At 42.4% G+C, this 121,896-nt stretch overlaps 1 protein-coding gene across 4 annotated transcripts; it reads right to left on the bottom strand.

Moving 5' to 3' along the window:
* Positions 1-5,151: 5,151 nt before the first annotated feature.
* Positions 5,152-119,832, bottom strand: LOC132382568 (EGF-like repeat and discoidin I-like domain-containing protein 3). Of its 4 annotated transcripts, none has more exons than XM_059952901.1 (11): positions 119,643-119,832; positions 72,527-72,652; positions 69,004-69,084; positions 65,814-65,939; positions 37,853-37,966; positions 31,267-31,448; positions 25,551-25,706; positions 22,340-22,484; positions 18,507-18,691; positions 15,529-15,684; positions 5,152-12,678 (listed from the first exon to the last, which is right to left on the bottom strand). In XM_059952901.1, the coding sequence occupies exons 1-11, from the start codon at positions 119,698-119,700 to the stop codon at positions 12,535-12,537; spliced, it is 1,473 nt and encodes a 490-aa protein (XP_059808884.1). In that variant the 5' UTR covers positions 119,701-119,832; the 3' UTR covers positions 5,152-12,534. The 4 variants fall into 4 exon arrangements, with proteins under 4 accessions (XP_059808884.1, XP_059808882.1, XP_059808886.1 ...); XM_059952899.1 differs by having other exon boundaries at positions 18,507-18,709; positions 119,643-119,830; XM_059952903.1 differs by lacking the exon at positions 69,004-69,084 and having other exon boundaries at positions 119,643-119,827.
* Positions 119,833-121,896: the final 2,064 nt, after the last annotated feature.

The raw sequence follows: 121,896 nt of genomic DNA, 5'->3' as shown, positions 1-121,896 counted from the left end.
GTCCATAGGGTGATTCAAAGTCAGAGGCAGAAATTAATTTAACTCTGGATTACTTAACCTATCCCGGAGCAGGAGAATTGTTTTGAAATATATTTCCCTTCAGTCTAAAGAAACCTGTCCTGTACCTGTTACACATTACATACAGGTAAATCAGCTTATGAATATTTGTGACCGGTAGTCAGGAGAACAACCAGCCCTCAATAGCTCAGTTTTCACACAGACTGCTTGTAAAAACAAACATGATTTTCCTGAGCAACACACACAAAATGCTGGAGGAATTTAGCAGAACAGGGCAGCATCCATATAGGGGAAAAAAGAGCCGATGTTTCAGAGCAACACCCTTCATCAAGAAGATAGTTTGCCCTGAGATCCCTCTATTTTAGATCAGATGTACTTGCAGATAAACAACCTCTCTGTATAGAGTATAATTGTATGCGTCTGTTTATATTGTGCACTGTGTACCGTGTTTTTGTGCGTGAATGTTCGTGAGTACATGCATATTTCTGGGGGGGGGGGTTGTGCGCGCGCGCACATGTTCCATCTTGCTTCACAACCTTTACAAAAGACATTCCACATCCACAGAATTAAACTTTGCAGATTCCAAATGTCTCAGTAAAAGATTCAAAGAACCATATTGAATTTCTATACATTGTCCCATAGGACAAATAGGAATGCTTTATCACCAGTTAAGACCTTTAGAAGTGTGGTTACCATGGCAATGGAGAAAAATCAGCAACCAATTTCCACGTAGCAAACTCCCTCAAGCAGTATTATGATAACGAATTGATAATCTGTTTTAAATCTTGTCGACGGAGACATAATATTGAGTTTGGCCCCAATGCAGCTGTGTTGTATAGTTTCAAAATAGTTATAGTTTCATTGAACACAGAAGGAGGTCCTTTGTCCTAATAATGGCAAGCTTCCATTTACACGAATCGCATTTTATTCTCCCAGTAATTCTTCCCAGATTTGTCCACTCAGAGGTAATCAGATTTGGAAACAGGTTTATTATCACTGACATTATGTCATGAAATTTGTTGTTTTGCCGCAGCAGTACATTGCAATACATAAAAAAATCTATAAGTTATATCATTGAATCAATAAACTAGATCAAAATGTGAGGAAGTGTTCATGGATTCATTGTCCGTTCGGAAATCTGATGGCAGAGGGGAAGAAGCTGTTCATAAAACATAGAGTGTTCATCTTCAGGCTCCTGTACCTTCCCCCTGGTGGTAGCAATGAGAAGAAGGCATGTCCTTGATGGTGAGGGTCCTTAAAGATGGATGCCACCTTCTTAAGACGTCACCTACTGACAATGGTGGGAGTCTGGTGCCCTTGGTGGAACTGGCTGAGTTTGCAGCCCTCTGCAGCCTTTTCTGGTCCTGTGCACTGGAGCCTCTACACTATGCGGTGATTTATGGTTAATTTACACAGGCCAATTAACCTACCAACCTGCAGGAAACTAGACCACACAGGCTGAAGCCCACGTGGTCAGCGGGAGAATGTGCAAACTCCGCAAGGCAGTGCTGGAGGTGGGGATTGAACCGGGGTCACCGGAGAGGTGATGCAGCAGCTTTCCCAGCAGCATTGCTTGCTACCCCCCCCCCCCAATTATCCCCAAGCGAGTCAGCCTTCAATTCAAGTTTAATTGTCAGTCAACCATGCACGAATGCTCATGAATACAGCCAAATGGGATGGTGTTACTCCAGGGTCAAGATGCAAAACACAGTATCAACAGTCACACACAGCACAAAGCACACGTAGCACGTCGGAGATAGAAAAGTACAGCCACTTAATAAAAGAGGCCAGCACCGCCGAAGTTTGCAGACGACCACAACAGAGCTTGTCTTCTGCCGAATGAACACTGGGGTGGGGCAGCAGCCTGGACACTGCGCCACAGCGCCCCCCTCCCCCACCATGGCACCATACCCGGCGCTTCTCCCTGTTCACTCGTGGCTGTGCCCTGACTGAAAGGTCTGCCTATATTTCTGTGCTTCATTCCCATTCAGCTTTGCTCTGCGCTGAACAGGAGTGAACCAGTCACGGGATGATGGAATGCTTTATGAGGCATTTATGAGGTCAGACCTCACTTGGAGTATTACAAGGAGTTTTGGGCCCCTTATCTAAGAAAGGAAACACTGGCAGTGGAGAGGGTTTGTGAGAATGATTCCAGGATCAAAAGGGTTAATGTATGAGGAGTTTTTGATGGCTCTGGGCCTGTACTTGCTGGATTTCAGAAGAACAAGGGGGTTCTCACGGAAACTTATTGAATACTGAAAGGCCTAGCTAGAGTGGACATGGTGTGGAGGGAGTTTACAGCCTCAGAGTACAAGGATGTCCCTTAAGAACAGAGATGAGGAGGAATTTCTTCAACTAGAGTATCTGTGTACTTCATTGCCATGGATGGCTATGGAGGCCCCGTCACTGGGTATATTTGAGGAGGAGGTTGACAAGTACTTAGTAAGAGCATCAAAGGTTACGGGGAGAAAGCAGGAGAATGAAGTTGAGAGGGACAACAAATCAGCCATGATAGAATGCCAGAGCAAGTCTGATGGGCTGAATGGCCCAATTCTGCTCCTCTGTATTACAGTCTAATCTAACACACAGAGCACCAGGATTTTGCTTTAGGGTATCAAGCTTATCTTTCCAGTGCAAAACATGAATTCTCAAGCCATGTGTGTAATTGACTTTTCTGTCATTTGAAGTAAACTCTGATTTGAGCAGAATTTGGAGTGAATCCAGCAGGCAAAATGATTCAACACTCAGACCCATATCTTAATGTGCTATGCAAAGGATTGCTTATAGTCTTGGACAAGATGAAACTCATTTATTTAACGATATATTTAAAGGCTCTGCTTTTTGTAAGAAACTGTTTTATGTCTTTTCCATGTCGGATTATGGGTCTGAGTTTAAACGTGTTTGATGTTTCTCGAGCACATTTCAAACATCCCTTGCACTGTGGGACATTTGAGCCTGTTCTCTCCAGTTTAGAGCTCTTAGATCTATTTGTTAATGAGGAGAAGGTGGGTCCCTTTATGTGAGGTCTTGTCCCAGCCTCTAATGAACCCACACAACCACAGATTTATTTTGCCCCAAGCCAGTATTACAATGAAAGTTGCTTGAAATACGGGGACTGTGTGAATGAATTAGTCCTTAGCGGCCAGCCAGGATTTATATGTGGGCACACAGATCAGAAATGGAAGAACTCCGTGTCTCCCATAGATGATTTACTGTAAGTTGGTGGTAGGAGGTCTTCACTACTACACAAAAACGCAGCACCATACGTTTTGATGTCACTGAACCAAATCACACAAATGGCCGTGAGCCTTCGAGATGAATAATGTCTGGCTACCCACTTTTACAGGATTCAAGCATCGCTGACAAGATCATCCCTCACTGCTCTTGAACACAGAGCACAGAACACCACAGCATGGTACAGGCCTCCAGCCCAGCACGTTGTGTAAACTTTTACCCGACACTAAAATCAATCTCAAACACACAAAAAAAAATCTGCGGGTGCTGGAAATCCAAAGCAACGGGCAGAAGATGCTGGAGGAACTCAGCAGGCCGGGCAGCATCTGCGGAAAAGAGTAAACAGTCGGTTTTGGGCCAGGATGCTTCTTCAGGACTAGAAAGGCAGGGAGGAATTTAGAGTAAGAAGGTGGTGGAGAGGAGGAAGAAGTGCAAGGTGGTAGGGGATAGGTGAAACTTGGAAAGGGGGAAGAGGTGAAGTAAAGGGCCGGGAAGTTGATTGGTGAAAGAAATAAAGGGCTGACGGAGAGGGAATCTGACCGGAGAGGACAGAAGGCCATGGAAGAAAGGGAGGGGAAAGGAACACCAGTGGGAGGTGATGGGCAGGTAAGGAGATAAGTGGAGAGAGGAAATTGGGAATGGGGGAGGGTGAGGAGAGGAGGGAGGCAAATCAACGTTCATGCTATCAGGTTGGAGGCTGCCTAGATGGAATATTAGATGTTGCTCCTCCAACCTGAGTGTGGCCTCATCACAGCAGTAGAGGCGGCCATGGACTGACATGTCAGAATGAGAATGGGAAGTAGCATTGAAATGGCTGGGTCCCACCTGTGGTAGGATGGAGCAGAAGTGCTTGATGAAGCGGTCCCCAAACTTATAACTGGTTTCAACAATGTGAAGGAGACTGCATCAGGAGCACCAGACACAATAGACAACCCCAGCAGATTCACAGATGAGGCCCTCAGTGGAGGTGTACAATCATGACTCTCAAATTATGGCACTTACTTCCAAACGCTTCCACCCTCATTTCTGCTGAAACATTAAACCACAGCCTTGACCTACCCATGACCTTTGGCTGCTTTCCCATTGTCTCTATGTGCCCTCCTTGAGCTACGTCTTGCTCTTCCATGACCTCTGCCTGCTCTCCCAGCGATGGACAAAGAGATCTCAACTCACTATCCAAAAAGCAGCAGGAGTTCCTCCTGGTGATCAGACAAATATTTATCTCACAACTGCATTATTAAGATAAACTGGTCACTGTCACTTCTGTAGTTGTGGGATCTTCCTGTGTGAAATCTGATTGCTCCATTTTCTACTTTTCAATAGCATCTACATTTCAAGGAATAACTTCATTGCCAGCAAGCAGCTTCAGGACATCATGAAAGATGCTGGTACTGTCATTCCTTCTTTTGTTAAACCCTCATATTCTTCATGTTTCTAGTGAATTGGTGTGAAAGATAAATCTGTGATTCAGATGCTTAGATCCCAGTTCAAGAGTGTGATTACAAAACATGAAACATTACGACACAATACAGGCTCTTCAGTTCACAGTGTTGTACCAAACTTTTAATCTACTCTAAAATCAATCTAACCCTCCCCTCCTACATAGTCCTCCATTTTTCTACCAATCATGTGCCTAAGAGTTTCCTAAATGACTCTAATCTGCCTCTATCCACACTCTAGCAGGGAATCCCACACATTCACCACTCTCTGTGAAAAAACTTTCCTTCAATCACTTTAATATTATGTCCCCTGATGTTAGCCAATTTTGCCCAGGGAAAAAGTCCATTCAATCTACGCTTCAACATTAAAAGAAAGCTTTAAACTGTCAGCTTAATAAATAACTCAGCATATTTACTGTGATATAAATGATATGAAGATACAAAATCCTCCAAAGACATGTTTGGTTTAATCCCCTTTAATGCTTGCACCAATGATAAAGAGAAATCAGTGGAGTTAGTTCTTACATAAATCAGTTTACAGAGAGTGGAGGAGTGTACATTGTGTTTTACACCCTACCATACAAACGGAGTCATTTCTTGTAATAAATTTAGAGCAGGCAAGATGTTTAAGAAAATTCAGCATGAGTACAGTTCATTCAATTCCTCTCGTCTTCATTGAAACCGTTTGATGCTTTTCAAGATGATGACCTTGTGATATATTTGTAGGACATCAGTCAGCCAATTCTATCGACCAATAAAATGTTGTTCGCTTTTCATTTGGCAGTGAAAGGGGTTACTTAAAATATATCTTGCCTTCTTTTCAAAATATGAACAGAAAAGCCAAAGTATATCGGTAATTGCCATCCTCATCCATCCAAGCCATGACCTTCTCCCATTACCCCCATCAGGGAGGAGGTAGGGAGCTCAACATTTTAGGATTCACTTCTTTCCCTCTGCCATCAGATTTCTGAATGATTCATGAACCCACAAACACTACCGCACTATTTTTCTCTCATTTTGGACTACTTTTTAATGTGTTTCTTATTGTAACAGAGGAGTTTTTTTTTGTGCATTGTACTGTAATGCTGTCACAAAACAATGAATCTCATTACAAATGTCTGTCCTGGTCCCAACTAAATAGCAGCAGGCATTCAGGTTTTGCCACTCCAATTCCCCAGAGAATGGTTAGCTGCCGCTGTCCCTTTAAGACTCAGACGGCCAATTATTGACTGCCACATTCCTTCGTGGAAAATCTGTCCTTTGAGGGCTCATGCTGAGCACTCACTGCTCAATCATGAGTTCGATTTCTAGTTCTACTGTTTGTGATTTTGCCTTTGGATTTCACTTGTGTAGTCTTGTTCATTTCAAGTCTAATCGGAGTTAATTCTAGACCTTACTCTGCACTTGGGTTTATCACCATCGACAGCTCTCTCGTTACAATGTCAGTGATAATACACCTGATTCTGATTCATGAAGAGAATGTTGTAGCATAATTTGTGAGGCATTTATCTTCAAAAGGTTACCTTGTCAGTCACAGAAAGAATTTGGTATGCATTTAGTACAAAAGGCATTCTAGACCTCACCGGCACACACAGACACGTTCCTGTTAAGCTTGAGTATGCACAGGGAAAGAACAAAGTACTTTGGAGCAATGGGACAGTTCCTTCAAAGAACCATCAGCGACTGATGGAATAAATTGCTTTCTTCTGCATTGTATGATTCCAAGTTTCAATTCAGTGATGCATATTGTTCCCCAGTCCAAATGCCAGAGAGTGGTGAATCTGTGGAATTTGTTGCACAAGAGGCTATGAAGGCCAAGTCATTGGGTATACTTAAGGCAGAGGTTGACAACTTCTTGATTGGTCAGGGCATGAAGGGATATGGGGAGAAGGCAGGAGATTGGGGCTGAGAGGGAAATGGATCAGCCATGATGAAATGGTGGAGCAGACTCGATGGGTCAAATGGGCTAATTCTGCTCCTATATGTTATGGTCTTAGTATTAACATAGGACTTGAAAGAGAGGCACCAATAAAATTGAAGTCAAGTTGTTGGGCAGGATGGAGCGCAGCATTTAGCACAATTGCTTTGCAGTGCCAGTGATCATCACATTGCTGTCTGTAAGAAATCTTATCGTGGACCCTAATCCCTCCATGTCACCAATTCAGACAAACAATCCCCATTATCATGGACTTCATTTCATTAAGTTAATCCTCTCCACAGCCTTTGCTCAACGTTTTTCATTCTACCCATTCAAATTTCCAAAGCAAAATTATCCCCAATGTCTTTGGACCTCTATCTAAAAAAAAGATTTGCTGGCTTAGGCAGAGAGGGTCCAGAGAAGGTTCACAAAGGTTCCCACAGCTGCCTGTAAGGAGTTTCTACGTTCTCCGTGAGACCGCATGGTTTCCTGTGGGTGCTCCGGTTTCCGTCCAGACCACAGACATACCGGTTGGTAGGTCAATTGGGCATTCTAAAATGTCCCATGATTTGGCTAGGATTAAACTGGGAAGTTGCTAGGTGACTTGGGTTGAAGGATGGGAAGTGTCTATTCCATGCTGCGTCTCAATTAATAATGAACCCAGGAATGAAAAGGTTAATGTGGACACATGATGGCTCTAGACCTGTACTCACCGGAGTCCAGAAGAACTAGGGTGGATCTCATTGAAACCTACCAAATACTAAAAGAGGACACCTAATAATGGAAGAGCCTAGACCAAAGGCACAACCTCAGAACAGAAGCATGTCCCTTTATAGAGAAATGAGGAAGAATTTCCTTAGCCAGAGGGTGGTGAATCTGTGGAATTCATTGCCACATAGAGCTATGGAGACCAAGTCATTGGGTATATTTAAAGATGTTGATAGGTTCTTGATTAGTAAGGGTGTCAAGGATAACGGAGAAAGGCAGGAGAATGTGGTTGCGAGGGAAAATAAAACAGCCATGACCAAATGATGTAGTAGGCTTGATGGGCTGAATGGTCTAATTCTGCTCCGCTGTCTTTGGCCTTTCCAGTTTTCTGTCTGTGACTAGCTTCTCAGTGAGTTTGTTGGCATTGTACTGACTGCCTGCCAGCGATTCCATTGAATTAACAGCTGACACTAGAATTGAGAGAGAAACAGGGCCAAGGGTCTGAGAGCTGGTATGTGTTTTCTCATTGATCATAAATTCTAGACAGTTCAGCTCTCTCCCCACAGATATCCTGACCTTTGGAGCACTTACAACTTTTTCAGTCTTCATTACAGATATGCAGCATTTTCATGAAGTATTTTGTTCAGTATTAGTGATCTGTGAATCTACAAAGGTAGTCCAAAGAGCCTCGAGAATTCAGCCATTTTTATATCTGTTCAGCCTTGTTCTGCTGCACATCACTGAAAACAGTCTCTGGGAGTCCATCATACCAATTTGTGTTGACAGCACAAATATTCCACAGTGCAGACTCTGAAACTAAACTATCTGGAATCTTAAATTTCCCGATCAATTAATTATATTTCAATACCTATTCCATTGATTCAGTCACTCTACACATTGCTGCAAACTTTCACAGGGACTTTATACCAATCTTTAGTTCAGGAGTAGAGGGACAAAAGACGTGGCTAATCCCCATAGAGATCGGCTGTAGAGAGTTCCTGGGAGGGTCAGCATGGAGGTTGCTGTGTCTGTGCTGGGCCTTTTTGAAAAGAGTAAGAACCAAACCGCTCGCAGGATGGGTAGGAAGCTGAAAGAGCCTCTTGCTGGATATGGAGCAGACAAGAGTTGTTGAGCTGGAAATCAGGAGCAGATGGGGCAGTGACTTTGCCACCACTGCTGACTTGCCAACTGGAGAGTGTAGTGGTTAGGGGTCGAAACACTCTGTGAAGGTTGGGCACCACCTGACATCATCTGCCCCTGGCGAAAAGCTATGGTTACCTCATCAGCTAACTGAAGAGAGCAACCTGGTCTATGATGCAAGCAAAAATATCATAATTGCTTTAAAGTAAAATAAAGATGTAAATTATAATTACATCAGCAAATTAATTAATAGTTGAAATTTCCCATTCGCAGACTAAGTTATCCACAACCAACATTTGATCTGAAGAAAAGTTAAAGTGCAATAACTTGTGACCTGATTTAATAAGCAAGTCAATAAATACCAGGGAAGCCCACATTGTTTTATAAGGGGTTACTTATAGGAAAAGCATAACTCTATATGTTAAAGTCTGGTAAATTATTTTGGGGAGAATTTTTGCATGGACATTTTGTGAATGTGTAGTGGTTCATGGTAAGGTGCTAGTGCCCTCAAACCCACCAGTCTCCCATCAACCATTCACCCACCCCATCCTCTAATTTCTTTGGGTTGAAAAACACAGCTACAAAAAAAAAGTGCACATGACTGTTAAGTAAATTGGCCTGGGAGTTGATGGTTTACAAATACAACACAGGAAGTCACCCTCAATTCTAACTTGAGTGGAATGTCCAATGGTGTCTTTCTAAGTTGTGACATACAGTGTAGACAAGTGCTACAGTGTATCATCACTCCAATATCTTTTCACCATAATGTTGTGGTAATCTTTCAAGTTTCTCGTAGGAATGGAGCTATTCCATAAAATGATTGTGAACTGTTCATCCTACAGCATATCCGGATCAAAATTCACCCAACCTCATTCAGAGCAGTAGTAGAGAGAAATACTTTCACATGTAAACACTCGGACTTGAGGATCCAAGTTGTCATGGTGTGAAGTATGTGGGAGGATGGATCTTGCTCTGAACTTGCAGGAAAAGGGTCCTTTACCAACTTGCCTTTATCACACAACACCGTCCCCTGACAATGGAGGTCCATGATGATACTTGTAAAGCTGGCTCACGCTCCACAGCCTAGCAGCCACCTGTCAGCAGATGCCGACGTTGACATCATCTGCGGAGCGCTAACACGGCTTTCAGACATCCAAAGACCAGAGCGCCTGAGGAGCAAGATGTCAGATCTAACACAAAGCAGCAGTGACTTCTCACCTTTGGTTCCTATAGCAGATGCCCCAGAGAACTGGAAATTACCAACAATGATCTCTCCACAGGAAACTCCAAATCCATTGGCACTGTAGATGAACCATTATCAGCGTCCTCTCCCAGGCTGACTAACCCCAGCACTGAGGCTCTAATTACACACAACTGAATCCACGAGAGGGCCCACCAGTAGTCATAGCCACACATTACTGGGAGGACAAGAAGTGCTTTAGGAATGAGCTCAAAGCATCCTTGGAAAAAAATTAACATGATCACGGACCAAGAATCCCTAATTTCAAAACGATTAATATGGAGGGGCAGCATCCAAGAAGGTATTGAGAGTCTTCAGTCTTTTTGGAGTGAATACAGAAAAGCCCAGTGAAAATAGCTGGAGCCCACCAGTGCATAAACCACCCACTTATCCATCCACAACCAAAAGAAAATCTGCAGACGTTGGAAGTCCAACCAACACTCACAAAATGCAGGATGATCTCAGCAAGCAACTTCTATGGAAAAGAGCATAGTCAATGTTTCGGGCTGACATCCTTCATCAGGCCTGGAAAAAGAGATGAGTCGTCAAGTATGAAGGTGGGAGGAGGGAAGGAAGAAACATGAAGTGATAGGTGGATCTGGGAGGAGGGAGGGATGATGTAAAGAGCTGAAAACTTGATTGGTGAAAGAGGAATATAGCTGGAGATTGGGGAATCTGATGAGAGGACTGAAGTCCATGGAAGAAAGAAAAGGGGGGAGGAGCACCAGAGTGAGGTGATGGGCAGGCAAGGAGATAAGGTGAGAGAGGAAGAATGGAAATGGGGAATGGTAAAGGAGATAGCTGGAGCATTATTGGAAGTTCGAGAAATCGATGTTCATGCCATCAGGTTGGAAGCGACGCAGACAGAATATGAGGTGTTGCTCCTCCAACCTGAGTGAGGCTTCATCATGACAGTAGAGGAGGCCATGGACTGACATGTTGGAATGGGAATGGGAAGTGGAATTAAAATGGGTGGCCACTGGGAGATCCTGCGTTCTCTGGCAAACGAAGCATAGGTGCTTGTCGAAGTGCTCTCCCAATCTATGTCGGGTTTCACCAATATACAGGAGGCTGATACCCACTGATAATACCATCCATCCAGTCAAGCATACCCTGCCTTCCCCGTGGTCGAGTCTGCGGATTCTAAATTGGCCTAACTTTGCTTCATCCTTAACCACAAGCACCTGTCTGAGAGGTTTGTTGACAATTTCCTTCTCTCTTTCTCTTGTAGTGAATGAGGTAACAGCGGTAAATTGGGACACTGTACCTGTCCAACGATTAAAGCTCTCCATATAGGAACACGGGCAGGGGATGAGACCATTCACTCTCAAGACATGTTCCACCATCCAATTAGATGATAAATGCTGTATCCTAGACAATTTATACTTTATTCTGTACCATTTAATAACGTTTCCATCAAAAATCTACCAACTTCCATTCTGAGCTTTTCGACAGATCATGTCAGACTCCTTCCATGCCTGAAAAATATCTGTTGTCATTAGTGCAGGATATTTGTTCTTTTACCTCAAGATGTCAATACCGACTGATGCTATCAAACTGCCATGATAACCTTCCATCGACCATGCCTGGCTCAAAGTTGGATCTAGCTGTTGTGTACAGATATATGTTCTTGATCTCCCACCTTTTGTACCAATGCACCGATCACAATCTCTCTTAAACTCTTCGTACTGCAAAGGGGACCCATTTACTTTGGCCCAGTGTTTTGCACATAAGAATAAGCTCCAAAGCAAAGTGGCTACTAAAACTTTCATAATATGGTTAAGGAGATAATGGAGGTCAGTTTCACTTTGAGTGATTTGGGAAATGAACAATTTTGACCTGGAAGATTGAAATTTTTTCCTCAGATTCCACAGAAATCAGCATGTGTGGTGATCAATAAAGCTGGACAATTCTCATTTGATCTGAAATTACCGATTTCATATTACTGCAGGAAGCTAAAATATTCCCACCTCTATAAGGTTAAATCTTTATGAGGGAATATATTCCATAATCAAGATTAATGAAGATCATGCAGCTTAATATTTTCTTGCCAATATGATATTGTGAAATATCCTTCCTGCTTTCTCACATTGAAGAGGCAGCAGAAGTTAATTCAATGGCAGATCTTTTAAGGATATTCTAGGGAATCTTGGCCAATCATTTAAGGATATTCTCAGGGAATCTTGGCCAATCAGTTAAGGATATTCTCGGGGAAGCTTGGCCAATCACTTACAGATATTCTGGAGGAAACGTGGCCAATCATTTAAGAATCTTCTACAGGAAGCCATGAGGCACTGGTGTCTACTTGAGCTTCCCCCGGCAAGAATAAGCTCCCGATTTTAGCCTCAATGCTCCACAGAATTCTCAAGTGGAAAGTCAGGCACTTCTCCACAGGACGATGATCAGAGGACCCAACCATCTCATTCTGAAAGATCTCTTTCACTCAGGGGTCCCTGACCTTATGGACCCCTACCATTAACCAAGGGGCCTATGGACCCCAGGTTCGGGAACCATTCTCTGCAGATAATCAGGTAACCTGACCTCTCTATCACTCCCCTGCTTTGGTTTGCCAACAGGGATTCTCATTAGTGACCCTTGACAATCGTTGGATTCTGAGGTCAAAGGGAAGTGGGGACTAAATGTCAAAAGGTCACTAATGAAGGGGAAGAACACTACAAACAGGTTTTCTTGCTTTCTAATAGTCATTGGTCTGTGGTAATGAAGAGATTATCATAGAATGAAGCTGGCATTCCAGTGTGTATAAGAGGTACAATACAGTGATGCCGATCAGCAGAATACATATCAAATAACCCTCTATCGCAAGCAGGAAGCAAGGTCTATTCGTGACATCCCAGCAGCTCCATGCGGAGAGTGATGCGCTCATGCCAGGTCTGAGGCAAGATCCGGACAAACTGTGCATAGAACGGTGGATCAAAAATGTTGCGCTTGTGGTTGTAGTTGTCGTGGTTGCCCTGGAACACCTACGGGGAAGCGTGTCAATAAAGAAAGGAAATGTCAATATTGAATCCAGTCACAAGCTTTTCTTACACCATTCTGCTGATCTGCACCCGTCATTACATTCATTATTACAAGTACATAGCTAACTCAGTTAGCTCCTGCAAACAAGCAATTTCAACGCTCCCTGCAGTATATTGAAGGTTCAAGAATGATTAATGTCAATTGCAATACACAAGTGTAAAGTAAAAGCAAAATAAATGTTACTCCAGATCTGATGCAGCATAAAAAAATGCAGTAACACAAAGAACACAAAAAATATAAATACATAAGATAGCTTATTATATATAGGTTGATTGTATATCCATTAATTGATGCTAGGCACAGGTGTGTCTGTATATAAGGTGACTCTGAGAAGAAATGATAAAGTAGTGGTGGTGGGGTGGAGATGTTGATCAGCCTTGCTGCTTGGGGAAAGTAATTGTTTTTTTAGTCTGGGGGTCCCAGCATGGATGCTACATGGCCTCCTCCCTGATGGAGTGAACCAACCAGACTATGAACAGGGTGGGTGCTATCGTTGATGATGTTGCTCACCATTTTCCAGCACCTATATATAGCAATAAATTAACCTAATCTACTTGCCATCTGATGCAGTCTTCACAAACAATTGACCAACCATCCTACAGACTTCAGTACCCCAACAAGCTGACCTAAGACCCTAGTTAGTTTTGACAAGGGGTTTTCTACCTGAAATGTTAATTCTATTTCTCCATGTTGCCTGACCTGCCAACTGCAGGTTTATGTTATCTGAATATCAACCGCTGGCAAAACAGAATTTGCTCTAATCCAGTCTGCATGTCTGCATGAACTCTATCCGACTGGTGGAGGGTGGGTCACTGGTTTGTTTGCTGAAATACGAAATCTCAACTTATCCTCACTGGAGGCAAATTATTATAGGCCTCTGACTGAGAGAAGCCAACTCAACATAAGGTACTGTTACAAAAGACTGGTGAGAGATCTTAATGAGTTAAGATTTCACTGCAGGTCAGGCAGCATCTGTAGAACTAGAAATGGTTTCCAGGACCCAAAATGTAACATTAACTGTGCTTACAACCTTTTCCATTTTTGTTTCAGATTTCCAGATTCTTCTATTTTCTTTCGCAAGTAAATGTTGAGGCCACTTTAACGGGATTAGGAAGGCATACCTCACTCTACTGGGAGAACTCAAAGCACTATCAGGTCATTCCTAACACCTATTGCCAACTTTTAAAAGGGATTTTGGGATAGTGGTGGATCAGCCACTTCAGGGAGTTCCACCTTGAGCAAGACACAGAGAGGTTGAAGGCCAAGTTTATTGTCATATCAAAGTTCAAAGTAAACTTATTATCAGAGCACATATATGTCACCATATACAACCCTGAAATTTATTTTCTTGTAGGCATACTATATAATAACCATAACAAAATCAATGAAAGGCCGTGCAACATTCAACCAGTGCCAAAGACAACCGTGCAAATACAAAAAGAAAGAAAAATAATAATAATAATAATAAATAAGCAATAAACATTGAGAACGTGAGATGAAGAGTCTTTAGAAGTCAGCCCATTGGCTGTGGGAACCTGTCAATGATGGGGCAAGTGAAGTTGATGAAGTTATCCCCTTTGGTTGAAGAGCCTGATGGTTGAGGGGTAGTAACTGTTCCCGAACCTGGTGGCGTGAGTTCTGAGGCCATTGGACCTTCTTCCTGATGGCAGCAGCAAAAGGGGGCACATCCTGGGTGGTGGGGGTCCCTGACGCTGGACGCTGCTTTCCTGTGACAGCGTTTCAAGTCGATGTGCTTAATGGTGGGGAGGGCTTTACACATGATGCACGAGTATATGACTGAACACGTGCCAGAAAAGAAAACTTGCTGCAGCATCACAGGAAGATAGTTTCAGCTGGATAACTGCCAATAAAAGAGCATCACTGTCCACTCTGATCAGTGAACCTTTCTCAGGCGCTCAGAACAAGGTCAATTAAAACTAAGCAAGAACAGATCAGTAATTTATATCAAGCTGGTCTCTCAGTAACGTCTATGTGTTCCAACAAGGCAGCTGAGGAAGTTGGTTTATTAGGTAAATCTGGAATAATAAATTATAATCAGAAATAGCCTTCATAAATAATAAGATTGACATCTGTTTCATTAAAGTCCTTTAAGGAAGGAAATTAGCCTTCAGCTTGGTGTCTGTGTGATTCCAGACTCAGTGATGACTTCTATAAAGGATAAGTAAGCTGCTCAGACCAAAGGAAGTTCAAGATTAAAATTAATCACGACACACTGCTAGAGTCATCAACATCCCCATGCTTTAACAGAATACTAAATTACTTTCAACAGACTGTGACGTTGGCTTAGGAATTGGGATAGCTACTCTGCACAAAACAAGATCCCATCCACTGTTTCAGCCAGTAATGGCTGACGTAGGAGAATGGGCAAGGCTCGAAGCAATCTCCATGCCAGAGTGCAACCAGGGACCATTGTAATCTCCACCTGAAGCACTGGGAGCTCAGCCTGGGTTTCGGAGGACCATCTTTCTGATGGTTTGGTAGTCCCTTGTATGGCAATGAGCTTTAGAAAAGTGCATGGTTAAGGGTTCAGATTACAACCTGCTCACTCAGGGATGCAAGTAAATGGACCAAGCTTATACACTGGAGCTGGAAAACAAATGTTCCCCAACAAACTTTTCTTGAGGTTCTTTTTTAAAATGTACTACTTATACATATGGTATTACCTTCATAGTACGTCAAATTAGAGTCATAAAGAAGTACAGCACAGGATCAGGCTCTTTGGCCCACCTAGTCCATGCTGAACCATTTAAACCACCTAGTAAATTGTTTACCTTATCTCTTCTTGTAATGCTATCCTTGTAAATAGTCCAAGACTTTCCGTCATTGCTGTGGGCAATTTTAAAGGATTTCACATACTGATGCACTCCAAAGTCCTTTGCTCCTTGAGTAATGATGCCAGTGATTTTTTTAGGAACAAGGAGATCAATCTATAAGGAGATGACAACAGACAGATAAAATGAAAGGTAAGCCATAAGCTAATAGCTAGACGAAGCTAAGCTCCTAAGCCAATTGGACATACACCCTTGTACATGCTTTCACTCTGCCCCTTAAATGTTGTCCCATGATGTAATTGACCATAGCAACCCCTGAGTGCTCTGAGATATTAGACTTAAGAGATGAAATGCTTCTGGTCTCCAGCTGAAGGTATGAGTTCAAATTCCACTTATGACATACATCATTGGTAGTATAGTGGTAACTACACCCAACTTTCAGTTGGGAAACCTGGGTACGATTTCCCCACCAAAGTGAATTTTGCCTGGGTAACCACGGAGAAAGAACATGCAGCCAGCTTCCACGGGTACCATGGAGACGTTCTGGGATCACTGGGCACCACAGATAATAAAGGTCACCTTGGAGAAGAATGGGCACATTTTAATCTATTTTATGTTTGTTATTGTTATTGTCTCTGTGCTTTGTTGCAGTGCCGTAGAATTGCACATTGCAATAAGTTTACTTTTGTAATGAAGAAAAAAACAGTATGGTGATTGGTGGAAACTGCAATCAAGTTTCAATTTTCCTGACAAATAGAGTCATTACAGCACTACAGCACAGAAACAGACCCTTCAGCCCATTGAGTCCATGCTGAAATATTATTCTGCCTTGTTCCATCAATACACACCTGGGCCATAGCCCATTATACCACTGATGTCCATGTACTGTACTTATCCAAGCTTCTTGTAAATGTTGAAACCAAACCCACATCCATCACTTCCGCTGGCAGCTCCTTCCACACTCACTGCCCTCTGAGTGAAGAAGTTCCGCCTCAGGTTCTCCTTAAACATTTCACCCTTCACCCTTAACCCATGACCTCACGTTCTAGTCTCACCCAACCTCAGCAGGAAAAGGCTTTTTCCCATTGAAGTTGTGTGTGTCTAGAATTAGAGGTCATAGGTTAATGGTGAAAGGTGACATGTTTAAGGGGAACATGGGGGGGGCTTTCTTACTCAGGGAATGGTGTCAATGTGGAATGAGCTATGGAAGAGGTGGATCTGGGTACAATTGCTTTTACGAGAAGTTTGGATGAGTACAGAGACATCAGGGGTATGAAGGACTAAGGCCCAGGTGCAGGTCGATGGAACAAGGCAAAATAATAGTTCAGCATGGACTAGATGGACAGTGATGCTATATAAACACATGTTCCTGAGAGGACCTGGAATGTGAATATTTATAATTTATCTTATTCTAATACCACAGTCATATTTAAACACTATGGTTTCCATAGTAATGATAGTTTAAAACTTAAACCCATTCTTCCCCCCCGCTTCCTTATTTCCTATCGACCTGAAGCCAGATTGTAGGAGATGGGGAAAAAAAGACCCTTACAATTGAACTGTTTACCCCTTGAAGCTGATGAGCTGCTGTATCTGAGTGGAGGAGTATCACCCCATGTTTGAGTGCTCAGTGTTTGACGAGCCTTACTATGGTCTACACAGGATATGAAAGGCCGAGATGGTGTGGATGTGCAGAAGATGTTTCCAATTCTTGGCAAGTCCAGGGCCAGGGGGCACAGACTCAAAATAGACAGACGTCCCTTTAGAACAGAGATGAGGAGGAATTTCTTTAGCCAGAGGGCGTCGAGTCTGTGAATTCATTGCCACAGGCAGCTGTGGAGGGCAAGTCATTTAAAGTGGAGGTTGATGGATTCTTGATTTCTAAGGGCATCAAAGGTTACCGTGAGAAGTCAAATTAATGGAGTTGAGAGGGATAATAATCCGCCATGATGAAATTGTGGAACTGACTTAATGGGCTAAATAGCCTAATTCTGCTCCTATGACTTATGGTCTTATGGTCTGAATCTATCCCATCATTCCAACAGCCTTGCAGATCCATCTTTTCAAGCCCATTTGCCATCATCTCTCCATGTTCCTCTATGGTATGTTACAAGGGGTGATTGAGCAGTTCATGGCCTAAGGTAGAAGGAGGCAATTTTAGAAAACCTAGCACATTTATTTTTTACCATAGTCCCCTCCTACATTTACACACTTAGTCCAGTGGTCATGGAGCATACGGATCTTGGACCTCCAGAAAGTGTCCACAGATGGGTGATTGATAAGTTTGTGGCCTAAGGTAGAAGGAGATGATTTATACAGCTCTCGTTGCATGCACATGCATTTCAACTCTTTATGCAGAAAGTTTGAAGTTAATAATTCATCTCCTTCTACCTTAGGCCACAAAATTATCAATCACCCCGATGAGTTATTAACTTCAAACTTTCTGCATAAAGAGTTGAAATGCATGTGCATGTAACGAGGGCTGTATAAATCATCTCCTTCTACCTTAGGCCACAAACTTGTCAATCACCCCTGCTGTGGACACTTACTGGAGGTCCAATATCCGAAAGCTGCACGACTGCTGGACTAAGTGTGTAAATGTAGGAGGAGACTATGTTGAAAATTAAATGTGCTAGGTTTTCTAAAATTGACTCCTTCTACCTTGGGCCATGAACTTATCAATCACCCCTCATACCAATGTTTTCCTTGCTCTACAAAGGCTGCCAGAACTATCTGTACATGACACCCTTCCTTGCCAAAAAAGCATCTGCTTCCCCTTATACAAACCATTTTTCGTCTCTGGCCTGCACAGGCAGTGAGTTTCACATTTATTTTGTTTGATAAGACATTTCCTGCATCCACAATGAACAAACTTCCTTAAATCTATTTTGCAGTTCGGCTGGAGGCACACCAGATGTGGAAATGCAAAACGCCTGGCCTGAGTTGTGTTCGCTTGAGCAAGGCGTTGGGTCTGATACCTGAAGCCACTGTGATCGGTCGTTGAACTCAGCCGTCCAGGCATTGGTTTTTCCGTGTTTGTCCAGCCGCGCTAAGCACGGTGCCCAGGTGAAAGCGTCGATCCCCCACATTTTGTATGTACTTGAAGCAGTAATCTGCCTGTCCCTGATGAGCCTTGATTTCATCCCGAGTGGTTCCGAGCAACCTGTTGTGTTTAAGTAAACTGTAAACACAAATTTTATGACAGAGTGGGTAGTGTTTAAAAGTCAGTATATATAACACACAATATACAATCTCCAACACTTGAATGAGAACCAAACCATCTCTGTTACCTTGTCCCACTAAAATTGGGTGCAACTAAAACTACAGGTTAAGGGTGCAAGAAGAAATATTTACGGTGAACTTCTTTACTCAGAGAGTGATGTGAGTGTGCATGCAGATTCAGTTGCAACAATTAAATGAAGTTTGTCTAAGTGCATGGTTGTGAGGCTTATGGAAGACTATGGCCCAGGTGCAGGTCAACAAACATAGGCAGATTAACAGTTCAGTATGGACTAAATAGGCCAAAAAAACCTGTTTCTATGCTCTATGACTATAAGCCAAGATGAAGGCACTTTTTTTGTAGAGTATTTGAATTGTAACTAATTAAATACTAATTTATAAATTCTAATTTCTCTCCCCCTGAAGTCCACAATCAGTTCCTTGGTCTTACTGGCATTAAGAGACAGGTTGTAGCTCTTACAGCGTCAGCTAATTTCTACAGTTAGGAAATGTATTTGAAGAGGCAATAAGCTATAGATGCTGGAACCTGGAGCAAAATTCAACTGCTGGAAGACCTCAGTTGGTGGTGAAGATCTAGAGGTTATACAGTACACATTTCAGATCTAGGTCTTCCATCAGAATTAAGAAAATATACTTTCTGGTGCAAAAAAAAAATTTGGCACCAAGGTGCCAGAGTCGGAAATTTAAGCCTAACCTTTTGGATGAAGTTAAGAAACATTTCTGCGCTGAGGGTGGTAGAAATATGGAATTCCCTTCTTCAACTGGCTCAGATGTTGATTTTAAATCTTAGGTTATACGATTCTTTTTGCCTGAAGGCAGGGGTTCCCAAGCTGGAATCCACAGAACCCATGTTTAATGGTATTGGTCCATGACATAAAAAAGGTTGGAAACCCCTGCCCTAACGTGCACATTGAACCATCAGAAAGGTACACTAACATTACCTCAGCCGCCCAGGTGAACAGTCAATGGCTGTTTGACATTGCTATCATTCCCAAATCTGAATGTATGTGCTACCAATAAGTCTTCCACATGTTCAGCACACATCTGTACTGATGCAGATGTTCAGTGTGTTAGATTTCCATCAGCGAATGTCTTGGTAAACTCATCACTGAATTTCACTGCTGCTGCATGCTTCATCACCAAATTTTTTTAAAAAATTGGTACCATGCCTTTTCTAACATTTCTGTAACCACCCTGCTAAATATACACAATTACCTTCAATTTTCAGTTCATTGTGATACATTTTCCACTAGCTTTCCATTAAGTGACATATGTTCACTCCAAAGCTGACGAATCAACTACTTCAACACACTTTTACGATCTTCATTTTTTGCTTTATGCAGTGCTTTTTTTAAAGTTTTCATTAGCTTTTGTTCATCACATACAGTGAGCGAGGTCACTTCTCAGAACTGCCTACGGAGCACAGAGATCCGGGCGTCACCAAGGAACCTTCCTAGCACCTTGTGGAATTTCCAATTTGTGATGTCATGCGATTGATCAAAAAAATAGATTTTGGAGGTATTCAGATTTTGGAATTTATATATATATTTCTTAGTAATTCATAGTTTTTGTTGTATTGCAATCTACTGCTGCCACAAAACAACAAATTGCATGACACATGCTAGTGATATTAAACCTGATTCTGATTCTACACCTGCTCTTTAATTCAAATCATGTGACAGCAACTCAATGCATAAAAGCATGCAGACATGGTCAAGAGGTTCAATTGTTGTTCAGACTAAAGATAAGAATGGGGTAGAAATATGATCTAAATTATTTTGATGGTTGATGCCAAGAGTGGGGGGGGGTGAAATTTGAGTTTCTCAGAAACTGCTCATCTTCTGGGATTTTCATGCACAACAACCTCTAGGTTTTTCAGAAAATGGTGCATAAAACAAAAAACATCTAGTGAGTGGCAGTTCTGAGGGTGAAAATTCCTCGTTACTGAGAGATGCCAGAGGAGAATGGCCAGACTAGTTCAAGCTGACAGGAAGGTGACAGTAAACCGCCATTCCTTACAACAGTGGCGTGCAGAAGAGCATCTCTGAATACACAACATGTTGAAACTTGAAATGGGTGAACTACAGCAGAAGATCATGCACATACACTCAGTGGACAAGGAGTGAAGAATGTTCTCATCTATACCACGTTCTCATTTTACCAACAGTTTCTCCTCCTCTCTGTTGAGCTGGTTCCGGTTAGTAACCTGATATTTTGTCAATAAGAATATCAAGTGTTAATGCAGAAGAACACTAATGGTGTTCCTCTACTCTTTCCTTTGCCTAAAGTGATATTCCACCCTGAACAGCATTGGCAGGTTCTGATCAACTGTGAATAAACAAATTAATATTAATTCATGGAGTGCGTTACCTCTTTGTGGATAATGCAAAACACCTCAGGGGTACAGGTGTACCTAATAAAGTGACCATTGAATGTATATTGAGAAAACAGAAGGTAGTCACAGTCAGATTAATGCAATTTTGTTCTTATTGGAAGGATCACATCACCAACGGTGTGACATAGTTTGGCTTAAGCAGTTGTCTAACACTGGAGGTAATGCACCCAACAGCTAACCAGCTCTTCTAGCTTTCTGATACCTGATCAATCCAAATCATCTGCTCCTTGATGGTGGAGGGGTAGATGTATAAATGAAATGGAGCTGGAGGCTAAAAAGAAAATAACCGACTTATACCCAACTGCTTCACCATTGATTATAGGACGATGGTGAATGTGGTTCTGTTGTTCAAACAAGGGAGTGGGGATAATCCTGGGAATTACAGAGCAGTGAGTCTTCCGTCAATGGTGGGCAAACTAGGAACGTTTTAGGGAACACTTTGGGAAATTATGAGCATTTGGAGAAACATAGTCCTACTCAGGATAGTCAGCCTGACTTTGTGAGGGACAGATAATGCCTCATGAAGCTGATTCATATTTTTCAGATGATGAAACAATTTGATGAAGGTAGACTAGTTTATTTTAGTAATGCGTTTGACAAAGTTCCCCATGGTAGGTTCATCCAGAAAGTCAGGAAGCATTAGACCCATGGAAACTTGGCTACATGGATTGGGAATTGGCTTGCCCACAGAAGAGAGGGAGTGGTAGTAGATACGTAGTCTCTCAGAAAGGCACATGGATGTGCTGAAGGAGAGATATGGCTGTGGAGGAGGGAACGGATTGATTGATCATGAAGTAGATTTATATAGGTCAACTAAATTGTATAGGGCAGCTATGGTAGGTTATATAGGCTGAAGGGTCCATACTGTGCTGTACTGTTCGATGTTCTGTGAAATACTGTTTTTTGTTATAAAACCCTCATTAATATTATTCCTTGGACGGTGTTAATATGGATGGGTGTCTACCAAATGGTGTGGACAAAGTTGCTGAAAGTCTCCTTCCAAATTGTATGGCTCTATGGTAGGTGGACTAAGATGATGTGTTTCCCATAACACAACTCCTCCCAGGGTTTTTGACATAGAATTAATCTGCTCTTCCATTCTTTACCACCTCTGGTCCAATCATCCAAAACTGGCCATTTTCATTTCACCCCAACTATTCCAGACCAAAGATTTACCGTTCAGTTCACAGCCAATTAGCTCCATGCGCAGAGTACAGGCTCTCTGACACACCACTGGAAGGAGGCGAATGTACCGAGCCATGATGGGGGGGTTGATTAGATTGCTCTTCAGGTCATTGTTGTTGTGATTTCCAGTAAATATCTGTAGAAGTAAGGTGAAAACTTGGTCAGTGAAAATGGCCTAGTCACAGAAAATAGTAGTGAAAAGCATTCACTACTGATTCCATCACCACCTGGTGTGCAATGGCCACCGCACAGGATCGGAAAGAGACGCAGAGGGTTGTAAACTCAATCAGCTACATCATGGGCACTAGCCTCTCCACCCAACGAAGACAATTTCAAGAGATGATGCCTCAACAAGGCAGCATGCATTAGTAAGGACTCCCATCACACACGACATGCCCAACTTCTCATTATTACCATCAGAGAGAAGGTACAGGACCCTGAAGACACACACGCAAAGTTTTAGGAACAGCTTCTTTCCCTCCACAATCAGATTTCTGAACTGTCCTTAAACCCATGGACACTACCTCACTATTTTTGCTTTCCAGAGAAAGGCTTCTCTAATTCGGTGTCTGTTCCACAAGGATCAGTGTTGGACTTCTATTGTTGGTAAGGTGGCAACCCAGTATTAGAAAAGGATTGCATTCTGAGAAAACGATCCCTATCATGATTTTCCTTTTACCATTGAATCCAATGTTATAAGTGATAATGCAATCTTCTGCAATGTTTCTCTGTCATATTAAGGTGTTTTATCATTAATGACAAAGTTATCCACAAAGTTACTTAATCGCTGAGATCAAAAATAGACTCAAGGATGGATGAGGAAAGGGTTTAGTTACTGGGGAGATAAGGGAAAGGGGATGGGATTCAAGGATTGAGAATCACAGTACAAGGAAGGTGTAAAAGGTTTTTAGGGGACAAGTAGGTGAAAGTGGAGTAAAGGCCAAGAGTGTGTGTAAGAGTGGCCATGGCTACTGAGGACTCCTCACAAAGTTCAGAGTCCAAAAGAAATTTACCATCAAAGTACATTTATCACAATATACTACCTTGAGATTTATTTTCTTGCAGGCACTTAAAGGAAAATAAAGAAATACAATAAAACTTTTTGAAAAAATCTGCATAACAAAGACACAATGCTGCGTGCCAGAGGAAATCAGTCTATGGTGGATTTCAGAAACTGCCTGAGAATGGTGATTTAATCTGTTTCAGAGAAGTTGGCCAGGACACCACAAAGAATACCCCTGTTGGACCTTTTGCAAGGGAATAATTATTTTATTTGGATCCTTTACTCTCAACAAATGTCCCATGTGCATCGACCTGTGAAATGCATCATTGGGCATCAATGACCAGCACAGACCAAGGATGCGCTGGGGGCAGCCTGCAAGTGTTACCATGCTTCCAGCACCTACTTAACACATCCACAGCTTACTAACCCTAACCTGTATATCACTGAAACGTGGGAGGAACGAACAGAAATGGCAATACATTCAGAATTATTATCAAAATGGGTCATCACATAGTCAAATAACATCCTATATTTAATCAGTTATGGGGAGTGTGTATGAATCTGTTCACTGATTTTCATCTGAACTAATTTGAAATGTTGCGACATACTAAAAACAGATTATAATGACAATCTTACAGCGCAGATCTCACATCTTGTCCATGCTGACCGTGAAGCTTGTCTACATCAGCTCTGCCTGCCTGAATCCTTTCACCCCTATTCTCTTTATGCCCATTCAAACACCTTTTAAACATTGTAATTGTATCTGCTTACACATCTCCTCCGTCATCTGGGATTTGCCCTCTTCTCATTATTATCACCAGCAAGGAGGTACAGGAGCCTAAAGACACACAGTGTTTTAGATAAAACATATTCACCCGTACCATCAGAGACCTGAACTGTGCCTGAACCCACGAATACTGCCTCAGTATTCTTCTTTTGCACAATCAATCTAGCTAGCTACCTTATAAATTAATGGCAATTTTTTATGTCTTGCACCATACTGCTGCCACAAAAGAACAAATGTCATGGTGTAAGTCGGGGGCAAGGTTGGATCGCTTGAAGCACAGAGCCGATTTAGAGAGGTCGAAAACAACTTTGGGCTGGTTAACAAAGTCCAGGCCCTGAGCGAATTACTGACGGGCGTGAACTAGGCCCGAGGCATTTTGCTGCAGCAGGGCTCAGATCCGAATGCGAGGCACGATCTGCTGCTTGGACAATTTAAACACCAGCCCAGACAGCCTGGGAAGGCAGTATGTCAGGTCAGGCCGATATCACTCACTCTCCCACGACGTTCGTCGCAGTGCGAAGACTCTGAGACTGCCCTCGCTGCCACACTTCATGTCTGCTAGCTTCACAGCAATTTGCCCCGCTAACATGAGGAACAATGACAGAGGCTTTGGGCCTAATCCAGGATACTCCGTGGATTCAATTCTATGGATTTAATTTGGTTCGGAATGCTACTGCTCGCTTCTATTGTTAGCATGGTTTTAGGTTTTCTCTTTCTCTGCGCATTGGGTGTTGGTCTTTATTTTTTTTATTGGGTTCTTTCAGGTTTCTTGCTTTGTGGCTGCCTGTAAGCAGTCTAATCTCAAGGTTGTATAATTTATACATACTTTGATAATAAATGTACAAAAGTTTTAGACACACACACACCTTATATATAGATTGATATCTGCACTCATGCCACCTCCCCGGCACTCCTTTTCTACCAACCCCTCCCGCGGTTTTCCACCCTCCCCATTCCCAACACCCTTTGCTCCTGCAAGATTAACAATCTCACGCCATGTTGACAATACGGTCGTGTGCCAAAGCCTTAGGCACTCCAGCTACCGTACACATATGTGCCTAAAACGTTTGCACAGTACTGTATGCCAATGATAATAAACCTGATTCTGACTCTGATTCTGATTATGCCCCTGATAATTTTATAAAACTTGTTTAGGTTACCCTGACATTTCCTGTATTCCAGTAGCAATAAATCCTGCCTCTCCAATCACTCCTTATAACCATAGCCCTCGAATCCAGGCAGTATCCAAGTGGATCTCTTTTGGATTCTCTCTATTGCTGCCACATTCTTCAGGTGACATGGTGACCAGATCTCTGTGCAATAAATTGCAAAAGTGCGGTCTAACCAATAAAGAAATGCTCTGCCCAGTAAGAAAACTTGTATTAAAGGCTGTTGCTGGAATTTAATTTTACCTTATCTGTGTTTCCGTCACTGTCTTTGAAAGTGTTGAAGCTTATGCCATTAAAACTATAAGCAATTTTGAAGGCTTTAATGTATTCTGGTACGCCTACAGCCAAGGCACCCTGGGTAACAACCCCGGTGATTCGCATCTTTCTCAGCAAATCGACCTGAAAGCAAAACAGAACATCTCGTGAGAACGAGGAAACAGCTTCCTCCAAAACATACAAATAAATTGCAAAAGCAATATAATTCACAGTGATCTCTTAAATTATAATTTCCACCTATTCCAGCTGTATGAGGTACACAAGTGGGAGATTAGTCCACCCACTGGCTGTGGAAAAATGGAAACTTCTGTTACACTTCAGAGTGGCTAAGCAGAACAAAGGAGATGTGTACAGAATTGGTGAGACTTCAGTGGTCACTTTGCACATCAATAGACACTCAACAGAAATTTGGATGTGTCCAAAAGCACATCTCCCCTCTCTACTGTGACTACCAGACTGAAAGAAAAGCCTCTGATTGCTTGATGCACTGGACATCCACAGGCCGGAAAGATCTCATATTCAAATCCAACGAAGCTGAAGTACTGCAGGGCAGTGTACTGGAACACCGTTCACGAACATATTACACCTGATCACCAGAGCAGGTTAGAACCTGTGTGATTTTGCTCCAGCAACTTGCGCTGGGTTAAATTTTTCAAATTTGTTAACTACAATTTGCCCAAGTGACTTATCTCGATTTTTAAATAAAAGTTAGCAGACTGAATGGTCATCTCTGCTCACTTCTCTGCAACAGCCCAGATTCCACCACCACTGCACCCCCCACACTAGTCCTGCCTGCCTGTGTTTGACCCAGCTCCCTCTCTTCTCAAGACTACCATTGGTAGGAGGTGCAGCAGCATTAAGTCCCACAGCACCAGGTTCAGGAATTGTCGTTGTCCTACAACAACCAGGTTCCGAGAGCAGCTTCACCCGTCTCAGTGCTGGACCTGCTCTGTGACTGTAAACTCACTTTCAGGGGCTCTGTGGTTAAAGTTCTGTGTGTTACTTGTTAACTTTTTTTTAATTGTTTGCATGATTTGTTCTTTTTTTTTTGCACATTCAAGACTTGTCAGTCTTTTTTTTGTGTGGGATTTCTCCCGGGCTCTAGTGGTTTCCTTGTTTTGTGGTTGTGCCTTGCGTCTGTTGGTACTGTTTTTTGCACCTTGGCCCCGGACTACGGCTGTTTCGTTTGGCTATGTTCATCAGTATCCGTTATAGTTGAATGGCAATTAAACTTGAACTTGCCTGCAGGAAGATGAATCTCAAGAGTTGTATGTTCTGTACATACTTTACTGATAAATTTACTTTGAACTTTAAAGTGTGTCAGTATTAAGTCCACAACTGCCCATGCAGCCAATGAGTATGAGACGGAGATGTGGGCACACAAAGTTTATGTGTTTTTGATCCTGTCAAAAATCTAGTGGGTAGGAAAATTGGAACAGCATTTATAAATGTCTAATCTTCACAGGCTGGAGAACTGCAATGTCAGATTTTAGTTAATGCTGTGCAACTTAAGCATAACTTTAACTGGTTGACTTCAAGGTGGATCAAAGTTCAAAGTAAATGAAAATATCAAAGCATCCATAACATACAGTCAAAAAGCTGGAGGAACTCAGCAGGTCAAACAGCATCTATGGAAATGAATAACCGCTCGATGTTAAGGGCCACAACCCTTCTTCAGGAGTGGAAAGGAAGGAGAAAGATACCAGAATAAAAAAGTGGGGAGAAGGGAAGGATGTAGCTAGAAGGTGATAGGTGAAGCTAAGAAGGTGGGAAAGGTCAAAGGCTGAAGAAGAATCAATCTAGTAGCAGAGGACAGTGGACAATAGGAGAAATGCAGAGACCCAGTGAGAAGTAATAGGCAGGTGAGAAGAAGTAAAAGGTCAGAGTGAAGAAGAGAGAAAGGGAGAATGGGAGGAATTTGTTTACCAGAAGGAAAAATCAATACTCATGGCATCAGATTGGAGGGTAGGAGGGTATTTATTTCCATAGATGCAGCCTGTCCTGCTGAGTTCCTGCAGCGTTCTGGGTAAGTTGGTTTGGATTTCCAGCATTTCCAGCATCGTAGATGTTCTCATGTTTGTTATAGCATTATCAACCTTGAGGAAAATAAAGAAAAGCAATAAAATCGATGAAAATCCACACCTAACAAAGGCAGAGTCCCTGAACAGGAGCCTGCACATTGTGTGGTCAGTTCAGCCCCGAGGAGGGTGAAGCCATCCACTCTGGTCCAGGAGCCCGATGGATGGCTACAGGACAACGACTGGTCCTGAACCTGGTGGCATGGGACCTAAGACTTTTACACCTCCCGCCCAGTGGTAATGGGTCAAATGCAGTCAGATGGGACAGGCATCACTTGACGTTTTTCAATGAGTGAGGATCTCATTTAAACCATGTGTGGCCTTTGATGAAATATACTAAGGGAGGATTGGAATCGAACCAGGCATTGGCATGGGCTAGTTATTGTGATAAATTGTGAGGGAGTGCAAGTATGGACAATGCAGAACAGATGAGTACTGTTTCATATACAACATGAGACCCATGGAACTCTTCAGAACCCTCTTTTCGTGAACACTGACAACAACCAACGTGTGCTTACGTCAAATGTACAAAGATGTGATAATATCACACACAGATCAGTCATATACAGTACTATGCAAAAGTCTTTGGCACTATATATATATATATATGCTTAAGGCTTTTCCACAGTACTGTATCTACTGATAATTATGCTTCAACAACCAAATGCAAAGTCAAAAAAGGGTCACTGTTTTTAAAAGATCAAACAATGCAAAGGAGATTGCAAAGGGTGACAACATTCAGGATACCTCAAGATTTACCCGGTAAGAGAAAATGGTGAATGTGTATAAGTGGAAAGTACAATATTGAAGGAAGTCAACAAGTCAGGTATCATTTCCTTTTTGCGCATGTGGCACATTGGACAGCATTATTTTTTGCTGTTTCCTTAGCAATGGTGTTGTTTTATGAGGCTAAGTTGCAAGCTCGATGCACAACCCATCACAGATGGAATGTGTGAAGGAGCCGGCTGGATTCGAACCCCAGACCATTTACCTCGAAGTCCAGTGTGGATCTCGTGTTCATAAAATATCGGCATGAGAAGCAATTCACAAACACTCAGTGTGTACTATCTTCACTCTCCATACTTCTGCTTGTGATATTCCAAGGCTCAAATTCTAGTCATTAGAATCAAACTTCAGAAGAGGTCCTGAGACGAATTGATAGGATTGTGGCTGAGGGGCTATTTTCCTAGGCTGAATCGACTGAACTGGTGAAAAGGAACCTAAGGATAAAGGGTTTGCTATTTATGATTAAGATAATTTAGGTCAAATTATTTTGAATTTTTTAAATTTTCCCCTGTGGAGCCCGTGGATGGGGGATGTCCCACTGCCCAGGATCAAAATTATCTGCAGAGTTGTAAACTTACTTAGCTCCATCATGAGCACCAGCCTCTGTAGTATTCATGACATCTTCAGAAAGCGATACTTCAAAAAGGCAGCACCTGTCATTATGGACCCCTATCACCCAGGTCACGCCTTGTTTCATTGCTACCATCGGGAAGGAGATACAGAAGCCCGAAGGCACACACTCAAAAATTCAGGAACAGCTTCTTCCCCTCTGTATCTTATTTCTGAATGGATACTTTTTTTATTTCTATTTTTGCACTACTTATTTAACTATTCTATATATTTATTGTATCGCATATATTTTCTCTATTATTATGTAGTGCATTGTACTGCTGCCACAAAGACAACTAGTTTCATGACGTATGCTGGTGATATTAAACCTGACTGGTAATTAGTTATTATTGTCATGTCTACTGAGATACAGTAAAAAGATACAGTTATTATTGTCATGTCTACTGAGATACAGTAAAAAGGTTTTGTTTGCATGCCATCTGCTATGGCATATTCTGAAATTATGGTATACAGCAAATATTAACTTCAGCAACCAGTCTTTAGACCTGAACATGGATTGTAGATTAAATTTAAAAGGCAGCCCTGGACAATAGTTTCCTGGAGCAGTGGAAGCTAATTAATTGAAAACTTGACAATGTTGATTAACATGTCTGGAGTGTGGGTACAAAGAAGGAGAGGTGAAGATTATATGAAAATTACATGTAATGCAAAGGAAGCACTGTAGATACATTGTAACTACAGAATTGTCATTTGATCATTAACATTCAAAATGGCATGCAATACTGGGTCAAACAGGCTCCTTCCTCTGAAAATCTCATTTTGTTGAATAAAACACTTCTGCATCCACTAGCTTTAGTGTCTCTGTGGAAACTTTGTTCATGTTACAACACCATTCAGACACAAGTACACTGGGGTAATATAAAAAGCAAAAAAAAACAATGCAGAATATAGTGTTATGGTTACAGAGCAAGTACGGTGCAGGCAGACAAATAAAGTGCAAGGGCCATAGCAAGGTAGACTGAGAGATCAAGGGTTTGTCCTTTTCATTTAAAAGGATTGTTCAAAAGGTCCTTTTAATTTTTAACTACAGAGTATATCAAAACTGACATTAGGCTTTTGTACACAAAAGGCATCAAGGAGGTTTGTAAATAAAAAAGATCTTAAAGCCAGTTCCTAAATATATGAACTGGAAACCTGAAATAAAATGATGTGGGAGATATTCAGCATGTCATGCAGCAACTGTGGAGAGAGAGAAAGAATTAGAGCTAATACTTTAGGCTGGTATCTTACATCAGAATTTTGCTGCCTGACTTATTGAGTATTTCTCAGTTGTTAGTTTAATTATGAAAGGGACACCATGGAATTAAAACTCATACTTGCACCTTTCTGAAAAATATTCTGCTTTCAGCTGATGTAATGGTAGACATATAGCCATTTCTCAACGGATGCTGCCTGAACTGTTGAGTGCATTTTCTACTTTCATTACAAAGTTGGGTGTGAATTCATCCAGACCCACAGTACCAGCATACACCTGTTGGGATGAAGGAGTTCGTTCTGCCCTGCCATGCTCTGCATTACAGTGAAATACTCAGATCTTAACAGGAATTGATGCTATTTGATTATGATTTCCTGTGACCCATATCTGGTGAGATGGTTCAAAGTATTATTGACTTTGGTGATTGCTACTCTGCAAGAGTTTCTGGTCAGATTCTCAGTACAGGTGTCCCCTGTTTTTCGAACTTTCGCTTTACGACAACTCGCTGTTACGAAAGACCTGTTTTCGCTAACCAACGAGGATTTTCGCTTTTACAAAAAAAAGATGCCCGCTTTATACATGTGTTTACCCCAAGAAAGACTTCAATGACCGTGAAGCCTTGTGAGGGCAGTTGTTTGCGCATGCGTGTACATGCGTATGTGTGTAGGTAAGCGTGTATGTGCCAATTTTTTTTCTCCAAATCGATTTTGGCTCGCTGTCTTCCCGATTTTGATAAATGAAACTACACCGTACCTACAATATTTCTACTTAATATAGGGTGTATATTTATCATATCATTCTTACTTTATGTTAGTGGTATTTTAGGTTTTATGTGTTATTTGGTATGATTTGGTAGGTTTTTTTTGGTTCTGGGAATGCACAAAATTTTTTCCCATATAAATTAATGCTAATTGCTTCTTTGCCTTACGACATTTCGGTTTACAAATGGTTTCATAGGAACGCTCTACCTTCGGATAGCGGGGGAAACCTGTACCTGAAACCAAGGATTATGGTCAAAGGTCGCCATACTCCAAGCATTGACAATTCCTTTGTTGTTAAGTCGTGCTAGCTCTGGGCGCCAGCGTTTTAGGCCCAAGAATCCCAGATGTGTGGAGGATGCAGTGATCTGATTGTCTTCAATTGCTCCTCCCTGCATACCTAGGGCGGATACACATTCTGAAAGGGAAAAAAATTACAGGTGAATAATCAAGACTCAAAATCACTGACAAACATTGGTGATGTGCCCAAGATTAGATAAGTTTAATAAACACAAAGTGCACTGTAGATGCTGTGGTCAAAGCAAGACGTACAAAAAAGCTGGATGAACTCAGCAGGTCGGGCAGCATCCGTACTTTATCGGGACCTGCTGAGTTCATCCAGCTTTTTTGTACGTCTAGATAAGTTTAATACTATATGCAGTCTGTGGTCACTTCATTAGTTACCTCCTGTACCTAATACAGTGGTCACTGAGTATGTTCATGGTCTTCTGCAGCTGTGTAGCCCATCTGCTTCAAGGTTCAACGTGTTTTGCGTTCTGAGATGCTCTTCTGCACTCCGCTGTTGTAATGTGTGTTTATTTGAGTTACTGTCCCCTTCCTGTCAGCTTGAACCTGTCTGACCATTCTCCTCTGACCTCATCATTAACAAAGAACTACCGCACACTGGATTTTTTTTTGTTTTTCACACCATTCTCTGTAACTTCTTGAGACTGTTATGCTTGAAAATCCCAGCAGAAGAGCAGTTTCTGAGATATTCAAACCACCGTCTGGCGTCAACAATCATTCCATAGTCAAAGTCACTTTGATCACATTTCTTCCCCAATCTGATGTTTGGTTTAAAGAACAACTGAACCTCTTGACCAGGTCTGCATGCTTTTATACATTGGGTGGCTGCCACATGATTGGCTGATTAGATATTTGCATTAACTAGTAGGTGTATAGGTGTACCTAATAAGGTGGTGACTACCAGGGTGCAATGAAAGTTCTTGCTTCTGTGGAGCTGGCAGAGTAGGTAGTGTACATGGTTATAATAAGTAAATGCATGGTAAAAATCAAGTGTTACTGGTTAAAAGCACAAAAGATCTTGCAGATGCTGGAAATCCAGAGTAACACACAAGCAACACACACAAAATGCTGGAGGAATTCAGCAGGTCAGACAGCATCTATGGAAAAGAGTAAACAATTGACACTTCGGGCCGAAAACTTTCATCTTTCAGACCGAATTATCTTTTCCAAAGATGCAGCCTGGCCCGCTGAGTTCCTCCAGTATTTTGTGTGTATTTATTTGATTTTCAGCATCTGCAGATTTCCTCCTCTTTGTAACACACAAGATACTCAGCAGATCACGTAGCATCTAAGGAGAGGAATGGGCAGTCAACTTTCGGGCCGAGACTGTTCATCAGTCCTGAGTTCTTCCAGTAACTTCCATGTGTTACTGGCTACCCATCCAGGATCGATCAGGCCTTAGCTTGTGTCCCAGCAGCATTGGTCTATGGGTCACACAACTTGACCCATAGCCATCTGGAGGCTCGCACAGCAGCCTCTGTGATGGTCCTGACGGCTCTTTTCTTTGCAGCCCCCGTAATGCCAAGGAGAGAGTAGGTTCTGCACAGCAAGCAGCAGCAAAACATTGTGCCCTCCACCCCGATCTCTACCAGCTCCTGGTATCTGGCTTTCTTACATTCAAACGCCTCCTCAGTCTGGTCTTCGATGACATGAGTACAGTTGAAGAAAAGGAAAGAGGAAAGGAGCTCTGATGTTTCAGGAAGAAAAGTATATTATTAGGCAATTCATTGAATTCTAAATTTGAATGCAAGAGAAGATCCTTGCAATTTTTATGTTCTCTTTGCTTCAGAATCACATCCCCTTTAATCTGAAAAAGAGCTGACTGTTAAAGTGAATTAGCATACTGAAAGGAAAGACCAACCCAAGGATAACTGAGTTTACACTAAGGGGCAAACACAATGACTGCTGGCTTTATAGTCTGGTTCCTCCACATTCCAATCACTTGCAAAGTTAACAAATCATTGTCTCCATAAACCCACACCTCAGCAGCAGGGTACATTCCTTCGAGCATTTCCCCGAACCATTCAGTTCTGGGAGAATAAAGGTACAAAGAAAACCACAGCCATTTGTACCTCAGTTATATTTTAAAAGCTCTTTAAAACTTTTTATCCCTTGACCAATATTTGTCAGCAGCCCCATCTATCCCTCCTGTGAATCCCCCTTTCTATTTGTTCATGCTCAGCTGAAGGAGGACGGGATGTTGTGTTAAGGGTGAGGTGGGTAACAGGAGGAAAGCTGGGGGCAGGGGTGAGGAAATTGCAGCACTGTAAGGTAATACAAAGCTGTGGTGAATGGGAGGGGCCTGGTGACAAGAACAACCTGCAGTTATCAAACACTTTACACACACAAAGTGTCCCGATGATAGATCACAGAATCAGCAAACAGAAATTGAAGAGAATTCTCAGAATGTGATGTTGGGGCTATGCTACACTTGCCAAGGAGTAAAGCTTTTAAGAAGCAATTTGATGAGGAGAGAGGGGGAGAGAGCAGAACCTCTCTATGATACCTAAAAGTCTGGCTTGTACTGCCATCAGGGTTTTATGGTGGGGTGAGGTTAGATCACAAACAAGAGGAAGTCTGCAGAAGCTAGAAATTGAAGTAATACACACAAAATGCTTGAGGAACTCAGCTGGCCAGACAGCATCTATGGAAAAGAGTAAATAGTCAATGCTTCAAGCCAAGACCCTTCGTCAGGACTGGAAAAATTAGATCAGAAATCAGAGTAAGAAGGTGGGGGTGGGGGAGAAGTACAAGGTAGTAGGTGATAGGTAAAACTGGGAGAGGCGGAGGGGCTGAAGTGAAGAGCTGGGAAGTTGATTGGTGAAGGAGATAAAGGGCTGGAGAAGAGGGAATCCGACAGGAGAGGGCAAAAGGCCATGGAAGAAAGGGAAGGGGGCGGAGCACCAGAGGGAGGTAAGGAGATAAGGTGAGAGAGGGAGATGGGAATGGAGAATGGTGAAGGGCGGGGTGTGACAATTACTGCAAGTTCAAGAAATCTTCTCAAAGAGGGGGTGGAGTTGGAGACTGAGAGTGAGAAGTGGGGTTTTCATTCAGAAAATCTGGGAATCACTGGGCAGATTCAGAGGCAAAATCGGAGGATTTTGGCATTGGATAGGGAGAGAGAGTAGGAGCATGGAGTTATCTACAACAAAGAATAGGAATTTTTAAAAGCAAAACATGGAGCCAGTGTAGATAATAGAGCTAATTAATAAACAGGGCAATACCCACTTTGTCACCTGCAGCAGAGTTCTGGATGACTTCAAATTAACAAACAGTAAAACGAGGGAAGAGCATCTCAAATGCAGAAATAGCAAAGGTACGGGGAGTGTCTGAGCAGTTGGTGAGTTTGATCAGCATTTGAACTGCACACCCCTTTCATGGAAGGATATTTAAAATATAGCAAAAAAATCACCCCCCCCCAGAGAAAAAGCCAAGTGTATTACTATAACACAGACAAAATGTTGGATGAACTCTGCAGATCAGGCAACATCTATGGAGGGGAATAAACGGTCAACATTTTGGGCCACGACCCTTCATCAGGACTGGAAAGAAAAGGGGAAGAAGTCAGTGTGAGAAAGGTGGGGGGTGGGATAAGGAATGCAAGCTGGCAGGTAAGGGGGAAGGTGGGGGAAGGGAGAATGAAGTAAGAAGCTGGAAGATGATAGGTGGAAAAGGTTAAGGGTTGAAGAAGAGGGAATCTGAAAGGACACAACAGTGAACCATGGAAGGAAGGAAAGGAGGGGCACCAAATGGAGGTGATGGGCAGCTGATAAGAGAAGGTTGAGAGGGGAACCAGAATTGGAAATGGAAAAAAAAGAGGACAGGGAGAGGGGTGGGGAAGAAATAACCAGAAATTAGAAGTATCGATGTTTCCAGCTTCTCTACAGTCTCTTGTGTTTATGAATTAGTACAGACAGCACATAAGGTGCTGAGTAGCTGGAGTCTAACTGATAATCGATGGGCTTGACCGAGGTGTTGACCAGCTCTTGGAGGTGGAATCACCTGGTAATGAACAATCACAGAAAGCTGAGAAGATTCCGTATCCCCTCTTCAAACCACCTCATCCTAACTCCAGACCATTGAAAGATTAAAGCAAAATCCCAAAGACAGTGTAACGCTTTACAGCGCTGGTGTCCCAGGTTCAATTCCTGCCACTATCTCTGTAAGGAGTTTGTATGTTCTACCACGCCTATACGGGTTTCCTCCGGGTGCTCTGGTTTCGTCCCATATTCCGAAGACATACAGATTAGTGTTAGTAAGTTGTGGGCATGCTATGTCACCGAAAGCATGGCGACAACTTGCAGGCCCCCCCCCCCCCAGCACATCCTCGGACTCTTTTGGTTGATGACACGAACAACGTACCTTGGGGGGGGGGGGTTTCTCCCTAAGCCTCCCGTCCCATGATCCTTTTCCTTCTCCGGCTCTGTATCCCTTTTGCCAATCACCTTTCCAGCTTTCAGCTTCACCTCACCCCCTCCGGTCTTCTCCTATCATTTCACATTTCCCCCTCCCCCTCCTACTTACAAATCTCTCACTATCTTTCCTTTCAGTTAGTCCAGACGAAGGGTCTCGGCCCGAAACGTCAACAGTGCTTCTTCCTATAGATGCTGCCTAGCCTGCTGTGTTCCACCAGCAGTTTGTGTGTGGTGCTTGGATTTCCAGCATCTGCAGACTTCCTCGTGTTTACCATAAATGCTGCCTGGGCAGGGCGAAAAGCATTATCAAGGATGCATCTCACCCTAACCATGGACTTTTTACTCTCCTCCCATATGGTAGGTGCAACAGGAGCCTCCGCTCCCCACCAGCAGGCACAGGAAGAGCTTCTTCCCTGAGGCTGTGACCCTGCTGAACCTCACATCACAGCGCGAAGCAGTATTGCACCCATATTGTACCGTCTCAGTACTTTCATATTTGTGTGCTGTAGCACTTACTTTTCACTTGCAGTTATTTTGTAAATAACACTATTCTTTGCTTTTCTGGTTAGATGCTAACTGCATTTCATTGGCTTTGTATCTGTACTCGGCACAATGACAATAAAGTTGAATCTAATCTAATCTAATCTAATCATTGATGTGTTTTATTTGTTTTAAACAAAGAGCAACAAACTGTATTTGGTGGTTTATTATCCTTAGAATAGCTTCAGGTTTACTCTTACTGAGAAATTCAGTGCACACATGATGTTGTCACTAGGCAAAAGATTGCTCAGCACAAGATTTTTGCACACAGTAGTCACTACAAATAAGAGGGGACATTGCTCCACATACATCCATGGCAATGAATTCCAGATTCACCATCCTCTGGCTAAACAAATTCCTTCTCATCTCTGTTCTAAAGGGGTGTCCTTCTATTCTGAGGAGTCCCTTCTGGTCCTAGACTCCCCCACTATAGGAAGCATCCTCTCCACGTCCACACTATCTCGGCCTTTCAATATTTAACATAGAACATAGAATAGTACAGCACATTACAGGCCCTTCGGCCCACAATGTTGTGGTGACCCTCAAACCCTGCCTCTCATATAACCCTCCACCTTAAATTCCTCCATATACCTGTCTAGTAGTCTCTTAAACTTCACTAGTGTATCTGCCTCCACCACTGACTCAGGCATTTGATTGACCTCACAATCTACCTCACTGTGGCCTTATTGTCTACCTGCACCGCACTATCTCTGTAACTATAACACTATTTTCTGCATTCTGATACTGCTTTTCCCACTGTAGTACCTGAATGTACTTCAGCTTTGAAATGATCTGTATGGGCAGCATGCAAAACAACGTTTTTCCCTGCATCTTGGCACATGTGATAATAATAAACCACTTACCAATTACAAATTAAGGCAAGAAACATCAAAATGGAGAACTAAATCAGTGCTGGGAAGAATTATTTCCAAAAACAGTTCAAATTAGGCACAGAGTAATGGTGCCTCTACTCTGGCCTAACCAGGTGACCCGTCATAGAGAATATTATCTATGACAGGGCACCTTCCTATGACAGAGCAGAGGAACCATTAACAAGAGAAAATCTGCAGATGCTGGAAATTCAAGCAACACACACAAAATGCTGGAGGAACTCAGCAAGCCAGCCTAAAGACCTTCCTGTCGAAGGGTTCTGGCCTGAAACGTGGTCTATACTTCTTTTCCTTAGGTGCTACCTGGCCTGCTGAGTTCCTCCAGCATTTTGTGTGTGTTGTTAGAGGAACCATTACTCTGTGTCTGATTTGAAATATTCTCGGAAATAATTTTATATTCATATTTGGGTCAGTAAAGATAGGTGGGATTATGGCCTCTGCAATTTGCTACAGTCAAGTCAAAAGCACCATGAACCCATCAATTTCTGTTAAACGTTGGGAGCACTTTAGACTATCTGTGGTCCCATGTCATAGCTAGTATAGGGGGAGATGGTAATTCTGACCATCAGTTCCTTGGGAAGTGAGTCTAGATCCCAGACATGAAGGGAAAATCTCCAACCTGTACGCACCACCCCCCAAGGTTGTGAGCTGATGAGTAGCAGAAGACTCACTGTGCTGGCAGGACCTTCCAACGTACGGAGACGGACAACTACATGAGTAATCTGCATTGAGATCCACACAGCTCCCTCCATTTTTGCAAGGCTGGGAAGCACAGTCATTGATATCTGAAAAATATATACATTTGAACAGTTATAAATAAGATTTACTGTATGAAAGCACCAGAGACGGTTTGTACCAACTCTGCTCCTTTGTTGTATTTATATCCAATCCTTTAGACACTCTGTACATGTACCCCCTAAGTCAATAAAACCTTCTCTATATCCCTCTCTCCAAACGCATGATGTATTTGTACTTTGGATAAAAATGCAGAAATCCAGTAGTCAGGCAGCAGGGTAGAGGGAAATCAGTATGAACAGAATGAAGAGTCGGCAGCCAACATGTTGCGTGAAGACCCTTCGATTGGACAGCTAATTAAATGAATCATGAAGCGGTCAGGTTTATATATGGAATAAACAAACGCTTTGATATTTATAAACATTTTATTCAAAGGTTCACCATTCTGTAACTGTGAGTGCAAATGGAATTTACCAAAACTCAAGAAACATCCTAGCTTCAACTTAGGATATGTTAAAAAGTCTCCTTTTAAACCACTTCCCCGACAAGCGTTAGGTTTAGTTTTTCCATCACATTTCAGATCCTTTCCTGTTGTTTTTGATTTACTGTATGTTCACCAAATGCACTTCTACAATAAAGTTGCTATACAAGTTGTTTTTTCGCTGTTCTTTTCGAGGTTGATAGGTCATAGGGAGTTAAATATTGTTTTACTCGATTTGTATTCCAGAAACCTAATCTAGCAAAAGAGAATAGGAATTCAAATCGCATTATGACCCACCCATTGTCATAAAATCCCATTATGTTCCTACGTAAGTATAAATAATTTGGATATAAAATTATAGCATCAGTAACAGTGATCTCAAAGCTGTTGGGCTGTGATTAAAAACCCTACTGGTTCACTGAAGTTAGCTTGGCTTCCTTGTCCTGCCAGGTCTGTTTGTAGTTCTAGTCTCCACTGCCACAAATTGACAAATGCTATCTACCCTAGAAAGACAAAAAGTTGTCATAAAATTTTAAGAAATTGTTGATGGTCAGTAGGTTAATCGAACATTGTAAATTGTCCCATGAATAGGTAAGGCTTAAATTAGGGGTTGCTGGATGGCATGGCTCAAAGGGCCAGAAGAGCCTATTTTGCGTTGTGTCTCAATAACATAAAATTAAGTAAATTTAAAAGATAACTTGTACTAATGATTAACTGATCAGAATGCCACTTTGTAAAGCACCTTTCTTAACTTGGAAAAAATAGCAAAGAACTTAAGCTTCCCCAAAAGGATTTTTCGAACTCTTCAAAAGTTATCAAAATTAAGGGAGGAAGGACAACTTGCTGCATCACAGCTCCAGTAACCAAGGTTCAATTCTGATCCTGGCTCTGTCTGTGTGGAGCTTGCAGCATTCCCTTGTGACAGTGTGGGTCTTCTCCGGGTGCTCCAGTTTCCTTCCAAGTCCCAAAGACACGCAGGTTACTAGGTTAATTGCCCACTGCGTTGGCCCCTAATGTGTAGGTGAATAGCAGAGTCTGAGGGTGGGGAGCTTGATGGATGTGTGGGATGAATAGTATGGGATTAGTGTAAACTTTAGCATGGGATTAGTGTAAACTTTTGCGTGGATTAGGGTTCCCAACCTTTTTTATGCCAGTACCATTATGCAAGTAGTCCTTGGACCCCAGGTTGGGAAACCCTGGTGTAGATGGTTGCTTGACGGTTAGTGTAAAAATAATGGTTAAAGAGAATATTTGTGTACTGTTTGACTCTGCAATTAAAATCAGAGGAGATGGAAATGCTGTTTATCTCCATACAAATAATAACTAGTGACTTTGGGCAGCAATGCAACTGGACCTGCCTGAATCACAAATTTGGTGTCAGAAGTGGGATGTTGATTGGATCCGTGCATATGTAGACAATTAGTTAAACTCCTGTTTCCTGGTCTATCAGGTCTGCATTTTGAATTTAATCTTCGATGTATATTTGAATGTAAAGGCTAGTGGCCGAAGTCAGTTAAGATAATCGCTACCTACCCTGTGATCAATGCTGACTGGCAACTCCTGTGACCCTGCTGGTACCAAACTGTATCGGCCTCATCTCCTCCTCTGGGTTCATCAGTTGTGTGGAGAGGGGGAGCTTGCTACGTGGGCAACAGCTTGCTCTCCGTATCGTACTGCCCAGGCTTGTGTATCTAGACAGCTAGGACTCAATATCCCCGGTCAACTCTGACCAACGAAGGTCCTCACCTCTGCTAACCCCAAAATTCGCTCCAACACTCTTGATCTCCATACAAATAATAGCCAATGACTTCAGGCAGCAATGCAACCTGGACCAATCCCTTACTTGCCTCAACCGCAAGCACAGCCTTGCTTTGTGGGCCATACTCAGATGGAAGCCTCTCTGGTAACAAAGACAGCTTCTACCCCCACTACTGTAAGACTACTAAATAGTTCCCTCCTATGATAAATTGGACTCCTGACCTCACAATCTACCTTGTTATGATGGGACTGCACCTTGTTTATCTACACTGCACTTTCTCTGTAGCTATTGCAGTTTAATATATGGTTTTACCTTGTTCTACTTCATGTACTGTGTAATAATCTGGTCTGTATGAAAAGTATGCAAGACAAATTTTCATTTTAACTTGGTACGTGTGACAATTCCAGTTTCAAACTCAGCCAGCTCTATCAGGGGCACGAGTGCCCCCACCATCAAGATCATTTTCAAAAGGTGGTGCCTCAAGAGGGTAGCGTTCATCATTTAGGACTGTCACCATCCAGGACATGCCCTCTTCTCAATACTACCATCGGAGAGGAGGTACAGGAGCTTCAAGCTACACATTGAACATTTTGGAACAGTCTCTTTCCCTCTGCCATCTGATTTCTGACTGCTCTACTTCACTATTCCTCTTTTGCACAATTTATTTTAACTTTTATTGTAACTTGTGGCAAGTTTTTATGTCTTGCTTCATACTGCTGCAACAAATTTCACAACATACGTTAGCAACAAAGAACCTGATTCTGATTCCTCTGACCCCATTACCAAGTGAAACATAACTCCATTTTCCAGAGGGTGACAGAGAGAAGCTTGCAAACTAATTTATTACACAAGAACGTAAGAAATAGGAGCAGGGGAAGGCCATCTGGCCTGACGAGCCTGCTCTGCCATTCAATAAGATCATGGCTGATCTGACCATCTCTGCCTACTCACCTTTTATATAACCCTTAATTCCCCTGCTGCGCAAAAATCTATCCAACCTTGTTTTAAGTGTATTTTCTGAGGTAGCCTCCACTGCTTCAATGGGCAGAGAATTCCACAGATTCACCTCTCTCTGGGAAGTTCAGTTCAGACAGTGGAGGAATTTATTATCTGATGAAATCCACAGTTCTACTACTTTTTAAAAAAAGTTTTCTCATAGTAAATTTTACCATAAATGCCTCCTAGTGTCTCTGATATGGCCTATTCCAGTTACCAAAAACATTTGAAGATGCACTTCTTAATCAGCCCTGATGTGAATCGTTCAGTAGTTTGTTAGCATGCTCCACTTGTTGGGGACTTACAGTTTAACATGAAATACATCTAAGTATTTAAGTTTTATAACTCTGCTAATTCTCACAATGCTTTATCTTTTTCCTACGCTCATAGCCAAAGTGCATTTCCTCTGGACACAGTCTTTGGAATTGATTGTTCAGTCTCATTTTCTTTCTCAGCAGCTTTTTACTCCTGATATAACAGAGAGTCATTCGGACCTCCATGAAAAATACTGTTTCCAGTGAGAATTTCCTTGCCTCTGTTACCAAGAAGCTAGAGACAAAGATTAACAATGTGGATTCACATCTCAGTAACATCTGACAGCCAGGTGGGGTTTTAACTAAGGACAGCCGATCTTAACAAACTTCAGTGGGAGTGTTATGTATGTAAACCAAGCTCCAGTAAAACTGCTTTTAACCTCAATCTCAGGGTTGGGCTCTAAATTACACGAGAAAATGGTTGTTTAATTCTCCAAAAATGTTAATGTGCTTTTCAAGTGCTGAAATATTTTCAGGATACATTAAACATTGTAATCTTGCAGAAACCTGCCCTTTCTCGGCATTAATTTAGATTCCATCTTTCTCAAATGATTAACTGTCAATCTCTTGTTAAATTACTCAGTGTTCAAATGTCCTGGTATGAGAAGTCCAGGGAATGTGCAGTTATTAGCATCAAGCATTCCCTTTGTAACACAAGCCCGTTTAAGCTAAATTGTATTGGACTAGTGACTGTGCTGTAACTTGTGATAATATAAAGCTCCCTTCTAAAATGTTCCATTGTAATGTGGAGATTAAATGAATGCTGTTATCGTTCCTCAAATCCAGTTACAAAAGTCTTAACTCCAGAAATAGATCATGCCAGATTCTAGTGGATCTAGTTCAATTTCTTTACAAAGGTGACACAATGAACTGATTAAAACTGTGAACTCCTGATGAAGGGTTTTGGCCTGAAATGTCGTCACTACCTCCTCCCATAGATGCTGTCTGGCCTGCTGAGTTCTGCCAGCAATTTGTGTTTTTATTTACTTCCAGCATTTGCAGATTCACTCGTGTTGATTAAAACTGTGATTGTCTATGCAATTGCCTCGTTAGATTGTAGATATGCAAATGAATAGTGTGTGTGAGTGAGTGTGAGAGAGAGAGAGAGACACACACACACAGAACAGTGAGAAACTGAATGAGAGAGACAGACAAGGACAAAGAGAGACAGACCTAGCAAGGACGGTGAGAGGGGAGAGAGGGGAATGGGGGAGAGAGAGCATGGGGGTAGAGAGGAGAGACACCAACAGAGATCAAAGAATGGGGAATTGCCTTGCCTTTGGACACAGGTGTGTTGTGCATTAACTAATAAATCTCAATAGCAGCAAAGTTAATAACCCTGAGGGCACAATGTAAGGCTTATGTGATGTAAAGACTGAATACAATCTTACTTACACAAGTGGATCAGAGATTGCTTTAAATAAAACTGCAACACACTTTTAACAACAGGTGATCTTCAACAACAGTGGAGTTGTTTTCAACTATCCAGTATTCCAACAACCTTCACACATTCCCAAACCCTTTGAACTTGTCAAGAATCTCCTGTGATTTATAGAAGTCACGAGAGCTGCAGGGACTTCAGGATAACCTCCAGGTGTAGAAGTCTGGTAACCTAGCGTGGTCAGTTGTCAAAAGATTATTGCGCTGGATTCCTGAGACACCAGCAGGTCTCTAGATGCTTTGAAGAGGAAGGCCAACACATCAAGGGCCTAAGGGGACCTGCCTGATGCACTTAGTGGTTCACAGTCTAGTTAGGGCCCAGAGGTGGGGTCACATGCCATGGGTGAGCATGAGCTAAAACTAGCCAGGTATGGACACACTGAGGCATCTGCTGAAGAACACCAAGAGCTGACAGAGCTTCCAGAGAAACACGGGTTTTGGGAGAGTTCTTCTTCGGAGACGGAGCAATTTTAGTTGAATATCACTGGCAAAGACCACTTTATTAATTCAATTCAATTGAGTGCATCTATGGCTGATTGAAACTAGGCATTTTTCCCTGCAGTTACATCAAAATTTATTCTTACCCTGTTTCATTGACGCTTGGTTGAGTTTTAACTGAACCTGAGAACAGAAGTGTGTGTGGGACAGTAGCCTTCATTCGCCAGGGCACGGTAAAATAAGGAAGTTATAGTACAGATATATAAAGCATTAGCTGGATACTGTATGCAGTTCTGGTCTCCACACTTTAGAAGGGATACAATTCACATTCATTTTATTTCTCACATGTACATCGAAACATAAAATGAAATGCTTTGTTTGGATTAACAACCAACACAACCTAAGAGCCAACACACATTTTGACACCAGGATGCTCAGCCTCCAAAGGACTCTCAGATTCACAAAAATTAGACTTTGATTTCTCCAGGGGATTTTCAACTCAAGGATTCGGCCATCGGGCCTTGAATGGGGCTTGTTTTGCTGTTGTTTTGTTGCTTGATATATTCTATGCCTATGCCATTTCTCCCTCTCACTCACATACATGCACAGTCCTCCAACCCCCAGGCAGGCCATCTACGGCCTCCGTCCTCCAATGGACTCTCAGATTCACAAGGAGTAGGCTTTGATTTCTCAGTGGATTTGCAAACTCAGGATTCCAGCCATCAGACCTTGACTTCCATACTTCTGATCGACGTTCAGGCTTCACACATAGGTATCAACCCCAGAACTCGCCAATGAAGAACCAGAACGAGAACCCTAAAATCCAGGCCTCAACTCTGAACTCTCCAAAGACCCGGACCCTGAACGTTAGGCCTCCAACTCTGGTGTAACATCCAGGTCATGCAACCTTTTTGTAGCTACCACCGGACAGGAAGAACAGATTCCTGAAGTCCCACACCACAGGTAGCTCATGAATAGCTACTTCCCTTCAACTAATCAGTTCTTGAACCAAACCACACAGCCACAATCTCAGTACAGCAACGCTGTGACTGCTTTGCACTACAATGGACTTAACTTGTTCTAATTGTGTTCTTTCTTGTACAGTCTTCTATAATTATGCTTATGTTTTTATTGTGAATATTGTTCATCCGATGCTACATGCCTGTGATGCTGCTGCAAGTTTTTCATCCGTGCGTACCTATACTTGTGCCTGTGACAATAAATACATCTTTCACCTTGATCACTGGCCAAACAATATATGCAAAGACGAGGCCCTTGGACAGCAAACTCAGCAGTCTGAATTAGATTTCTGGTCAGCTGCCAGTGTCAAGTTTGGGGGGGGGGGGCAGAATGGACAACAAGGAAGCTTGCAGCGGAATCTGGACCAGCTGCAAAAACGGGCTGAAAAGCGGCAGAGAGAATTTAACAAACACAAAAAATCCTGTCTATGCTGGAAATCCAAAGCAGCACCCAAATTGCTGGGGGAACTCACCAGGTCAGGCAGGTTCCGTGGAAAGCAACAAACACTCGATATTTCAGGCTAAAACCCTTCTTCAGGATTGGAAGGGGAAGCTGCCAGAATAAAAAAATGGAGGGCGGTAGGGGAAGGAGGACGAGCTAACGAGTGATAGGTGAAGCCAGGTGAGTAGATTACAGGCTAGAGAGGAAGGAATCTGATAGGAATGGAGAGTGGACCATCGGAAAAAGGACGGGTGGAGGGGTACCAGACGGAGCTGATAGGCAGGTGAGAAGAGGCAAGAGGCCAGAGTGAGAAATAGAAGAGGGGAGCAGGAGGGAGTTTTTTTAACTGAATTGAATTGATTTAATTACTTACATCTTTCACATACATGAGGAGTAAAAATCTTTATGTCTCTGACTAAATGTGGAATTTATGGTAATCTGTAATAAATGGTATGTACAACAGGGTGGTCAATACAGCTTAGAAATACAATTGTATCAGCGTGAATTAATCAGTCTGATGGCCTGGTGGAAGAATCTGTCCTGGATTCTGTTTGTCCTGGCTTTTAGGCTGCGGTACTGTTTGTGGTTGGGGTGACTTGGGTCCCCAATGATCCTTCAGGTACTTTTTACACACTGGTCTCTGTAAATGTCCTGAATAGTGGGAAGTTCACACCTACAGATGCACTGGGCTGTGACTGAGGGAAGTACAGTTCCTGTACCGGGCAGTGATGCAGCCAGTCAGGATTTTCTCAATTATGCCCCTGTAGAAAGTCCTTAGGATTTGGAGACCCATACCAAACTTTAACCGTCTGAGAGGAAAGAGGAGCTATTGTACTTTTTCACCACACAGCTGGTATGTATAGACCACGTGAGATCCTTGGTGATGTTTATGCTGAGGAACTTAAAGCTGTTCACCCTCCCAACCCCAGATCCATTGATGTCAATAGGGGTTAGCCCGACTCCATTCCTCCCCTAGTCCACAACCAGCTCCTTTGTTTGGAAGGAGAAATCAGTATTCATGCCAACAGGCTGGAGACCAGCCAGACGGAATAAAGGGTATTGCTACTCCACCCTGAGGGTGACCTCATCATAGCACAAGAGGAGGCCTGTTAGAACGGGAATGGGAATCTGAATTAAAATGTTCTGCATTTGGTGGATGGAGTGGAGGTGCTCGATGAAGCAGTCCCCCAGTTTACGATGGGTCTCACTAATGTAGAAGAGGACGCATTGGGAGTACCAGATACAATAATGGAATTAGTGGAATTTAATGCAGGCAAGTGTGAGGTGTTGCAATTTGGGAGGACAAATGAGGACAGGATATACACAGGTAGGGCTCTAAGGGGTACGGTAGGACAAAGAGATCTGCAAATACAGATCCATAATTCCTTGAAAATAGTGTCTCAGGTAGATAGAGTCATAAAGAGAGGTTTTGGCACATTGCTGTTCATAAATCAGAGTACTGATCATAGAAGTTGGGATGTTATGTTGAAGCTGTATAAGATGTTAGTGGGGCCAAATTTGTAACATTTTGCCCTGAAGGAGAAATATCCATATGATTGAAAGAGTACAGAAAAAAACTACAAGGATGTTGCCAGGATTTGAGAATCTGAGTTCTAGAGAGAGGTTGAATAGGTTTAGACTTTATTCCCTGGAGTTCAGGAGAATGAGAGGGAGATGTGATAGATGTATACAAAATTATAAGGGACATAGATAGGGTAAATGCAAGCAAACTTTTTCCACTATGTTTGAGTGAGACTAGAATGAGAGGCTATAGGTTAAGAGTAAAAGGTAAAATTTTTAAGGGGAAACTGAAGGGGAACTTGTTCACTCGGAGGGTGGTGTGAGTGTGGAATGAGCTGTCCTCCAAAGTAGTGGATGCGAAAGTGATTGTTTGGGTAGTTATATGGGTGGAAGGAGAATGGAGAGCAAAAGACCCACAGGACAATCGGATGAGGCAAAATTATAGTTTGGCACAGACCACATAGGCTAAAGGTCCTGTTTCCATGGTGCACTGCTTAATGGCCCTACAACTCTAATAAACGGAGCGCCTGCATGAAAAGTGAGCCTTGCTGCACATGACCATTCATTGAGGCCACTGCTCAGAACTGGTCCAGAGTCAGGCATGATTCAAGATAATTTATTGTTATTCTTCACTGCACAAGTGTAAAGAAAAATGGAATGATTGTTAATGTAGATCTGACACAGCGGAAAAAAAATCAGCGTAACAAACTCAATAAAAAACATGAACGTATATAAATAAGATTAGCTTGTATACAAAGACTGTATACATTAAGTGATGCTAGGTACAGGAGTGTCTGTACATAATGGGACTCTGACAGGAAATGATAAAGTAGTGGTGCTGGGGTGGGTTAATGGGTGGAGGTATTGATCAACCAGACAGCTTGGGGTCTTAACTGATTTTGGGTCTAGTAGTCAAGGCATGATGCTGCACAGCCTCCTCCCTGATCTGAGTGCGTCATATAGTCCATGAACAGGGTGGAAAGCATCTTCCCTGATACTGCTGGCTTACTTCCGGCACCTTTCTGTATAATTGGTCCTAAAGGCAGGTAGGCTGGTGCTAATGAAGCATTGGGCAGCTTTAACTACCTGTGGCAGTGCCCTCCTGAATGCCCCAGTGTAGCTTCCCTACTAACAGTAAGACAGCATGTTAGAATGCTTTCAACCGCACATCAGTAGAAAGCCACGGCACGAGGACCCAAGACTGTGGCTGTGGTCACACCTGCCACACACATGGTGGAGATGGTCTCCAGACCAAGTATGGGTTGAGACCATGGGGAATGGAACCATGGATGACAAGGGAAGTTAAAGAGTGCATAAAAGCCGAGGAAAGGGCATATAAGGTAGCAAAAGTGAGGGGGAAGTTGGACGATAGGGAAACTTTTAAAATCCGACAAAAGACAACCAAAAAAGTTACAAGAAAAGATTAAATATAAGGGCAAATTAGCCAATGATATAAAGCAGGGTACTAAGTTTTTCCAGTTATATAAAGAGTAAAACGGAGGTGAGAGTTGATATTGGCCAACTGGAAAATGATGCTGGTGAAGTAACAACGGGGGACAAAGAAATGGCAGGTGAACTTAATGAGTACTTTGCATCAGTCTTCACTGTGGAAGACTTGAGCAGTGTGCCAGAGGTCAATGAGTGTCAGGGAGCAGGAGTGAGCGCCTTTGCTATTACAAAGGAAAATGTACTACGACCAGACAGACTACATCCCAGAGTCCTGAGGGAGGTTGCTGAAGAGATAACAGATGCACTGGTCGTGATCTTTCCAGAATCACTTGATTCTGACATGATCCCAGAGGACTGGAAAATTGCAAACGTCACTCCATTTTTTAAGAAGGAAGGAAGGCAACAGACAGGAAATTATAAGCCAGTTAGCCTAACCTCAGTGGTTGGGAAAGTGTTAGAGTCTACTATTAAGGATGAGGTTTTGGGGTACTTGGAGAATAATAATCTTGCCTGAGAAATTTGTTAAAGAGTTTTTTGAGGAAGTAACAAGCAGGGTAGAGAAAGGAGAGGCATTAGATGTTATTATTTGGATTTTTAGAAGGCATTTGATAAGATGCCACATATAAGGCTGCTCAACAAGGTAAGATCCTATGGAGTTACAAGAAAGATACTGGTATGAATAGAGGATTGGCTGACAGGCAGGAAACAGCAAGTAGGAATAAAGGGGGCCTTTTCTGGTTCGCTGCCAGTGGCTCCTCAGGAGTCAGTATTGGGACTGCTACTTTTCACATTGTTTGTCAATGATGTAGATAATGGAATGAATGGCTTTGTGGCAAACTTTGCAGATGATACAAAGATCGGTGGAGGAGTAGGTAGTATGGAGGAAGAAATGTGATTGCAGCAGGACTTTGACAAATTGGATGAATGGGCAAAAAAGTGGCAGATGGAATACAGTATTGGGAAAAGTATGACAATGCATTCTGGTAAGAGGAATAATAATGCAGACTATTATCTAAATGGGGAGAAAATTCAAACATCAGACGTGCAAACGAAAAGGGACATAGAAGTTCTCGTGCAAGACTCCTAGAAGATTAATTTACAGTTTGAGCGTTGTAAAGAAGGCAAATGCAATGATGGCATTTATTTGAAGGGGAATAGAATATAAAAGCAAGGAGATAATGCGGAGGCCTCATAGGACAGTAGTCAGGCCTCACTTGGAGTATTGTCAGTATCTCAGAAAGGATGTATTGTCATTGGAGAGAGTCCAGTGGATTTCACAAGGATGATTCTGGGAATGAAGGGGTTAACATATGAGGAGCATTTGGCCAGCTTTGTGCCTGTACTCACTGGAATTTAGAAGAATGCAGGGGGGATCTCATTGAAACGTACAAAATGTTGAAAGGACTAGAGAGGATGGTTCCTCCAGTGCAGTATAGACTCAAAATTTAGGGGCAACCTTTTAGAACAGATGTAAGATGAACTTTTTAGCCAGAGAGTATTGAATCTGTGGACTGCTCTGCTACAGATTTCAGAGGAGGCCACGTCCATGGCTATATTCAGACCAGAAGTTGACAGCTTCCTGATTGGTCAGGGCATCAAAGGATATTCCAAAAAGGGAAGTGTTTGAGGCTGAGAGGGATTCAGGATCAGCCAGGATGAACTGGCGGTGCAGACTCGGTGGGCTGAAAGGCCTAATTCTGCTCCTATGTCTTATGGTCTAATGAAATGGGGGTGTGAGAGGCCGAGAACTGTTAAGGTGCACAGTCAGCATCAAGTGGACAACTCAACCATCAATGTCCATGAAACCTTGTTCTCCTTGATGTTGAGAAAGGAAAACATTACTGTCCTCGTTGGGTCAGCTAAGAATTCTGGGTACCCACAGAGAAAACAAATGCCTTCTATTTGTTAACAGCAAATGCTGGGTAGGGCATCTTTCACTTGTCACAATGTGTAGTGTAAATAGAGTATCTTAGCTACCTATCGCTCAATTTCCACTACTTAATACAATCAATATCCTGCAGGCACCAATTAACTCCCTGCAGATAACTTCTGATTAGTTACAGAGATAACATTCCTCCCTCAGGCCAAGGAGGAAGGCGTTTGCAAGAGCATGTTCCATGGTTGAAAGTAGAGCTATTGTTCCTACTGTTTGAAAAGAGCAAAGGGTCAACTCATCAAAGAATTATCAGACCTGAAAGGGAATAAAGACATTATGCTCTTTACAGAATAGTGGGATTCAGTATAAGTTATTTTGTTGAAAGTTTCTTTGATCTCCAAATGGAACTCTGAGAGTGTCCCTTGTTTTGTTACATTTACCCAGCCCATTGTCTAAAGGGACAGGTTTGCTGCACCCAGCATGTGTGATCTCCTTCAATGCACTCCACTCCTCCATCTCTCTCTTCTTGCAGTACCTACAAATGAGTGCTTCTGAAAATGCTAATGATGCCTTTTTCATAGTAGAGAAGCATTTTGCAAATCCCGAAGTCTATCTTTATAATGTATTATTTCAGGATGGCTAACCCAACCTAGCAGTCACCTATTCACCAGATTGCCAATTATTATACTTAATATTTGAGCAATATTGTAAATATATTGTTCAATTTATCATACTTTATTGGTGACATAATTCATTACAGCCAGCTCCAAAAACCTGGAGAGGGATGGGCTCCGCCAGGTTTCAGATGCCCAAGACATGTCGTACGATGAGCAATCACCAAAAAGATCGGTGCAAAAAGCTTGTCATAACGGCACCCCGATGACTCCACCAGGAGATAAGGGCATGCGCGCGCACACACACACTTCATTACAGGTTATATGTAAAAGTACGTGAATGGCCTACAGCATCACACCACCACATCATAAATGTGCCTCGCTAAATTAAGAATGAAATTAGAGTACACGCGTTATTTCTGGCTCTATGTTTTCTTTCAATTAGTTTTATGTTTTAGAGGATTGGCAAAAACATCTGCACAATCTCCATCAGCACAGAGAAACTGCAGGGATGTGTACTTAGCCCCTGCTCTGCCTACTTTACTCCTCTGACTGTGTTGGTAAGTACAGCTCCACCACCATATACAAGTTTGCTGATGTGGGCTGTATCAAAGGCGGTGATGAATCAGCATACAGGAGGGAGACTGCAAATTTGGCTGAGTGGTATCATAACAACAACCTCTCACTCAATGTCAATAAGACCAAGGAACTGATTGAAGACTTCCGGGGAGGGAAACCAGAGGTCCATAAGCCAGTAATCATTGGAACATCAGAGGTGGAGAGGGCCAGTAACTTTAAATTCCTGGGTGTCACTATCTCAGGGATCCTGTCCTGGACCCATCATAAAAATATTATTGCGACCCATCATAAAAATATTATCTACTTCCTCAGGAGTCTGTGGAGATTTGGCATGTCATCGAAAACCATGGCAAAAATTCTACAGATGAGTGTTGGAAACTCTGTTGACTGGCTGCACTGCAGTCTGGTATGGGAATACCAATGCCTTTGAGCAGAAAATCCTACGAAAGGTAGTGGATTTGGCCCAGTATATCACGAGTAAAACCCTCCCAACCACTAGGCACATCTACATGGAACGTTGCTGTGGAAAAGCAGCATCCATCAGAGATCCTCACCACCCAGGCCATACACTTTTCTCGCTGCTGCCATCAGGTAGAAGGTACAGGTAAAGATGGACCTTCAGTAGAGATGCAAATCAGCATTTTGGGGCCAAAGTCCTGAAGAAGGACCTTGACCTGAAATGTCAACTATTTACTCTTTTCCACAGATGCTGCCAGGCCTGCTGAGTTCCTCCAGCTTTTTGTGTTTTTTGCTCTGGATTTCCAAATTTTTTCGTATTTCTTTGGCACTACTAGGCCGAATTGGAGGCCATTTCATTCCCACTCACAACATCAGTGCTTGATTTCATAAGGTGTAGCTTCATTGAGTTCCAATCATGCAGTACCTGACTGCTACAGGATATCTGGCTGGGAATATCTACTCAGTGGACCTTTACTTGGTGCATGAGTGCACCTAATAAAGTGACCGGATGATTGGAACCCGGTGTGGTCTTTTGCTGCTGTAGCCCACCCATTTCAAAGTTCGATGTGTTGAGCGCTCAGAGATGCTCTTCAACACACCACTATTCTAACACATGGTTACTTGAGTTACTTTTGCTGCCTTCCTGTCAGCTTTAACCAGTCTGGCCATTCCCCCGGTCCTCTCTCATTAACAAAGCATTAACTGCTGTTGGCTGGAAGCCTTTTTGCTCTTTGCACCATTTTCTGTAAACTTTAGTACAACCTGGGGTCCACAGACCCCTCCATTAATGGTAAGGCTCCATGGCAAAAAAGATTGGGAACTCCTGCTCTGGAGACAGTTGTGTGTGAAAATCCCACGAGATCAGCAGTTTCTGAAATTCTCAAACCACTCCATCTGGCACCAACAATCATGCCTTCAGCAAAGTCACTTGGATCACATTTCTTCCCCATTCTGATGTTTGGTCTGAACAACAACAGAACCTCTTGATCATGTCTGCATGCTTTTATGCATTGAGTTGCTGCCACATGATTGACTGATAAAATATTTGCATTAATGAGCAGCTGTACAGGTGTACCTAATAAAGTGACCACTGAGGGTAAACCTGTTTGGGTAAACTATCATTTGAAGAGCCTGGAAAGGCATTGTCAACTGTGTCCCTGGAAAACACTCCACTTTAAGTGGAAAGACCACTGTAGTTACATCATGCAACATACTGAGGAAACTATCCAGAGAGTTTGAATGTGGAACAGTGTACCAGTGTCCATGTACACACCTCAGGCACCTCTGAGTGTGTGTGCGTGCGTGCATGCGTGTGTGTGTCTCTCTCTCATCTGTCTCCTTCCACATAAGTGTAGCCTGCTGTCACCTTTGAAACCAGGCCCAGGGGTCTCGGCCGAAACATCGATGTTTTTTTTTTCCTTTCTGTAGATGCTACCTGGCCTGCTGAGTTCCTCCAGCATTTTGTGTGTGTTAACCATGCCCAAGAGTGGGGTGAGCAGCCCGGCAGTTGACGCGTTGTAAAAGCGCATGCCTGCAGCGAGGGCAAGTCCCAGGCCCTGTTCCAGCAGCATTCCACACTCCCAGCAACATCTAGCCAGCAGCTGACACTTCCAGCAGTATGCAAACCACGAGGAATGCTGGCTGGAACAGTTCACGTATTCTTCTGACCAGATTCCATGGACTTTCCAAATAGAATTGCCTTTAAAGGGTGTTTTCATTCCTCTGTGCAACTGTAAGTTGCCCGCAGTCAGAGAAAGTTGGATGCCAACACTAGACAGCACAGGGCATAGGAGCAGAATTAGACTTTCAGACCCATCGAGAATGCTCCACTATTCAATCATGGCTGATTTATTTTCCATCTCAACCCTATTCTCCTGCCTTCTCCCTGTAACCTTTGATGCCCTTACTAATCAAGAACCTACCAACTTCTGCTTCAAATATAGTACATCCGATGGCTTGGCCTCCACAGCTGTCTGTGGCAATGAATTCCACAGATTCTCCACCCTCTGGCTAAAGAAATTCCTCCTCATCCCTGTTCTAAACGGATATCCTTGTATTCTGAGGCTGTGCACCTGGTACTAGACACCCCCACTGCTGGAAACATTCTCTCTACATCTTGGTTCAGTCAGCAAATTTTATTCAATAGTACAAATATCACGGCAGGTTTTAAGCACCAGGCACTGCTGTCAGTTTGGGCAGTGCAGGGGGTGTGCTATATTATCAGAGAGATCATCCTTTGGTTTGGATGCTAAGGTCTCTTCACCCCTTCTGGTGGCTCAGAAATTCTTAACCGGCAGGGTGATATTTAAAATAACAGCTTTATTTGTCACATGTATGTCAAAAATATAGCAAAATGCGTTACAAACAAGAGAAAATCTGCAGAAGCCGGAAATCAAAGTAATACACAGAAAATGCTGAAGGAACTCGGCAGGACAGGTAGCAGCTACAGAAAAGAAAAAGGATGAGTTGTCAGGGTACTTGGAGGCACATGATAAAATAGGCCATAATCAGCATGGTTTCCTCAAGGGAGTATCTTGCCTGATAAATCTGTTGAAATTCTTTGAAGAAGTAACAAGCAGTGTAACAAGCAGGGTAGACAAAGAAGAATCAGTTGATGTTGTGTACCTGGATATTCAAAAGGCCTTTGACAAGGTGCCATGCATGAGGCTGCTTAACAAGCTAGGAGCCCATGGTATTACAGTAAAGATTCTAGCGTGGATAAAGCAGTGGCTGATTGGCAGGAAGTGAAGAGTGGGAATAAAGGGAGCCTTTTCCAGCTGACTGCCAGTGACAAGTGGTGTTCTACAGGGGTCCGCGTTGGAACTGATTCATTACATACAATATTTGTCAATGATTTGGAGGATGAAATTGATGGCTATGTTGAAAAGGTTGCAGACGATATGAACATAGTTGGAAGGGCCGTTAATTGTCAGGAAGTAGAGAGGCTACAGAAGGACTCAGATAGATTAGGAGGATAGGCAAAGAGAATGGCAAATGGAATACAGTTTTGGAAAGTGTATGGTCAAGCACTTTGGTAGAAGAATTGAAAGGGTTGAATATTCTCTAAGTGGAATCCCTGGGGAAAACTATGACTGTCCACCTTATGCATACCCTTCACCCTCTATGAGGTCACCCCTCATTCTGCTGCACTCCAGTGTGGTCAACCTCTTCCTGTAACTCAAGGCTTCCCAAGTCCAGGCAGCATCCTCAAATCCCTTCTGCATTCTCACCACCAGAGTGACCAGTGATCAAAACTGTACCGAATACTCCAAGTGCAGCCTCACCAACAACTTGTATAACTGTAACAGAATGTCCTTACACCCAAACTCAATGCCCTGGCTGAAGGCTAACATGCTAAATGACTTCTTCCCCACTGTCTACCTGGATGGCCACTTTCATAAAACTGTACACTCAGACCCTGCATAGCATTGATTCGTTACAACACCATTATTCAATTCTTTATTGAAATTTTTTAAAGTGACAATAATTTCTAAACACTTAAAACTTCAAGAGCAGCTGCCATTATAGCCAATGAGAGTGCTTTACACATGCTTTGAGCCACTCAATACAGAAAACAGGTTAATTTGCTGGTTGAGTCTGTGGTGAGAAAGACATATGTGATGTTAGCATTCATTTCAAGAGGACTAAAATATAAAAGGATGTAATGGTGAAACTTTATAAAGCACTTGTGAGGCCTCTCATTTGGAGTACTGTGATCAGATATGGGCCCCTTATCATAGAAAGGGTGTGCAAACTGGAGAGGGTTCAAGGGAGATTCACAAAAATTATTCCAGGATTAAATGGCTTGTCATTTGAAGAGTGTTTCATGGTTCTAGACCTGTATTCACTAGAATTAAGAAGACCTTGACAGAGTAGATGTGGAGAGAATGTTCCCTGTAGCGGAAGAGTCTTAGATCAGAGGACACAGCCTGAGAATAGAGGGGTGTCCTTTTAGAACAGAAATGAGGAGGAATTTAATCAGCCAGGGAATGGTGAATCTGCGGAATTCTTTGCCACAGGCAGCTGTAGAAACCAAGTCTTTATGTATATATAAGGCAGAGGTTGATAAAATTTTTGATTGGTCAGGGCATGAAGGGATATGGGGAGAATGCAGGAGCTTGTGGCTGAGAGGAAAATTGGAGCAGCCATGATGAAATGGCGGAGCAGACTCAATGGGCCAAATATTCTAATTCTGCTCCTATATCTCATGGTCTTATAAACTTGAACCATCAGGTTCAAGAACAGTTACTATCACTCAACCAACAGGCTCTTGAATAAAAGGAGAAAACTACACTCACTTGCCCAATCATTAATATGTTCCTACAACCAATGATCTCACTTTAAAGACTCTTTTTTTGTCATTATCTCATGTTCTTGTTATTTATTGCTATTTATTTATATTTGCATTGGCACAGTTTATTGTCTTCTGCACTTTGGCTGATCTTTCATTGATCCTGTTACAGAAAGATGCAAGGGAAAGCACTAGGAATAAAAACCTGATGGCCAGAGCTCGACCTGAACAAAAAGGATGGCACTGATGGTGAGCACTGCAGAAACACTAACAGGGGTGGCAAAGCTATGGCACACGTGCCCAACATGGCACATACAGAAATTTTGTTGGCACACGGCATGCATTTCTACCTCTCAAGTCTATAAACCCCATTCGTAATAAAAAGATACATAATGATTATCTTTACTGCCAGATGATGCAGCATATGATTTTTTTTAAACCCAAGAGCAGTGAAATGTCTTCACAGGAAGCATCTCACACCAGCAGAGTGCCAGCTAGATGAGGACGTTGGATGATACGTTTTGAAATCTTTGCAGACCTGGTGAATGCATAAGTATTTGAATTATAAATTGTTATAATAACAATACTATTTAGAAATCATGTTATTTTTCAATTGTCTTTTTAAAAGATCAGTATTAATAAATTTGAACATTTCCTAAAATGCTTTATTTATTTATATTTGTTTCTGTTATACTTCTACCTATAGTAAATAAGGAATACACATAAATAAACAACAGAACTCATTTTTTCCCCTTAAGAAGTCCATAATTCTGGTTCTCCCCCTTCTTTTTCTTCCATGGCTTTCTGTCTTCTCCCATCAGATTTCCTTTCCCCAGCCCTATAACTCGTTCACCAAATGACTTCCCAGCTCTTTACTTCACTCCTCTCCCTCTCCTGGTTTCATCTATCACCTACCCCCTTGTACTTCTTCCTCCACTCCCCCCACCGTCTTACTCTGACTTCTTATCTCTTCTTCCAGTCCTGATGAAGGCTTTCAGTCCGAAACATCAACTGTTTACTCTTCTCTATGGATGCCGCCCAGTCTGTTTGGTTCGTCCAGCATTTTGTAAATACTACCACAATTATTGTTACTAATGGTCTCTGCTCAAGGTCACCATGGCACACGAGAGAATCTTTAAAAAAGATTACCATCAATTTGGGCTCAAAAACTGTTTACCATCCCCTGCACCTCAGTTTTGTCAATGATTGCAAACTAAATGGCTGGGTTACCTCAAAGTTCAAAGTACATATATATCTCATGGGTAAAGAGCTTTCTTCAGCATCTAAACAGCTCCAGTCACCACCTTGATCAAGTCGTCATGGAGTCAAACAACACAGAAACAGGCCATTGAAACCATTATGTCCTGATGACTATCAATCATCCATTTACACTTTTCCTCCATGGCTCCCAGTTTATTCTTCTCATATTCTCAACAACACCTTCCATGTTTTTACCATTCCCTCCTACATTGGGGACTATCTACAACAGCCAATTTAACTCATCACCCTGCTTCCTGTCAAACCTGAATGAAGAAACATTGTTGAAACCTACCAAATATTAAAAGGCCAAGATAAAGTGGAGGTGGAGAGGATGTTTCCTTTAGTGGGCAATTCTAGGACCAGGGTGCACAGCCTCAGAATACAAGGATGTCCCTTTAGAACAGAGGTGAGAAGGAATTTGTTTAGCAAGAGAATGGTGTATCTGTGGAATTTACTGCCATAGATGGTTGTCAAGGCCAAATCATTGAGTATATTTAAAGCAGAGGTTAATAAGATTCTTGATTAGTGAGGACATCAAAGGTTACAGAAGAAGGCAGAACAATGGGATCAATGGGAGATCAGCCATGATCGAATGGTGGAGCAGATTTGATGGTCTCAATGGCTTAATTCTGCTCCAATGTCTTATGGTCTTAGAAATTTCCAGAATGATTAATTATAACCAAGAAATGGTTGTTATTTAACTTCACTGCAAAGATTTACAGAGAGTTTGCAGCAATAAAAAGCAGCCAAATTTCTCAATCTGATTCAATTTCATATTCTTATTACCTGCAGTATTGCTGAACAAGACTTAGGAAATCTTTCAATTGATTGTCAAAGGACATCTAAAAGATGTATACATTTAGTGAGATCAAGAAATTCCCTCATCTATCACTGTCTGGGAACCAGTCCAAATATTAAACCCAGACAAATATATGATGTAACCACATCTTTGACTTTACTAGGACTGTCTGTTTAAAGCAAAGCCACCCTAACTGTAGCAGGCTGTGTTAAAGGAAAGAGAAACAGAGTTAAGCATTCAGGTTGAAGACCCCTTCCCTCTCTTTGAAGTTCTAGTGAAGAATCTTCAGCTGAAAATCTGACCCCGTGTTTCTTTCCATGGATGTTGCCCGACCTGCTGAACGGTAATAGCATTTTCTACTTTTATTTCAGATTTTTGGACTTTTCAGTTACTTTTCCTAAGCATACCAGTTATGTGGTACTGGGTCCAATCATTCTAGGTTTAGTCATACCGGGGGGAGAAAGCATACAGCATCTAATCTTAAATGCAGGAGAGATATCAGATGCTGGAAACCTGCAACAACACGCAAAATAGTAGAGGAACTCAGGGCTTCAGCACCAAAAGGTTGACCGTTCATTCTCCTCCATAGATGCTGTCTGACCTGGAAAGTTTCTCCAGCATTTTGAGAGTGTTGATCCAACAGCTTATCTTAACAGATTGACTATAGAGCAGGGGTTCTTAATCTTTTAATGCCATGGACTCCTTCTAAAAAAAATTATTTAAATATACAAAATTAAATACATAGCATTACAAAAGAAGCCAATTACACAGAAATAGTTATCAAAATATTTTTAAAATTGCGATACAATAATGAGTGCTTCTTTAAAAACACAAATAACAAGATGATATATTTAAAATATAGACAAGTTAAAATTAACTTTTATTTTTTATGATATGTGACATAAAAATATCTGTGATTTCTACTGGTGACAAAGTCACTGGTACAGCTAATACTACTGCATTATGAATGTTGCCTACATTCATAATTGAAGTAAATGCTAAATTTCATCCAAGTTCATAGACCGACTAGAATCTATCCAAGGACCGCCCAGGGGTCCATGGACTTCAGGTTAACGACCTCTGCTGTAGGAACTATTCAGGGTTCCCTTTTAAACAAAGCTCCTTGGTTTGGAATCTTATAAAGGAGTACACTGGGATATACAGTAAAATACAATTTTTAAATCAAACTCAAGTATCTCATCTTAAGCAACACACACAAAATGTCAACAGTGCTGCCTATAGATGCTGCCTGGCCTGCTGTAGTTCCACCAGCATTTTGCGTGTGTTGCTTGAATTTCCAGCATCTGCAGATTCCTCGTGTTTGCATCTCTCATCTTAAAGTGACTGCAGCTTTCAGACGAGGAAAGAAAATCAATTGTATGTATACATCAGCCCCAAAGCCACTGCATTCGCTACCTGTAACTCTAGAGTATAGGATTATAGTGTGTGGGAAACGATCTACTGGACATTTAAAGGGTAGGCTTTCCTGAAAGAGGGTAGTGCGTGTATGTAATGAGCTGCCAGAGGAAGTGGTAAATGGCAGGTAAACTACAGCATAATTTGGATAGGGACATGGATAGGAAAGGTTCAGAGGGATATTTATTTATTCATTCATTCATTGAGATATGGGACAAATGCAGACAAATAGGACTTGCACAGATAAGCAAGATGGTCAGCATCAACACGCTGGGCCGAAGGGTGTGTTTCTGTGCTGTATAACTAACTTCACCAGACAGTTTTGAAAATGCAATACTCAAATTAGGAAATCAAATACGAATTTGACAAGGAGCAGTCTGATGCAAAGACTATCAGACTCACTACGTTCTGGTTGCCTTACATCACTCAGCTATGGGCGGAGACAATAACCAGTAAGATGCAATGGGATCGGAACTTGTATGACCTTCTGCACAATAATCGTTCTTGACAGCCTGGTTTATGACAGACTTCATTCTTTTGGTGTGAAATGTGCTGTCTGCAACTCTTTGCCTGAACTCAAAAAAATGAAGCGTTCTGCACAGAAGTCCCTGCCGGATGGATTTGGAGGAGCATACCAAGGATTGGCATTTTCAGGTGGAATACAGGAGCAATTCCATCCTCCAAGTGTGAAAAACGTGAAGTGATACACTTTGGAAGGTCGAAGTTGAAGGCAGAGTACAAGGTTAATGGTAGAATTATCAGCAGCATGGACGAACAATAGATCTTGGGGTCCATGTCCATAGATTCCTCAAAGTTCCACACAAGTTAATAATGTGGTTAAGAAGGCAATGAGAGTGTTGGCCTTCATTAGTTGAGGGAATGATTTCAAGAGCCATGAAGTAATGTTGCAGCTCTATCAAACTCTGGTTAGAACACACTTGCGGAGTATTGCGTTCAGTTTTGGTTACCTCTTTATAGGAAGGACGTGAAGTCTTTAGACTGAGTGCAAAGGAGATTTACCAGGATTTTGCCTGGATTAGAGAGCATGTTTTATGAGAATAGGTTAAGCAAGCAAGAACGTTTTGTCTTTGCAGTGAAGGAGGAAGTAACTTGATAGAAGTGTACAAAATGATAAGAGGCAGAGATAGAGTGGATAGCCAGACTTCCTCCAGGGTGAAAATGGCTAATACAAGGGGTCATAATTTTACGGTGATTAGAGCAAAGTATAGGAGTAATGTCAGAGGGAGCTTATTTTTACACAGAGATTGGTAGGTGTGTGGAACACTCTACCAAGAGTGGTGGTAGTGACAGGTATATTAGGAACATTTAAGAGACTCTTAGGTAGACATGTGGATGAAAGTGAAATGGAGGGCTATGGGAGAGGGAAGGGATAGACTTATCTTCATCGTCATCATCAAATGCCTGTTACACCACTAACATTTAGGGCAGCAAAGAAGGTCCTCCGTCTCTATCTGTCATTAGTAATCTTCTCTATTTTTGCACCAGGTGAGGTTCAGGGTCCTCATTTCTACCTCTTCAGTACGGAGTCAAGTTGCCTTTGGGCTCTGGTGTTTCCTACACCCTTCAGGTGTCCAGTGAAGGGATATCTTGATGATGGCCCAAGATTTACCTTGGAGTGGGTTAAAAAGTCAGCACAACAGCATGGGCTGAAGGGACTGTACTCTGCTGTTTTCTAAGTGTCTCCGAACATCTTCAGCAGCAGATGAACAGAGGTCGGCTCTTTGTACACTAGGCCCATTGACCATCCTTAGGTCTAGAACAGCAGATGCAGAAACAAATGCATTCAATGACATACCAAAAGACATAGGAGCAGAATTAGGCCTACAGCGTATCGAGTCTGCTCCCCCTTCCATCATGGCTGATTTATTATCCCTCTCAACATCATTCTCCTGCCTTCTCCCCACAACATTTCCTGCCCTTATTAATCAAGAGACTATCAACCTCCTTTTTAAATATAACTAATAATTTGGCCTCTGCAGCTATCTGTAGCAATAAATTCTACAGGTACACCACACTCTGGCTAAAGAAATTCCTCCTCATCTCTGTTCTAAAACAACATTCTTGTATTCTGAGGCTGTGTCCTCTGGCCCAAGACTCCCCCACTATAGGAAGCATCTTCTACACATTCACTCTATCCAGGTCTTTTACTATTAAATAGGTTTTAATGAGATTCCCCCCTCATTTTTCTGAACTGCAGCAAGTACAGGCCCCAAGCCATCAAATAGTGCTTATACATTAACCCTTTCATTCCTGTGATCATTCACTTGAACCTACTCTGGACCCTCTCCAACACCAGCGCATCATATCTTCAGTAAGAGGTCCAAAACTACTAACAATACTCCAAGTGTAGTCTGACCAATGTCCTATAAAGCCTCAGCTTTACCCTGAAGCACTACTGCGTCTGCCAGACTGGATGCATTGTGAAGCTCTTCCATACAACCCACATGCTGACTCAATTTCAAACTCAAGAGTGTCCTCTGCTGCCCGAGGATAATAGTTTCCCATCTGCTGTACTAACCTTCTTGTGGATCCAGTCAGACTGTCAAGTTAGTGCCAGTGGAAGGGAGACCTCAGGGCTGGATTTCAAAATAAATCCCCAAGCTCAAACAACAAGTTATTTTTCCCTAATTTGCCACCAATGCCAGTTGGCTGTGTATTCTGTATTAAATACTGAGAGTCTGTAGCCAACTGAAATGTTCAAGAATTCAAAAGAAAACTTGTGAATCCTCAGAAAATGTATAGCTAAGGAGTGGGAGTAGAACGTGCTTCCCTTGCAGCCTGATCTCCCTATTCAGGAAGAACACACCAGTCTGATCTTCAAGTCAGTTTCATCTTCCTTTAAGCTTCTCATAACCCACAATACACCTACGGTCCAATGTTTTACATCAGTCTTCAATGAAGTTTGAGGAGATTTTGTATGTCACTAAAGACAAGCAAATATCTAGAGGTATAAAGTTACAAACGCAAAATACTTGGAGGAATTCAGCAGGTCAGGCAGCATCTATGGAAATGAATTAACAATCGTTGTTTCATGCTAAAGCCCTTCTTCAAGACTGAAAAGGAAGGGGGCAGAATACAAAGGTGAGGGGGAGGGGAAGGCGGTAAGCTGGAAGGTGATAGGTGAAGCCAAATGGGTGGGAAAGGTCAAGGGCTGGAGAAGAAGGTATCTGATAAGAGAGAAGAGTGGACCATTAGAGAAAGGGAAGGAGGAGAAGACCTGTGGGAGGGGGGAAGTGATAGATATGAGAGAAGAGGTAAAAAGTCAGAGTGGGGAATATAGGAAGGGTGAGGTGGGGAGGGGGAATTGTTTTACTGAAAATCGATATTCACGCCATCAGGTTGGAGCTACTCAGATGGAATATAAAGTTTTGCTCCTCCACCTGAGGGTGGCCTCATCTTGGCACATGTCGGAATGGGAATAGTATTGGAAATTAAAATGTTTAGCCATCTAGAGATGTACAATGGAGACAGCATACTGACTGGTTGCTGAACTGTCTGGTATGGAGGCGCCAATGCACAGGATCAGAAGAAGCTGTGGGACACTGTAAACTCAGCCAGATCCGTAATGGGCACTAGCTTCCCCTCCACTGAGGACATCTTAAGATCGTGATGCCTCACGAAGGCAGCTTGAAGGACCCTCATCATCCAGGACATTCCTTCTTCTCATTACTACCATCAGTGCGGAGGTACAGAAACCTGGAGATGTACAGTGAACTGTTTAGGAACAGATCCTTCCGCTCTGCCATCATATTTCTGAATGGACCATGAACCCACGAATATTTCCTCACTATTTGGCTTTCTTTTTGCAGTACAATGGATCTGTATTGGAATCAAAGTAAGCTGCAGAGAGTTGTAAACTTAGTCAACTCCATCGTGGGCACTAGCTTCCATAGTATCCAGGACACCTTCAATGACTCAAAAAAGCAGTGTCCATCATTAAGGAACCCCCATCACCCAGGTCATGCTTTGTTCTCATTGCTACCATCAGGAATTGGGTAGGGAAATGTGAAGGCATACATTCAACAGTTCAAGAATAGCTTCTTCCTCTCTGCTATCCAATTTCTAAACAGACATTGAACCCATGAACACTACCTCACTACTTCACTCCCTTACCGAATCACCTCCTGATTCTGACTCTGATCCAAGAGCTAGCAAAGGCACTGTGGGTCAATGGCCACCTTATGTCATGTCTGAAATCAGGGGTGATAATAGAGTTCTACAGAGTTTAAACGCTGCTGTGTGGAAAACAATCCCATGACTGAGGGCGCCATTACCAACACTGAATTATAATGCCATGTTACTTAATTTAACATGCAACAAATTGATCTATTTCCAGCATAGCCAGTCTGACCATGAAACATCTGTAATGCAACTGACAACTTTAGAAACCTTGGTGTGTGAACAAACTCCCCCTTTATGTCCTGATGAAAAGATTCAGCTGTCTGGTTCACCCAACGCTTTTCTGGGAAGAGATCCAACCCTCAAGTGATAACAATTTCTCCTCTGGCAATTTCCTTGCTGGCTGGCCACTGTAATCATGGGAGCTGCCAACAGATGTACTGATCGCTCTAATCTAGCTCTACAGTCAAGATCAACTCTCACTGGCCCGAGTTTCAACAATGTCCTTCTGTAGCAGAGATGATTCACTTCCCTAAAATGATCCATAATTAGTTTAATCAGAGAGAATGCAAGTTGTTTTCCCTTAAAAGTGCATAATTATTCCAAATGGATTATTAGAAGACTACATACAGAATAAGCAACTGTCACAATCGGGGATTGTTTGTAAAGAAAAATGGTTTTTTCGTCAGTTGGTACGTGGACATTTCCCCCCCCCCCCCCCTTAGTTCACTTTGTGGGTACGCGTTGTTCTTGGATTGTTTTCCTTTTATTTCTAATTGCACTAAGCCCTGGTTTTTCACTGTTTTGCAGATGTCTCATTTGGGATAATGGGGATTGTTAAACTCCTTGCTTTTATCACTTGTATTCAATTTGGATTCATTTAAATAGCGCGGTAATGTCAATATCCGGAATTGCTATATGCTCCCGGATGCATTTCTGGGGAGGGGGAGCATGCCAACCCCTTTCTGTTGGGTTGTTGTGGTTCCTTGTCAGGTGAAACTCAGACTGAGTTCTTCTGTGATTTCCGTTCATCAAGATTCAGTATTGTTTTGCTGTTTTTCTAGTTAATTATTGTAATAAACCTTTAGTTTTATTTGTCTTGCCAAAGTCTCCTGATTCCCACACTTGAGCTCCCTCGTGACCCTCACACCAACACTTAGAGGAAAAGTACCTCTACTTAACATTTGAGTCCCCGCTTATTCACGTCAGAAACGGCATAGCTGACCTCCCAGCATTAGCTACCACCCCCACAAGCTTCTGAATTAGTAGGAGTTCATCAGAATTAAACATGGCACCTAATTAACAAGAGGTTCACAGATCATGAGAACGGAATCTGGATAGGGGAAAGTAATTCTTTGATCAGAAGCACGAAAAGATAGCATTGGAAGGAGAATTGGGTTTATTATCACTGACATACAGTACACCATGAAAATCCATTGTTTTGTGGCATCAAAGTGCAAGACATGAAAAGTTATTATAAAGTTACAACGAATAGATAATAGTGTAAAAGAGAAATACTGAAGTAGTGTTTGTGGGTTCATGGACCAGGCGGAGGTGAAGAAACTCTTCCTAAAATGTTGCATGTTAGTCTTCAGGCTCCAGTACCTCCTCGTGAATGGTGGTAATGAGAGGAGGGCATGTCCCAGGTGGTGAGGCTCCTTAATGATTAGGTTATTTACCATTATTGTGCAAATGTCTTAGGCACATATATGTAGCTAGAGTGACTAAAACTTTTGCAGAGTACTGTAGTAACTTCATGTATTGTACAGTGCTGTTGCAAAAAAAGAAAACACATTTCATGAGATGTGCGAGTGATGATAAACCCGACTTTGAAACAGGTCTCGACAGTATTTTGGACTGAGAGTAGGAAAGGAGCAGGGAGAGGGGAATCATTGTTGAGAAGAGGAGAAGGGAGAGGGGACGGAGCAGGAAGCACCAGAGAGACATTCTGTAATGAACAATGAACAATTGTAATCAAACAGCTTTGCCTAGTGTGTACGGCTGAGTGTCTGCACCCGCACCACCCTGGCATTCCTTCTCTGCCACCTGTCCTACACCCCTCCTGCGGTGCACCACCCTGGGCATTCCCAACATCCTTAGCTCCTGCCAGATTTACAAACTCACTCTGCACTCTGTGTTGACAAATACAGGACTCTGAAAAAGTCTTAGGCACCCTAGCTACATACACAATATGTGCCTAAGACTTTCTCCACACTTCTGTATGTGCATAAGGAGCGGTGTCTGAGAAAGTGGCACTCATCATTAAGGACCCCCATCACCCTGGACATGCCCGTTCCCATTGCTACCACCAGGAAGGAGATACAGAAGCCTGAAGGCACACTCAACGATTCAGAAACAGCATCTTCCCCTCTGCCAACTGATTCTTGAGTGGACATTGGACCCATGAACACCATCTCACTACTTTTTATTTTTGCATTACTTATTTAATTTAGCTATTTAATATGTTTTCTGTAATTCAGTTTTTTCTCTATTATTATGTATTGCTTTGTACTGCAAAGACAACTTTCACATCCCTGGTTTAACAGCCTCAATGCCCACATATTCTCCATTAATAGAAAACCACAGATAGATAACTCCACTTACTTGTTTGACAGTTATCACCCTGGAAACCAGTGGGACACTTGCAGATGTACTCACTGAAGACATCACCTCTGCGCAATACTAATTCACACTGACCACCATTTTTACAGGGGTTAGGATGACAAGGGCCTGAAACATAAAAGAGAAATAATTATGAGTTAAATGTTGCCACTCACAGTGGAACTAACTAATCCTGTTTAATTTACAATTTTTGTCTTCTGATCATTTTCTTAAAATCTTCTAGCCATTTTCCAGTTGGCAAGCTTCTGTGCTTTACATGAAGCTTACAGTAGTCATCTTCCAACCATGGCAAAGCTATCCAGGTAGAAGTCTAAGGGTCTACATTGGGGACCAGTGAACTCATCAGGGATCAAAATTCATCACTGCCCTCTGGCACAGGTCAATTTAGCCCACAACAATCCTATTTCTCCACCTCTTTCTTAGAACCATTTTAATTTTGTGGGGTGGCACAGCAGCATAATGGTTAGCACAACACTTTACGGTATCAGCGACCCGGGTTCAATTCCCACCAATGCCCGTAGGGAGTTTGTATGTTCTCTCCATGTCTGCTTGGGTTTCCTCCCACATTCCAAAGATGTACTGGTTGGCAGGTAGTTGGTTATTGCTAGGCTAGGATGAGGATGAAATTGGGGGATTGCTGGGCAGCGTGGCTCAGAGGGCTATGAAGGCCTATTCCACACTATATCAATAAATAAATAAATATTATCGTGCCTTCCTTTTTGAAAGCTAGTTTCTCTCACATTGATTGGTCATATGTCTCAACCCCTAAGAATCCTATGTTTAGAAAGAATTTCTCAGAATCCAATATTTTTTCTTAACGTTTTTTGTAATTGGCCAATCAGTGGAAATATATGCCCCCAATTTGTTTCATCTAAAAGCATTCAAGAGCCCCTCCTAAACCCAGGCCCAAGCTCAGAAACCCTCTCCCAAAGCCCTTCGTTTCCCTTCCTCTCTGTCTTCAGGACCATTGAAATCTGTCTTTATAGTTGCCTGTGCTAATATCTCCTCAATTGCTATCTTCCACGAGATTGTGGGAACGGTGACAGCTTTGAAGCCACAATATAAATGCAGATCTTTGGTGGTGGTATTTATTCTGGTAAGGAGTGAAACACAGACAAAATACAAGGAAATGATGGATGAACATTCTGAGAAACTTCCAAATAACAGGCAGATAATGTCTTGGAAATACCATGATATCTTCAGAATGGAAGTTGGAACAGAGAGAAAATTCCTAGCCAACATCATCTTTTTGCACTGGGTGGCAACAACATGAGGTCTGAGAGGGTTTCTGACCTCACTGTGCTGTGGAATTAACCTATAGCCAGGTTTGTAAAAGGGGAAGCTTAATTCAGCCTCGGCTTTAACTCTGGCAACCTGGCAAGAAATGTGTGGCCAAAATACTAGCTGGGAGCTACCCAGGATGTTACTATATTCACATTGTCAAATTGAGACCTTGCATTGCCTAATAAATGTGAGTGGTGACCCAAACTCATTGAAATATTGAGGCTTGATGACATCATTCAGAACTTGTTGAATTTTAACCCCAACGAATCTGATTTGCAGTATTCACAATTAAATATTAATGTGGAACTTTCTGTTGACGTTCTTTCTAGTGCAATGTTGCCTCTTCAAGTCCAACAAGGAAAACTTTGGCTTTCTTCGGCAGTTCTGCCACTACAATCTATTAAGCACCCCACCCACCACTGCCTGACTTACCTTTTTAGAGGAGAGTTCAAAATAGCCTTGGAGATGTTTCTATGAACACTTTCCCCTCTAGCCTGTCCCACACTAGCCCAGAGTCTCAGTCAACAAGCGAGACTAAATAGGGAAGGAAACCAACTGATGTCAATCCCATGCATTGCCTCTGGTGGTATGGTATCATGTTGGGGGGGGGGGGGGGTTAGTTTATGTTGATTATAAGCAGCTTCTACTGTGCTGCTCATTGATTGGCCCATTTGAAGTATGACACAGCTCTTTCCCATTGGTTGCCTTGTGTGCCACGGCATTGGTGTCCAGGTTCAAGAGCCCTTCCTGTTCTTCAAGGCACTCATTTTCACACTGAGGTCATGACCAGCGCTGACCAACCATTGGGAAAGTATCCTCCAGACTTAGAGGAGCCTGCATGCACACTTAGCTGAGACTCTGCTGTTGAATATTTAGGTTTGCAGTTTGTGCAACTTGTGGTGGGGGGTACTTAGATGTTTGGTCAAATTTTTCACTGTATGTGAGTAAATGATCAACATGCTTGTTCATAATCAGTGCCGTCTGACTCACTCACCAAATCCATGAACCTGCTTTCTCATAACATATAGTCAAAATTCAATTGCCTTTCACTCAAAAGTCTCACACACAGATGAACTACCGGAGCTCCATCAGCCTGAGAAGGGTCAAAACAGGGAATAGCTTGGTGAGGCAAACACAAAAAACTGTTGGAACTCAGCAGGTCAGGCAGCATGTATGGGGAGGAATAAACAGTTGATGTTTGGGCCAAAACCCTTCATCAAGACTGGAAAGGAATGGGGCAGAAGTATAGTTTGGTGGGACTGCCAGCCAAGAAGCTTCATCCAGACTGCATACCAGATTATAGCTGCACAATGCAAGAACAGATCTGGGTTTTTGATAGAGGCAGTGAGTTAAAAGCAGCAGTTGTTCAGCTACAGAGAAGCATTTGCCTTCGTTGGCATGCGGATGAGACACTCAAGAGGCAAAGCTCTTGGGGTTTACTGGCTCGTATGAAATGTGGCACAGAAACACCACACCCCAACTCTGCAGGCAGAAGCAGTAGCAAGTTCAGGTGAAGCTCAACATCCCCAGAATTGAAACGCCTCCCCGGGATGCATCCCCACACCCCCCAGATCGTGGGGAGGCTGAAAAGGCCGGTATGAGAAGCAGCCCGCCAAGCAGTTCCCACTATACATCACTAGCACCAGATATACAGACGCAGCACAAAAGACTGGAGAGGCAGTACAGCACCCCACGTGATCAGCATGCATGCACTGATGAGATACTACTGCCAAACCAGGGGGAAAATAATAAAGGTTTTGGCATTTCCTGTTCGAGTTTCAGAGTGGATTCAAACTCTTCACAGATTTCTTGAAGATCTGAGCTGCAGCATGGTCAAGCTCTGAATTTCTGTCCAACACCGTGTTGTCAGAAATTTCAAGCAGCTTACCTGAAAATCTGGTGTAGGTAGTGACATCGTTATACCTTAAGTCTTCCAACGTATGCCCGGTGTGTTCCTCTACACCACTTCCTGTTTTGATTGTATCAATACATTGTATTAAAAGAAAATGGCATTTGAATGACAGAGGAGCTGGGAAAGTAGAAGCATGACTGCAAATTACTTCTCATACCACAGGAAGTGATGCGAAGGAACTTCCTGGCTACAATTATACTGAAGAAGGAAAATGGTTTTGTTGAAGATCATATCATCGGCTTGACGACCTCAAAATAGATTCCTCAGTCTAATATTTTACAGTTTTGTACAAACATAGAAGCCAAATGTAAACTCTAAACATTGGAAAATATGCAGTTTACAAGGATCAAGTCAAATGGAAATTCATCTTCAATTCAATGGTCCAATAGTTACCGAAGTGATTCCTTCCCAAATAAGAATTTGTCCCTCTGTGCTAAAGTTGGTGACATGGGAATATAGGAGAAAGATCCTTTGGCCACATGGAAATGCTCCTTTACTAGCTAGATCAACCATCTTTCCTTATACTGGCATGGACATATCTGATTAAATATCATTGACCTGAAATATTGACTCTGCTTCTCTCTCTTCAGATATCCCCTGATCCATTGAATATTTCTAGAAGCTTCTGTGTTTATGATCATTGCAATGTCACAAATGGACTGTGATTTCCAATCTGTGCAATCTTGCTGGGTTTGTAAACTATTTCTCTGATCGTCTAAAGAACAACTGAGTTTGCACTTCAAAATTAACTCTGCTGTTATTGAAGCGTTCGTGGTTGTCCTCGCACAGTAAAAGTCAAATACATGCGTGCTATTTTTTTCCTCCCATAGATCATTTAATTTAACAAAACAGCAGAGAGCTCTTTGATTCAGATGCGCAGTATGATTACAGATTGTTCCAATTAATTATAGCCCCAAGTTCTATCGTCCAGGCATTGAATTAACAACTTCATGGAGAGAACTGTGAAACGTGGGAGGTGCTTTGATGCAAGTAAAACGGAAGCTTTGATGAGACTAACACCAGCAAAGCTATTGCTTTGGATTAAAAGGAAGATACCGTTCAGAAGCACTCCTGGTCCTCTTTAACACATCCATTCACGAGGGCATGTGATGGAATTTCAATCTGACTGTTCTGATGGGCACGATAAATAGATTCATGCAATGCAGGTATGCATGCATCCTCACTGTGCTTCGCTGCCGCAAGGGATATGGGAGCCATTTCCCAAAACACCCCCCCCCCCACATCCCGACTCAAGAGCATTAGACCCGAGCACAGAAATGCATCCACAATTGACTGCATGAAGCATCCAAAGCCGAGTTCTGGTAAGGCAAAATTTCCAGGTACAAACTTCTCCTACATTACATTGTCTGTCCAATTCAATGGTTTTTATTCTCCATTACACCACCCATCTCTTGAATACTGCTATTGATTTTAATCTCCATTATGCTGCCCTTGGGGAGGTTTGCCTGCTGGAAGATTTGTCGGTCCTATGCTTTTCTTACTTTAGTCATATAAAACCCTCTTATTCCTATTTAACTCATGGCCCAGGAACAGAAAGGTCTACAAAAAGTGATAGAACCCTTTCCATCATTGAGCACATCTACAAGGAGCACTACCACAAGAAAGCAGCACCCATCATCAAGGACTCCCATCTTCCAGGCCAGGCTCTCTTCTTACTACTCCACTGGGCAGGAGGAACAGCAGCCTTACGACTCAGACCACCAGGTTCAGTAACAGTTATTACCCTTCAACCATCACATTCTGAACTTGCCAGGATGACTTTACTTACCCTAATGTTGAACTGACTTCTAAGCCAATGGACTCACTTTCACTGACTCTACAACTCATGTTCTCAGTATTATTTATTTACCTATTTTTAATTTCTATAATTTGTCTTCTTTTACACTTAGGCTGTCAGTTTTTATGAGCAGTTTTTCATAAATTCTACATATTTCTTTACTTTCCTGTAAATACCTGTATGAATTTGAATCTCAAGATAGTATACGATGGTATCTACACACTTAGATAATAAATTTACTTTGAACTTTCATCATCAATCTAAAATGAGGGATGTTTTGCAGGGTACATGGAAGAACTACTAAAAGATGGGGTGTTTCCACTCACTGTAAATTTCATGCACCAGTTGTACACAGCAGTTTATTAGGTCCTCTCTGTTGAGTTGACTCAGTTATAACCCATTTTCTTGTTTTTGTTTCATGTGCTATGTCTCTAATGAAAAAGCACGGAAATTCTCTGGTGCTTTAGGCAAAATTTCTTTCGTGACTAAAATTGGAAATGAGCTACTTATCATTGCATCACTGGTCATGGGAGGCTGCTGTGTGCAAACTGATTTTCCTACATCAAAACACAATCACCCTTTAAAAAGAATTTCTGTATAGGACTTAAACCAGCTATTTGAGTAATGGAAATTGAGCTTTACAGAACTCATGTAAAGTCCCTAACAAAAATCAAACATACAGGACAAAATTTGCCCTCACAGAGTTTATGTATTACTTTGGAACCCATGTTTCTTGATGCATGTGCAGATGAGATGGCATTTCATTAATGATAATAGCAATGTGGTCTGTGTTCTGGGTATTTAACACCTCTGTAATGTGGGGGAAGAGAGAGGCCATCTACAGAGTCTTTTGCAACATCCTGAGATTGTATTTTTTTAAAACATCAATATTACTTTAAATGTTTCCAAGTATTTTCAAATTTCAATTTAGCAGTAACTATAAAGGCAGCACCCAAAGATTTAAGAATAAACCAGCTCTGATAACAGAGAGAAAGATGGCACTTCAATCTGAGGTGCTGCCTGTCATTTTAATTTCGTGCAAAACTGTACTAAGATGCTGACAGACTTGAACCGTTCGCTCATTAACGGGTGTACTCCCCAGCAGTACTCAGTAATCTTCTACAGCTACGGCTGACAAGCACATCACATTGTTCTGTGGTTGCATGAGATCCCGTCTGAATGTGAGACTTGCTATTCTGTTGTGATTCCAGTCTATCAGCGGTTCATAAAATGAAAGTTTTAAATAATTAACAGATGGTTTAATCCACAACCAACAGCTGCATGGCCTTGCTTATGAACAAGATACTGATGGTGCTTGAATAGCTCTTTTCTCTCCTCCGAGAGAAGCTTTTGGGAACTTGGCCAAGATTTAGTTACTGGGTAATGATCTGTTGAAGCTCTCTCTGACCTTCACTTTGCTGTCAATTATCTGTAGAACTTCTTTTCAAGTTGGGCTTATTTGGCTTCCATTTAAAGCAACGGAACCATTAGAATCTAATCTGTTGTTCCTCACCTGGGGTCCACGAACTTATTTGTTAATAGTAGGGGTCCATGGCATTAAAAAAAAAGGTTGGGAATCCTGCATTAGATGTTTTGAACAACAAGCAATAGATAACAGCCATGCTGATAGAAACAGGCAGAACAACCAGCTCAAACTCAACATGCAGCCATGTTAATCAGGACTTTCTCATGAGGTCTTACCTTGTTCTACCTCAGTGCAGTTTTCCCCGGAAAATCCATCTACGCAGAGGCAGTTGTAGGGATCCGAGGAGAATCCAGTCAGGCATGATCCTCCATTCTGGCAAGGATTGGGCTGACAAAGATGTTCTATAAAGAGAAGCACACAAAAACTGTCAAGCTCTCCGAAATATGCAGGCAGTAACGAGGGAAGTCAAGCACTTTCACCTTACACCGCGCTGTACAAGTACGTCAGGGCAATAAGTAGCTTTGCTGCTACGGCGAATGTGGAACTGCAACAGAGTGACCGGGCGTCATGACAACAACCTTTCCCTCAATGTCATCAAAAGAGCTGGTCATCGACTTCAGACAAGGTGGAGGTGCACATCTTCCTGTCTACGTGGAGAGCTTCGAGTTCCTAGATATGAACATCACCAACGGTCTTTCATGATCCAACCATGTTAATGTCCTCAAGAAAATTCACCAATGTCTCTACTTCCTCAGAGACCAAAGATATCTGGTAAGTCCCCATCAACTCTAATTTTTATCAATGCACAATAGAAAACATTCTGCCTGGATGCATTATGGCGTGATATGGCAACTGCTCTGCACATGATCACAAGAAACGGCAGAGAGTTGTGGACACAGCTCAACACATTACAGGAACCAGCCTCCACTCTATGGACACAGTCTATAGTTCTCACTGTCTCAGTAAAGCAGCCAGCATAATCAAAGTCCCCATGGACATTCTCTTGTCTCCCACAATCAGAAGATGCAAAAGCCTGAAAACATGTAGCACCAGGCACATGGTCAGCTTCTATCCCGCTGTTATCAGAGTCACCAACGGGCCTCTTATAAGATAAAATGGACCCTACTTCATTATGTTCTTTGACTTAATTACTTATCCCCCTGCACTTTTTCAATCGCTCTTACACTGTATTCGAGATATCGCTTTCTCCTTCCAGTAAAAAAGATCCCCTCCCCCTCTAGCATTGTTCCTTTTCTCACTTGCCTATCACTTCCCCCCCAGGTCCCCTGCTCCTCCCCTTTCTCCTGTGGTCCACTCTCCTCTATCAGATTCCTTCCTTTCCAGCCTGGCTACCCACCTGGCTTTATCTATCACCTTCTAGCTGTCCTCCTTTCCTTCCTCCCACCTGTTTATTCTGAAGTCTCACCCCTTCCTTTCCAGTCCTTAAAAGGGTCTCAGCCCGAAACATCAACTGCTTGTTCATTTCCATCAATGCTGCCTGACCTGCTGAATTCCTCTAGCATTTTGTGTTTGTTATTGTATTCTGCATCATTATTGTTTTACTTTATTTTAACCCAATGCATTGTGTAATGATTTGATCTGTATGAACAGTGTACAAGAAAAGTTTTTAAACTGTCTCTTGCAAGTGACAATTATAAACCAATACCAAAAAGGGACAAGATGAGATAGATTCATACACCACAGAAATGGGATGTTTTGGAGCACCTCCTCCATCTTGACATCAGTGCCTACCTTCACTAATCCCATTTTCCTAAATTAAGCCTGAATCCTTCTCTGCTTTTCCTATCCAAGTACCTGTCCAACAGCCCATTAAATGTAATTGTATCAGCTTCCATCACCCTCTTCTAGGAGCTCTTACCAGACATTTAACACCCCATGTTTGAAAAAAAAACTTACCCCACATCTTCTTTAAATTTCTCCCCTCTCACCTCAAACACTGTGCCCTCTAGTTCTAGATTCACTCCCCTAGGGGAAAGAAAAATATTCTATCTATCCGATATCACATTTCCTTGTTTTGTGGCTGCCTGTGTGACAAGGTTGAAATCTGTTCAATTTAGCCATAAATAATTTTCAAAAAGAGTTAAAGTAATTTATTTAATGTGAACAGAATTTCATGTTGAAAGAAAAAAGGGATATTTAAAACATGCAAATGTGTATAGTTGAAAACTCTGAGAATCAAGAAATACAGAAAATAATTGCAATTTTAAGCGAATTGCCGTATTTATGTTCTCAGAAAAGCATTCAGTATTTTTTCCAAAGTTTTGTATAATTCTTTGAGTTACATGTTTGTTTGGAAACCATGAAAAATGGTTGTTTTCACCCACTGACTGAAATATTAAAGCTGCATGGAGACAGTGCCATAAGCACGCAGTATAACTGTTTGGACACCTAGTATTGCTGATAACAGAAGGTGATAGTTTATTGCAGTATTTTTATATTTTGTGTTATATTTTGATAATTTGATAAAGTGATATGTTCCCACAGAATGACAGTTAGATCCAAAAGGCCTGAATGTTAAAACGAGTAACAAAATTTTGGAGGCACTGCTGGGTTGGGTGTGCAGGTAGACCATCTCCTTGCCAGACTGAGTTCATCCACCCAGCCTTTCCTTAAAAGCTTGGAGCAGCAGCAGAGTGAGGCAGTCGACTGAGGTGAAGGTGAGGCCGGGAGCTGGTGGAGCAGTGCACACAATGAATGCTAGAGGCTGCAGAATCCAGTCAGCAGCAGGTATTCTACAGACAACACAATAACTCACACCACTGCCAAGGGGAAAAGAAAGTGGATGTGCTTAGGGATCTCCAAGAAGAAATTAGTGAGAAAGTGTGTGAATTACCTAAAGACACGCCAGTCAAACTCAGTAACTTCCTTTAGCTCCCAGGAGAGAACAAAAGATAAGAAAACACATTTGTCTCTCATATCCCTAATAAGTCACCATCCGGGAAGAGAGGAGCTGGGAAATTTGTTGGACAGTGGCATGTCTGAATTTCTGCAGGTTAGAGACAAGTTAAATGAGTTAGTGGTTGCTACCACTGCTGCGGCTGATGAAACAGAGGAAGATAACAGGGAAATTACAGTAACCCGCAGTTCAATACAAAGGTGAGCTCTAGTAATCCGCAACAGTTCAGGGAAAATTGTCCCACCAGCGTGACACATTGACTTTAAAATATCTGGTCCGGTTGGTGAGCCCGGACAGAAAGACTAATTGTCGTTTTCTAGCCTTGTTCGCCAGATAGAAAGCACCCTAAACAGAGGCTACCCAGAAGAAGAGAGAATCGATGCAGTGATCAGACTGATTATGCCTGGGCTCCCATTGCGCAGTTATCTTGAGGGTAAATCAGACTTCAGCCAAAAAAAAAGGCCTGAATGTTAAATGAGTAACAATATAAATGGGAAAAGAATTGAACTTGATTTAATGCACTTCTCATTGCCTATTGTTATAGAGCTATCTCGATGCACAGTGATTTATTAAGTTACTGATGCATGACTAGTACAGCGTTTATGTTTCAATTGTCTCCCTTTTTCAGGGGCACACCTGCAAAAAGATTAATCTCAAGGTTGCATACAATATACATACTTTCATAATAAATGTACTTTGAAGGAATAAATATTGCTCAGTTTAGTGATTAAAGTAGTTCCCCTTTTTTTAATTCAAAAGGTTTAAACCAAACTCCAGCCTACTTAAGGATTTGCCCTGGCCAAGGACCCTCAGCCCTCCTAACTCGACAAAACTAATCCCAGAAGTTCAGTGCTATATAAGGCGTCCTGTCTTTCAAATGAGGCTTCAAATCAGGTCTCTGCCTGCACACTTAAATGGATTTTAAAGATCCCCAAGGCATCCTTCAAAGATCTGAACAAAATTATTCCCAAACCTAATATCAAAAGGGATTATCTTAACAGCCTCACATTGCTGGTTCTGGGATCTTGCTGTGTTGCATTCCACACTGCAATGGGACTACACTTCCAAAGCACGTCATTGACTGTAAATTGCTTTGGGATGTCCAATAATGGGCATGAAAGACGCTTCAGAAATGAAAGTCTTTCTCTTTATTCCTTTTGCGTAGGAATACCAAGATTGTGGGGCCTGCAAGGCTCAAGAGTCACATGTAGAGGAGTACTGTGGAAATGCCTTAGATAAATACAACCCAAGACTTTTGCACAGTACTGTAGCAATTTTATGTATTATACTGTACTGCTGCCCGAAAATAAAATTAATTTCATGACGTACGTGAGTGATGATAAACCTGATTCGGATATGTGACTATTTTGAGGATTGAGATTGGGAAGAGGGCAATCATGGCTGGGATTATGGTAGGGAGGGGGCAGGAAGTACCAGAGACACATTATGTAACGATCAATAAACTAGTTGCTTGCAATCAAATGACCTTGACCTTGACTCAGGGCTGGGAGTGTCTGCATCTGCTCCACCATAGCCCCTGGCACTCCCCTGCCACCTGTCCCATGCCCTTTCCACTGCACTCCGAGCTCCCCATTCCCAACATCCACTGCTCCTGCCAAATTTACAAACTGGCTCTCCGCTGTCAAATACAGTACTGTGCAAAAGTCTTAAGACACCCCAGCTATATATACGTGTCGAAGACTTTGGCAGAGTATTGTAGCCGGTACATGACTGGCTTGGTGTGTAGTGACGAGGGGCAATAATGTTAATGAGCAGCCAGTGGGAATTCTTGGTATGATCAGGTTCTGCAAGCAAGCCTCAGCAAGGATTTCTTCTGTTTCATTTCCAGCAGAAGTCAGAGTGAGAGTGGTCGGAGATAGTTCCATCAGTCTGCATCAAATCTTGCCAAAAATCAATCTTTTCTTCGATAGCCTCAAAACAAAGAGCAGTAACAAGTTTGGTGCTGATACTGATTTCTTATTATCACGTGTACCGAAATACAGTGAAAAGCTTGCACAGTTTATACAGATCAAACCATTTTAGTGCATTGAGAAAGAACAGATAAAACAATAGCAATGCAGAATAAAGTATAATAGTTAAGCAAAGGTGCAGTGCAAGTAGGCAATAAGGTGCAAGGTCATAGACTGTAGATTGTGAGGTCAAGAGCCCATCTTATCAGACCAGGAAACCAATTAGCAGCTTTATTCCAGTGGGATATTCCAGTCAGATCTTGAGCCTGGTGGGACATGCTCTCGGGCTTTTGTATCTTCAGCCCCTGATGGGAGAGGGGTAAAAAATTTTCTGGGGTGAGTTGGGTCTTTGTTTATCCTGGCTTCTTCACTGAGACAGCAAAAGATATGGACAGAGTCCTTGGAGGGAAGCCTGCTTTCCATGATGTGTCCACCAACTCCCTGCAGAGTCTTACGGTCACAGGCAGAGCAGTTCCCACTGCAAGCCATATATATCCAGATAGGATGCTTTTTTATGGTGCATGGATAAAAAAAAATTGCTAAGGGTCAATGGGGAGGTACCAAATTATTTTAGCCTCAGGATTTCTTTAAACTCTAGATTTGTCTCAATTAGAATTTTAATAATATAGCTTTATTCCCGAAAAGGCTGGGTGAAAAGATGAAACAAATTAGTTCTTTTTTTATTGTTATTTATAAATTTAGGGCTGCATTGAGTCATTTAGCCATGGTTGATCCACATCTCTTTAAAAACCACAGAGAATAAATACGTTATGCAAGTAGAGACAGAGATCAGAGTTTAATTATTCAATTGCCTGGGGAGTTTTTCCAAATGTTTAAGTTGCTGTCTTCCCCCAAACATCCAGCACTAAATGTTTCTAGCCAACCCAGACTAGTTTACTGATGTATTGGCCACATGTAAAGGGCAGGGGCACTCAAACCTGAGAGGGCCACATTCTCAGCTTCCTGAAGTGCCAGTCAGTTCAGTGAAAGGGGAAAAAAACTGAGGGACTTCAATTTCTGTAACCCTTTTATGTCCCTAAGCACATTACAGGCAATGAAGTACCTTTGAAGTGTTTCCACTGTTCCTAGGTAAAAATGCAGAAATCAACTTTGTGCAGAGCAAGCTCCCACAGACAATAAAGTCTGTGTGATATCTGGAACACAGCAAGTGAAGTGTAAAAACTGGCCCGTGCTGATTTTATATGCTCACAGTGGGAGAGCTTATCCTTTGGAAATACACACAACTTGAATGATATGATTCCATAAGTGATGGGGTAGAGAGGAAATAATCAATCAGCCACGATTGAATGGAGAAGCAGACTCGATGCATCAATTGGCCCAATTCTGCTCCTATGTCTCATAAGAAACTTAGAAACATAGAAAATCAACAGCACATTACAGGCCCTTCGGCCCACAATGTTGAGCCGACCATGTAACCTTCTCTAGAAGCTGCCTAGAATTTCTCTACTGCAGAGAGAGATCATGAGACAGTAAGACATAGGAGCAGAATTAGACCATTCAGCCCATCAAGTCTGCTCTACTATTTAATCATGGCTGATTTATCTTCCCTCTCAACACCATTCTCCTTCCTTGTCCCTGTAACCTTTGACACCCCTATTAATCAAGAACCCATCAACTTCTGCTTTAAAGCTACAAATATGTGCCTAAGATTTTCACACAGTATTGTATTTGGTGTAAATGCCAAAGTAACCTGCTATATTCTGAAATAATGCATAGAAATTTCTATGAAATTATGGCAATTTCAAATGCAGGCATTATCATCTGCACTGTCTTGATCTGGTATGGCTTCTTGGTCTTGGAAGCTGTACGTCTCCAAGGCAACAGAGGCAAAAGTAGGTTAGAAGAGCCTTCGGTCATAATTGAATTTTAAATCCCACCAAGTGACCATTTCAGTTTAAACCCTATAAAGTTAAAATACAGAATAAATCGGTGCTAAGAGATACTGAGTCAATAATGAAGTCCTTTGATTCCTCATCCATCCCTTCCTTGTGGGTGCTATCTTGATTCATATTCCCCCCCCCCCCCAAATATTTTCCCGGCCCCTCTCCCAGTTTTCCAGTCTCCTTTTGTAAGCAGCACTAAGAATCTTTCCAATTGTCCATTGTAAAGCAAACACAGACTCTCCCAAGAATGGAGAGCAAATCATGCAGTGACATCTCTAACTTGGTAGAAAATCAGTTTTCAAAACGGACAATATTCAAGAGAAAAGCAAAGGGCCCAATGGTACAAATCCTAAACACAACCTTCTAATGATATTGTTTCAGATAAGATTTCACCTTCCATATTGTTGCCATTCTAATTACAACTGCTTCATACTCTACAATGATGCAGAAACTCTGCGTCTCAAATCTGTTCAATAGATCTTGGACCTCACAATCAATCTCGACATGCAGCTTATTGCCTGCCTGCCTGAAAATCACCTTATCTCCTGAAACTCTATATTCTGCATTCAGCTATTGCTTTCCTATTTAATACCTCAATACACAGTTGGATGAGTAAGGATGGCATGCAAAACAAAGATTTTGACTGTACCTCAGTACCTGTGACAATAATAAACCAATTGAAATGCCGGAAACATTCAGCAGGTCAGGCAGCTTCTGCAGGCGGACAAACTGAGTTAACGTTTCAATATCAAAACTCTTCTTCATAATGATGCATCAGATCCTTGCTGTATAGATTAGCTTAAAATTCTGCCCTTTGTACTCATTAATAAATTCAGTTTCATTAATAAAGTCAGTTGGTATTGAATCGACTGCAATGAAGATCACCCATCAGTTGACATGGCAACCAACACAGGTTTAGCTACAAATTCTCATGCCTAAACACCAGTAATATCAGCTCAAGGAAATGAAATTTTTTACACTGAATTTGGAGGGAATGAGCTGACCAGGCTGGGTCTGCAATGAAAATTTGTTCCAAAAGCCAGTGTGAAATGTTTTTCTTTTTTCTCTCCATTCTATGAGCTGATACTTGTCAGGACTGGTGTATGGTTACCAAGCAATTCAAAATAGAACACTAACCAAGTCCACTGGGGAGGTTGAAGGCCGTTGTTGTGGGCCCAAGTCTGTATGTGTTCGAGATCTGTCCTTGGCTTAAAGGAATGTGTAGGTTTGTGGGGTGGGAGGGAGGATGGAGTTTGTTTTTGCGGTTATTGTTTGTTGCTTGTTGTGTTCTGTGCTGTTCTGCCGAGCACTATGGGCATGTTATGTTGGTGACACTCGTGGGCTGCCCCCACATCCTCAGGTGTGTTGGTTGTTAATATACATGATGCATTTCTCTGTATGTTTTCAATCAAGGAGGACTGTACGTAGCACCCACACCACATCCATCAGACTCAAAACACAGTTACTTTCTCCAAGCAGTATGGCTAATCAGTACTTCTACCCATTAACCCACCCCACCACTACTTCATCATTTCCTGTCAGAGTCACCTTACATAGAGACACTACGAAACCTTTTGTCAATTTATGTACATATAATTAAAGTCTATAAGCTATCTTCTTTATCTTATTAAGTTTTCTTTGGTGCTGCATCGGATCCGGAGTAACAATTACTGAGTTCTCCTTTACACTTGTGTATTGGGAATGACATTAAGTAATCCCGAATCCTTGAATGCTCTTGAATACAAATAAACTTGAATCTTGAATCTAACCAGCTGAAACCACAGGAAGACCCAATACACACGAATAAGCCGGCAATTGATAAGTGTTTTAACAAAGCAGAATACAGCAAGGCTGTGGATCTTACAAGAAAAGCTGCAAACAAACAGCTTCCATCACCTGCTGCGAGAATGGAATATCTTTCAATGTCTGGAGTTGGGAAAAGTCTTAGTGAGGATGGTAGTTACTTCAAATGGTACTCACACACAAATTAAATCTGAGACTGACAAGGATAAGGATTAGTATACCTTGTTCCATCTCTAAGGAGATGCTATCAAAATAATGTCTTGAGAGACAATTACATTTTATAATGGTGGGAGAAATGAATAAATGGGTGTACAGGAGCAAGATACACCAGCTGGTGGAGTGGTGTCGCAGCAACAACCTTGCATTCAACGTCAGCAAGACGAAAGAGCTGATTGTGGACTTCAGAAAGAGTAAGAGGAGGAAAAGCAAACCAATCCTCATGGGGGGATCAGATGTGGAGAGAGTGAGCAATTTCAAGTTTCTGGGTATCAATATTTCTGAGGATATAACCTGGATGCAACACATTGATATAGCTATAAAGAAGGCAAGACAGCGGCTATATTTCATTTGGTGTTTGAAGAGAATTGGTTTGCCAACTACAACACTCCAAAACTTCTACAAATGTACCGTGGAGATACGTTACCATCTGGTATGGGGGGAGGGGTGGAGAGAGTGCTACGGCACCAGATCGAGGTAAGTTGCAGAAACTTGTAACATTAGTCAGCTCCACCATGGGTACCAGCCTCCATAGAGTCCAAGACATCTTCAAGAAGCGGTGACTTAGTAATGAAGCATCCATCATCAAGGGCCCCCACCACCCAGGACATGCCTTCTTCTCATTGTTACCATCGGGAAGGGGGTACAGAGGCCTGAAGGCACATGTTCAGTGATTCAGGTACAGCTTCATTCCCTCTGCCATCCAATTTCTAAATGGTCAATGACCAATAAACACTACCTCACTACTTATTTTAACTTAACTATTAAATAAACATATACATACTGTAATTCAGTTTTTTCCTCTATATTTATCATGTAATTCATTGCCGTAAAGTTAAAAAATTTCACATCAGATGCCAGTGATACCCGATTCTACTTTAACATCAGAAAAGCAATCCGAATCATTCACTTCCTGCCATTAGGCAGCGTGACAATAGATAGCAGACTCGTTTCCAAAGATTAACTGTCATTTCCTTGTTCGTTGCCATGCCTCAATTGTTTAGGTATGGGTGCAAACAGATTTTGACAATGATATCTATCTGTTCACCACCACAGCACTTGACTGTACTTCAAACTGTGACCACCCGTGCTCTGGGCAGGGGGAGTTTCTGTGCAATCTGTTCAAATGGAATGAGGACCTTCAGTGTTTAATGCTGACATTCATCATCGACTGACTTTCCCTATACATTCTGTAAATCATTTTTCCAGTACGACTAAAGACTGCCAAAAGGCAAGGCTGAAGTTATTTAAAGATTTATTGCTACCAGTCACAGGACAATTCTGTTGGAATTCTTTGAGGAACTAACAGGCAGGAAAGACAAAAGAGAGTTAAGGCTGATTTATACTTCTGCATATGTTGGTGTGCCTGCGTCTCTCTGCAATTCACCGCCAAAATGCTACTTGGCGGTGGGGCTTCTATGCCACTGTGTTGTTTCTTCCATGAGAGACATGGACAAGGAAATGCATTTCAAATATTTTCGGATGTCAGCAGGTAGATTTGACGATTTGGTTCATTGTCTCCAACCGTTTATTTCGCATCAGTGAATGCACAGTTTACAGACATGGAGGAGAAGAAGCTACCGGAAATGCGTAGGAGGAAATGCGATGCTACCAAGCAGACCAATCACAGTTGTTGCTGACTGCATCGCCGCAATGCTCGAGTTATTTTTTTAGGGTAGGGTGTGCGGTACCTACAGCGTAGATTCAACGCAGAAGTATAAATCAGGCTTTAGTGGATGGTGTTTATTTGGATTTTTAGAAGGCCTTTGACAAGGTGCCACACATTAGGCTGCTTAACAAGATAAGAGCCCATGGTTACTAGCATGGATAGAGGATCGGCTGAGCAGCAAGAGGCAAAGAGGGGGCCTTTTCTGGTTGGCTGCCGGTGACTAGTGGAATTCCGCAGCTGTCAGTATTGGGACCGCTTCTTTTCACGTTATATGTCAATGATTTGGGTGATGGAATTGATAGCTTTGTGGCCAAGCTTGCAGACAATACGAAGATAAGAGGAAGGGCAGGTAGTATTGAGGAAGCAGGTGTCTCCAAAAGGACTTAGAAAGATTGAGAGAATGGACAAAAAAAGTGGGAGATAGAACAGGGTGTATGGTTGTGCACTTCAGTAGGATTAACGAGTTTCTTAAATGCCCCTAAGGTGTTTGCCTCTACCACCACCAACCCTGGTGGGTTATTCCATGTATCCAACACTCTGCATTAAAAAAACTACTTCTGAAGCCTAACCCCCTACTTTCCTCCAATCACCTTAAAGTTATCCCCCTCTTGTTAGACATTCTGCTCTGGGAAAAAGTGTCTGGCTGTCCACTTGTTCTAGGCCTCATACTGTGGAAGATTGTTTCCGATGTTGGGGAAGTCCAGAATGAGGGGTCACAGTTTAAGGGTAAAGGGGAAGCCTTTTAGGACCGAGATGAGGAAAAACTTCTTCACACAGAGAGTGGTGAATCTGTGGAATTCTCTGCCACAGGAAATAGTTGAGGCCAGTTCATTGGCTATATTTAAGAGGAAGTTAGATGTGGCCCTTGTGGCTAAAGGGATCGGGGGGTATGGAGAGAAAGCAGGTACAGGGTTCTGAGTTGGATGATCAGCCATGATCATACTGAATGGTGGTTCAGGCTCGAAGGGCCGAAGGGCCTACTCCTGCACCTATTTTCTATGTTTCTATACTCTTAAGTTGCAATATTTTACACTGCAATTCTACAATTTAAGGTTGAGCTGTATTATTGCAAATCACAGCAAAAATAAATCAAATGATTGTCTGTACTCACCTGCACTTGAGGTGCCAAATCTTCAGAGGATGTTCCTGCTAATCAGCATTGCCATTTTGTAGAAATGTAAATATAATTAATTGGCTTTTCACACTTTGCCTAACATTTGAAATAATGCAGAGAAGCACATTAACTTCAGAAGAAATGTGTCTCCTCTCCACCCACTCATCAACAACTCTATAGTTAGCACTGTTTCAATATTCAGGTTCCCGGGCATGATTATTTCGCAGGACCTCATGAAGGAGAACCACATCTCCTTCGTTTACAAAAAGGTTCAGCAGAGGATATGCTTCTTGCGGCAGTTGGTAAAATTCCGTGTTCCCCAGAACGTACTTGTGCAATACTCCACTGCCGTCAGAGAGAGCATCCCTCACATCAGCCATCACTGCCCGGCTTGGCGCAGCATCCTCTCATAATGTACAAAAACTTCAGTGAACCGTCAGGTCAGCAGAAAAGGTCAATGGCGGCAGTCTACCATCACCGCAGGATTTGTATGTGTCCAGGATGAAGAAGCGGGCAGAAAAAAATCATTGTGGATACTACCCACCCTACGAAAAGCCTTTTCCAAAAGCTCCCTTCTGGAGAGTGCTAAAGGGTTGTCAACACAAGAAGTTCATGTGATCTTTAATGTTCCTTCCCCCAGTCAGTTAATTTGATCATTCCAGTTAGTCACCTGCACAACCCCTTATCTATTACCCCAGTCACTGCAAACATTTTCAACCACATTTTGTATTACTCTCTCCACTGTATGCACATACATGCAGGAAAGTATGCATTTATGCACATTTTATTCCATATCCTTACTTTAGCCTTTAAATTTATATTTTATATTATTCTTTACAATTGCTGAACATTATAAAGCACATTGCATGTGCTTGTGTTATGTTTTGGCCGATGGGCACCAATTCAACAAAGAAAATTCCCATACATGAATACCAGATGAAGACAATTTTTCCAAAGCATTTTCCCCTAAATCTCCTTGACAACATGCACCTGCTCCCAACCCTCATCCTCACACACTGTTATTACTTAACTAGAATATCTGGAAACAATCAGCCTGCTATTTGATTGCCTTTCCTCCAAAAGAGTGACTGCACTTTAACGTACTTTGGGAAGACCAGAGGTCATTATTAAGGTGCAATTTAAAGGCAGATTTTTTTTTCTTCTAATTGTAAGTCAGTCTTTCTTGGTTCCCTAAACTCCTTAAACGCAGTTACCACCCTGAATCCCGTCTCCACCCGATCCACTAACTTTTCAAACCAAAGCTGGGTAAGGCAGCACCAATTATAAAGACCCGGTTATATAAACTATGACTCTTAGGTTGGTATTTGGTCCACTGCCTGAGCTTGGAAACCAGTATACAGCATTGGACAAAGTAAAGCTAGAATATACAGAAACTTTCCTGGTGATTCACCTGTCACAGTTTAAAATGTGTGAATAAACAACAAAGGGTTGTCTTGCAGACCCTGCTGTCGTCCATATAATCAATGGAATTACTAAAATATAGCAGTATCCACTGAAATTAAATATACAAACTCGGCCTCTTTATCTGCCAATGATGTGGCAACAACTCAACGCACAAAACCTCAAGGGGTTCAGTTGCTGCTCAGACTCAACATCAGAATGGGGAGGAAATATCATCCAAGTGACTTTGACTCTGGAATGATTGTTGTTTCCAGATGGGGTGGTTTGAGTATCTCAAACAGCTGAATTCCTGGAATTTTCACACACGGTTAGGAAAGGGAGAGACGAGGAGTGAAAGGATTTTGGCTGAATGCAGGTATCTGGGACTACCTGGGTGGTACCATGGACCGGTTGGGCAGAGCGGCCTGGATCCATGCTGGTTTGGTTTATGATTCTATTTGAGCTATTTCCCTTTCACCACACCTGCACATTCAATCAACCCAGCCACCAGCTGTTACGAATGACTATTGGTTTTAAGTGCAGGTGTATGTCAGTTTGTCAAAACTATATAAATAGACTAGGTAACGTGTCCTCTTTGAACTACCATTCAATGAATCACACGCCATTGTTACACCTCCGTTTGAAATCTATGTTTGCCTCTGAATAAATGTGGATTTCACACAGGTTTCACTGCCATTAACCTATCCAACCGTGAAATGAGGTTGATATTTTCGCCTGCATCTGTCCTGCAAGATTAGAAGAACCAATTTCATTTATTGCCACAAAAATTCCAGCCTCCTTCCTTGACAGTGCAGGCTTCACATGAGAGAGAGAGAAGGGTCTGTCTTCTATCAAGTAATTACTCCTGAACCCTGCGCAAACGCAGGTGGGGAGGTATTTATTTTATTCATTTATGGATACAGCACGTTAACAGGCCCTTCCAGCCTAATCAGCATACACCACCCATGACCTTGTCCAAGTGTTCAGCACCTCAAACTATAGAGAATAAGTGTTTAAGAGATGCATTCAAATACTACAGATTGTATTTTTTTTCTTGGTGAATTCAAGGCCAGACAACCGACTGATAAAATCTCCCAGATTTATCATGAGTTTCACCAGCCATTTAATGAATGTGGTGATGACGAAAGTGTTGCCCACAGGCCTATATTTTCATGACCACTTCAACCTGTGCCATCTCGATTCGTTCAGGAGCACGAGTGGAGGAGCACACTGAAGCTCAGAGCCGGCACGCCAAAGGCTTGGTGGGTAAAGACCGTAGTCCACACATGCCACCACAGGACAATGAGGTGCCTGGATCCTGTGTAACAGCTTTCTGATCACCTCGTGGGTATTCACTGTGAATGCCTGCATGAGTGACAATGATGTACTGTGAGAAGACGTAAATATCACAATGGGTGTAAAGAAGGACATACTGATTATATTGCATTTACTGTATATATTTTTAAAGTACATTTTTGTAATTAAAATAATTGATTCAAAAATAAGCCAGTTATACCATACTGTGTAAAAATCTTAGGCACAAATATATAGCTAGGGCACCTAAGACTTTTGTCTTATTTATCTACATGGACCGGAGGGTGAGCTTGTACCTCCAGCGGGAGCAAAGGATGTTGGGAATGGTGAGGACGGAGCTCCTCAGGAGGGGTATGGGACAGGTGGCAGAGGAGGATTGCCGGGGCAGGATGAGACATGGGTGCAGACACACCCAGGCAAGGTCACTTGTATCCAAACAATGGTTTATTGATCATTACAGTATGTCTCTCTGGTGCTTCCCCCTCCCTCCCCCTTTTCCCAACCATGACCCCCCCTCTCCCTGCCACTTTCCCACTATCAGTCCGCAAGAGAGACATATAATAGAATCAAGTTTATCGTCACTTACATATGTCAAGAATTCTTTTTCTGTGGCAGCAGTACAGAGCAATATAAAATTATTACAACACTGTGCAAAAGTCTTATGCACCCCAGCTCTATATGTGCCTATGACTCATTACAGTGAGGCTAAGCACAGCTTATTTAAGTTTGTCTGACAACACCACTGTTGTTGACCGGAAAGGCAGTGATGAATCAGCATGTAGGAGGGAGACTGAAAATCTGGCTGAGCGCTGCCACAACCACCTCTCACTCAACGTGAGCAAAACCAAAGAGCTGATTATTGACTTCAGGAGGAATCCAGAGGGGGCCGTGAGGGCATCAGAGGTGGAGAGGGTCAGTAACTTCAAATTCCTCAGCGTTTTCATTTCAAAGGATCTGTCCTGGGCCCAGCACACAAGTGCCATTACAAAGAAGGCATGGCATCGCCTCTACTTTCTTAGAAGCTTGTAAAGATTCAAAATTCTCTACATGCCCAGAGGAGAGTGTACAAAGTGGTTGCATCATGGCCTGGTATGGAAACACCAATGCCCAAGAATGGATAAACCTACAAAAAGTAGTGGATACAGCCCAGCACAACTCATGTTCTCAATATTATTATTGATCTACTAATATTACTTCATTTTTCTTTTCAAATTTGCACTATTTTTTGCCTTTTGCACATTGGTTGTTTATCCGTCTTTGTGCATAGTCTTTCATTCATTCTGTTGTGTTTCTTCGTACTTGCTGTGAATGCCCAAAAGAAAATGAATCTCAGGGTAGCATATGATGAGATATGAGCTTTGATAATAAATTTAATTTGAAATTTTTAATGATTTGTTCAAATAAGTGTCTACAACTAGCTTATTCACACAATTGCCTCCAAGAGCCAAAAAAAGCAAACAATTGGATTCTATTTGACAAGTTATACTAACATCGAAAGTACATAGAACATAACAGCACAGTACAGGCCCTTCAGCCCATAATGTAGTGCAATCCTTTAAATCTACTCTAACAACAGTCTAACCTTTCCCTTCTACATAGAATCTATGTGCCAATCTGACCAAGAGTTCCTTAACTGTCCCTAATATATCAGCCTCTGCCACCAGCCTGGCAAGGAATTCCGTATTACCACTATTGTTTATGTGAAAAAAAAACCTACCTCTGACATCTCTATACTTTCCTCAAATCACCTTAAAATTATACCGCCTTGTATTAGCCATTTCCACCCTGGGAAAAGTCTCTGGCTGTGCACTCTCTCTATGTCTCTTATCTTGTACACCTGTATCTAGTCATCTCTCATCTATCTTCACCTCAAAGAGAAAAGCCCTAGTTCACTCAACCTTTCCTAAGATATGCTCTCCAATCCAGGCAGCATCCTGGTAAGACTCTTCTGGACTCTTTCTATGTTTCTCTTTTTTAAAGACATTTCTCTCATTCCCACAGTCTTAGGCTTTAAACTAAATGGCTAACTTTAAACATGAAAAACAATCACCAAACATCAAGTCAAGTCACTTTTATTGTCATTTCGACCATAACTGCTGGTACAGTACATAGTAAAAATGAGACAACATTTTTCAGGACTATAGTGTTACATGACATAGTACAAAAACTAGACTGAACTACATAAAAAACAACACAGAGAAAAAAAAACTAGATCACAGACCTACCAGGACTGCATAAAGTGCACAAAACAGTGCAGGCATTACAATAAATAATAAACAGGATAGTAGGGAAAGGTGTTCAGTCCAGGCTCTAGGTATTGAAGAGTCTGATAGCTTGGGGGAAGAAACTGTTACATAGTCTGGTCGTGACAGCCCGAATGCTTCGGTGCCTTTTCCCAGACGGCAGGAGGGAGAAGAAATTGGATGAGGGGTGTGTGGGGTCCTTCATAATGCTGTTTCCTTTGCGGATGCAGTGTGTAGTGTAAATGTCCATGATGGTGGGAAGAGAGACCCCGATGATCTTTTCAGCTGACCTCACTATCCACAGCAGGGTCTTGCGATCCGAGATGGTGCCATTTCCGAAGCAGGCAGTGCTGCAGCTGCTCAGGATGCTCTCAAAACACAACCCCTGTAGAATGTGATGGGGATGGGGGGGTGGAAGATGGACTTTCCTCAGCCTTAGCAAAAAGTAGAGATGCTGCTGGGCTTTCTTTGTAAACATGTACACAGATTTGTGATTTACTTCTCTAGATACAAAAGTCTTATGTTGTGAGTGCAAACCTACTGAATAAAAACCAATGGTGGAGGAGATACAAGTGAAGCTGCAGCATTAATTATAACCCATGCTTTCCAAGTTAATGTGTATTTATTATTATTATTATTATTATTGTTTGGTTTATTTTTTTCTCTCTTTTTGTATTTGCAGTTTGTTGCCTTTTGCACATTGGTTGCTTGTCTGTTTTTATTGTGGCAGGTTTTTCATTGACTATTATGCTTCTTTGTAGTTACGATCAATGACTGCAAAATGACATGCATGTACAGAACTGTACAAAAGGATTAGGCAGCCTAGCTACATAAACAGTACCGTACAAAATTCTAAATACATATATATAGGCCAGTACTGTAGTAACTGTACTGCTGCCACAAAATAAAACAAATGTCATGACATGTGTGACACGTGTGAGCGATGATAAACCCAACTCTGATATCGTAGACTGAGATTGGGAAGGGGGGAGGGAGAGGGGAATCGTGATTGGGAAAAGGGGAAGGGAGCGGGAAGCACCAGGGAGACACTCTGTAATGTCAATAAACCATTGTTTGGAATCAAAAGACCTTGCCTGGTGTCTCAGGGCTACGTGTGTCTGCACCCGCACCATCCCCCGCCCCTGGCACTCCTTCTACCACCACATCCCCCCCTACAGCACACCACCCTCAATACAGGTGTCCCTCCCCTTTACAAAGGTAGAGTGCTCCTATGAAACCTTTCTTAAGCCAAAATGGCGTAAAGTGAAGAACCATTAATTTATATGGGGAAAAATTTTTGTAAAAGCAAAAATCCTCTTTGTAGTGCGAAAACAGGCTACTAATGCAGGTCTTTTGTAAAAGCAAAGTGGCATAGAGCAAACCTTCGTAAAGTGGGGGGACACCTGTATTCCCAACATCCTTTACTCCCACCAGATTTATGAACTCACTCTCTGCTCCACGTTGACAAATACAGTACTGTGCAAAAGTCTTAGGCACCCGAGCTATATACATGTCCTTAAGACATTTGCACAGTACTGTCATTTGAAAATATATCTACTTTGAACTCTTTGAAATTTGAATTGCACCTTGCTCTTGTATTTATATTTATTGTAGTTTTTGTGTTTTATGTTCTTTATGCTTAATCCAGAGTAACAAACATTTTGCTTCCCTTTACACTCGAGTACTGAAGAATGACAATAAACTATCTTGAATCTTATTTTACTCCCCTTGGAATCTGATTTCATCTGGGACGAACATTAAAACATTTGTTGATTCAGATGTTACATGGCAGTTGCAACACATGTTCCAGATGCAAGAATTAAAGAGAACACAAAGTACACTGCAGATGCTGGGGTCAAAGCAACATGTACAACACAAACTGAGCAGGTCGGGCAGTGTCCGTGGAAACAAGCAGTCAACGTTTCGGGCTGAGACCCTTCGTCAGGATTGAAGAGGAGGGGGTAGGGGCCCTATAAAGAAGGTGGGGGGAGGGCGGGAAGAAGGCTGGTAGGTGCCAGGTGAAAAACCAATCAGAGGAAAGATCAAGGGGTGGGGGAGGGGAAGCAGAGAGGGGATAGGCCAGAGAGGTGAAGAAGGAATACAAGGGGAAAACACCATGGGTAGTAGAAGGCAGAATCATGAGAGAGGTGATAGGCAGCTGGAGGAGGAGGCAGAGTGAAGGTGGAATGGGGGAAGGGAGAGGGAGGGAATTACCAGAAGTTGGAGAATTCAATGTTCGTGCCAAGGGGCTGGAGACTACCCAGACGGTATACGAGGTGGTCCTGACGAAGGGTCTCGGGCCGAAACATTGACTGCTCTTTTCCATGGATGCTGCCTGACCTGCTGAGTTCCTCCAGCTTGTTGTCAGAACTAAAGAGAGAAAGCTGGTCATTATGCTGGAACCTTAGCACCTCTGACATTTATCATCTAATGTGAGTTACCCTTCTCATGCAAGTCAAAGTAATGACTGCAATGGGACTAAACCTCATAGGCTGCTCAAGCCGAACCCCTTACTTACAGTTAACCAACTCCAATAGCTGTGCAATTTCAGTAAGTGGTCAGTAGATAGTGATTTGCACAGTAGCATAGCGATTAGCACCAACAATGCAGGTTCAGTGTCACTGCTGTCTATAAGGAGTTTTACGTTCTCCCCGTGATTGTGTGGGTGTTCTCCCACTTTCCAAAGACATATGGGATGGTAGGTCCATTTGGTGAAATTGGGTGGCACAGATTCATTGGGCCAGAAGGGCCCGTTACCAATATATAACAGAGACAGAGAGATACAGTGTCTATAAAAAATATCCAACATTCCCCCCCCCCCAGAAGTTTTCATGTTGTATTGTTTTACAACATTGAATCACAGTGGATTTTTGACAATGCTCAACAGAAAAGACTCATGTCAAAATGAAAACAAATTTCGACAAATTGGTCTAAATTTATGACAATTATTTAGCACAACATATTTGACTGCATAAGTATTCACCCCTTCAAGTCAGTATTTAGTAGATGCATCTTTGGCAGCAATTGCAGCCTTGAATCTGCGTCGATAGGCCTCGATCAGCTTTGCACATCTGGACACTGCAATTTTTTCAGCATTCTTCTTACAAAACTGCTCAAATTCTGTCAGATTGCATGGGGGTCGTGAGTGAACTGCCCTTTTCAAGTCCAGCCACAAAATCTCAATTGGATTGAGGTCTGGACTGTGACTAGGCCACTCCAGGACATTAACTTTTATGTTTTTAAGCCATTCCTATGTAGCTTTGGCTTTTTGCTTGGGATTATTATCTTGCAGGAAAACAAATCTTCTCACAAGTCACAGTTCTCTTGCAGACTGCATCAAGTTTTCCTCCAGGATTTCCCTGTATTTTGCTGCATTCACAAGCCTTCCAGAGCCTGCTGCAGTGAAGCATCCTACAGCAAGATGCAGCCACCACCTTGCAGCAGGGAATGGTGTGTTTCGATGATGTGTGATGTCTGGCTTATGCCAATCTGATGGCCAAAAAACTCAATTTTGGTTTCATCAGACCATAAAACCTTCTTCCAACTGGCTTCAGAGTCTCCCAATTGTCTTTTGGCAAACTCCAGCAGAGACATAATGTGAGTATTTTTTTCAAAAGTAACTTTCTCTTTGCCTCTCTCCCATAAAGCTGTGACTGGTGAAGCACCCGGATAATAGTTGTGGTATACGCAGTCTCTCCCATCTCAGCCACTAAAGCTTGTAATTCCACCAGAGTTGTCTTGGTGGCCTCTCTCACTAGTCCCCTTCTTCATGGTTTCTCAGTTTTTCAGGATGGCCTGCTCTAGGCAGATTTACAGCTGTGCCATATTCTTTCCATTTCTTGATGATTGACTTAACTGCATTCCAAGGGATATTCGGTGACTTGGAAATTTTCTTGTATCCATCTCCTGACTTGTGCTTTTCAATAACCTTTCTCCCACCAAGTTGCTGGAAGTGTTCTTTTTGTTTTCATTGTGTAGTTTTTGCCAGGGTACTGACTCACCAGCAGTTGCACCTTCCAGAAGCAGGTGTATTTTTACTACAATCAATTGAAACATCTTAACTGCACAGAGGTCTCCCAAAACAGATCTTTATTTTACTAATTATGTGATGTCTAAAACCAATAGGTTGCACCAGTGATGATCTGGTGTGTCATATTGTGTGTGTGGCGGGGGGGGGGGGGGGGTGAATACTTATGCAATCAATTATTTTGTGTTTTATATCTGCAATTAATTTAGATTACTTTGAGAGCTATTTTCACTTTGACAGCAAAGTGTCTTTTTCTGTTGATCAGTGTCAAAAAAGCCAAATTAAATCCACTTTGATTCAATATTGTAAAACAATAAAATATGAACACTTCTGGGGGGGGGTGAATATAGAGACTAATTTTTATAGGCACTGTAGATAGAGATAGATAGATAGATAGAGAGAGAGAGAGAGAGAGAGAGAGAAAGAGAGAAAATGATGGAAAGAAAGAATAATCTTTCCCCATTCTTTCAGTCCTTGTAAGTGACCTAATTGCTCCTCCAACCATGAAACCAGCTGAGGCAATGTTAGGGTTTGAATTCGGGCTATCTTATCTCAAGTGCTCAAATTCAATATATCCACTGAACCTTGGAGAAAGCAGAATATCATTTTTAATCTACTGCTACATTCAAAGAGTCACAAATGTAACAGTTAAATGACATAAAATGCCTCAAGGTTTGACCAAATAACATTTGTTGGACTAAAGCACTTTGCAAGAGGTGCAATTATACTTTGCTTAACTGCAGCAACCTTTGAAGCGGCTTGAAAGTTCAATGAGCAGGCCAACTCCACGACAGCAGAGATGCCTAGAAATGTTTTGTTCTCAGCAATATAACATCGCCCTGCCTGTCATGTCTGTTGACCAGGGTATACGACTGGGAACGAGCAGGCAAAATGTGGATCACGATTACTAAATGGAAATGTGTGGTTGTTCACTTTTGTGGTTCTGTTAAAAGTAATTTAAGCAAGTAGCACCACATGTGGGCAAGATGTTTTCTTATTTTAAAAATGTTTTCAGTGGTCAAAGAGTTATATAGCATTGTATCTCATTGAGGCAAACGTGAGGTTGTGGAGATGTATACGCATCTCCAGCATCTGAATTCCTTTATATATTCTGATGTAAAGTTCTGGTTAGTGTGGGATGAGGGACGTGGGCAGCAGGAGAGGGAGCTCTGTGGTGTACTATGATAGTACTGCCATAGTTTCAGAAATCAGCCATTGCAAAGATCTGTGTTACAAATGAGTAAGTGGAAAAATGGGGGCCCAGCCACAATCATTGATAAATGTCACTAATAAAGTTAGTCAAAATGCCACAAAAGATGATCAAAAGTCTGAAATTGCAAAAAAAAAGCTCAGACTGAAGACAGATTAGCTAGATTTGTCACATGTATATTTAAACATCAAAACACAGTAAAATATGTAACGACTAACATAATCAAAGGAAATGCTGGGAACAGCCAGCTTCTGCTGCCAACATAGTGGGCCCACAACTTACTAACTTGTATGTCTTTGGAATCTAGGGGGTGGGAACTACAGCACCCAGAGAAAACCCACACAGTTATGTGGGAGCATATAAGCTCCTTAAAGGCAATGACAGGAATTGAACCAGGACTGCTGGTGCTGTAATAGCATTACGCTAACAGCTACACTACTCAGCCAATCTGACAGCTTCGGAGAAGAGAGAAGCAAAGTTAATATTTCTGGTTCACTGTAAGAAGTTTGCACATTCGCCCCGTGACCTTGTGGGTTTCCACCGGGTGCTCTGGTTTCCTCCCACAGTCCAAAAAGGTACCAGTTGGTAGGTTGGGTATTGTAACTTGTCCTGTGATGAGGCTAGGATTAAATTGGGGGATTGCTAGGCAGCATGGTTCAAAGGGCCAGAAGGGCCTATTCCATGCTGTATCTCAAATAATAAATATATAGATCAGTGACCTTCATCAGAAAGACAAAACGTAAAAAGTAAACACATCTTAAGGTGTAGAGCAGAGACAGGAGAGTAGATGGAATGAAAGGAATATCTGTAATGGGATGGAAACCAGGAGGGACTGGGATAAGATCAAAGGTGATGGCACTGACAGAGAGTGTGAAAGCTTCATAATGGCAGCTGATCTCTTAGGAGGTGTAAATAGAAGATAAAGATCAGAAGAGGAAAGAATTGTGATGGAACTACTGTTGTAATAACAAGAAAAGTTGGTGGTGCCCCAATATAGCATCTTTGGAGAGACAAAAATCCGAGTTAACCGCACAGTTTAATCTTTTATCAGAATGGGAGACTTCTGACACAAGCTGGAATGGATGGTTATCTGAAACAGGTAAATTCGAATGAGGTAGTTCAGCTGGTTGAGGGGTGTTGTAACAATAACTTTGCATTCAATGTCAGCAAGACCAAGGAATTTACTGTGGTATTCAAGCTGGGAGAACACACACCAGTTCTCTTTGAGGGATCAACAGTGGAAAGGGTAATTAGCGTGAAGTTAATGGGTGTCAGCGACTTTGACTGTGGAATGATTATTTGTTTTGTGCCAGATGGGGTGGTTTAAATATCTCAGAAACTGCTGATCTCCTGGGATTTTCATGCACAACAGTCTCGAGTTTATAGGGAATAGTTTAGAAAAAACGAGGAACACCCAGTTAGTGGCAGTTCTGTAGGGAAAAAAAAAACACCTTGTTAATGAGAGAGATCAAAAGAGAACTACTCTGCCATAAACGGTCACAAGCACGGCTGTGAAAGGAGAGGTTTGGACATGGAATTAGCAATCGTTCCCATAAAAACTCAAAGCTACAGAAACACCAACAAAAGCTCCAAAGAGTAATCTCTGGGAGAGGAAGGATCCTCACTTAGAAATGTACGAAGTCATGTGGTGAAAGTGAAAGCCACAGTACCTTCGGCCCAGAAACAGAGGACTCTGGCAAGTTGCTGTCAGTGGCCTATACCCCAGAAGTGGTGATGGGAAGGCGGAGGAGAGAGGAGGAGGAGGGAAGAGAATGGCCAGGCTGATTCAAGCTGACAGGAAGGCAACAGTAACTCAGATCTTCTTCTTATCGTGTCCACGGACAGTCTATACATGGCCCAGCCAGAAGTGGACACATTTTTGCACCTTGTTGAATTTGGCAAGATCTGCAACAGTACAGGGTTCCTCTAGCAATGGGCATTGCAGGAGATGTTGCATAGTTTGTGGCTCAGTTCCACATTCACAAGTTGTCGGGCTGGTTGCATATCCCCATTTGCTTAGTGACACCTTTAAACGGCCTACACCAGTCCTACGCCTGTTACGGCACTTCCAGGTTGCCCAGTTGCAATTAGTTCCTGGGGGAATGCTTTCATCTGGTGGAATTCTCATCATGGGGGTTGTTTGAGACTGGCGGGTCTCGGATGGGGTTGATTGTGATGGGACAACACTGTTCATGAAGCTCTTCCTTGGTGTAGGTGTATGACCCTGTAGAGGGTGCCTCTCATCTGGTGTTTGATGGAGTCGTTTTTTTCTTGCTGGTTCTTACCACCACACCCACAGCAAGTAGTAACTCAGATAACCACACATTACAACAGTGGTGCGCAGAAGAGCAATTCTGAAGGCGCAACGTGTCAAACCTTGAAGTGGATGGGCTACAGCAGCACAAGATGACAAACATACACTTAGTGGCCCCTTTATTAGGTCCAGGAGGTACTTTATAAAGTGACCACTAATCAACCGGATTCTTACTGAGGTCACAGACAGAGTGAAAGTGGAATGGTGAACTAAGTTGATAGAGCATTTGTGTTTTATGAGGCATCACCAACACCACTTGTGTCCTTCATTCTCACCCTTCACTGGATATTCCTTTTGACCTCCCCACACTTCAATATTCTGTGCAACTCAAACCAGGTTCAAACTCTAACATTTCCCAGTTCTGTTGAAAGATCTAAGGAATTACCTCAACTTCTCTCTCCATTAATGATGCCTTGCTGAGTATTTTCAGTATTTTAACTCTTCTTTTGATAAAAGTTAGTGAAACAAACTTCCTGATGTAAGCCTCCAATAAAAAAGATTTCTAACGAAGCTTTTGTACTCACAGAAGGCATCATACCCAATTCGTTTTTGGCTCTTCAGCTGCCCTGCATAACAAACCATTCATTTGTGGCTAACCTACTCAGTTCTGTGACTTGAACTCTTTGAACAATGTTGAATTTAAATCCTGTGACATATCAAACAAAAGTTTTGATTACACATTTTACTGTGCGTACTTTTGGTCCGATTTGCTTAATGCAAAAATACAATGAAATCTTTCAGTCCCAGGCTCCAGAATAGTTCTCAACAAAGTCCTTGACACTGAGAGCTTTTTAAATCAAGCAATTGATAAACATCGTTAGTTTGGCAAAAACAGGGCTCTGTCTTGGGAATGCCTCCATGACCAGTGAACAATTTTCCCCTTTCCACATTCAGCAAATTCCCCAGGTGAAGACTGGTAGACTACAAAGGAACCCAGTGATAACTTCCGGAATGTAACTTGGTCTGAGATGCACATTTGTAAAAATGTTGAGAAAGTCTGACTCAGTCCAACCATGTGCTCCTTAGTTTTGACCAAAATAGAGTGAAGAATATCCGCACTGAGTGTTGTTGCTCCTCTCCACGTCTTGTGCTGCATTGGTCAGCATTTTTTGCTGCTCCTTAGCATTTGTCGGTATTTTACAAAGCCAAGTTGCTAGCTCAATGCTCAATCCAGCGTAGATGGAAAGTGTGCAAGGGGCCAGCCAGATTCGAACGTGGGACCATTCACCTTGAAGTCCCGTGCTGGTGCACACCACACCACCAGCCAGCTACCTGCACGGAGTCCTGCAGATTAAATCCATTTCAAAAAAGAAAAGATTGTAGCGGTGTGCTACACGCAGCGCTAAAATTACGACACGGAGTCGGTAACTGCAGTCGAAGGAAAAACTTTATTCGAAATCCTCAGCCTCACTTTTAAGCCTCCCTCAACCTGCCCCCCGTGGCGCAGAGGCTCCAAAGCTCTGTGCTTGCAAACCCCCTTAGGCTATCTAATTGTGAGCCGGTTCAGATGTTGCAGGAAATGGGTCGCCACATAACCCTCCCCCAGAACCGGCGATACACCCCCCAATGTCCACAGTCTGGGCCGGAACCTGCTTAGGAGGTCGGCCTCTGTGCCGAGCTGCCGGAAACTCGGCCGGTTGCGCCAGGCCCACATGGGCCGGTTTGAGGCGGTCCACCGTGAAAATCTCCTCTTTCCCCCCAACGTCCAGCACGAACGTGGACCCGTTGTTCCGGAGCACCATAAACGGCCCCTCGTATGGCCGCTGCAGCGGTGGCCGATGCCCGCCCCTTCGTACAAACACAAACTTACAGTTCTGCAGGTCTTTGGGTACGCAGGTCGGGTTCCGCCCGTGCTGCGAAGTGGGTATGGGGGCCAGGTTACCGAGCTTCTCGCATAGTTTGCCCAGGACTGCTGCGGGATCTTCCTCTTGCCCCCGTGGGGCTGGTAGGAACTCCCCGGGGACGACCAGGGGCGCGCCGTATACCAACTCGGCCGACAAGGCGTGCAGGTCGTCCTTGGGCGCTGTGCGGATGCCGAGTAGGACCCAGGAGAAGCTCGTCCGCCCAGTTGGCTCCTCGCAGGCAGGCCATGAGGGCCGACTTCAGGTGACGGTGGAAACGCTCCACGAGCCTGTTCGACTGTGGGTGGTAGGCAGTTGTGTGGTGCAGCTGAGTCCCCAAAAGGCTGGCCATAGCTGACCACAGGCTGGAGGTGAACTGGGCGCCTCTGTCGGAGGTAATGTGGGCCGGTACACCAAAGCGAGATATCCAGGTGGTGATCAGGGCTCGGGCGCAAGATTCGGAGGTGGTGTCGGTGAGCGGGATCGCCTCTGGCCATCTTGTGAACCGGTCCACGATAGTCAGGAGTGCCGCGCTCCGCTCAACACTGGCAGGGGGCCCACGATATCCACATGAATGTGGTCGAAACGCCGGTGGGCGGGATGAAACTGCTGCAGTGGGGCTTTGGTGTGCCGCTGCACCTGTGCCGTCTGGCAGTGCATGCACGTTTTGGCCCATTCACTGACCTGTTTGCGGAGTCCGTGCCAAACGAACCTGCTGGAAACCATCCGGACAGTTGTCCGGATGGAGGGATGCGCCAAGTTATGAATGGAGTCGAAAACACGGCGCCGCCAGGCTTTCGGGACGACGGGACGGGGCTGGCCGGTGGCGACGTCACAGAGTAGGGTCCTCTCACCCGGGCCTATGGGGAGGTCCTGGAGCTGCAAACCGGAGACTGCGGTTCTGTAACTCGGAATCTCCTCATCTGCCTGCTGTGCCTTTGCCAGTGCCTCAAAGTCTACCCCTTGGGAAAGGGCATGAACGGTAGGGCGAGAGAGCCCATCCGCCACAACATTGTCCTTACCCGAGACGTGCCGGACATCCGTCATGTATTCAGAGATGTAGAACAGGTGGCGTTGCTGGCGGGACGACCAGGTTTGTGGTCCGTGAACGCGGTGAAGGGCCGACCTTCTAGGTGAGCATGTGTGAGCATGGTGGTGGCCCTTGATTATAGATGCTGCTTCCTTGTGACAGAGCTCTTTGTAGATGTGCCAAAAGGTGGGGAGGGCTTTGCCTGTGAAGGACTGGTCTACATCCATTTCTTTTTGTAGGCTTTTCCATTCTTGGGCACCGGTGTTTCCATACCAGGCATATAGCTGCTTCCAATGCCCCTCTAAGGATGTTGTGCTTGGTTTAGAACATGCTCAATTCTCAAGTGGGGCAAACAAAAAAGTAGTCATGTTTCTATTGCACCTAGTAATAAATCTGTGTATTGAATGATAAATTTAAGAGCTGAAGCCAGAGTATACAGATTTCTCTACCAAAGCCAGGGTGCACAGTCCATTTCCAATGTCTTTAAAGTCGCGGTGGCAAGGTCTGCTCTAGATTTATCAACTGCTAGATCTCCAAATGTAGACTGACAACTCCCAGCTCACCACCACCTCATTCTGCCTCACCGCAGTCTCTTAATTGTCAGTATACCTATCTAACATCCTGTTTTTTCAAGCAACTTCTGTTTTTTTTAAACTAAATATAGTGAAGACCGGAACAAATAACTTCAGTCAGAATCCGAATCAGGTTTATTATCACTCACATATATTGAGATATTTGCTTCATGTTCTAAAGAGGAATCATGAGATAGTGTCCATGGGTTCATGGTCTGTTCAGAAAACCAATGGCAGAGGGTGTTCTGCCCTTCCGACAGTTGATTTATTTATTTTTTTCCTCTGTGATTAAGCTCATTCAGCTTCTACTTCGAAATGAACAGTTTCAGATCTGCATTAGGTTACTTCCTGTGCAGTTAGGAAAAAGGCAGTAGGAAAAAAGCACTTTGGCTGGCAGAAGGCCAGAGGTTCACGTCAGGAGCCAAAGAATCAGAATCAGGTTTATTATCACCAGCACGTGACGTGAAATTTGTTAACTTAACAGCAGCAGTTCAATGCATTACATAATATAGAAGCCAGAGAGAAAAAAGTAAATCAATTACAGTATACGTATATCAAATAGATTAAAAACATGCAAAAATCAGAAATATTGTATATTAAAAACGTGAGGTTGTGTCCAAGAGTTCAAGAAGTATCTGAAGCCATCCTGTTGTTTCCCCAGCAGAAGCATGGCTTGTAAGTTGATGTTATATTGTTTTAAGTTCATCTAAAGGTATCAACAAGATTTTGCTAAAATAGAATGTCAGTTTTGAGTTTATTAGACACTAGCCTAAATAAAAATGGTTTAAACAGTACTTAACCTGCAGAGAACTTAACTAAGTTCTTACTTACCCTGTGTATTTACCTGTGTGAATGGAACAACACGGTAATTGTGCTGTATTATGTGTTTTTCAGTTTCACTGCTTACTCACCATGCCATGCCATTGAGTCTGCAATAAACACAAGGTGCTAGGACACTACATCCTGACTCTCATGTCATTTTTGAATGGAATTTGGTTGACTGTCTAGCTGATGTTTTAACACCTCATAAAGGGCAGGGCAGGGGGCAAGAAGCTGTTTCTAAAATGTTGAGTGTGGGTCTTTAGGTTTCTGTACCTCCTCCCTTATGAACAAATCACTAATCACCAACTTCGTCTCATTCCCTGGCAACTGTCTGAGGCCAGGGCGGCACAATGGCTTAGCCGCTGCCTCAAAGCTCCGCAGACCAGGGTTCAATCCTGATGTCTGGCTCTGTCTGTGTGGGATTTGAACATTTTCCCTGTGAGCCTATGGGTTTCCTATAGGTCAGGAGTTCCACAAACCCCTCTGTTAATGGTAGGGGTCCATGGCAGAAAAAGTGCTTTGGGTGCAATAGATTCCTCCAATATCTTAAAAATATACAGTTTGGTTGCTGAATTGGCCAGTACAAGTTGCTCCCGGTGTGGAAGATAGGTAATAGAATCTGGTGGGCACGATAGCGAAGGGGTTACTGCCTGTGACCCTGGTTCAATTTCACCACTGTCTGTGAGAAATTTGTACATATTCCCCATGACTACATAGGTTTCCATCAGGGTTCTGTGGGGTTTCCTTGCATATTCCAAAGACATACGGGTTAGGGTTAGTAAGCAGTGGGCACACTACGTTGGCAACAGAAGTGTGGTGACACTTGCAGACTACACAGGGCAATCCTCAGACTGTGTTGGCCAATGACGCAAGTGACACATTTCATTGCATGTTCCGACATGTCAAGCAAAGGTAATCTTTAATGGGAAGGTAGGGAGGAAAGACTAGGTTTCATGTAAAAAATCTATCCTTGATAGTTGGTGTCGACTCAGTAGGCTGGAAGAACCATTTCTGCAGCATATCTCTACGACAACCCACCTGTTATATTTGGCCTTGAGATGTCTCAGAGAAGCTATTATATTGTTACTAATAATATCTACATTCACATCTGTAATATCACTCAGTTCAGCTCGCTGAGTGAGAAATCCTCATTCACACATACCAGGAGACTATTTCTAATCTGTTCCTGCCTGGCCACCGTTCTCCTCCCCTCCATAAAACTTTAATCCGATTCAGTCGCCCACATCCTCTTCAAGCGCTGCCTACTCATCATATGAATGCCTGCAATGGCTCTGTGCTTCTAAATGCAAGTGTTGTTGCTGCAGCCTCAATGATAAAGGCAAATTTAGTGCGTGTTGGAGGGAAAGGTTCCCGAGTTTTACTCTGGGATTTATTATTTGATATAGTTTATATGGATTAATAAAGAATAGACTTATTTGTCGCATGTGAACCCAGTGAGCGCATGGACTTCATCCAGGTGTTCCGGTTTCCTCCCACAGTCCAAAGACATACCAAAAGTTCAAAGTACATTTATTATCATGGTACGTACAATACCTTGATAAACTCAACGGCTGTGAAGGCGGATGAAGGCTGCAACAAATCCACCAGCTCCAATCGTCGTGGTTTCCACGCCATTGGAATCAGTTGGTTGATTTGTGAAGTATTGTGTGCTTCTAGGAGTGCAACATCAAGTACACGTTAAACAAGTACTCACACAGGCGTCTTCGCAAACACCAGATGAGAGGCACCCTCTACAGGGTCATACACCTACACCAAGGAAGAGCTTCATGAACAGTGTTGTCCCATCACAATCAACCCCATCCGAGACCCGCATCGCCTTGCGGAAAGACTGGCTCGCCAATCTCAAATCATGCTGAACTGAAGTCCACAAAGAACTTCCGAGACCCATAGTTCAGCAGAGCCAAGTAAGTGTCGTGGAGCAGCAAGTCGAATTATGTAGTTAGTAGCTTATTGGTCACTGTAAACTGTCCTGTGATTAGGCAGGCATTTAGTCAGGGGATTGCCGGGCAGTGAGGCTTGTTGGGACAGGAGAGCCAGTTCCAACAGACAGTGGCAGGAATCAAACCCTGATTAGTGATCACCGGCACCATAATGCAATTGCGTTTGTTTTTAAGAAGGTGAAGAAGTATTCTTGGGATCATAATGCAGGTATTAAAGTGCTGCTTTCTCACAGTTTCAGAGTCCTGAGTTCAACCCTGATCTCTGGTGTTGTTGTTGAAGCATTTACACATTCACCCCAAGACCTCTTGGACTTGCCCACTGAACCTCAGTGTTCTGGTTTCCCTCCCAATCCGCAAGATATTTGGGTTGATTGGCCTTAGAGTGTGGATAAGTGGCAGAATATGCAGGGAATTAATAGGAACATGGGGAGAGTAAAATGGGATTTAGTGCAGTATTAACATAAATGGGTGCTTGATAATTGGTGCACATATATAGCTAGTTTACTTAAAACTTTTGCACAGTACTGTAGTAGTAATTTTATGTATTGTATTGTACCGCGGCCACTAAAAAAGCAAATTATGTGAGTGATGATAAACTGGATTCTGATTCGGATCTCTACTGTGGACTGAGAGTGGAAAGGCAGCAGGGAGAAGGGAATCATGGTTGGGAAAACGGAAAGAGAAAGGGGAGGGAGTGGGAAGCTCCAGAGAGACATTACGTAGTGATTCCAGGATTGAACAGCTTGTCATAAAAGGAGCATTGATGGCCCTGGGCCTGTATTCCCTGGAATTCAGAAGACTGAGAGGTAACCAAGGCCTCAATAGATTGGATGTGGAAAGGATGTTTCCTATGGTGGGAGAGTCCAAGACCAGACGAAGCAGCCTCAGAATAGAGGAGCATCTTTTTAGAATGGAGATGAAGAGGAATTTCTTTAGCAAGAGAGTGGTGAATCTGTGGAATTCCTTGCCACAGGCAGCTGTGGAGGCCACGTCTTTATGTATATTTAAAGCAAAGATTGATAGATGCTTAATAGGTCAGAGCACGAAGGGATATAGAGAGAAGGCAGGAGATTGGGGCTGAGAGATAAAATGGATCACCCATGATGAAATGACAGAGCAAACTTGATGGGCCAAATGGCCTAGTTCTGCTCCTATATCTTATGGTCAATAAACCAATTGTCTGGAATCAAATTACCTTGCTCTATGTCTCAAGGCTGCGCGTTTGCACCCTCACTTCACACTATCCCCTTTGCCAGGCACTCCTTCTCTGTCACCTGTCCCAAACCCCTCCCATCGCGCTTCACCCTCGCAATTCCCAACATCTTTTGCTCTCGCCAGATTTACAAACTCCCTCTCCACTCCACGTTAACAAATACAGTACTGTGCAAAAGTCTTAGGCACCGTAGCTATATAAATGTACCTAAGGCTTTTGTGCAGTACTGTATTTTGATAATATATTTATTTTGAACTTTGAACTGCCTAACTTAAGGTGACTATGGTCTTCGTTTACAGACACTGTCCCTGCTTATTCCCACAAATGTCTGTGTTAAAGCAAAATTACACCTCCACAGACTCAGGCCCTTTTCTTTTCGAGTCAGCCTTTCAGCTGTCTTGGCAACTAACCCATCCCATCATGATACAGGGTCTGGAATTCTGTACCAGACAGTCCCAAAATAACTTCTGTTTGGTTCATTTCTTTGCCGGTCAGATAAATGGATACAGAGACTGAAGAAACGATTGCCACAGCTTGCGCGGTTAGGCGGACGTGCTCAAAACACTAATGTTGTGCCAAACAGCAGCAGGATGGGAAAAAATGTCAGCAATTTTGGAACAAGGAGCCTTAATATGGAAACTCCTGACTTTGCACAAACACTAGCACAGTGCCTGGAGAAGGCAATACTATATTCCCGCGACACGTTTTCATTATTCCGCATGCAATGTGATCCGTATGTAGAAAATAAGGTCGCAAATGAAAAAGAATAAACATTTGACATTTTGGGCCTAGACCCATCTTCAGGACTGAGAAGGAAGGGAAGAAAGGGGGAAGCTGCCAGAATTATAAAGGTGTGGGCAGGGGAGGAAAGAGGCTAGCTGGGTAGGCATCCCTTGAAGAGACTCCACAACGGAGCAGTCAATCACAAACACAAGGAAGCTTGCAGGCGCTGGAAATCCAAAATGCTGGAGGAACACAGCAGGTCAGACAGCATCTATAAAAAAGAATAAAGAGTCAACATTTCTGAGCGAGACCCTTCTTCGAGGGATGCCTATCCTTAAGTATAAATGAGTCCCATCATCTGTGAAACCCTCTCTCACTGCTCCTCCTCCATGATCTCTGCTGCCCTCCAACTCTTCAACCATGTGCTTTCAGCTAACCTCTTCCCCCTTACTTCTCAGTCCTGAAGAAGGGTCTTGGCCCGGAACGTCAACTGTTTACTTTTTTCCATAGATGCTGCCTGACCCGCTGAGTTCCTCCAGCATTTTGTGTGTGCATTGTTCAGTGTTTCCAGCATCCTGCAGCAAATACTAAAAACACTCAGTAGGTCAGGCAGCATCAATGCAGTATTTCAGGGTGGAAATTTTTTAAACAAATCTTAAACGTTATTTCCAGTTCTCTTTCCACAAGCATTTTCCAGCATCTTCTGATTTTATTTTTCAGGTGGGTCAGAGTTCAGATCCTGCTGCTGAATCTTTGACTGCAGAAATCCAGGTCGATATTTTGCAATCCTTCCAAAGTGCTGTCAATTTTCTCAAGACACATTTTAAGAGAAGCCTCCCAAGATCCTACAGCACTTATAAGAACAGCAGGGGAATTATTTTTATATATAATTACTTACTTAGAGATACAACACAGAATAGGCACTTCCAGCCCTTCGAGCCATGCCATTCAGCAGCCCCCCGTTTAAACCTAGCCTCATCATGGGACAATTTACAATGACCAATTAACCTTCTGCACCTTAGGACTGTAGAAGCAGAGCACCCTGAAAAAAAACCCCACGCATTGAAGGGGAGAACATACAGACACCTTACAGAACAACGTCAGAATTGAACTCCAAACTCTGGCATCCCGCGCTAACCACTACGCTATCATGGTTATCCCAGGAATCAGTATCCAGCTCTCAGTCAGCAAGTTCAATATTAAAAAAAGAAAGTCAATAGGATCAGACAGCATTTATAAAGGGAACATTTCAGATCAAGACCCTACATTTGGGCTAGATGATGGGTCTCAACCTGAAATGTCACCTCTTCATTTCCCAACGTAGATGTTACCCTGACCCATTGAGTATCTAAAGCTCCTTGTGTGAAACACCTACATTTTCATGTGTCTCTTTAATACAGAAACTGCTGATAATACTTAGCAGCTCAGGCAGCATCTGTGGAACAAGGAGCTGGGATAATGCATTAAGTTGAAATCTCCTCAAAATCTTCAAGTCGAAAAATCTGGTTCGACTTCATTAGAAGCTGCCAGACTTCAGTGTTTCCAGAATTCCTGTTTTTAAATCAGATTTTCACCAAAAACAGATATTCTGAGATTTACTGCATTTACACCGACTACAGAGGATTTCATTAGCTCTTTAAGTTCTTTGATGGTCTGTTTAAAGGCACTGTATAAATCAAATTCTTTCCAGTTAATTTCGAAGTAAATTTATTATCGAAGTACATCTATGTCACCATATATGACAATGACATTCATTTCCTTGCGAGCATTCACAGTAGATACAAAGAAATATAATATAATCAATGAACAACTACAAAGGTAGACAAATAACTAACGTGCAAAGGCAAGAAATTGTTCGAATACAAAAAGAAAACCAAAATAATAATAACTAATAACTAATATTGAGAACATGAGTATTCACTAAAAGGAGTAATGAATTCATTAAAAGGTTAAAACTACTGTTGAAGTCAGAAGCAAACAGATATTTCACAAGAAGAGGTTGCATCTTCACATATCTTGTTAACAGAACAGGGACAAGGAGTACAGCTCCCATTTCACAGACACAACGTGGCAGGCTATGAACGCCAGAAGATCTAGGTATATTATTTCCAGAGAGATACAGTACTGCGCAGAAGTCTTAGGTATATATATATAGCTAGAACTTCTAAGAGTTTTATACAGTACTGTATTTGTTAGGTGGACCAGAGAGAGAGAGAGCTCGTAAATCTGGCGGGAGAAAAAGATGTCCAGAATGCTGAGGGTGGAGTACCACAGAGGGGTGTGGGACTGGCGGCAGAGAAGGCACACTAGGGTGGGGGGTGACATGGGTGTAGATACATCCAACCCCAAGACAACAGGCAAGGTCACTTGATTCCAAACATTTGGTTTATTGATCATTACAGACTGTCTCTCTGGTGTTTCCTGCTCCCTCCCCTTTTCTCGACCATGATTCCTCTCTCCCTGCCCCCCTCCCACTCTCAGTCCACAAAAGAGACCCATATCAGAATCAGGTTTATCATCACTCAACATAGTGTGTCATGAAATTTGTGTTATTTTGTGACAGCAGTACAGGTGTAATACATAAAATTATTATAGTACTGTGCAAGTTATAGGCACCCAAGTCATACATGTGCTTTTTTTTTAGGCATCCGTTAGTCTCAAGAGACCATGGATTTGTGCCTTGGAAAGTTTCCAGGCCACAGGCCTGGGCAGGGTTGTATGGGAGACCGGCAGTTGCCCACGCTGCAAGTCTCCCCTCTCCACGCCACTGATGTTGTACAAGGGAAGGGCAAGGGCCAATATAGCTTGGCATTGGTGTCATCACAGAGCAGTGTGTGGTTAAGTGCCTTGCTCAAGGACACAACACGCTGCCTCAGCTGAGGCTCGAACTAGCGACCTTCAGATCACTAGACCAACACCTTAACCACTCGCCGACGTTTGCACAGTACTATGTACAATTTTAGAAATTTTAAGAGAGCAAATCTGCCCCAAATGCTACTTGTAATCATTTACCGATGTGTAACTGAGAACATACTGACCTGCTGCATGACAGTATGGTCCACTAGCTGCAAGAAGATCAACCAGAAAGCTCTTCAACAAGTGAGCAGGATTCCACAGAATAGCAATGGGACACGACTACCAGATATGGAAACGACTTACAACTCACAATGCCTACAGTGGGCTTGCAAAACCACGATGGACTCACTTCACCCCAGTAATCACCTGTTCAATCCCTTACCATCCAGCAGGAGATACAGAAACATCTCTACACTGACATCCAGGCTGAAAAACTGCTTTTTCTCCAGGGCAGTCGTGCAACTGAGTAATGCACCCCCACCAACCCATTATCCATAGGCACTAAGTGCAATACACGGGCATGATTCGGGACGCTATATTTATTGTATTCGACAACATGGGCACGTGCCCATGAATGGGGCAGCCACTGTTTAATTCAGTTGCAACTTTGAAGTCACTCTAAATAACTCGGACATTATTTTAAACGTAGTCATTGGGCTTTTAGTAACTGAAGTGCAAGTGTGTTGTTTTTCACTGAACGAAATCGCACTCCAACCTCGTTATCCTCAGCAATGATAATAAAGCTCTAACTGAAACACAAATTCTAAAGAAAAGTTTAAATAGCCACACTAGTTCAGCAGAACCAATTTATATTTTGAACCAATTCTAGTAGAGACGGCAACAAGCACGTTGCCCCAGGAGGAGAATAATCACCCAATGCTCATACCTATTGACAAAGTCCATTCAGTTAACCCTATCTGAATCAGATTCAATATTATCGACATACATCATGAAATTTGTTAATTTTGTGGCAGCAGTAAAAAGAATACATGACAAATATAGAAACAACTGAATTCCAGCTAAGTATATGTATGTTAAATAGTTAAATTAAGGTAAGTAGTGCAAAAACAGAAAATTAGAGTAGTGAGGTAGTGCTCATGGGTTCAATGTCCATTCAGAAATCAGATGGCACTGGGGAAGAAGTTGGTCCTGAATCTCTGAGTATGTGCCTTCAGACTTCTGCACCTCCTTCCTGATGGTAACAACGAGAAGAGGGAATGTTCTGGATGGTGGGGGTCCTTGATGATAGAAGCTGCATTTCTGAGGCAGCAGTCCTTGAAGATGTTTTGGATTCTATGTGACTAGTACCCATGATGGAGTTAACTAAGTTCATAACTCGTAAAGAATTATAATTTTATAACCTTATTCAACTTTCCAAAAAGGTTCAACATTTCCCAGTTTAGTATCTTAGAAGTCGCTCAATGAACACATGGCCTTTTATTTCTCCTAATTATTAGTCACTCTTTCGTAAAGAACTTTAGAACTTGGATCAGGAATTTTGAGTTTAGCTATTTAAACCATGTAATTTAAAGTAATTTTCCAAACTTTCTGTCTCTATAGCATGTACAATATAATTTTTCTTAGCTTTTAAGATCAATTGCTGAACATACTCTTCCAATTACTAGATGCCTACATTTCTCTTTCTCCATTATTCAAGCCCAGTAATCAACATTCCAGTTTTTTGTTGCATTGCCCAGAGTCTGTGAATGCCTCCCTTGTGATACCATGGGCAAACATGGACCAATTTCTCAATGTGCAACACACACTTTGGGACATTATGGCACAAGAAGCTGACATTTGGCACAGCAAGTCTTCTTGTAAATTATCCCAGTTTTCTGTTCCTGCCCTGTAACCCAACGAATTACTGTCCCTCAGATTGGAATTGGTTTATTATTGACATATGCCAACTCATTTGTAAAGTCAGCAATGTTGTGGAAGTGGAACTGCACTCTCTGACGGTGGTGTCTGAAGAGAGGATGCTGTCCAAGTTGCATGCCATCTTGGACAATGTCTCTCATCCACTCCATAATGTACTGGTGAGGCACAGGAGTACATTCAGCCAGAGACTCGTTCCACCGAGATGCAACACTGAGCGTCATAGGAAGTCATTCCTGCCTGTGGCCATCAAACTTTACAACTCCTCCCTTGGAATGTCAAACACCCTGAGTCAATAGGGTGGTCCTGGACTAATTTCCACTTGGCATTATTTACTTATTTAATTATTTATGGTTTTATATTGCTATATTTCTACACTATTCTTGGTTGGTGCAACTGTAACGAAACCCAATTTCCCTCAGGATCAATAAAGTATGTCTGTCTGTCTGATAGTGAAAAAAATGTCTTGCACGCTGTTCATCCAGGCCAAATTACCACACAGTGTATCGAGGCAGAACAAGATAAAACAATAATAGTGCAGAACAAAGCATAACAGCTCCCAAGAAAGCAGGTTCTATGTTCTTATTTTCATGGTAGTCAGAGAGTACTTCAATGTGATGCTGGATGCTGACTGGAGGATATCATGGGGCAGTTGGTATCTCTGAAATATGAGACAAACAAGTCAGCATGGTAAAAAAACTGGGGAAAAGGAAGAGTTATTGGAGAGGGATAGCAGTCATATTGTCATCACACACATTTCAGAATCAGAATCAGGTTTAATATAACCAGCATATGTTGTGAAATTTATTAAATTGTCAGCAACAGTACAGAGCAATACATGATAATACAGAAAAAAATTAATCAAAGTATATGTATATCACATAGACTTAAAATAGTGCAAAAACAAAAATAATAAAAAAGTGAGATAGTGTTCATGGGTTCAATGTCCTTTTAGATATTGAATGGTAGAGGGGAAGAAGCTGGTCTTGAATCGCCTTTCTAAAGCACTGCTCCTTGAAAATGCCTTGGATACTACAGAGGCTAGTATTCATGATGGAACTGACTAACTTTACAACTTTTTTCCCCCAGCACATTTTTCGACTTTTGTTGAATAACTGGATCGCAGAGGAATCAGATCAAAATTACAGCAGGAAGCACACTGCATCAATTTACTCCCCACAATCACCAGTGCATTTTTTATCCTTGCAATTTGCTAAAATATAATACATATATAGTAATCTGCATATATAGTTAGAGAACAGCTAGGGCTGAAGATATCACATGGAATGCAAAATCCTTGTAATCTGTTCCTGTTGGGTTACAAATACATGGCAAAATTGCAAACCTACTCATCAGCAAAGGGTTGTTTTATTTTAAATTATCCTCATGTTGATTAGCATTATCTTTAATTCTAATGTTTTCCTGCTTAAACCTGATATTTTTCTGTGTCCGTGGTTTGTGTACCAGTACGTATTCAGATACCAAGTCATAACTCTTTATGATTCAGGGTTTCTGCTCCCATTAACCACTGGCCACTATTTTACTTCATTTTGAGCATGTGTGTGGAAAGCCAGGGGCAGCATAAGGCATAGGAGCAGAATTAGCTCATTCTGCCCATCACATGGGCTCCGCCATTCCATCATGGCTGATTTATTATCCCCCTCCATCTCAGTCCTATTCTCCCGCCTTCTCCCCTGAAACATTTGATGCCCTGGCTGATCAAGAACCTATCAACCTCCATATTCAATGACTTGGCCTCCACAGCCATCTCTGTCAGTGAATTCCAGAGATTCACCACACTCTGACTAAAGTAGTTCCTCCTCTTCTCTACTCTGAGGCTGTACCCTCTGGTCCTAAGCTCCCCCATTGTAGGGAACTTCCACTCTACCCAGAGCTTAAATGAGATCCACCCCACTATTATTTTAAACCCCAGCGAGTACAGACCCCGAACCATGAAACACTCTTCATAAGTCAAACCTTTCATTTGCCAGAATCATACTTGAAAACCTCCTCAAGGACCTTCTCCAAGGCTGGCACATCCTTTTTTAGATAAGGGACCCAAAACTGCTCACAATACTCCAAGTGCGGTCTGACCCATGCCTTATAAAGCCTCGGCATTATATCCTGGCCTTTCCGTTTTATCCAAAGAGTAGGCAAGGACGTGGTCTATCTGCTGTTTATTGTAGAATAGTAACAATAACACTCACTACCCTCTAGTCACAGAGTCCGTATTAGGGTTGCGGGTTAATATTTAAAATAATAAGCAATTAATAGTTTAATGAAGGACATAATTCAGCTGGTTGCCCCCTAGTTATTCCAAATGTGGTCACATTTGTAGCGTGTCAACATTTTTTTGCCACATGTTGCAGATATTCTGGCTCAAATCATCTTAGAGGCATCAATTCCTTTTATAGATTTTCCAAAACCAACCGCAACAGTCCTGCAGGCAAGTCAAGTTTGGTACTTCTGTACTACAAATTAGTTTAAAACAGTAGTCCATTCTACTTTACAGAACAAGAAACTGTAGAAAAGGGCGGATTAGTTTTATTTCTTACAGTAACACTGATTCAGCGATGAGTTAATAACTTCATATCCACTTCTGGCACGTGTACCAGCCATGCCACATTACAGCTTGTGACCAGATGCACTCCTGACATCTAACAGAGTTTCCCAGCTGCTCAGCACAAAGACGCTTTGAAGAGACCGTTGAATGTCTTCTTCAAATGTAAATAACCCATAATATGAGTTAATGCTTGGTATACTTAAGATCAATCAGCGGAAAGATAAACAAAAATCCTGCAACAATTCAGGAGCCAGTGAATTTGTACAGATGTGCTTCCCATTAAGTGACTTTCACGGAGATCACGATGAGAACATTTCCTTGCACAAACCAAGTGACACAAACCAATAAGGAATATTTGATGTATTATTGTGCATTCTTTCATGGGAAGCAGTGATGGTGAAGGTTACATACATGTCACATGAGATTCGTTTTCTTGCAGGCATTTACAGGAAAGTAAAATACAATAGAATTTTTGAAAACTATACATAAATAAGGTCTGACAAACTAATGGTCAAAAGATGACAAATTGTGCAAATTCTAAAAAAAATAAATAATACTGAGAACACGGGTTGCGGAGTCCTTGAAAGTGAGTCCGTGGTTTGTGGAATCAGTTCCGAGTTGAAGTGAGTGAAGTTATCCATGGTGGTTCAGGGGCCTAATGGTTGAAGGATAGTAACTGTTCCTAAACCTGATAGTGTGGGACCCAAGGCTCCTCTACATCCTGCCCAAAGAATAACTTCCTAAACCTGATGGTGTGGGACCCAAGGCTCCTCTACATCCTGCCCAAAGGATAACTTCCTAAATCTGATTGTGTGGGACCCAAGGCTCCTCTACATCCTGCCCAAAGGATAACTTCCTAAACCTGGTGGTGTGGGACCTAAGACTCCTCTCATCTTGCCTAATGGCAGCAGCAAAAAGAGTACATGGCCTGGATGGTGGGGAACCTTTATGATGGGCGCTACCTTCTTGTGGCAACGCCCCATGTAAATGTGTTCTATGGTGGGGAGAGCTTTGCCTGTAATGGACTGGGCTGCGTCCAACATTTTCTGTAAACATTTTCATTCCAGGTCTTGATCAACCAGTCAGTTTTCTCTCCTCTGTGCATCCATAGAGGCTTGTCAAAATTTTAGATGACATGCCAAATCTACACATACTGAGAAAGTAGAGGCTGTCTTGCCTTCTTTGTTACGGCAGTTATGTGTTGGTCCCAAGACAGATCCTCTGATATGATAACGCCAAGGAACTTAAAGTTACTGATTCTGTTTAAAGTTACTGACCCTGTTGCAGTTTTGTTAAACACTGATCAGCGTTTCAACTTGAACTTTTCAGGTGAAGTCCATTTACCTATTGTGCTGGGTGAGGAATCATCCCAGCACTGGAGCTCATAATTCAATCTAAACACCACAATTTAGTTTTAAGGTCAGAAAGGTGTTACAGGAGCTGTAACCCTTCAGGTTAACCCAGTGATTCTGTTCCGGTGCTGTCAGAAATCCCTTGAAAGTACTCAAAATCCAAGAGAACTGTCTCTTGCTGCCTTGGTGATTACCACTGTCCATAAATACATAAACAGATATGCCAAATATTCCTTGTTGGTCTGTGCAGGGGCAGATTTTAGCAGGGTTTCAGTATAAATCACTTTATAGGAAGCAGATCTGAGCAAATTCACACACCGGATACATGTAAGATTTTTTTTAAATCCTTAAGATTAAAATCCCCATTCCCACTCTTGTCATTACCTACTTGCCTTTACAAGTGAATAAAGATTATCTTTATTTGTCACACAATAAAACATACAGTGAAATGTATAATTTGCTTCAAATCAAATCAACCCACAAGTGTTGCACAACATAGCATGTCCACAACTTAATAACTCTAACCATATGTTTTTGGAATGTGGGAGGAAACAAGGGCACCCAGGGGAAACAGGAGCACCCAAAGGAAACCCAGATGGTCTCGGGGAGAATGTACAATCTCCTTACAGACAGCAGTGGGCTTTAAAACAAGATCTTACAGTTGGAACTGTAAAGTGATGCTCCTTATAAAGTTTCTCTATTGCCCTATGCTTTTAGTCCCCAAACAGCCTAAGGAACTTGACAATACCAAAGAATCCAAAACAGCAAATATAATTTACTGTGAAACAAATAGGATCTTAGACTAGCTTCCTGTCAATGCATCCCAGAAGAAATGTGGTCAGCGTCTTTGTATCGAAAGCTTCGCAACACACCGCAGAACAGTACAGGCTGCTGCACCATATCTTACAACCTAAGACTTAAGGGATAAAAAACATCCCTGCAACTGATGCAAAATTGGAATTGTGCTGGAAATACTCAGCAGGTCAGGCAGCATCAGTGGAGAGAATAGGTTAGAGACACAAGAGACTGCAGCTGCTGGAATCCTGGGCAACAATCAAAACACTGGAGACATCTCAGTGGGTCAGGCAACATCTGTGGAGGAAAAAATGGACAGCCAATGTTTCAAGCTGAGAGCCTATTTAGTAAAGTGTGGATAGTCAGAGGCTTTTTCCCAGGACTGAAATGGTTGCCACAAGAGGACACAGGTTTAAGGTGCTGGGGAGTAGGTACAGAGGAGATGTCAGGGGTAAGTTTTTTTATTCAGAGAGTGGCGAGTGCATGGAATGGGCTCCCGGCAACAGTGGTAGAGGTGGATACGATAGGGTCTTTTAAGAGACTTTTGGATAGGTACATGGGGCTTAGAAAAATAGAGGGCTATGGGTAAGCCTAGTAATTTCTAAGGTAGGGACATGTTCGGCACAACTTTGTGGGCCGAAGGGCCTGTATTGTGCTGTAGGTTTTCTATGTTCTAAAAGGCAGTAAAAACATTTCAGCTAAATGGACATCAACTTAAAATCTTTCAACTTGACAGTGCCAGCTCTTGCTTTCTCCAAAGATGCTGCTTGAACTGCTGAACAAAACAAAGTGCTTTTAAATCCAGCTAACATCACTCTTCTGCATACTTTGAATCTCACAAACCAACAAGAGGTATTCAGCATAACCTCCAATTCTTTTATGAGTAGTAGTAATTGTGAAGCCAACAGAAGACCTTCACCCTAACCTTCAAATAATTCCAATGGAAGTTTGACAAGACCATTAGAATTTTCTGCTTTTAATTCAGATTTCCAGCAATATTTTCCTTCAGGGACTGGGTAAGTGGCCTAAATTCACAGGTTCATAACTTTAAGGGAGGCCCAAGTCTCACCTCCAAGGACCCACGTGCCACCTAGGCACAAAGGGTTCAGACGGCGACAAAGTCGGACCTCAGACACCGAGCATCACAAGGAAGTAAATCTTCTTATTTTGATATTTTTTGCTCATTAACGAGAGTGGAAAAGGGGTAGGGAGGGGTGGAGAGGGCCAATTCTCTGAGAGGTACAACCTACATGCCCATATGCCAATGTGAGAACCAGAGAGCATCTCTAAAATTGTTTTGAAGTTCTTTTTATCATTGTATTTACATTGCAGAGCTATAGGGATATAATTGATGGGTCAGATACAAAAGGAATCTCTAAGGGGATTTTGCTATGTGTTTATGATTGCAATCAAAATGAGAGAGAATATAGATTATTGAGTTTTCAATTACCTTACAAATTACAAGACACTCGGGAGAAGAGCTTCTGCAAAGAATACCCTTGCAGAATACAAACAATGATTCTATGCTCTAGCTGCTTAGATTGGGCTTTGAAAATGACTCCAGTGTAGCTTATGGCTTTATTCCATGTTAAGATGAAAGCTGATTTAATTGTTGGGTTTTGGAATGGTTCAGGAACTCTAAATTATGTCTTGAGCTGCGGATTTTGTTCAATCTAACTGGCTACACATAATTTGTTTGGCAGTACAAATCTTATCAGTTAATGTCTGTCTCCCTTTGAACTTGATTTTGACAGTGCCAGCATATGGTGAAAGCCAAATTCTTGCAAGTTATAAAAAAAACTTCTGCAGCAAAAATAGAACCAGTCATCCAACTGGTGGCCAGGTTCAATTCTATCATCTGTTTTCTTCATAGCTACTTTTGACAGCATGTTAAAAATCTATTTTTATGCAGTGTTTGCTGATGGCAGATCAGGATTTTCAAGTTTATACATTAAGTTTCCACCTCTATTACAAAGAACTTCTATAGATGTGTGGTGGAAAGTGTGCTGACTGGCTGCATCACAGCCTGGTGTAGGAACATCGATGCCTTTGAGTACAAAATCCTACAAAAGGTAGTGGATTCGGCCTAGCACATCATGGGTAAAATCCTCCCAATCACTGAGCATATCTACATGAAATGCTGTTGTTGGAAAGCAGCATCCATCATCGAAAATCCTCACCATCCAGGCAATGCTCTTTTCTCCCTGCTGGTATCAGGTGGAAGGTACAGGTGCCTCAGGACTTGCACCACTGGTTCAAGAACAGTTACTACCCCTCAGGCATCAGGCCCTTGACAAAAGGGGATAGCTACACTAATTTAAGGACTCATTTAAGAACTCTGTTATATTGTTATTTCATGCCCATTATTTACATGCCATTTATTTATATGTGTATTTGCACAGTTTGTTTACACAGTTTATAGTCCCTGATGTTTACAGTTTAAAGTTACTGTTATAAAGATTTGCTAAATACGCCCACAGAAAACACAAACTCAGGGCTCTATGTCGTGACATGTACGTACTCTGATAAAAAATCATACTTCGAACTTTAGATTCAGGGGAAATTGGGCACCTCTTCACAGTATCAAAATAACAAACTTAGCCATCTCTTTGACTCCAATTGAAACAGGTCTCATGGGTGCCCATAAGCCTGCCATCTTCTTCGTGTTTTTTTTTAAAAAGTACTGGCTACCAGAGTTCAAAGTAAATTTATTACCAACGTATACATCACCATACACAACTCAAAGATTCAGTTTCTTATGGGCATACCCAGTAAATCTAAGAAATAAAATAGAATCAATGAGAGATCACACCGAACACCACTAACAAAAAGTGTGCAAAAGACAACAGACTGGAAATACTGTGGAAATTCACTATCCACCTTGACAAAAGCCACAGACACTCCTTTACTTGGGAGTCTACAACAGACTACCTAAAGTTTATTAAAAAAAATTCCTGAAATCTAGTTGAATCATCCAGCAAAACCTTTTGGATCAGTTTTCCAGATGTTCCTCATATTGTTACCATATTAATGCATAGTGCTCCCATTCACAATCACTCACAGCTATTTTCTACCAATTGCTATGCTATAATGGTCAAAGGGAATTCCAGATGACTTCAACTTGATGGAGGCATTTCAGCTGAAGGCCCTGATGGCCCTGTTGCCTTTTATTTAAACCAAAATAAACCTTATCCATGATTTTAAAAAAATTACAAGAATAAACTGTGCCTTGCCTGTTCATTCTTACATTTCAGATAAGGTGTTAAGTAGTGTTCTATTACATTTCTCAAAACCAATAGCACTGTTACCAGAGGGTGGAGAATCTGTCAAGTTCATTCAGATCATTTGGCATATTTAAAGCATATTTTGAACTACAGTTCCAAATTACCAGTGTTTCTAAAGCACCCTGGAATATTCCTGAACACCACACAAAATGATCAACAAGCAAAATTGAATTGCAGACATATTTATTTTTTAGTTAAGGGCCATAGAGAGGGTGAATGCTAGGATGGGAAATCAAAAGCTAGAGGGTTGAGGTTCAACCTGAGAGGGAAAATATTTAAAAGGGTCCTGATGGACAATTTTTTTTCCACAAAAAGCTTTGGAATGAACTGACAAAAGAAGTCATTGAGACAGGTACAATAACTTCTAAAATATACTTTGACAGGTACATGGACTGGAAAGGTTTAGGTGATGGGAAAAATGCTGGCAAATGGGACTGGCTGGGATGGGGCACCTTGGTCAGCAGTTCGGCTGAGGGGGCTGTTTCTGCACTGCAAACTCTATGATTATATCTGCAGTGAATAGAAATATTTGTTTTTTTCTAGATCGATGACATCCAAGAAGCACACTTTTTGGGGACTGAATGATTTCTATTCTTCACAGAAGCATAGAAACATATAAAACCTACAGCACAATACAGGCCCTTCGGCCCATAACACTGTGCCAAACATGTACTTACTTTAGAAATTACCTAGTTTTATCCATAGCCCTCTATTTTTCTAAGCTCCATATACCTATCTAGAAGTTTCTTAAAAGACCCTATTGTATCCGCCTCCACCACCATTGCCGGCAGCCCATTCAATGCATTCACCACTCTTGGCGAAAAAAACTTACCCCTGGCATCTCCTCTGTACCTACTTCCAAGCACCTTGAAACTGTGCCCTCTCATGCTAGCCATTTCAGCCCTGGGAGAAAGCTTCTGACCACCAACACGATCAATGCCTCTCATCACCTTATACACCTCTATCAGGTCTCCAGTCATCCAGAGTGAGAAAGTACATCAACATCTTTATTAACACCCACTATAGATAATAGTCACACTCATAGAAAAGAACAGCACAGAAACAGGCTCTTTGGCCCATCTAGTTCATGCCAAACCATTTGAACTGCTTACTCCCATCTACCTGCACTGGACTATGGCATTCCATACCTCTACCATCCATGTACCTATCCAAACTTCTTAAAGGTTGAAATCCAGCCGCTAAGCACCTCTTCTGCTGGCAGTTAGTTCCCCGCTCTCACGACTCTCATGTTCCCCTTAAACGTTTCACCTTTCACCCTTAACCCATGACCTGTTTGTGGTCCCACCCAACATAAGTGGTAAAAGCCCGCTCGCATTTACCCGATCTACACCCCTCATTATTTTGTACAGCTCTATCAACTGTCCTCTCAATCTTCTACGTCCCAAGAAATAAAGTCCTAACGCATTCAATCTCTCTTTTTAGCTCGACCATGATTGAAAGGCGGAGCAGATTCCATAGGCGGATGGTTTAATTCTGCTTCTACGTCTTATGGCCATCATCTCACACACTAGCAATTCGAGTCAGTGTGTCTGCTGGTTAACAGTTTTAAACGACCACCCAGATAACATCAAGGTTCCTTAAACACATACCGAGAAAGAGAATGGAACTTACTCAGCATCTCTAACTGAGCCCGATATTGTTTGTATAAAATTAGCTCTTCTTTTTAAAGCGTGGGCGAGGGCTTTGATTTCTCATGTTTAAGACACAACGATCGTGGAATGTGATTCTCAAAACACCGGAAAAATTTACTAAATCCCATGAAGTAAAAACATTGCTGATCCACAGTCGCATAATGGGCATTGGTCCTGGCAATAATTTGCAAGGAAGTGAATCATTCCACATGTTCGTATTAAGAAATCCCTGAATCATCTCAGTACCCTCCCAAAGAAATAAGAAAACTATATTCCCTTCAGCTGGGTTGCAAAAGAAAACGCCTGTCCATTTTGCATACGGTTTATCCCAACTTTTTTATAGACTGCAAATCCGAATTAGCAGCGGAGATCATTGCAATGCAGAGAGACACTTGTTTACATCAAGCTGTAAACTAGTTCTTTGTTTTCAGAAACGTCACAAATTAAAATGAAAACTCACAGAGGTGAGTCTCGCCAGGGCTGCGTTTTGCAGAGCTTTTTTGTTATTCGGTTTAGAAATGATCTCATCTCACCGGGCAAAGATTTCAAAATAAGGGTGTGGAGGATGGGAGATTTTTTTAAATGTATTAATCGCGGTTATTATAATAAAGCGTTCTTTCTCAGGAACGACTAGGGAGTAAAAGGCTTATCTCTTAAATAAATAAGACTCCGTGGAAACTAGAGTTGCTTAAAGAAAAACAAATATGCTTCATACTCTCTGTTGAAGTTTAGAAAGATCGACTCCCTTACCGCTGGATCCCAGGGCGAGAGTGGAACTGATGAACAGGGCGATGTAAAACCTCATCATCTTCCCTGGCTTGTCTGTCGGAGACCGTCTTCAAAACTTCTGTGGAGCAAGGTGGGGACGAGAGGGGGGGAAAAAAGGCTAGAGTTTAGCTGATAGCGCAGTTTACGGGGGCACGTGTCTCTCTGTGTATCCAATTATCGTGCGGAATTGCGAACACTGCCTCGGGCTCCAGCCCAATGCGTCAAGTGGAGCTCCCAGCGGCTGCCTCCAGGAGGAGGTTACAGTACTTTATAGTGCTCCTTCCACTTTCCATCACTTTCTCTCCCAACCCCCCCCCCCCCCTCCACCGTGCAACCTGCCTTGTTTTTCCCTTGAAGTCACCTTCATTCTCTGTGACATGTTATTAAGCCAGTATATATTTAACATAATCCTAAAAGCTGACTTAATTTAAAATAATTACTGTCGTGGACTATTTTTAATCAAATTCTTTTCCCATTACATGGGATTCCAGGATTTTTAAGTCAACGTTTGGGGGATTGTATTCTATAATTACATGAAATTCTCAGGCAGAAATGATCTTGAAAATAAGGGATAATCGTTACAGTTCCGGGCCATTGCATAATCTTACCATTAATGTAAACTGGTCTTGAACTTGAAATGTAGGATTACTTCAGGGGCCAGAATGCACTTTGCAAAGCACATATTAGCTAATGCAGACAGCAGCAATATACTCTTTGAATGTTTTTGTCCCACTTCAAAAGCAAACTGCAATGCCAGTCGAAAAACTGTTTCCCATAGTAACAAGAAGTTACATTCCAAGTGCGTTTTTTCAATCAGAGCTGGGGTGGGGGAGAGGAAGGGGAAGAAATCTTGCGTTTAAGTGGAGGAGGAATACTTTTGCAGTCATAATTTCCCATTCTGGTTGTGTTGTCAAGTACCCACTCTAACATGGAAAAGTTGCCCAAATTGCTTTCCTCTTTCTTTGCAAGAGACTCCTTCCAACTCCATTGGAGTAGTAAATAGACAACAGACACAGCAGAGTCACAGAGAAAGATATAGTGCAGAATCAGGCTGTTCAGCCTGCAGAATCTCTGCTGACCACCAAATATCCCTCTATAGTAATCCTACATTCTTTTGATGGTCATAGGACGAGGGCGACCATAGTCAAGTGATTGTTCTTGGCAAATTTTTCTCAGAAGTGGTTTGCCATTGCCTTCTTTTGGGCAGTGCTCTTCAGAGATTGCCTGCCTGGTGTCAGAGGTCACATAACCAGGATTTGGAATACGCACCAGCAACTCATACAACTGTCTGCCACTGGCTTCACTTGACCCTGATAGAGGGGTTAAGCAGGTGCTATACCTTGCCCAACGGCGACCTGCAGGCTAGTGGAAGGAAGAAACATAGAAACATATAAAATAGGTGCAGCAGTAGGCCATTCGGCCCTTCGAGCCTGCACCACCATTCAGTATGATCATGGCTGATCATCCAACTTAGAACGCTGTACCTGCTTTCTCTCCATACCCCCTGATCCCTTTAGCCACAAGAGCCATATCTAACTCCCTCTTAAATATAGCCAATGAACTGGCCTCAACTGTTTCCTGTGGCAGTGACTTCCACAGATTCACCACTCTCTGTGTAAAGAAGTTTTTCCTCATTTCGGTCCTAAAAGTCTTCCCCTTTATCCTTAAACTGTGACCCCTCGTTCTGGACTCCCCCAACATTGGAAACAATCTTCCTGCATCTAGCCGGTCCAATACCTTTAGAATTTTATATGTTTCAATAAGATCCCCCCCTCAACCTTCTAAATTCCAGCGAGTATAAGCCTAGTCGATCCAGTCTTTCTTCATATGAAAGTCCTGCCATCCCAGAAATCAATCTTGTGAACCTTCTTTGTACTCCCTCTATGGCAAGAACGTCTTTCCTCAGATTAGGGGACCAAAACTGCACACAATACTCCAGCTGTGGTCTCACCAAGGCCTTATACAACTGCAGTAGAACCTCCCTGCTCCTGTACTCCAATCCTTTTGCTATGAATGCCAACGTACCATTTGCCTTTTTCACCGCCTGTTGTACCTGCATACCCACTTTCAATGACTGGTGTACAATGACACCCAGGTCTCATTGCACCTCCCCTTTTCCTAATCAACCACCATTCAGATAATAATCTGTTTTCCTGTTCTTGCAACCAAAGCCTTACACCTCCTTTCACAGAGATGTATTCCACCACACCACCCAGAATCCTATGTTAGTCCTTTA

Source organism: Hypanus sabinus, chromosome 28, assembly GCF_030144855.1.
Source record: "Hypanus sabinus isolate sHypSab1 chromosome 28, sHypSab1.hap1, whole genome shotgun sequence".
Classification (NCBI taxonomy): Eukaryota; Metazoa; Chordata; class Chondrichthyes; order Myliobatiformes; family Dasyatidae; genus Hypanus; species Hypanus sabinus.
The sequence above is the reverse complement of the archived record's forward strand: the minus strand, read 5'-3'. Positions and strand labels throughout refer to the sequence as shown.

What these genes read in the sequence shown, in the direction of transcription:
- LOC132382568 (XM_059952899.1), bottom strand. Translation starts at nt 119,700, where the DNA reads ATGATGAGGTTTTACATCGCCCTGTTCATCAGTTCCACTCTCGCCCTG. An exon ending in GGGTGATAACTGTCAAACAA is followed by an intron (nt 37,967 to 65,813) that starts GTAAGTGGAGTT and finishes TATATTTTTCAG; the next exon opens with ATATCAATGACTGTGCTTCC. An exon ending in ACCATAATCCTTGGTTTCAG is followed by an intron (nt 25,707 to 31,266) that starts GTACAGGTTTCC and finishes TTTTGCTTTCAG; the next exon opens with GTCGATTTGCTGAGAAAGAT.